The following is a 129,305-nucleotide window of genomic DNA, read 5'->3' on the forward strand; positions in this document are numbered from 1 at the left end:
ACAGATGGGAACGCTTTCAGTAGTGTGACTGAAGAAAAGGATTTTAGAAAATAGTAGTAAATAAGCTACTCTAAAAGCAAATAAAATATATGAATGTATTTACAAACATACGCTTATTAAAAATAAAAATAACTAGTTTTCTCTTTACACATATCAAAAAGAATAATGGCTTACAGAAAAAAGTTAAGAGAAAGATCACTAGGATGATGCTGGAGATGGAAATGTTGACTTGTGGGTTTAGTTTAAATTTCGCAAAAAGCTAAATCAGGACTATCTGCGCGAGTCGCCTGTAATTTTACAGTGGTAAACTAGAGGAAAGGCAGCGAGTCAACACCATTCTCGCCAGCTTTTGGGCAACTCTTTTTCCAACGAACAGTGGTGATTAAGCGTCACATTATAATGTTCCCACGACCGAAAATGCAAGCATGTTTGGTGTGACATAAATTTGGACCTGTAACTTCCAGATTACTAGTCCAGAGAACCCAGTTATCTGGCTATACGTCTTACGGAAATAGATTGTCATCTCTTAAAAAATTAAGTAAGGTGACCTAATCAAGAATCAAATTATAAAAAGTAAGATAGTTATAGAATCAGAAGCCGTGACAAAATAGTGAATAACAACAATATGCATCAATACCATGAACTGTCACTCGCACTGAGAGAAATTATTCGGAATTTAAATGTATTCAAGGAGAACTGCAACTACATCTTCTCCTAGCTTAAAGTACAAAGGTGCTTCATACCATCAGACGATATTAGAAGAGAAATGCATGATCAATCTCACGAGCTTCAAGAATAAGATTGCTACCTGTCCGGCTTATGGCCTAAGTTAGGTTCTAGTGAATTACTTCTGTTCTCTGTATGTACGGTTTCCATCATATACAGTGTTTGTAACAAATAGTCTAAAGTCAATTAATTTACTAACACATTCTAATTAAAGAGTATTTTGTGAACTACTAATTTTATATTAAAATTATCAACCCATCAATAGCGCGTCCTTCAAGTTTTTTACTACTATAGTCAAATATTCAAAAGTTCTTAATTTTATGAATTTGTTTGCAAAAAGTTTAGAATATTGCACTCTTTTACAACTTATCCCTAGCTATACTAGACATGTTACGATTAAACTGATGTGTAAATTAGACTCTAGCTAATGAAAGCAGGAAATTCTACAAGCTTTGTTGTGTTAAAGCTTGGGATAGTGTAAATTTTCAACTGATCATATTTTAGACTTCAGAAAACTTTTCAAAACAAACAAGAAATTTGTTTTAGTTTAATTTTTGTACATAGCTACTTAAGGATTATCATAATTTTGAAGTAATTGATTAGAGGAAAGGGAGCTAGTCAACACCTGCCAACTATTGGGCTTCCTTTCTTCAACAAACAAGAACTGACAGCTACATTATAAAGCCTCCTCGTCTACAATTTCAAGCTTGTTCGACAGCAGCTTTCGATTCAATGACCTATAGTTTACTAATTGATCGTCCTAATCATCAGGCTTGAAGACAGAGAATTGCTAGATTTTGATTCAGTTTATACTCAAGCAAAAATAAAATAATATATGATGTTAATACAAATTCATAACACTTAAGAAGAAAAGGTAGCCAAGTTAAAAAATAATCAAAAGCAAAAAAAAAAAATCAAAAGTTGTAACTAGAGTTTACATAACATTCTGAGAAAACATGGGATTTATTAGTTCGTATTGGCTCTCCCACACTCTAAACTAAGTTAACTTTTTAAAAACTAACAGAAACGTAAAACAACACCGTTATCATTCTTATAATTTTCACCTTTTCCTTAAACTCATAGATCAGGTAGCTAGAACGTTCTTCTTGCAATCTGAGGATGGCAGGTTCGAATCCCCGTCAAACTAAAAATTATTCCCTCTTTCAGTTGTTGGGGTGTTAAGTTACGGTCAATCTCATTGTTCGTTGGTAAAAAAGATAATGCATCAACACTATCAATTTCCTTTACAATTGTAAACAAGTCATTCAGATCCCTCCTCTCTTCCTTTTTCAAGAAAAATTAATTTGAGAGATTTCATCCTCTCCTTATATAACAATCACTTCATCTCGAGCAGTATTCTAGTAACACTTATCTTTACTCTTTCTAAATATTTGATGTATTTTCGAAGATAAAGAGCCCAAGACTGAACACAATATTCTAAATGTGATCTAACTAGTGACTTGTACAATGAAATTATAACATCTTTAACTTTTAAACTTTTAACATCTTTACACTTTTATTCAATATTTATGTGGATACGGCCTAAAATCTTATTTTGCCATACCGCTAGCAACAATACATTACTTGAATGGCTTCAGAGCCTGATCTACCATTACACCAAGATCCCTTTTTATCATGACACTATTATGGCTACTTCCATTCATATTATACTTATAATTCAAATTATGATAACTTAGATGCATTGTCCTCTATAATAAAAAGTAAAAAAAACATAAAGACATCAGTATATGAGTATATGATTTGAGAAGACAGGTTATTCTTACATTACAGAATGAGTTATCTTTAACGCTAATGGAGACCGGCACTTAAAAGTGAAGAATCAACGAATTTCTGAAAAGGAAAGTGATGGTTTACATTTTTCCTTCATGTCAGGAATGGACATGCAAAGATAACCTTGAGCTACAAATCGGTCCCTTATCGTCTATACGTTAGGAAGCCGAAAATCATCATGTTACCATATGAAGTTAGCACCAAAAGATGTAATTTTCGTTTATTTTTTTAAAATCCGAAGCAATGGCTGGATTATGGATTTATATAAAAACAAACATGTGATCATCAAACACTAGACTTTGAAGATACTGTTTACTTCACTCTAAAACACAAATACATATCATAGTTGAAATAAACACAGTTATAGTTGTATCTTTAATGGTACGCAAAAGAAGGAGCGCATCTAAAACGTTGAGCAAAGATGATTTCATCTTCCTATAATTTTTATGAAATCTTTAGAGAAAGCTACTTTGAAATAAATCCAATGTTTTAATAGGAAAAAAGTAAAACTTTGGCAAGATGTTCTGTTGGATTATAAATCTTACAACAGATGTTTTGAGTTTCTTCAATAAATCAACAACTTTTGATTCTTAATGTGCTCGTGTGCTTGTTGCTGTTAGATTTTGCATAAAGCTATATGAAGGTTATCCGCGCAAGCTATCTTTAATTTTGAAATTGTAGACTATAAGAAAAGCAGATAGTCAACTCCATCTACTTCCAAGTCTTGGGCTAGCCTTCTTTGACATAATAGTAGAATTTGACCGAGATTGATAATCTTATAATACGTTAATGACTTCAAAGTTCGAAGCAATTTTGTTCCTGGTGGCAACGGAACGAAAACCGTGAAACATCAACTCGATAAATCTGGCACTCTAACCATTGGGCCGTACACGATCCATCTTCTTGAGTTTTAGGGTCATTTCTCTATCTTAAAAGAATCTGATTGAAAATGGCATAGATATCTGGGTGATAAAAATAAACAAAGTAGGCTTTTTCAAAATAAAACTCGTTGTCTACTTTATTGCTAAAAATATAATTTTATTTCAAAATTGTTTAAATTTTATCTTTTTTCATAAAACTTCTGTGTACAAGATATAGTAAGAAACTAGAAAGATAGGCTTTTACATTACTTTACAAGATGCTCCTACATGAGGGTTTATAAAGGTAAAAATTGGGTTTTAATATTAACAATGGACAGTGCAGAGATAGCCTATTGTATAATTGTATGCTAACAGTCAACGTTATAGGGAAATAATGTTAATAAAAAATAAAAAGGTCAAGACTTTTTTTTACATATAAAATTTTGAGAAAACTTTAATCCTCAGCTGGTGATTAGTTTTGTTATTGAAGTATTTACCGTGTTCGTATTCTGAGTTTATCAAACATTACAATATGATTTCAGTTCTCACTTCCTTGTATTATTGAAAGTAATACATAACTTACTGCACAGCTCATTGTATCAAAAGATAAATATGGTTTATAAATCATCACGTGCAATTTTTACAGTTCAGAGAATTCCAATTTTTAGCTCTTCCGAGATCTGTTGTACATTTAAGAATGAAATAAATGTGCATTAGTCACTTAAGTTAAAACCTTATCGAGTACATAATCAGATAAAACCTTATCGAGTATATAACATGATAAAACTTTATTGAGTACATAATCAGATAAAACTTTATTGAGTACATAATCAGATAAAACCTTATCGAGTACATAATCAGATAAAACCTTATCGAGTACATAATCAGATAAAACCTTATCGAGTATATAACATAATAAAACTTTATTGAGTACATAATCAGATAAAACTTTATTGAGTACATAATCAGATAAAACCTTATCGAGTATATAACATGATAAAACTTTATTGAGTACATAATCAGATAAAACTTTATTGAGTACATAATCAGATAAAACCTTATCGAGTACATAATCAGATAAAACCTTATCGAGTACATAATCAGATAAAACCTTATCGAGTATATAACATGATAAAACCTTATCGAGTATATAACATGATAAAACTTTATTGAGTACAAAACCAGGTAAAACGTTGTCGAGTGCATAACCAGATATACTTTGACGATGATAAACATCAAGAGTTAAAATCTTTAACATGTAATTACAAAAAAAGTAAACAAAACATATATTGGTTAAAGTTATAACACTAAAATACTCTTTGAAATAGAACAAATTGGACTTTTTAATAATGGTAATACAATTTACGTAAAAGAGGGAAACATTTAGCATTTATTATCATAATCGTAATTTCAAAAATGCCTTTTAACAAAGAAATAAAAAGTGAAAGCACAAAAATATCCTTCAACACAAAATACACTTTGATGGTAATTACAGTACGTAAAATAATAACAAGAACTTTTAACAATGATATCACAGTTACAATTCAGTTCGATAAAACTGACTAAATCTTTTCTTTCGTTTCTTATAGCAAAGCCACATAGTGCTATCTGGTTAGCCCACCGAGGGGAATCGAACACCTGATTTTAGCGTTGTAAATCCGGAGACATACCGCTGTACTAGCGAGTGACTAACTCAAAATATCCTCTTTATTGACTTGGGTCCCTTCACAATTGCTCTCAAGACGCAAGAGGTCAGCCTCACCTGTGAGTTAGTACAGTTCGTGAATAAAGATCTGTTACTTGTTGACTGGTTAGATGCTCAAGATTCTGCCAAGTCTACTAGTATGTTGGTTCTGAAGTTTTTTAGAGCTAAGCAGCTCCCAATGACTACCAGTCAGTCACTCAATTCCAGGCTGCCATGGAAAATTCCTATGCAGTGAAGAAGTAAGAAATTAAAAGGGATCTGACTGAGCAACAAACAATATTTCAATTTTTTTGAGGTTGCATTATCACCAAACAGCACTGATATCAAAATATCATACTCCTCCAACAATAAAAATAAGAAGATCTTCGCAGAGTTGATGTCTTTGTAAGGCAGGGGTGTAGATCCTGGGGGGATGGGGATACATCCCCCTTTCATTTTAGGTGGGGGTATGTTGCATACAATCATCTTCCCTACAGTTTGGTCTGTTGAATTGTTTTATTGCATCACAGGCCTACAAATTGTGTGTTTGTTCTTGTGATTCTCGTGTTTTTACCAATCGAATTACATGATTAGGCCTATATGTAGGATTTTTCAGTAGCCGAAATGTACATTTTTAATATACGCGTGCTTCTAAGCTTTTCGATCTAAGCGATAGTTCGTAAGTATCAGTCAGTAGGCCTAAGTATACATGCAAGGCTTGCAAGCACTATTACAGAATCTACCTACGTCTTGTACATAGTGTAAGATTAAGTAAAATTTTCATCACAACAGATTGAACAGAGCATGAAATTCGAAAATATTACTCCCAAGCGTAAACTCCTGTGATCTAGATCTGGCAGGTCATTTGTAGCTTGTAGCTGCATCAATCTTGTGTGCATATTGTGTGATTTTCCTACGCCATTTGTTCTTATGCATGTCTAGCCGGTTTTATTGTCGAACATCTTACTCTCCTTAACTGCCGAATCCGATAACCATAGTGTACGTTTAGTGTACAGTTAACGACAGGTTCGGGCCGCTCGGATCCAGACGCGCCCTACGTCACCCCCTCCGCTCCCTTTAGTCTGAGCCTCGATTTTACAATAGGGCTCATTAGACCTGTGTTTGTGGCCCTCAATCATCCATGAAATTTCAGATTATCACCGCCCTCTAATAAAGTGCTGGTGCTTTATGGTAAAAGAACAATATATTCTCTTATCATAGATAGTAAAAATATTGTATTTTCTTGTATAATTAGAACACAAAAGGAGCGATTTCAACGGCCTGAAGCCTCTACTCGAATTGTATTGCTAGTTTTTCTTTAGGTGTTTTTATTTAATAGACGTGCTTATAGACGTTATATCACAACGTGTTTGCCTTTTGATGAGCTTTAACAGGAATATAATATATTTGTGATTGTTCAAGTATTTTTCGAGAAATTTGCAATTACTTGTGTTGTAACTAGCACACATTATTGTCCCAGCGATGCCCAGGCGGTCAGTCGGCTCGGTAGTCACTTTGAGGTTCGTGCGTTCGACATAAATACATTGTACAATTCAGTCCTACTTCCATTCTGTTCTATCTTCGTTCATTGTACGTTAGAGTTTTTTCAATAAAGACTATATTTTAGCCTGTTGAGTCATCTGGGAAACAGATTCCGATTATGACAAGCAAGCCAGTTACTAGTACTACAAGTGACAATGCATATGCAGATAATCCAACAACCTCAAGCAAAAAAATAGAATCTTGCCATACAGAGGAACAACCATGTTCATCAGAAGACGAGTCTGAAATGCTTGTGCAACTATTGTACATCATGAACAACGAGATAGTTGTGAAACAAGGTTGTGCAGTAATGAAAAATTTGACACTCCACAGATACAGTGTGGAAAGCCATATCATCCAGACGCACAACTAATACCACGACAGAAAGCAAAATCTTAAAATATCAACTTCCAGGGCAAGTGGTTTGATGAGTTCCCATGGCTGCACTTCGACAATCAGACTCAAAACGTCATATGCTTTCATTGTGCCAAGGCGGAAAATAGAGGCCTTTTTACAAGGAAATTGGAGAGGCCAATGGAGTATACCTTCATATCCACTGGTTTTTGCAAATGAAAAAAGGCAAAACAGAAATTCAACGAACACCAGTCTTCCTCTCAGCACAGATTCGCTATATCTCCAGAAAGTTCACTTGATGTAACTCCAGTGACTGTCCAGCTATATGACGGAAAAACGAAGCAGCAGAAAGAATGCAAAAGAAGTCTAGCTAAAATATTCAGAAGTTCACATTTCTTATTGCGTCAAGGTTTAGCATTACGTGGACATACTGATACGGAGGGAAACTTCCTGCAGTTAATGAAGCTCCTGGAAGAGGAAGATCCTGATTGACGGCCTACTTATCAAAAAAAAACCACATTCACATCACCCCAGGCTCAGAATGAAATAAAGGAAATGTTCAGCCATGAAATACTGAGGAACATAGCACACGAAGTGCAGCAAAGTAAAATCTTTGCATTAATGGTTGATGGCACTCAAGATGTTACAGGTGCCGAACAGGAAGCAATATGTGTACGATACGTAGATGAGAACTTTGACGTCCATGAGACATTTCTTGGTTTGTACAGTGTTTCCAATACAACTGGTGAAACAATATCCTCCACTATACTTGATGTACTGACAAGACTCAGTTTACCACTGTTAGGATTAAGAGCACAAACTTATGATGGAGCCGCTGACATGAGTTGTACGTACAGTGGATGACAGGCAAAAATAAAAGAGAAGCAACCGTCAGCTTTGTTTTTTCACTGCGGAGCACACAAGGCTAATGTAATAATGCAACATGCAGTTGAAGCTTGTGAATGTGTTCGAGATTCTATCCAGTGGGTACATGAACTTGGTGTCTTGCTTCAGAAGTCAGGAAAATACAAAACAATCTTTGAAAATATTGTATCGTCATAGAGCCACAATGGTCCAGTTAAATACATCCGCTCACTGTGTCCAACACACTGGTTGTGCCGCCTATCTGCAATTACATGTGCTAATGATCACTACAGTGACACTGTTGATTTTTTGTCTGAATTAACAAATGAAAAATCAGATGTAGCAGTGAAAGCACGAGGTCTGCTGGACAAATTTGACAAAGGAAAGACAGTTTTAGAATTGTTGATGGTTCAGAAGAACTAAACCGTGCATTCCAAGCAAAATCAGCGACAGTATCTAGCATGATTGAAGCATCAGCAATGACAGTTGAGCAATTGCGGGTATTGCGAACAGAGGAAAATTACAACAAGATATTTGATGAAGCTGAGAAAAAGGTAACTTCCCTAGATCTGGTGCCTATTGAACTACCACGCATTCGCAGACACCCCCCAGAATGATCACAAGTGATGGCTCAGCACACCATTCTGCAACAGCCCGAGATTACTACAGAAGCCAATATTTTGACTTTGTGGACACAGTCATAGAACATCTGACCACTAGATTCAATGCAGACAATAATGACTTGAGGCAATATCTGGCACTTGAGAACATAATCACATCTGACAAGATTGACAACTCGGTTATAAACTTCTATCCAGAAATCTCTGCACAACAGCTCGAGTTTCACTTGCTCATGTTCAAAGGAACAACAAAAGCAGTATCTTTGGAAGGTGCAAAGAATGCTTACTGTAGAATGAATGAAACAAGCCAGCAGATGTTTAGTAAAGTATTTCTTCTCATGAAAATTCTGCTTGTATGTCCAGTATCCAGCTGCAAATGTGAACGCAGCTTTTCTGCATTAAGACGGTTGAAGACGTGGTTAAGGAACTATGTCTCAGTGCCGCCTCAACCATGTGGCAGTTTGTCACACTCACAAAGATGAGGTCGACAAGATAAATACAGAAGAGCTTATGAAAGAATTCATAAACAGATCATCACAAAGGAGGTCTACGTTTGGGAACATGTAGACCAGAGGACTAAATGAATTTTACTTCAATGAAAAGTATGAATAATTATGTGCTACATTGTATTGATGTGTAATTTTCAAGAGTTCGCAAAGACATTTTAATTATTTTTATCAAACAACATGAACAGTTTTTCAGTAGATATAAACTTATCAAGGGTAATTACTAATTTTATTAATATTTGAAAACGTAATTCATGCAATGAAAGTTATTAGTAACCTTGTCAAGTATAATGTCCATCTTTTATACTGTGCAGTGTGCAGGAATAAATTCATGTGGCAGTTAAATTATGACACATTTGTCTTTATTCTGTTAACATTTTAAAAACTGTTCACAACACCTCACTTATACAAACCTACATGGAAACCTTTAATTATCGTGGCAGCAAGATTATTCTGTGACTACATGTTTACAGCTTTCAGGTTCACGTAATCAGAGATTACCTATTTGCAAATTGAACAGTCCACATAAGTGGTTACAAAAAATCATCCCCCCCATCGGGTGTAAAAAATCTATGCCCCTGTTGTAAGGATTACTAAGATATCCTCACTGAGCTGCAAACGATAGACTAAAAAATTGTGTCTCAACTAATGTGAATGACGGGAATTATATGAGTAACTCACGTTACTGTGTATTTTCTGCAACCACTGCATAAGCTGTCCCGCTTATGACATCTCATTAGCAGCCAAGGCTAGACCTCCCATCTATGCTACCAAATGTTATCATCACCAAACTGAGTATTTAACAGATCCTTTTGCTGAAATGCCATTTATAGAAACAAGCTACCAAATGGGCTGATACCTAGGTCTTGTACAACCATGAAGAGGACTAGTTGCATAAACAACCACAAATACCATTCCAGCTGAAGTAGGAGGTCTGATGGCTTTGAGCCAAACTGTCCCAAACCAACAAAGCCCTAGTCACAACAAGGGAGACCGTTCAGCTGGCCACCATATCACCCTGGAAGACTACCCAAATGGTCTCAAACAAGATGAGAGCTCTAACCTCAAATTATCCTTTGAGTGTATATTTCAAATAATGTAAATATTATAAAATGGGTTTGTTTTCTGTGTTTATTTTCATTTATCTTTGTGCCTGTACATAATTTGGTGTTATTTGTAACGTATTTTATTCATATTCTTTTGTGTCCTAAGGATAAGCACATGTGAGTGTAAATGTAGTTCTTTGTTTTTCTTTTCTGAATGTGTGTGTTATTTTTATGATATATATTGAATCCTTTTGTTTCACATATTTTTACTCGTTGCTATTATAATACTTGGCATTATGTGTGTCTAAAGGGTTTGTTTTTCTAATATTAAAGGTACTTTGTGATGTGAACATACTATGAACATCTCAGTTGTATTCTGTGTTAGTTATGTGACATTATTCTGTGTGTATATTTGTAAAGAGTTGTTTTAATCTACTTTATAATTTTTTTTTATTTCAAAGGGTTATTTGGTGCAAATATTGTAAAGGGTTTCTCTTTGTTTTACGTTTGAGTCTATGTAGTTATTTTTATTTTGCTTTTGTGATTTTATTCCATTTCGTTTTTGTCACATGTAATGCTCTATATAATGGATATTTTATTTTGTATTAAATGGATGTTAAGTAGTATGTTTAAAGGCTTGTGTCGTTCATTTTATCTTCATGTTGTGATATGTTTTACTGGAACAATAGAAAATTAAACTAATTTTTAGACTGATGTACAGGTAAATTTAGTTGGTTTTAACTTTTAAAATTAGGGACAACATGAAAGCAAAGTGGAAAAAAGTTACTGTATGCAGTTATACCATACGTTCGGAACTATCCTACTGTAAGGAAGAATTTATAATATTTTTAGTTATGCAGGAATGTGTAGTTTAACATAGAATGTCTATCATGAAAAATCTATATTCCTTTCACTCTAACTACATATTGTTCTAGTTCACTCACCCAAAATATTACTTCTGTTTTCTCGTAAACTTTTTCATTGTTAAGTCAAGTGTTCCTCGAAGAAATAACTTCTCTCTTATATTTCGATAGGCATGATCAACAGTAACAGTCATGTGACTATCACACTTGCTCTGAGAATATTACCATTGTTATTTTATATGCGTTTTCTCCAATCTTATACGTAAATTGAATATATTTAGAAGAACAAACATTATGAAGATAAGTGTTTACTCCTTTTAGATGTAAACAGTAGTGGTACAATTTCTACAACCATGTTTTAGAAACCATATGATCATGCCACCCATTTTGTCAAAACTAGCATTTACAATATGTTTTGGGTTTTTTATTTTTGTGCAAAGCTATACGCGGGCTATCTGCGTTAGCCGTCCCTAATTTAGTAGTGTAAGACTAGAGGGAAGGCAGTTCGTCATCACCACCCACCGCCACCTCTTGGGCTACTCTTTTACCAACGCATAGTTGGATTGAACGTCAAATTATAACACCCTTACGGCTAAAAGACCCATCAATGTTGGTGTGATGGGGATTTGAGCCCGCGACCCTCATATTACGAATCGAGCGCCCTAACCAATAGCCGTGCCGGACCAAAACTATTATAAAAACATATTTATGTTAATGGGTTATGTGTGTATATTTTGCGGTGAATATTTTTAAAATGTACAATCATATGATCATCGTTTCTGTACAAATCAATTTGGTGAGTGTTCTATTTGTTTTGTTTATGGAGATGCATTTTATTTCTGCAGCCATTTGATTGTTCATTTTGATTTTATTCAGTTAATACTAGGCTGCTCTCTTGAAGTTATACAGAATATACGTAATGTATTTCAAATGAGGATTCGTTCCAAAAAGATTGAAGATGAGGGATATTCTTCTTTTGAAGAAAATGATTTTGTTTAAAAGAGCGTGCCACCCGCTAGTAAAACGGTAGGTCTAGGGATTTACAACGCAAATTCAGGAGTTCGATTCCCCTAAGTAGGCTCAGCAGATAGCCCGATGTGGCTTTGCTATAAGAAAACACACTTTAAAAGAGTGAAATGTAAAAAGTTCTTTTCAGGATCATGACATACTGAAAAAGAGAAAGCTATGATTGCAAATAGTATCTTTAATAAATAAAAAGTTTATTTTTAATGTTTACAACAAAACACGTGTAAGTCAATTAAATATATAAATGAAAACTATAAAAATAAATTACAAACGTATAGCAACACTTTCCACCTACTGAAACACAGCGACAATTTTATAGAATCTCAGTAACACTGTTCACCTATAGAACCTTGATAATACTGTCCGCCTATATATATACACGCAAATAACCTAATAAAACAGTCTGTCTATAGAACCTTGTTAACATTCCTCGCCTACAAAAAAAAAGCAGTCAGTAAAAACTATAATGTAACTGTTAACACTTGTAAAATGAAATATTATGTTAAAAACTCATTTTCTGTTTACATACTACCAAATCATAGTTATATAGTTAGAGGAATGGCACAATAATGTGTTTAATCCATAAAACTAAACTAATGGCATGTTTGTATAAAGAAGAGGAACGGTAAGATTGTATGTTAAATTATTGTATGATATTTAAAAATGTTATTACAAAAATATCTTTTTCTAGACAGGTATTTGTAAAAAGTACGTTATGCAAATAAAATAAAATACTGTTGACCGTCCTACAATTTACGGTAACATTGTCCATACTAGCAAGCACCGTCCGCCTATAGTAATACTATCCTATGAAATATCTTGTCAAGAATTCATTTAATGTTATAAACAATACATAAAAATATACTTAATCAAAATATAATAGTTTCGCTTTTAAAATGCAAACGTTGATGACGTCTTAGTACAGCAATATGCAATTCATCAACGTCACGGCCCTAGCAACATGTCATCTGGTTGTACTTTATAGAACTATGATGCCACCTCTTGATGACGAGAAACCCACTTGAAATAAAAATGTATCTCAGAACGGCTGGTATGGGTATTAACACTTTTATTGATAAGCAGGGAACAACGTTTCGACCTTAGTAGGTCATCTTCGGGTTGATAACCTCTCTTTGTCGTTCTGAGATACATTATGTTGTCCCCTCTTTCCTAGCATCTAGTGTCACTTTGTAGAACTACGAGTTTTAGTAATATGTTGTCTATTGAGTAACACTTGAAATATAATGTCACGTGACATCTTCTAGCTATTTGGTCTCTGGTAGCAGACAACTTCTATCGTCAAGTATCATGGCGACGTAACAATTTTAGCTGTCAAGTGTCACAACTTCCGTCATACAAGAGATGGAATAACTATATTCCTAGTACTAAAGATGAAGAAGACACAGATTAACTTAAATGTGAATGCGATCCAAAGTAAACGTAATTTGAAATACTATCTTTATGATCATAAAGGTTATCTTCGTAATAAAGATGTTAATTTCTCTACTTCCTAAACACACTATCAAAACAGGTCATTCGATAAAATGTCAAGAAGCAATAATCTTAAAATAACTCAATACTCAAAGTGAATTGAACAGTGTAGCATAAATAGAAATTTTGCGCTGTATATTAAATAGTTCTTTGCTGAGTAGAGAAGAAGGATTCACTTGTGATAATACACAAATTTGGAAAGAAAGATTGATTTCTACAAATAATGTTCATACTATCCGGTTTAGAATACGTTAAGCATATTTCCTTTAAGACTATCTGATATTAGAAACGTAAAGCTACAATGTAGTCTTTTAATTTTGACTGCGGGCGAAATAAACTTTTTGTTGCATATGTTAAAGGCCCGGCATGGCCAGGTGGGTTAAGGCGTGCGACTCGTAATCTGAGGGTCGCGGGTTCGCATCCCTGTCGCACAAAACATGCTCGCCTTTTCAGCCATGGGGGCGTTATAATGTGATGGTCAATCCTACTGTTCTTTGGTAAAAGAGTAGCTCAAGAGTTGGCGGTGGGTGGTGATGACTAGCTGCCCTCCTTCTAGTCTTACACTGCTAAATTAGGGACGGCTAGCGCAGATAGCCCTCGAGTAGCTTTGCGCGAAATTCTAACACAAACAAACAAACATATGTTAAATCTTGATCTTACCTTTAATTTTAAACTTGTAGCACTAGTTGCCTTGATTAAATTTTCACAGAGTTTGGTTGGTTTTGAGCATTGAATATCTACTGTTTCATTTTGTCATTTTTCAAATTCTGTGAAAAGTCAGATAATTCAGTTTTGCTCCATAATACATTTTCTGTCAGCTTTCATATTATTCCATGAAACCTACTTCAATATTCTTTTGGGAACTTAATGTAATATCATATAATTGTAAAGATACATTGTTGGTGAAAAACAGATATATAAACTTTTCGGTAGAGATTATCACAAATAAATTTACCAGTTATTTTTAATTTACGTTAAGGACAAAAAAATTTCTTCAGGTTCAAAAATAGAATATCGTCACTGATAATATTTAATGTTGTTATGAACTTAAACGTGTTAGACACAATTCTAAGTATACTGGATCTACCACCAAGTGGCTTAAAACAGATATGAGTGAACATACGAATAAAATGGCTGGAAATAAATATAGCATGAGATATTATGTTACACGTAAATGTTATGTGATATATTGAACAGCATTTAAAATGATTTCAATTATTAATGATAAGAGAAATTTTGTATAAAAGAGACTCTCTTAATCAATATATTAAGGTCATAACTTAATGAAACTATCGCCAGAACCACTTTTTTTACTAATATGACTAATAAGAAATTAATACACTTTTCGCTAAAATTAGTTTCATGATTTTTATAGACTAAAACATTTTGAGTATTATTTAAAGTGTTATTACACTTTTGAAATTTCTTTTATAATGATGTCGTATTGTGTGGATTTCATATTAAAATAAACCTCGTTAGAGACTATAAGGATTATGGACAAGGGTATTTAATTGGGGATTCAGTACAGTTTAACTATTACAGAGTAGCTTTCTGGAGTATTGGTTTAAAATGTTACATTTATTAGTTCGTCTTTACTAACTTAAATAATAAACCATTTAATTTAATTTAAATTTATCTTAAAGGCTAATCAATATAATTTTCAATGAATTTTCACATTTGTTTGTTATATTTTTAGAACCAGTCAATCCCTTTTGTGATTCTAAAATGTAGTTTAAAATTATGGAATGCTTCTTAGGCTTGTACTTTTCTCTTTATGAATCAAAAAATACGTGAAGAAAACGACTTAATTTACACAATTTCAACATCAAATGCAAAATTCATAAAAATATTTCATTAAATTATTTTCTGAATGAAAAGCGGAAATATTATTAGGCAGTGATATAATCAAACTATAAGAGGCGTAAGTTAAGTTTACGTGAATTCAATAGCATTTCTATCTAGAACACAAAACAAATTTTTCGACTGACATGAAACCCAAATGTTCTGTGGTTAATAAAGTTAAAGTAAGAAAACAGTTCTTAAATAAAATATACAAATTTTGAACTAACTAGTTGTCTGTAAATACGTAATACAAAATGACAAAAAGAAGTATGTGAATGAGTTTACGTGTTAAATGGATAACAAATTGTGACGTCCTTCTTGCGTCTTATCCATTATAACAGCAAAAGCAAACTCCTATAATCTTTCAGAGTAATAGGAGAAAACTGCACTAACTGTTCCTGTCAAAGTAACAGGAGATTATTGTGAGAACGGTGATTATCAAAGTAACAAGATATTGCTGTAAGAGCAGTTACTACCAGAGTAACAGGAAATTATTATAAGAACATTTACTACCAGAGTAATACGTTTGTTTTTGAATTTCACACAAGGCTACTCGAATATTATCTACATCATTCGTCCTTAATTTTGAGATGATATACTAAAGGGAAAGTAGCTATTCAAAAACACCAACTGTCAACTTTTGGCTATTATTTTACTAATGAATAGTGAGATAGGTCGTAACATTATAACGCATGTTCGGTGATTGGTTCAAACCCGCGAACTGCATATTTCTAGTCGAGTGTGAAAGTTATAGAAGATTACTATAGTAACAATTGTGATTTCTTCTAGTAATCAGAAAGCACTCTTTTCTACTGTTATGATACAAAAACTTACAAATTTAATTTATTTCCTATATACATTGATCAAAACAAAACTACCATGTTGCAGTTGGACATCTTTTTGACATACTGTGATGAAATATTTACAATACACGAAATAACAGTCTTTTCACTTCTTTCTCTTAAAACAGCATGAAAAGTCCTAAATAATGAAATGATGGTTTCTAAGTCACAGTACAAATGTATGAAAACAAACAAGGTCATTATAGTTGTAAATTCTTTCAACTATTACAATTTCCCAATTTCCGCCGTACAAGCTTTTGGAACAAATCCTTCATTTCCAGTTGTAGATCTAACCCAAAGCCAGTCTTTAATGTCGTTATTCAACAAAGTTAATACATCCCCGGCTTTGATAGTCAGGATATTACGTCCTCGACTCGTGTAGTTTTGGATGGCACGTAGTCTAGGGCCTTCTTTCCTAGACAGCAGACAAGGATTGTCGTTTCTCCAGCAGAGATCTTGAAGAATACTTCCCTCACCCGAATTACTACAGTTCTTCTCCTTAGAATGAAGCTTATGTCCAGAATTTTCAGACGTTTGCTTTTGGTGATTCAGTGTCTCAGCACTGGGCACTAACGACGTATTAAGTGCAAGTGTCTTTACTCCGACAAAAGTTTCTGATATATGATCCTTAGTGTCTAGGGAGTGAATGTCTCCCGGTGAACTTTTACTTTTCGCATGAGCTCGATAGTTGTTTGGTTTATTTTCTTTGGGTATGGTTACTAAGCAAACTTCATGATGTGGTTTGTCTTTCACATTAACGACTTCCCATGGATGTGATTTCGTAGTTTCTTTGGCTGATAAAGCACCTAATGGCATACAGTCGGTTGAGTGAATAAAGCCTTCTACACCATGTGGGGTTTGCACGAAAAACCAGTCCGATTCCTTATAGAGTGCAGTGACTAGAGTACCCAACTGTAGAGAAGACTGATGGAAGGGTGGTTCCTTATCGAGATGAAGATGAAGCCTTGTATACTGCATAATAACCATAGGTACGGTTACGGGTTTGTCTTTTGTTGCCGTTTCTAGTAAGGTGTACACATTTAAAGGATAGATGGGCGTGTTCTGGAAGTCTTTTAGATGTAAACCGATGCTGGTAGTTTCTGACAGTTTATTTACAATGACTTCACGATCATTTAATTGTACCTGATGTGGAGATTTACTGGCATTATTTTGATTTCCTTCTTGAAGTGAGGACTGGCAACCAGAACCTATATCACAGAATTTATTGTCCAATGAAGCATTGCTTTCCTCCAAAGACTTGCTTTGGTCTGAGTGAGCAACGGATGCAACTATGTTAATCGAAGACTGACGCACGTCACTTTCATCCAAATAACTCCTTCGTTTCTCCACACGTTTGTACACCATTTTTTCTTTATCATTTCCCATACCCTTTACCTTATCTTGGCTTCGAATGTAACGGCTTTTTCTTGCAATGACGTGTTTCTTGTACAGCCTGGGTTTCACAGGATCGAAATTTGTTTTGGAACTATTTTTACAAAGGGAAGAATTGAATTGAGTCGTAGGCAGTTCAGTGCATTTTACCATAACTGGTTTGGATCCCCGAGGTGTATTAGATTTACCTAAATTTACGAATGAAGAAAACTTATTTTCCAGTTGGTCATGGCAACGAACCAAAGATTTAACTCCATTTTCAACCCACTCTTTCGTTCTCGATTCTCTAAATGTTTTTTCTTGGGTAGATGGATCAGAGCCAATTATAGATATCTGGTTTCCCTTATATACATCTTTGCCATTCCCGCATTCTGTGGCTTTTAAAAGTTTAGTACTATAGCGTTCAGAAACTCGGTTTGTCGATCCTTCTTCACGAATAACGCATTGTGAGGATGGTAATGTTTTAGTGGCATTGTCATTAACGCTCAAAAGATTTAGAGTCTGAAAATTGACGGATTTCGTGTCTGAGGATACATCACAACAGAAAGAGAAAGAAGAAGGTCCAGATTTTGAGGAACCACTCTCCAAATTGGAAAACATATTCTCGGCTGAATATAATCTTAAAAGTCCGTAGGCTGGGTTTTCAGTCGAAATATGACAAGAATCTCTGAGATTTTGGTTCGAATTGCAACTAAGTTGCCTTGAAGCCGTCTAAATCAAAATAAAAAATCGAAACAATTATGATTAATATATTTCTATAATTATGTACTTTTAATTAATTTTCTTAGAATTTGAAAAGGTGAAAAAATTATGTTACATAAAATCAAATAACTCAATCAACTGTATCAATGGTTATTTAATATATTTTCTGAATCTGCTTTTCAAAGACTATTCAAAGCATTTCATCACGTTCTATTTATGTAGCACAGACACCCCATTGTGCAGCTTTGTATTCAAAAACAAAACAAACAGACAACTTTTTCTAGTTTATTAAAACCAATTTAATTTAAAGAACCTAAAAGTATTGCGAGAGTATCATATTACATAATGATTTTTGTCGCATTATTAAGCACAAACCCACAAAACGAGCTATCTGTATTGCGTCCACCACGACTATTGAAACGTAATTATTAACTTTACAAGCTTTCAGACATATTGCTGTGCCACAAGGGAAGTTTGTCACACAATAAAAATTACATTTAGGGTGCTTTGTATATTCTTATTGCTATTCATTTGTGTGCTATGCGTTTTTCAGAATTTATTAAAAAAATTTATTCGAAATAGTCTGTTTTAGCCTAAAGATGTTTTTCGATATCTCGTAATGAATAAATTGTTTCGTTTATTTGTTTTAGAATTTCGCACAAAGCTACTCGAGGGCTATCTGTGCTGGCCGTCCCTAATTTAGCAGTGTAAAGCAGCTTAGTCATCACCACCCACCGCTCACTTTTGGGCTACTCTGTTACCAACGAATAGTGGGATTGACCGTCACATTATACGCCCCCACGACTGGGAGGGCGAGCATGTTTAGCGCGACGCGGGCGCGAACCCGCGGATTACGAGTCGCACGCCTTACGCGCTTGGCCATGCCAGGCCAAATTATTTCGACAAAATAATTTTATTTGATAGTTATATAATCACTTCGAATGATAGAAAATATTGTTTTACTTTTTTACCAATAAATCTAATAAAGAAATAAGATGGAATGTTCCAAAAAGATTTCATAACTTTCTTAAAATAAAATTTCAAAATTTTTGACAGTTATATCGAACAAAATAGTCATATAGTTACAATAGTATTTCAAGTTCTAGTAAATTTAAGTATTTTTAACTGTTATTATTGTTCTTTATTTTCAACAAATAGCATTAAACTTCTACATTAAAAACAATATCTACAGAAGATTGTAATAGTGCAAAAATTTCACTATAGAGATAATTTGTTAATTTTCAAATATTTTAGAGAAAAACAAAGTATTGTCAAACACAAATCGTTCCTTTTATTTTTCAAGAATGAAGGAAAAGAGCGTCTGTTTAAATATAAGATCATACAGTTGAAACACCTAATATAAACATATTTAGGCACCACAGTATTCAGAATGAGGCAAAGTTATAACTTCAATAACTTTAACATGTAGGTGGTATTCTTAATTGTAATGGTGTGAGACGCCTCTTCTAAGCTGTTTATTTTGTTGTTGTTCTTTTGGAATTACGCAAGAGGCAATACAATCATCTTTCTATGATTTGCCTACTCGCAGGTATCGAAACCCGGTTTCTAGCAGTGTGCATCCGCAGACATACCACTGTGCCACTGGATGGCCTTTAAAAATGCCCAAATATGATTACAATCAATTATACCTGTCACTAGGATATTATATCCTATTATTTATAGGTATTATATCTTTTAACGATACATTAGAAGAGAGTATGATAATAGTAATTCAAATAAACTATGTTGTTTGCCAAATCCAGCGTGTTTCACCGGCTTGTAAAAGGCGTTCACACCATCAAATATGTTGTAGCAAATGGCTTATATAAATAGTTTTTCGATCTCCTACTATGTAATATAAATTTTGTTTCTGGATAATATGTATTATATCTTAATTGATTATGTTGTAAAAATACAGAAAATGGCCATTATTCCTTTCAAACTTTGCTTTTGTGATCAGGGTAATGAAATTTAGAAATTATCCGAGTTTCTGTGTAAAAACGGGCAAGTTTGTACATTTTCAATAACATAAGGTCTTAATAAAACAACATATGAATCAATATTTACATGTATTTATACTAAAGTTATACAAAAATGAACAAAAATGTATAGAAGTGAGTAGTTTTTCGAGATGTGCGTCTGTAATGTAAATCACTTTTATGTATCAGCCCCCAAATATAGTCTCCCATCATGTTTTCGTTAAACGCTCCCAGGTCACAAAAGCAAAGTTTGAAGAGAAAAATAAGTCTTTTCCATTTAATTTAGGCATAAGCAATTGGGAAATAACACTTTCTGCCCAGGAACAAGAAAAATTAAATTTTTATTACATAGTGTTATTGTGATCCAGGAGGGTCGATGAGCTATGGATTGAGCGAAAAGCATCGCAAGCAATGCTTATGGTGAAGATGGTGTGGCTGAAATATTAACTTCAAACACTCTTCTAATTCTTGAAAATTCCAAACGGACTAGATAAAGAATGTAGTGCTAAAAATATAATAGGCCAAACACTAACGTCTTGTAATACGTATTGCATTCATAAAAAAAATGATTAGTTTTTATTGTAAACGTATTAATTAATGTGTGATCACTGAAAACTGAAATAGGATAGGAGTATTTCCAACGCTTAGCCTAAGGTATGTTGCGTACAGATAAAAGTAATGTTTACATTTTTAAAAAAATGTTTGTTTGTTTGTTTGTTTTTTAATTTCGCACAAAGCTACTCGAGAACTATCTGTGCTAGCCGTCCCTAATTTAGCAGTGTAAGACTCTAGTCTTAGCTAGGGAAAGCAGCTAGTCATCACCACCCACCGCCAACTCTTGGGCTACTCTTTTACTAACGAATAGCTGGATTGACCGTCACATTATAACGCCACCACGGCTGAAAGGAGCGATGGGTTTAAAAAATGCAATATACAAACAGAAAAGTCAAAACGTAATGTTTTATTAAAAAATGCAATTATTTATTCAAAACATTGCCTAATATTAAATTTATTTTTATTATTTAATTAATTGCGTCCATTAGTTGTAAATATTAGCAACACATACCCTGTATGACCACATGGAGTAGCGATTGTTTGAAGTGTACGAGTCGCTCTTGTCGCTATGGTTACTCGGTTCCCCATTTTCGGAGAAATCGCTATGTTCAGTTTCTTCCAAACTCATTTCCTGGAGATCTTGTACATGTTCTGTCTGATCTCCGAAAACCTCACTGATTTCTCCTCCCCTATCAGCAGGTCCTTATTGATTGAAGAAAGTTTATTAAATACATCAATAAAGTTCGCAAAAATCAAAAGATATGCATTTTGAAGGGTTGAAGTTAGATCATGTACAACAAATGGAAGCGTGTGTATCTGTGCAACGTGCACATTTTGGTGAAGTAATAATACTTAGTCTGTACTTTGACTTCGCTTTATGTGTTAAATTTTCCGTTTTTTTTTTTAATTTGTATTTACGTATATATAAATGGTATATAAATGAATGCCATTTACCGAATATGATCGAACATCAACTTTCCTCCCTTGTCCAAGTCAGAAAATTTGTACTCTTGGTTTATTTATAACTATAGTTCTTTCTATAGATGAAATAAAAGGAAAGTATCACTATCTCTCACTTTACAAAAACAAATATCCAAAAACAATCTCCATACACATAAGAAAAAAACAATATAAAACTTCTCATTATTTCAAACAAAATGTTTATATTTGTATTAAATATTCATCACTGACAGATCTATAGATGATGCAACTGATATATACTCTCAGAGTTAACGTCTAAGTCACTGGTGCATTATATTAGCATAAAACAAAAAAATTATACTTTTTGAATTCTGTTTTATTAATTTCGAATAAATCACTAACTTCAACAATAAATTTGTAATTTGAAGAAAGTAAACTTATTTGTTTTTAATCACTAAACTTAGGTCTTGTTTGTTTTAGCGTAAAGCTACACAATAAGCTATCTGTGCTCTGTCTACCACGGAGTATCAAATACCAATATTAGCATTGTTAGTCCTTCAATTAACGCTGACTCACGGGAACTTACATTTAGCTAAACGAAACCTTTAAAGAAGTCATGTTATCAGTTCATTCCACTTCTTAAACAAACTATAGTTAATTAGATATTATGTTTGTAGCAAAAACGTAAAATTTCTCATATTTCATAATGACAACTACAAATGGTATTCACTATAAATTTGCTTTGTGTTTTGTTGCTTGAATGTTTCCTACATTGTACAATGCAGGCTTGTAATTTATATTTTATATTTTGTCTTTTACTTTCGATATCGCCCCCCGCTAGTACAGCGGTATGTCTACGGATTTACAACGCTAAAATCACGGGTTCGATTCCCCTCGGTGGGCTCAGCAGATAGTCCAATGTGGCTTTGCTATAAAAAAACACACACTTTCGCTGTTGTTAGTCGGATATGGCGGTGTATTTTGTTTCAGAATGTCCCAGAAAGATACAAAAAGGCTATCTTTGCGTTGACATCTAAATTTTCAACTGGTAAACTAGAAAAAAAACAAACAATTACACAAAATTACTCGCCGCTACTTTTTGGGCTCCTCTAGTCTAATAATGGAATTTGGCCGTCATTGTTACAACACACCAACGCTCCCAAAATGCGGAGAAAAAATTTTCATCAACGAGGTTGTGAACCATGGACCCACAATCCAGCACGCTAACTGTCAACTCAAGCTCATATTTAGTTAGAAGCATTTACTTTCTTATAACATCCTTTGCATATTAATACGTAAAATGGCGTGTCGCTTTCACAACAAATTGATTTTTCTACTATATTTTACCTTTTTTAGCTATACTCCACAACTAATAATTCCACTAAGGTTTTAACTTTGTTATGTCTATTTCGAGCGCAAACCTACACAATAAACTACCTAGATTCCTTCCACTAATGGAAATCGTACCCTGGATTTTAACGTTGTAAGTCATTAAACTTGGCGTCAGCACACTAGGGAACAGATATTAACTAACAGCAGACATTGTATCTTAGAGGGGTCATGACGCCCACCTTTTGACAGCCCTTCCTACAAAAAATAAAAATAAATAGAAACTATATAAATGAGTAACGATTTTTTTTCAAGTCTGCTTTGAAGTTGTTTTTCTTTATCTGTTCTGAGGAACATAACATCTTGTTTTACCTATATATATAATTTCCAAGCGGTAATTCCCTGAAGACCATCAAAGATATAGTACTGTGATTTGTAGCACTGTAATTCAAGATTTTTAATTTCTTAAGTTTTGTCATTAAGAATTAATGTTCATTAATTCAAGTTATCTACTAATGTCAACCGAACTGGTTGTAATGAGGTTTTACATATGTTCTTATTTCCTCGGGTTTTTGGATTTTCATGTTTATTTCCTACAAATATTTATTGATTAAAACCCCGACAAGAACTTTTACGTTCGCTGATAAAACATGTAAACATTTGTTTAACACAAGTTTCTAGTCTCAAACGAGTTCTAAGATCACATAGCTAGAATGTTCTTATTCTTGACTGAAAGTGCAAAATTATAAAACATTATGAATTCATAGTAAACATTATCGTAAGAAACGATTTTGGAGTGGTTAACCCATTGTCATATTGTCATTTCTAGAGAGGTCCGGTGGCATGCCTCCCAGAAAAAGTTTGAAAATTTAATACTATCCGATTGAATCTTGAATCATTTTAACTGCATACACAACATAATTAAAATAAGCAAGTTTCAAATATATAAGTTGTATCTATACATGCCATGAAAAACTGGTCAGGTCAAGGCCTGATTGGCCGTACCTACGGCCCTGGTAAAGCAACGGAATGACAAGGCCTGTTTCAGATTTGCTATACTCTTCACAATCGAGATAAAATAAGCATGTGCTTCATTAAAATCAGTATAATATGACCATGTAAGAAACACAATAAAATGTCAGAAGATGCAACTGAAGTAAAGTTAGAATAAAAAACATGACACAAAATGTATATAATCGATGACGTCAACTATGAAAACTGTAAGGCGATTACAGTAGATCCTAACGTCTGGTTTATTGATTCAAACATATTAAGAATACCAACATTTCTAATAAAGATTAATGTATTAGAACTACAAAATTTTATAAAATTTAATATAAAAAAGTGGCAAATACCAATCAGCATTTTCTTAAAACTAGACTGAACAAATCACAGCTACAAGACTGTTACTGTATTGTGTAGGTTCTTCTTTTTTAACTGAATCCAAAAATATGCATACAAAAAATGCGTGAGAAAAGCGCAGCCAATCGGACAAACAGAGCTCAGCCATAAATAAACCAATAGACACCTAAAACCACAAAAAAGAAAACGACAGAAAGGGTAAAGTATAACTAATATAATCTACTACTGAAGAAATGCAAAACAATGCGCAAAAATACAAGACAAAACCTGTAAGAAAAGATTGAAAACTTCAAAAACAGAGAAGTAGAAAAATTAAATAAGTAAAAGAAAGGTTCTTTGTTTTGGAATTTCGCACAAAGCTACTCGAGGGCTATCTGTGCTAGCCGTCCCTAATTTAGCAGTGTAAGACTAGAGGGAAGGCAGCTAGTCATCACAACCCACCGCCAACACTTGGGCTACTCTTTTACCAACGAATAGTGGGATTGACCGTCACATTAAAACGCCCCCACGGCTGGTAGGGCGAGCATGTTTAGCGCGACGCGGGCGCGAACCCCGGATTACGAGTCGCACGCCTTACGCGCTAGGCCATGCCGGGCCTAAAGAAAGGTTCAAGAAGTAATTTATGAAGCGATAGAGGAATTGAGAGAAAGAGATAACAAGAATGAAAAGAAATGGGAAAGGAATATAATTGCAAAACTAGAATTAAAAAGAAAAGAAATCCGCTTGAAATATTTTTGTTTAATCTTACGAAAGAATCAGCTTATAATCAATCAATTTTACATCCACAACATGAGATCTTCTGACAACCTCACATTCATCCTACTTACCCTTTCTATCCAGAAGACGATTTGATTTTGAAAACAGTTTTTAGCTTATACTTTACCAAGCCCTAAACTATGAAAACAGACGTTGTGACATGCTTTCCTCAAATCATGTCAACTTCGTCATGTACCGGTCGCCCTTGCTTCTTCGATTGCTAGCTACCGGTTTTGGAGAAGTTAGACGCTGGAAATACATGCCTGTACAACTGACTTCTCGAACACAGTTGAATCGAAGATCATGAATAATTCTTACAATTTCTAAGTTTCTCATGTTTATAAACATGTTACACGCATCGTATTCATAATACATACAGAGGATTGAGTGCGTTATATTAAAATTATATGGAAAATTCAAATTAAATCACGTGACAACCACAGTCATTATAAAGTCGTAGTGGGGCAGGATGTATCAGAACTACATTACTTGGAATTTCATAAATACTGTGACGTCATCGAAAGTTGGTTACTTTTAGTACATATATAAAACAACCCTTTTCGAAGCAAAATATTAAAACATTTGGATAAAAATAGATTTACAAATTTCCAGATTGGAATATCCCTGAGCTTAATGGAATTGTGAAATAAAGAATTATCGATAACTTTAAAAAACCAGAATCATTAAGAAAGTGAATTACAAGTTGTTACCCAACTATGGTAATCAAAACGTGGCATTTTCTAACACAAAAAGTCAGTGGCAAAATTTATCTACGTTACCAAAACAACAGTAAGCAATATAATCAAGATCTCTAAAAAGATTAAACCAAAGTAGGCAGAGTCTTAATAAATAGTTTCTAAAAATTAAACCGAAGTAATTAAAGCGTCAGGAAGCAGCTTCTAAAAAGTAAACCAAATTAATCGGAGTGCCAGCAAACAGTTTCTAAAAATAAAAGTGTTAATACCCATACCAGCCGTTGTGAGATTCATTTTTACTTCAAGTGGGTTTCTCGTCATCTATAATAAGTGTAAAATAGTACGAGTGCTTGTAAACAGGTACCAACAGTGAAACAGCTGACTTTATCTATTAAAATGTGTTTGATACGTACTGGTCTATCAAACTGGAAAAACAAACAAAGAACTTCTAGTGAGTGAACACACGCATTAATTAACTACCAAAACATGCACAACAAATTTGAGCAGGGTTAGTGATTACGAAAGAAAAACCAACTCAGAAATTCATGGAACTTCTCATCGCAATATAACTTTTAGTTATTTGTATTTTAAATAAAAAAGTGAAAATTGTATATTTACCATTTGTGTTCCATTGTTTTCGGAAGTTTGCTCAAAACTATACAGGGACCATCCACACTAGTTGTCCCTCATTTTGAACTGATAGACAAAAAGGAAGATAGCTAGTCAATAACACCAATCGCCAACTCTTGGGCTTCTCGAATAGTGAGATTTAAACACTACACTTTTTTAATGCATCCATGGTCCCAAAATGAAGAAAACGTTTATGCGACAGTGGAACGCAAATAACAAAATTCTTAAGTTTGGTACTTTAGCAATAGAGCCACACTCGATCCTTATTTTTATCCCTCCTCCCTGTCTCTCTCTCTCTATATATATATATATATACACACACACACACACACACATATACAGTTTGTTTGTTTGTTTTTTTGGAATTTCGCACAAAGCTACTCGAGGGCTATCTGTGCTAGTCGTCCGTAATTTAGCAGTGTAAGACTAGAGGGAAGGCAGCTAGTCATCACCACCCACCGCCAACTCTTGGGCTACTCTTTTACCAACGAATAGTGGGATTGAACGTAACATTATAACACCCCCACGGCTGGGAGGGCGAGCATGTTTGGCGCGACGGGGATGCGAACCCGCGACCCTCAGATTACGAGTCGCACGCCTTAACGCGCTTAGCCATGCCGGGCCCACATATATAGAATATTTGAAATTATAGTAAAGAAAGTATAAAAGGCAAATATAATGGGAATATTAATCTTTGTGAAAGTTGTCTGTATCAAAGAAGTCATGTACTGATAGCTTACACATGACAGTAAAAAGTGCAGCTGCTGAAAATTTTCTGTTGAGAAAAACCAAACCAAGATGTAGAAATGGGCATCGGACCAAGGGCATCATTTAGGGGACGAGAAAAATGGCCTCCTTCATCTCTTAATCTCAGAATGGGCCCAAATGGCAGTTTCTTGGACACATTTCTAATCAAACCGGAATATAACACATATACACACATTACACTATCGCTAAAGTTCCCCGTTGAATTAAAATATCAACATGAGGCCAGTTGTAGAATGACGCTCCTACATCGGACAACTAACAGAGTAAAGTTAGTTTGCGTCTAAGCAAGGCTAGAGACGCGTGATTTTTGTTGATGAACTCAGGTTAGAAGTTTTTAGTAACAATAAACAACAGTTTGTTCAATGGCTGAAAGGAGAACGGTATCATAATCAATAAGTACGACATCTACACTTTTTAAGTTTCATTTTTATTTCATATTATCCTCATTACGATAGGATAGCTTTTCAAAAACTACACAGAAGCGTATTGGAAAATTGACACAAGTTTCATTGAGCTACACAAAACTTCATGGACCATGACTGCATCCATCATACCATTCTCTCACGAATTCAACTCATCGGACGAGGATTAAACTTCCAACAAGACAGTGATCTCAAACATACAGCAAATAAGTATGTTTAAATGCTATCTTGATGCAAAATAGGCTAGTGGAATACATAACTCTGACTTGGACTGTACATATCCCAGATATGAATATTAAAAAAAATGTATGAGCTTATGTAAAAGCTCAAAAAGCATCCAAGCACTTTGTCTCAGTTGTGGAAAGTCATACAGAGTATTTTAAACAATATATCACAATCATACGCTCATAAACTGCATGGAAGCATTAAAACAGGAACTACACTCTATATAAAGCAAAGTGTTCATAGAAAAATCGAAGTGAATTGTACAACTTTATCATTTTTTTTATGATAATACTTTGTTTGTACTAGAGGTGTCGCTAACTTTCTCCCAGTGAGGGAGCTGAGGTGGACTAGGAAAATATTGAAGGAGTCACATGTTACATATTGTGGGCACACACGCTGTGGTATTTACGAAATGAACCAGTAAGAATTATTCGTTGTGTGCAGGGACTATCGGGGAGACTAAGACACATTTTGAGGCATTTTAGCCACAAAAAGCTCTCCCTTTGTTTTGTACTATTAGTCAGTTTAGTATGTTGTTGCCATTATTCATTGTTAGTGACTCCTGTATGTATATCGTTTGTGTGTTTCTATAATCATTTCTTATTCTGTGTATGCGTACACATTTCTTAAAGTTACGAAGTCACAGAGCAATGTTTTTTTTAATAAATCCTCAAAGTTAATTAATAAACGTATGAAGAGATGTATAAAATGACATATGGAATATCTGGTGACTTTTCAGACTTGAAACGCTAGTGAAAAAGAGTGCAATGATTCCCAACCTCCGTTTCCTTACTCCAAAAATAATAGAATGTGTGATTACTCTCTGAGCATCGTCCTCTTGCTCCAAGCACTAGTGGAATGTGTGATCAATTTCCAAATTCCGATTTATTATCCGAAACACAAGCGCAATGTCCAATGACTCCGAAGCTCCGTCTCCAGACTTCTAAATATCGTGAAGAATAACTGCATATATTGTTAATTAATTTAAACATGTTCATTATCAGAGATATTTTGGAAATTTTAGAAATATATACAGAATTAGTTGTATTCTTTGTTTACACTAGACCTATTGTGAATTCAATTTGATTTGTCTTGAGGATGAACTATGCTTAAACCTATCAGACCAATTTTAGTCTACTGTCACGTCAAGCTGCATTCAGTTTCCTATAATAACCCAAATTACGGAAAAGGAAAACGTTTAAAATGTTATATGTTTAGTATGTGGGCCATCACCACATGCAGCACTTACAGGCCCGGCATGGTCAGGTGGTTAGGGCGTTCGACTCGCATCAGATATGATCGTCTTTTCAGCCGTGGGGGGAGTTATAATGTGATGGTCAATCCCACTGTTCGTGGTGGGTGGTGATGACTAGCTGCCTTCCTTCTAGTCTTACACTACTAAATTAGGGACGGCTAGCGCAGATAACCCTCGTGGAACATTGCGTTGAACAAACAAGTACCACTTAGTGTTACTTTCAGTTTGCCACAAAAAGCACATATATTTGTTATTGTGAAGGATACCAAAATGTCACTGACTTAGAATAAAAACTGAGTTTTATTATTATGAAAAAAAAGTTGAAATATTATAAAAAGTGCAGGACAGACACAAAGACAGATAGATACTTTGGTCTGCATTATATTGTATTTTTAATGCAATAAACTAATATTTTTCTAAGAAATCTGTCTTTATCTTTAGCAACTAATAAAGCAGTTTGAGTATTACTGCATATGGAAGCCAATGTTTGTGTTCAGACTAATTCATTGATGCTAAATTAATTTTCATCTGTTGTTTACAATCAGACTGATCCAATGACGCCGATATCAGTTTTTACTTTTAGTTTGCAATTAGACTGATTTAGTATACAAAAACCTAACACTTGGCAGGACACACAAGAAAGTATGTGTCTGCACGTTAGTGTCAGTCTCAAAATATTTTAAAAACAACAAATAAATTATCACGCGCTGGCCAGCAAGGTAAGCAACTAACATTTTACAAACAAGTTTTTTGTGTGTTTGTATGTGAGTTCTAACGCGTACCAGTGTCGGAAACCAGTCACTTGAAGAAGTACAGGTGTAGGGTTACAAGTACATGCCTATATAACAGCACCATATACATATGCAAAGAGAGGGAAAAAGATATGGAGTAGTCACGTTCGGCTGTAACTTTTGATCATTATTGTTTTCTGTCATTTTTCTTGCACGATTTTCTTCCATAAAAATATTTTGCTGTTTACTGTATTATTTTAAAATACTTGATATATTTGCATTTCTATCGTGTACGGATTGTACGGTGTTCTTTTATCTGCTATTAAATGTACACGTGACTCGACAGAAAAATAGTGAAGCGTAACTGTTGTTGATAGTTTCAATTTGAATGACACCTCATGCGATATATGGCCTAAATGCTAAGGTCAGAGACCTTTAAATTTTAGTTATAGACAACTCTAATTTAGAAAAGCTAAGGAGAGAAAGAAAAATCAATTAATAGCACCCGTCACCAACATAATTATTCTTTACTAATAATACAAAATCGTTTAGGCTAAATACACTAGATTAGATTTGTATGGGTTTTACTTCCTTTTGCAACATCGCCGCCTCAGAATAGATAGGAAAACAAAATTAATTAAACAAATAATGGCATATTAATAGAAGAATTTCACTTGCTTTACTGTAAAAAAGAATCTAATCTGAACTCAACCAACAACTTAAACAACTCACTGGACACTAGCCTGAACTCAACCAACATCTTAAACAACTACACTGGTCTGAAGTCAACAGCTTCTTATATCTCTCAGAAAATACCAATTTGAACTTAACCAACTTCTTAAAAAATCCACAAGAGAGTGGCAAGAATACAACTAACATTTACACCACTCATGAGTAACTAGTCTGAACTCAATTAGCAACATGTACCACTTACAAAATACTTGTCTAAACTTAAGCAACATTTTATTATACTTATAGGAAATTGATCTGAGCACAAATCGATATCTTATATGATAGATAGAATCACTGTCATGAGCTTAATCATATTTTAAATTACTCACAGAAAATTGGTCCGAATACAGATATTTCTATATTCATAGAACTTTGGTATGAATATAATTGGCATCTTATACGCACTTGACATTGGTATGAAGATAACTAATGTATTATTCTACTGATATGACGCTGTTATGAAAACAACGATGTGTGGGGAAACTGTATCTAAATCATTTGAACCTTTAAGTTTCACTAAGCTAATGGAATATAAAGCTACAGACGAAAACGCGCAACCAGGAGAATAGCACTTGTTTTAATTAGAGATAATATCTTCTTTAGTAACCACATACGACACTTCGACAACGTTTTAGGAAAAGAAATTCCCGGAGTAAAAATAATAATAAGCCAGTGGTAAATTTTCGTGTGAATCTTGTTAAAATAGAGCTTGTGATTTATACATCCAAAACTCGGATAACAAAAATTATGTTTCAGATTTAACCAATAAAAATTGTAAATAAAAAGAAGTATATTTCATATTTAACCAATAAAAATTATAAAAAGGATAAGTTTCAAATATAAAACAATAAAAAACAAACTCAAAATTATTTGTTTTTCTTTAGTGAAAATTTCGTGTTGTAACAGAAAAGCAAAGTATTTTAAATACTTCAATAAAATCTGTGATGTAACGCTGTAATGATAGCTCATTTTAAAATAAAATTTCAATAAATCATTTTTCTCATGAAGGGTGAATAATATTGAATGTCAAGCATGAGTACATTGTTGTTGAACTGTCATACAATTACAGTAAAGGCCATAGGCCTAATATCCTTCTGCCTAAACTAACAGTTTTAACTCCTTGGAAGGCGAGTATTTCTGCTAGTACAAATAAAACTAAATTCCCTGAAAGAGACATACGAATAAAAAGAAAGAAAAAATGGAAATATTTTTTATTGTTTATTTATTCTGAAAGAACTTATCCGCAACCTATTCCATTATCGGTGAACCGTTTATTTGTTCTGAATTTCGCGTAAAGCTAGACAAGATTAGAGGAAAGGCAACTAGTCATCACCACCCACCGCCAACTCTTGGGCTGCTCTTTTACCAACGAATAGTGGGATTGAACGTCACATTATAACGCCTCCATGGCTGAAATAGCGAACATGTTTGGTACGACGAGGATTCGAACCCGCGACCCTTAGATTACGAGTCGAACACCTTTAACCACCTGGTCATGCCGGGCCCTCGGTAAAATGTGTGTGTGTGTGTTTCTTTTAGCAAAGCCACATCAGGCTGTCTGCTATGTCCACTGAGGGGAATCGAGACTCTGATTTTAGCGTTGTAAATCCGTTGACTTACCGCTGTACCAGCGGGGGACCGGTAAACTGTAGTATACATATTTGGCTTTCCTTGTTATTAATACTTATGTTCATTTAACTTTTTACAATGTTAATAAATATACATAAAACTAAAAACAAAGTGTATCATCTACAAACAGATTAGTGGTGAATATACGGAAAACGCTGTTGTTGTTGTTGTTTTGAATTAAGCACAAAGCTACACAATGGGCTATCTGTGTTCTGCCCACCACGGGTATCGAAACCCGGTTTTTAGCGTTGTATGTCCGCAGACATATCGCTGAGCCACTAGGGGGCGCGGAAAACGCACTAATAGGGAGTATTGCACCAGTTGTGAATATACAAAAATTGTCGTTGCATACGAAAATTACACCTCTTGTGAAAATATTGGAGTGACACTGGTGGTGAATATACAAAGTCACTTTGGTGAAAAATATATAGACGACAGTATGGTAGGGAGTATACAGAAGTTATGTTGTTGGTGAGTATACAGAAGACATGCTAGTTGTAAGTATACAGAAGACACCGTAATGATGAGTGTACAAAGAATACACTGATGGGGAGTATACAGAAAACAGACTGGTGGTGCATATTCAGAATACAGACTGGTGGTGCATATTCAGAATACACTCTGGTGGGGCATATACAGAAGTCAGACTGGTAGGTAATATGCAGAAGTCACACCGGTGGTGAATATACATAATACTCTTATTGGTTGTGAATATAGAAAAGATACAGTAGTGGTGAGTAAACGAAAACCATATTTGTGGTAAACATAGAGAGGACAGATTGCTGGTGAATATACAGAAGACACACTGGTGATGAGTATAAAGAAGTTAAACAGGTGGTGAATATACAGAAGACACACTGGTGGAGAATATACAGAAGTTAGACTGGTAGGGAATATACAGAAGTCGAACTCGTGGTAAGTATATAGAAAATAGATTGATGGTGCATATTCAGAAGTCATTCTGGTGGTGAGTATACAGAAGTCACAGATCTTACAATAACAAGTACATTAATTCTACACACAATAAACTAACCGTCGTGAAATTTTTACACTGCTCTACTGGACTTCTCAAGATAAAAATAAAAATAAAGACCTACCCCAAGGTTGTTCTGTCGGCTTCTTATAAGGGCACGTCCACAAACGCGCTCGACACAGCTGAGACAACATCTTCCACTAGAAGGCGCTTTCAGAGCTAGATTTTTTGAAGACGTTTTGGGAACTAGAGCAGTTAGTGCCTTTTTAAAGTTAGCACTATACCAGCTATCACCAGATGTGAATTTTCAAACGAACAAATTTATCCTTGGACCTAAAAACAATAACAATACAGTATTTTTTCTTCTTTTTAAAAATGAAAATAAATTGTAATACTCATGTGTTTACAAATCAAAACATAATATTTAAATACGACATTTTTTCTCAGGTTTAAATAACAAGCATTTATTATTTAGTTTTATGGTTAGGATATACGTTTACAGTTTTTACTGTGTTTAGTCTGCACCCTATTACTATGCAAGTGAGCTGGTTTCCTTAGAAATGGGCCCGGCGCGGTCAGGTGGGTTACGCCGTGCAACTCGTAATCTGAGGGTCGCGAGTTCGCATCCCCGTCGCACAAAACATGCTCGTCTTTTTAGCCGTGGGGGCATTATAATGTTACGGTCAATCCCACTATTCGTTGGTAAGCGAGTAGCCCAAGAGTTGGCGTTGGGTGGTGATGACTAACTGCATTCCCTCTAGTCTTACACTGCAAAATTAGGGACGACTAGTGCAAATAGCCCTCGTGTAGCTTTGCGGGAAATTTAAACAAAAAAAATCCCTAGAAATGTAATTTAATTTCGTCCTCTTTATAAATTTTCTCTGTAGGGTGTATGTAGTGGTGGTGGTGGTGGAGCAGAATGAAAGTTGATTTTTTTTTTTTACTTGGGAGATAAAAATAGTATAAAGAATCAGACAAATAGATAGATAATTATAATTTACGTTAATATACGTTTCATGGCTAAGTAGTGCAGGACTTAATTAAAGTCTTTATCCATACATGTTAGATAGTTTAAATAGATATAACTGTTGTGAGGCTAAGTACACGTTTAAATACGCGTATATAATGTGTGGCTTACTACTGCATATTTAAATACACACATATGTAGTTATTAAGTTAAAGACTTAAAGAAACAAAAAATAAGCCAGCCGTTACACAAATAAGACAGTTTACAAAACACATATAAATCATAAACTCACTATAACAGTAGTTACATAAACAACTAGCTGAAATTTAGGTAAATTAGACAATTTACGAAACAAAACTTAAGTTAATGAGTTAGTAAAATAGAAATAAGTTAGAAAACGAGCAAGTTTGACAGTGTATGAAACACACAAAGTAACTACTTCCTAGAACAGTTGTTTTCTTAGTGCAGAGCTACGTAATGGTTTACACATACTTTGTTTACCGCAGTGAACAGAACATCGAATTGCAGCGTTGTGCGACCGTAAAGCTTACCGCTCACTCACTAGGGGACTCCTGAAACAGAAATAAGTTGCAACCGAAAAATGGGTAAGTTAGACAATTAACGAAACACACCTAAATTAAATACTTATTGAAACTGTTATAACTTAACTAGCTAAAACAGGAGTAAATGAGGCAGTTTATGAAACACTTATGTTCGACTTATCGAAACAAAAGTTACTTAATCAACCAGTTTAAGTAACGATAAGTTGCACAGTTTACTGAGCAAATAATCTAAATTAGAAACTAACTGAAGCAATAGATACATAGACAAAAAGCAAAACCATAGGTAAGTTTCGTAAATCAGCTAAGTTAAATGCTTGTCCAAGTTATTTCTGTTTCAGAAAGGTTTTAAACTTAGGTTTATTTCTTAAATCGTCTAACTAGCCGAAACAGGAATAAGTTTGATGTTATACTAGTCACACTTAAAAGATTTGCTGAAGTTAGATAACCAGCCTAACACAAGTAAATTCAACAATTTACGAAACGCACCTAAATTAACTACTTATTGAAACGGATGTAAATTAGACAACCTGCCAAACATGGTCATGTTCAACATGTTTAGTAAACAAACATAAATTAAAGATGTACTTAAACTATCAGCCGATACAAATAAAACACATAGTGAACACGTAATACGCAACTTCCGAAAGTTGTCCAAATTGGTCAACTTACCATAAACAACGAAGCATGGCACCTAGTAACGTCATCCCCACACCTATACTTGATTTGTAAGAATTATTTCTTTGTCTACCTTAGGGTTCCTTTTTCTTAATTAAAGATATTTAGTATAATATGTCTCTAGTCGCGTGGCTTTTCTGTGTTGTTGTTTTTTGATATATTTCATTGCATACTACCAGCATAAGCCTACTGTCAGCTGTCTTCCTTACAGGTACTAAAAACGATAGTCAACAAGTTGTGTTCTCCAACTGTCACCTACGCTTTGTAGATTAGCCACCATGACCGTTGAAGTTCAAATTTAATGTGTACAAACCAAGAACAAAGCCAGTACAATATTTAATCCATTATCGACCCGAAGTTGCTGGTGTTTGGCCTAACCACCGAACTTGTAGTCCACTGAACCGATGGATTTAACAGAGGCGGTTGACCTTTGGCTCTCAATTAATCGTATTCTCTTGTTCTTGTTAATGCTAATATTAACCATATGAGAGTTTCTGAGAAATGTTGTGATGGTTTATTTCTCTGATTAACGAACTAAAAACATAATATAAAAAAACTGCATTTATGCTTTAAGTTTAAATATAGTATAAACAACTTAAGTATCCATACATTAAAACCTTGTGTTCAAATAATAACGTGTAAATGTATGACTTATCTACTTACAGAAATAACAGAAACAGGATACTTGTTCTTGTAATCTTTGCGTCTGTTAAATAACCTGGAACAGTAACTAGTTATTAAAAAATAACATAACTGCTTTTAATTAGTCTTTCTACAAACAAACACATAGTTCAATAAATTTGATATTTCATACGTTATTTGATCTTCATTACAGAGCTCAGCAACGACGCATGTCACAAAACGTCATTCCTTGACGTCATTAACGAACGAGATTCGTACAAACCAGAGAAGTTGGGATAAATATTCATGATATCAAACACAACAACCGTGACAAATAGCTATCGCTCGTATTCAACATTCTGTTGAAAACTTATCAAACACTTAGAATATCCATGTTTAAGAAACTATTATTTCTTAGCTTATACATGAATAACAAACTTTTTACAATTTGCAAAACTTTTGAATTAAAAGGTAAAATAAGAGTTGATAAGGTAGAAGTTATTTTCATTCAAATGCGAACAGAAAAGAAGAAAGTGATTGAAGAGAGAGGTTTTATCCGTTTAACTAACTAAAATGAATGAAAGGTTTTAATACTCTCCTTTTGTGTGTATGTTTCAGAACGCGTTAAACAAAAGACTGTGTTCTGCCGATGTCGACACCTATCGCCAAGTGGGTTTACTTACGTAAGTTTTAAATTAAGGTAGTACTTACTGATTTTTACACGATTGAAGCATACATGTTATTATTGGCTGAACACAGTTATATTGTGCGTTTTGGTTACTCTGGTACTCAAATAGTTGTATGCGTGTGTGTTTGTCCTGAAGATATTGTAGTTCTCTGTTTTCAGTTGTCTCAGACAGCCGGACTGTTCGTGGTCTTTCTTTACGCAAGGTCGTCTGTCTGTGTCTGAAACAAACAACCTGACGGAGAGAAAACGCAGGATACGTACCAGTACATGGGGGCAGTGTCCTCGCGATTACCTCAAGTTAGAACCAGACGACTGGGATCGAGTGCGCACTGCACCAAAGTGTGTAAAACAGTATTCGAGCTTGGATAATTTGATCCATGAAATGCTATTCCAGATTAGTGCTTCTCAAACTATGGGACGCGACCCCCAAAGATAGCTTGAGTTGTCTGCGCTCAACCAATATTTTGTTTAAATAAATAAAAATGCCATGTTTTTATCCTGATAATGGGGGTCAAGAGAACAAAATCCTGGATGCAGGGTTGTCTGGCAAATCCAGCTAATAAAAACAGCTCCAGATAGGTAATGATGATTGATTGTCAAGCTCAGATTATTTACTACGATTTGTTTCTTTATTTTTGAATTTCGTACCAAGCTACACGAGGGATATCTGCGCTGGCTGTCTATAATTTAGCAGTGTAACACTAGAGAGAAAACAGCTAGTTATGGAGGTACTGTGACTCCCGTTATAGTAATATTGGTATCGTAAACTGTTATTGAATTTATTAAGTAAATAGTGGATGGTACTCCTTCAGAAGCTTACTCTTCCCGTTGCACAGGCAAAAGTGACAGTTTCTATAATTTGTTTATTTAAGAATTTCTATTACAGAACCTAGATCAGTGATGACTATCGTCATCCTGTAGCTCCCATAAATGTCTTAACCACCTGGCCATGCCGGGTCATAGACATTGAAACTACCATAGGAAAACTTTCCTGTAATCGGTTCCAAGTTACTACCTTAAATTACATTGAATTTCAATTGATTTTTACAAAAAACAGAAAATATTATACCTTTTAATGAACTATTAAATTATATATTTATTGGAAAGAACATATTAAATTAATAAAAGTAAAATATATCAGCAGTATGATTTTACTTTTTTAAAATTTACTTAATTCGAATGTTATGAAAAATATTCGTTACGCTTGGTTTGGTTTAATTCTACAACATGACATCCTTGGTGGGAAAGTACCTATCTAACGGCTCGGCATGACCTGGTGATTAGGAGTCTCGACTCGTAATCTGAGGGTCGCAGGTTCGAATCCCCGTCACACAAAACATGTTCGCCCTTTCAGACGTGCGGACGTTATAACGGGGCGGTTAATTCCACTATTCGCTGGTAAAAGAGTAGCCCAAAGTTGGCGGTGGGTGGTGATGATTAGCTGCATTCCCTCTAGTCTTACACTGCTAAATTAGGGACGGCTAGCACAGATAGCCCTCGAGTAGCTTTGTGCGAAATTCAAAACAAAATACAGTTTTCTTAATATATAAAAACATCGTTTAATTATTTAATTTTTTGTAGTTACAAAAATTACGCACTAGGTAACACTGAGAGCGTGTAAGCCAACATTGGTCCTATGAGCCAATTGTGTATGAAGTGTGTTTAGCATAAGTAGGTAGTATATAACGTTGTTTAAAAGTTTGTTGTTTTTTTTCAAATTATGGGTAGTATATGATTTAGGCAATTATGGGGCATGTAACCAAATTATAAATAAAATATTAAATCTTAATGCATTCAGTAAATGTTAAAATAATGGTGCCGATGATGTTTTGTTTGTTATTTTGTAAGTACGTTAACTTAAACCACAGAGGCATGATATTGGTAATACCTAATTTATAATAGCAATACTAACAGTATTAGTTTTACTCTTACTTTAGTGTTTTACTCTTACTTTAGTGTTAGCAGTTTCTTTTGTAAATGTATAGTCTGTTTCTGTGTAAATATTGCTCCTTTTATCAAAAGAAAATTTGACACTTTCCCCGTATTTAAGAAACTACCACACTTAATGGGTATTGTTAATAATATTTTGCCATTTTTAATCTCTGGTTTATGTTAACTCTTTTGCCATATTTTCAAGGAATTTAACAGATTTGCATACTTGTTTTACTTTCATATTTTCTGCTTTTTTAAGCCCATCTTTAATTTTTTAAAGAAACATGGTCGAAGTACTGTCATCAAGATTTGATGCTATTTTTCCAAAGATTGAATCTTCCATCAATCAAGCAGCATTCATTGGTGAGAAGGATTTTTAAATTAAATTTGCTCTCCAGTTTATGTACAGGTGTTTGAAATGCTAAAGCACTAAATGTAACGTGCATATAATGTGAGTTATTATTATTATGTATAATAATATTTACCGATGCTTAAAACTCAAAAGTTACTATAAGAATAGCATTATTTCTGTGAAGTTTCTTCACCATAAAGCCATGCACTGAAGACTCTATTAAATGTCAAGTGATACATTTTAGCAGTACATTATACCCTATATAAGTTGCATTTAAATGTGAATATGTACCTGGGCATTAAGTATGAAGATTGAAAATCATGCCTTATAGGCTTGTCCCATCAAATTAAGATTTTAGATTATACTTTGGTGGTACCTGTATAATGGAATAAGTATTAGTACTTTGTATTGTTTTTTTAGAATCAAATTCACTAATGAAACCTCAAAATTGTTTACTAAAGTAAAATTTTTATTTACTGAGGCTTACAGCTAAGAGTATGCTATAATGCTTGTTTTTTTTTCATAAACAAAATTTGTGGATTTCCTTTCCATTCAAAAGGAATGGCCAGATTGTACTTACTTTTTGAAAACTGTAGGTCTTTTTGCCTATTGTTCAAAATGTATGCTCAATATGAGCATGATATTAGAAAAAACACATAGGTTAAAGAAATCATTTTAAATCAAAAACTTCTACTTTTCCTCTGAAAAAGAAAGGTCCACCTTTTGAAACCAAAGCATTATAGCAAATCATTTAGAATAGTTATTCTATTTCATTTGTAAGCCACTGGTATTTTTTTCTTTTCATCTTGGCAGGCTGCAATGAACTTGTACAATGTACTGCTGTTTTCTTTCTGTAATTGTGCAACCTGTGTACAAGCCACCTGATTGGAGCCCATAGAGTACAGATTGAGAAACACTGTTCTAGAAGAAAATATCATTTAAACATAAAGTGATGTAAAATAACAGAAAGCTATACAGTCTTAAAATATCATGCTTAGTTTAAAGCAATAAAATTAGCATAAATCCATCTAAAATGCAATCTTTGACACTCATATTCTTGAACTTGGTAGCATATCAGTAGCTGAAATATAGTGTTAGAACCAGTTAGAAAAAGAGAATGGATTTTAAGAATATCAATAAAAGAATGAAAAATTTATAATCATAACAAGTTTAAACTAAAAGAGTATATAAATTATATGCCAATTATAATTGTTAAATATTTTGTTGGCCAAACAGACTAAAAGTATTACCATAACATCAAATATTTTGACTAACTATTATATAAATTAATGATAAAGAAAATAATGAAAACAATTTTTCATTAGACTGAGTGGGAGAAAGCTGAATATAAAAGGAAAAAGTAATGGTGCATCATCTTATTAGTCTTGAACTTTTATTAAATTGAATGTTAAAAGAAAGTGTCTTTGCATGAACAAAGGTTATAATATTCACAAGTTCTATTATGCATTTCACAGGCTGATACTTTTCTCTTATTTATTCACAATATTTCAGCTATTGACACAGAATTTACAGGATTGAACACTGGGCTCAGTACCAAACCTTGGTGAGTATAAGTAGAAGATATTACTATCAATGGTTAAGTTTTCCTGAAACAAGTAATGGTGTTAACTTTTGCTTGAATGTAGCTTCATAGTATATGGAATATCAAACTTTCTGCAAATTAATGAAACCTTTAAATATTGTGTTTCTGCAAGTTGATAATGTCTCAAAGTGCTATATTTCTGCAAGTTAATGATACTTCTAGATCCTATATTCCAAATGAACTCCAAATAAATGCAAAAAATAAATGGTACTCAAGTTGGAATTCTTAAAATTACTCTGAGTACCAACAGGATTTTGCTGTGTAAAAATGTTGATTTTATATTTGTTCCTATAAAGATTAGAAGTACATATTTATTACTTTTTGTTATAAAAAATTATACTGATGTTTAATAATGTTTATACCATAAGTAAAAATGTATATATACAAAGTAATAACATCTTGTAAAGAATGCATATAGATATGTTTAATTTTTCCCGTTCTGTTATAGCTCTACTAATATTTACAATTTAAACAAGGTTAAATTTCTAAACAAACACTTGATAAAATTTTAGTACTCTGTACTTTTAATATAAATTTATTTGTTGCTTAGTTTGTTTGACACCCCAGCAGAACGCTATAAGAAGCTACAACTTTCAGTTCAACAGTATGTAATATGTCAGATAGGTATGTTTTTACTTTAATATCTAAATCATTATTTGTTTTACATTGTATATTTAAATATACTTTTAGGTACCTATAAGATTTTCAACTTGAGGATTCAATATGTTATTACATAGTTTTGATGTCTCATAATATTTTTTTTAAATGTGTGAACTAAAGCATTTGTGATGATATTTCAATGTCAAATGTTTACTTGTATAACCATTCAGGCCAAAAGTTTAATTATTTTCTGAAGAATTTAGAGTCTTGCCAACTTTTCAACACATTTTATTAGTGACTGAAAACTTACACAAGTAAATAACAAATTTGTTAACTTCTTGATAGCATCATAAGATTAGTTAAGATATGTGATTGACTATTTGTTAGCAGTGAAAACTGAAAACTCTCATATAATATCAGTATGTTAGATTTGTATGCCAGCAGTAGCTAGTTAAACCTTTTAATTAATGTATTTTTAAAGCACAATGTATGGGAGTTGTGGAATATATTTAAATAGTATTAGGAATCCAAGTTCTGTAAATACTTTACTGTAATTTCCCTCATACACAATTGAATTTTTTTTTTTTTGCTTCTAAATACTGATTCATTTTAGTTTAGTTTGTATCTGGTAGTAAGAAAGGCTATTCCCAATAAATTTGCATGTGATTGACAATTACATTTTAGTTGGTGTCATAAAGCTAAAGATTTGTATCATTAGGTCAAATTAGGCTTAGCTTGAAAAGCATGAAATAGGTTTAACTCATTAATTTATACACTTTGAGTAATGCAGTATTATAATTTTGTTATTCACATGTAAGTCACTACAATAATGAATTAGATGATGAAAATGAAAAATATTTTACTTGTACATTATTTTTTGTATTTTTTAATTTTATACTATTTAACTGTATTTTAATGTTTACATGTTTTTATAAAATCTATTTTTTTCCCAACAGGGCTATCAGCTTTTGTTAAGAACCAAGAAGCAAATAGGTATCTTTATTTCTGTTGATTGTTTTTTGTAAGTGTTAGGTTAGTGGTTGTGTATCTCTGAAAGACAAGAAATAATATCTTGCTCTAACAGTTTCTATTGTTAGTTGGGTTCTTTAAGATTATTTGGTAAAAAGAAAAATGCTAAACCCACTGTGTTTCTTCAACTACAACATTACTTTATGCAACTAATGATAAGCTTAACATCACAAATAAACCATATCTAGATAGAAATTTCACTTTTTAATTTAATACTTTTTGTACTTCATTGCAAACAACCTCAATTTACAGCACTGAATGTGCTATGTGGCTGAGCAACAAAACAAACTGAGTAAATCATACACTTGTTATCATTAGTTCTCTAACATGCACTCAAATAACTCACTAATAAACTGAATCTAATTCAATATATTCCATACAACTTATCTTTCATTTTATACTGTTTGTATCATTTCCTAACTTTTTAAGGAAGTTCTAGTTGTGAAACCATTCCCATCATGCTGCATCAACCTCCCTTTGGCCAAACAGCAATGCAAACATATGATTTGAAAAACATAGACCACAACATATGTTTAACTAATCCTAAGTTATGAAAAGGTAACATTGCTAATAATCTGTTAACAAAAATTATTTATTTGACTAAATAAATGAATACAGAATATTGAAAAACAATGCTTGCTGGGAAATTATATAATATATAATTACATAAATATATAATGTTAAGTCACTATTAACCCTTTTGCAGTGGGCTTGGTATAATATACACAAGTTCATGTACACATTTGTACACATTAAGTATTAGCTCTAATTTTTGATACAGCATGTGTGTCTTCATAAAATTTGGTAGACTTTTAGTAAATATCACAATTTCTTGCACACAAAGAATCAGATTTTTTAATGATATATTTTTATAGAGATTTATTTGTAAGAGTATTGAGTCTGCTTTGTTACTAGTCTGATTGCAAAGTAATTTCATGTTGTGAATAAAAAGATATTCTTCATCCCATAAATCTTAAATATTATTTGTGTAATTTCTAAAAACCTCCTAAATACATTTCAAATGTGTTTTCAGTGAGACTTTATTATATTTTTTGTTATTTTCTATATTTTAACAATGTAGGGTTCTTTCACATGACTAACCTTGTAACCATCATATAAAAATGAGAAAATAAATATAAATTATGCTTTTTTCATACAAGAATGACTACCTATTATAATGCAAAAATACAAACGTTTAGGCTAAGTAGCACAAGTCTCATAACTCTATATATCTATTATATTGACCTTATAGTTATGCTTAGCTGACATTGCCTAACTTGCATTGACTTGGTGTATGTGCATTCGTGTTATATACCCTAAAATATAAAACTGATCTTTAGTCTTCCCTGTCTTGGCTGGGTCTTAGTGGACTAGTATTTTATAATATACAGTCACATTTTAATTATTATTCATTATACATCTATATAGATTGTTACTATTTAGAAATGTTATTAAACTTATTTTTTTTAAATATAGAACATTAAATAAAGAAGGAAAGTGAACAATTAGCTCTTCTAGCCATGACTATTGAACTTGATTGTTACTGGACAAAGTTTGCTATGTCTTTTAAAATGTCACACATAAAGAATATCAATTTTTTTTAGGTGTTATATTTGAACAATTAACAAATCATAAGTTATGTTACAGAATTATGCTTTAATATATTAAGCTTAATAACTAAAATGTACTTGCATTTAAACAAATATGAAACTTCAGCTTACTAGACACAACCTACCTTCTTGAAATCTTGGTTTGAAAGAATGTGGTAGCCTTTTCACCTATTAAAATGGCTGAGGAAACCACTAGGGGGTCATTTTAAGCAGTCAATTCATTATTCACATGTCATATATTGAAGTAAGTATATATATAAGGCAATTTTATTTTCAAAATGTTAAGAGGTGAACAGGGTCACTGTGTTTGATTCAGTACGTAAGCCATATATCAGAAAAATAAAAAGATATGAGGTTCTTCTTTTATATTCTAGCTAATTAATATTGGTAATTTGAGTCTCTAATTTATAAACTATAGACTTAGTATTTTGACATCACAAACATCTAATTTTAAACTGTGCTGCATTCAACGTACCATGTGACTCATTGAAATTTGTATTTGGGTTTGTTTCTTGAATACCTACTTTTAAATTAAGAAATTAACTCGTATATAATGTAAAGTTTGAATTATTATTTACAATGTGATTTCAAACTTATTGACATAAATTCATGAAATTGTAGTTCAATAAAATTTTGAATACATGTCAACAAACACAATGATATGGCTTTTGACCAGTGACCTGTTGTGAAAGGGTTAAATGAAGCAAGTGATATTTCTTCAATATGCATATTTGTGAGCAGTGATTATTTTTTTTAGGCAACATGTATCAGCAAAACAATGAGGCACGTTATTTACACGTTGGTTACTCTTTTCACTTGATAATAAACTTCCTACAATTTTGCCACTTTTAAAACTTGGATTAAAACATAAAAAATATTTATTGTTGTATTTTATTTTAAAAGACTAAATTGTAATAACATGTTTTATTATAGGCTCTTTTTTTTATAAATTGCATCCTTTATAACAACTTAACACTGGACTGTTTTGTGGAGACACTGTATATGTGTTTAGTCCTTAATGTGCTTAATGGTTTATTTTGTATGGTATTCCACAAACTGATACAGTAAGGACTTTATTATTATCTTATATCAGTTTTGTTTATTGAAATTTTTTGTCTGTATTTGTTATTTTAACAATTTTGTATATTCTTTGGACTTTAGTACTAATAATGCAGTTCAGTCCTTGTTAGGTCTCTCTCTAGTACAGTGGTGAGTTACGGATTTACAAAGCTAAAATTAAGGGATAGCCCAATGTGGCTTTGCTATAAGAAAACACACATACAGTCCTTATTAGTAGTTTACCTTAAGGTTAAACTTCTGATCACTGGTATTTTCCTCCAAGAATTATGACATTAAAGACTGATAGAAACATAGCACTTGCATAAAGATCTTTATTAAAAGCCCAGTTTAAAAAATATTTTAAAGTACAAAATAATTAAAAAATTGTTGAAGACAGCAGGCCCTACTAAAATATCTATATCAGGAAATAGAACAGTAATTGAAAAAACACTGATATTTGTACATTACTGTTTTCATAAAGCTTTCATACTGTTTTCACATTGACCATTCACTTAACATACATTGTGTTGATAACTTTTATCCCTTGTGCTTTCAACAATTTTTAAATTGTTGTTTACTTTTAACTATTGTTTTGATTGATTTTTTAATAGATAATAACATTTATTTAAAAAATCATCAATAAAATAAAGTATTGTTTTATTTTTATAGGAGAGACATTCAATAATATTTAAAGTTTTTGTTTTTTTTAATTATTGTGAAATTCAGTAATAATGTACTTTGCATCAAACATTCTAAAATGTAGCTAGTACTTAACTGATGCATGAATGAAAATGAAACATATATCTACAAAATATTTATTCATAAAAAATATTAAAAGAAGCTAGATTTCCTTTTTTTTTTACAGGAATACATACATAAACATATTGTAGGTTTATATGATTCATTAGTATTAGAATGTTTTCATATCTCTTAAAAAATTCCTAACATTATTATATTATATATATTATCTTCTGATCAAAGTGACCTACCTTCACAAATTAAAACTAAAAATAACCCAGTAATAAACATAAATAAACACCAGTGGTTTGTTTCATGCATGATTACTAATTTCATGTGTCTCAAAAGCTTGACATCATTATATGCAAAACTTAACAAAACCTACTTACTAACATTTTGCAACTAATGAAAATCCATTAAATGGCTCTGATAATGTAACTTGAATAGCTTTAAATGTGACACAAATTATTACATGTGCTATTTTTAAGAATAAATTTGGGTAGAATATATATAGTAACTACATCAGTCTTCATTCAATTTTGTGTATAGTTTTGATAATTAAATTTTATAGCCAAAATGTAGCTGATTATTAAAATTCTTATCTCAATCCAAAGTGTGTTACATCTTAAGAGCTATTAACCCATTTGAAGGTTTCATAATATGTTTGTACTAAAAATTATATATATTTTTTAAAATAATAACATAATTTTTTAACTAATTGTGAATCACATTATTATATTTTTTTATAAATATTATTTTTATTAATTAATAAAACTAGTTTGCCTTTTAAGAGCTTTTTGTTTTTACCAGTCAGCATTAAGTACTCTCTATACATGAGTGTTTGAAATGTGTATATGATCCTATGACTGGTAATAAAGACGTACAATAAATAAATAAAGCAATTCAGAATATGAAAAACCTGGCAGAATGCAAGAACTTTTGGTCAGATTTCTAGGAAGTAACATTCAATGGGACAATACTAAAATTTTTTAAACAAAATGTATTCACTGACGCATGAATAGTATGAAATATGCTTTAGACAAAATTTACTAAATTATTTTAATTTATATCAATGTGCATGACTCGTGGTTTTGAAGAAATGAATATGTAGAGAGCTATTAGCTTGGGACTTAAAGCTCTGGTGTGTTTGTAGACAGGGTATTTGTCTTAAGACAGTAAAATAAACTATAAGATGTAAAACCCTGATATCTTTATAGATAGCATCAACATCATGATATTACATTGAACTACGGGTCCTAAGGGTTAAACCTTTATAGCTGTGAAGAAGAGTGTTTGTCTTAATACACTAATATTAAGTTAGAGGGTCCTAGGAGTTAAAACCATGATAGATTCATTGGTAATGAGAATCAGTCTCAAGACAGTAATATTAAGTTAGTTGGTTTTAGCATTTAAAACTCAGAGTTTCACTCATAGATACATCAATCTCAAGATTAGTATTAAGCTAGGAGGGGTCTTAGGATTTAAAGTGTTGACAGATCTATTGGTAATAAGCATCAGTCTCAAGACACTACTGTAACTTTGGAGTCCTAGATTCCAGTGTTAATCAAGCCAGATTGCTCTTCACCTATTACAAATTGTACAAAATTATTATTTTCATTGTATTTGTTTTCATTATTTTTATTTCATTTCTTTAGCTATGTTGCACACACCTTTGTTTTCTACTTAAGACCCCATTCATTTGGTATTCTGAACAAACGGTTATGGTGGCAGGTAAGTTTACTGTGTTTCTATCTATTAAGATGTGGATATTTTGCACTGACTTGTTTATTTATTCCTATTTAATGCTATGTACCAAAAATACTTTTCTGTAAGTAATTTAAACAATTATTAAAAGGTTTGATTTCATGATGCTTTAATATCATATTACAAATTTATATTTAATATATATTTGTGTTTGTACAGTTGATATATGGCTACATTTTAAATTATACTTTTTACTTTTAACTATGTTTAAAAATATGAAGAATTTTAAACTGTACATGATTCATATTCTGAAAGGAAGCAGTCTTAGTTTTAAAAAATGACAATTTGAAATCTTAAGAGATTAGTACTATTTAATGGATATTGCAATGAAAAATAAATCTAGTAAACATTTTTCACCAAACAATATTTTCTTTAGAAATAGACATTTTTATTTTTAATAATAGGAATTTTCTTTTAAGTGTCATTTCAAGGTTTGGCATTTTGTTTCTGATAATAAATACTTGAGTCAAAACTTAAAGTTAGCCTCAAAAAGTGTAAAGACTTGAATATTCATTAAAATATTTTTATTTCTGTACTTGGGAAGAGTTAAGCATGGACTAGTGGGCTACAATTTGGAAGGATAGAAGATTTATTATATGACATGCTGGTGAATGTGCTTTACAGCCTTAACTGATACTTTTTAAATTGATAGATAATCCTGTCACTTTGTTACTTTTAGGTATGGGTGCTGCTATGTGGTAGCATTTCTTATGGGGAAGCAACTCATAAAACTAGGAACAGCTACAGCTGAACCTTTCAGTGTGTGATCCGAGTGGCTAACTATATAAAGTATAATTCAGATTAAAAATGCCAAAGTACTTCAGGAATTGAATTCTACTTGTTGATTTTAAACTTTGCCACATATTTGAGCATTGGGTTTCATCGTAGATTCTGTTTATCTCCATCATAGAAAAGTATATGGTTTGATTTAATTTTTTTTAAATTACATTACTCCTGTGTAAGTGGGGGAGGGTCAAAGTGTGCATGTTGTGACTTTTTAGAGTCACATTCAAAATTTAATTTAATTAATTTAGTATATCAATAAACTTGACATCAAAATGTAATTGATAAACCAAATCTTAATATGTAAATTTCAATTTTAAATGAAAATATTTAAAAAAAATTTCATCCATTATTTATTTTTATCATGTGACACATTTTCCACATGAATTATACATTCTTCATCTTAGTCACTCCTATTTGATGTTCTGAATGCAACACAAATTGTGCATTTATAGTATATATATTACTGAGGCATAGTATAATTTTACAGCCTCTGATCTTTTTTGTTTATGAAGATATAAACCAGGAAGTCAAACTCTTGCAATGTCTCCTGTCACATTGTCTTTCACAAAACATTTGTAATTCTCTCTGACATTAACTATTGGATTGTTTATAAGCAGTATAAATAGAAGATTTGAATTGACTAATTTCTGTGTAAGACTAACTTGTTTTGATGATAGTTTGTAAATTTGAGATATAAACCAGGAAGTCAAACCCTCTTACCATGCCTCTTGAATTATTTTAGTGCATTTATAGCTACATTAGAAAGCCAGGTAAATTATAATTGATGGAGTACATTGTATTATTTGTACATATTATTTTGTGTTCTAAATTACATATTTGAAATAAGTTATTGTATATACTACTACCATCATTACAACAAATTAAGGAAAAGTTTATCAGTGCCAAGAACAAAAAAAAAAACAAGGCTAGACATAAGTACAAAAATTCCTATTTTATATTTATATTTTGTTACTTAATGTCACAAGAGTAACTACAGTGCAAAAATCAAAAACCTTATTAGGTTAGAAAAAACAAAATGGGGAAAAAAACTAATTTATCAGAAAAGTACGCACAGGAGCTGCTCTTGAATTATATAATTCATTTGCATAATTTGAGTTGAACGTTCACCAAATGATTTAGCTTTTATTTTTTTTAAACATTTAAGTTGTAGACATGGTTCAAAGAGCAATAAAATTAAATAAAAACAGTTGGAAAAAGGACAGAGGAACAAAGATTTTAGGATAAATAACTAACTGTTACAACCTGCAGTCAATAGAGAAAGAAAAAAGTGTAATTTTGATTTACTTCATATTTTCATTTATTGATTACATTGTAAATGAGGTGAACTGAGCCCATATGGTGTTAGGGTAGAAAAAATAACATAAAATATAGTTTTAACAAAAACGTAATACTCATATAGATATAGGAGGTTCTAGAGATTATGCAAATGAAATTTAAAAAGTAAGAGAAAAATATTTTCACTCTTAACTTTAAAATTGCCTGACAACTGGATTAGTCATTCTGAGTCAGGATGACTAGAGAATTTGGAACTCATTTAGTATATGCAGGCTTAGTCCAGTGGTCCAACTTTATGCGCTTAGGGTTAATTAAAACTGTTTACTTTAATCTATTTTTGGTCTCATCCACTTTGAGATAAAATACTTTTGTAAAAAAGTAGGTGAATCCAAACAACTTTTCTCAATCTTGACTGGCAAAATTGTTTAAAGGGGTTTATAATTTGTTTTCTCTTTATAGGCTTCAAGTTTGGAGTTTTTGTGTCACAATCACTTTGACTTTAATAAGGTAAGGGAGTAATATATAATTTTATTAACTTTTGGATTTATTTTTCCCAAACTTAAAGGAATTAAAAATTAAAAGCTTTACAACACATTTATAGAAAATAAATGTACCAACTCAAATGACATATATAGTGGTTATAACTGATTACTACATTATTAAATAATTAAAAACCACAATTCATAGCTTTTAACAAGTTATGTGAAATTTATATGGTGATTTGGCTGTTAGTTTCAGTTGTTAGTTACTATTTTAATAATATTTTACTTATTAATATGAATGTTGCTTATATTTTTGTAACTCAAGTTCATTTGATTTTCTATAAGTAAATTATAAAAACAGTTGATTTTTGACAAGCATATAAATTTAAAAATAACAAAATTGTAGTATTTGTTGCTGTTATTAATCAGAACTATAGGTTTGTTAAATATTGAGAATAATCATAATAATCAGAAAGTCTGGGTTATTTTAATTTTAAAGTTTTCAGCATTATTTTAATTAAAATAAAGCATCAAAAGAAACAAAGTTTAAGCATACTCTCATCTAGTGAAGAGGAAACAGTTTGAAAGTGTTTTTATGCAAATTTTGTAAAAGTAAAAGAAAATATATATATAATTTTCATATATAAGAATTTCTTTAGCTATCAGTGTGTATCTCCCTACAAAACTTTGTTTAAGTGTAAATTCTATTTCTTTATCTTCACTCTCTTTGTAAGGTTCTTTTGTATCATAAAATATTCATGTGTTGTATTTTGTATAAATTAACAGTTTGCCTATGATGGAATATCATATTTAAATGAAGAAGAAGAAATGATTGTTAAAAGTGAACTGACTAATAGGTCATTGTTGATGGCTCTAGACAGGTATTTGTTAACTAGATGGGTATTATGTAAAGTTAATTGTAACATGGTAGATTATCTTTAAAATATTTTTGTCTTTGACATATGCTTGATTCATTTTGCATTTTTGAACTGTAAAATATATTAACTGTCAGAAGTCTTGATATTGAAGAAACTAGTTTAAAAACATTCATGTTTCCTCTTCAATCTCATGTTATCTTCTGTAGGAAATGACCAGTTTTCCTATACTAATTTTATTAATTAAAAATATCTTATATTCAGATAAGTTTAAGGTTTTAACCTTTTTTCAAAGGAAATTAATAAAATGTACTTTTTATTCAAAAACATGAAAGATAATGATATTTTTTACTGTTTTAAATACTATAATCATCAATATTTTTTTGCAAGTCTCCTTTTAAAATCAGTTTTATGTTCTTATCTTTTATCTGTAAATTGCCTGTGACAATATAGTGTGAAAATAATAAAATCACTGGTACTCTAATTGGAAGCTAAATTATCTCTCTGCTAAGGTTAATTTATATCTAAATAGTGAGGATGACTGCCTTCCTGCAAGTGGCTGGAGACAGCAAAAGACAGTAGGGGTTTAAATGTTGTGGGTTCAAGTACTCTTAACCCTTTACCCTCATCAGCAAACATAGGGTTCACATGGACTCCAATGACTTTTTTTCTTGGTTATATATCCTTTTAAATTATTATTACAAACTTGTGTCCATTCAGGTAATTGTCAAGCTGAAATCCTGGATCAGTAAAACACTATTCTTTTCAAAACAAGCAGATGGAGTATGTAGCTATAATCTTGTATGTGTTTGGGGTCCATGTAGACCCCAAACTGTCATTGACTTTCACTGTACATGCAGTTTGCCCAGTAGCATACAAAACAAATTTCTAAAGATTTGTTTTACTTTATAAGCTGTTGTAAAGGATAATTCATCAAAGTAGTACAATATCATCTTGTATGTTTATTTATAACATCATTGTGGTAAAGCATATATGCACATCTCATGCTTCAACAAGTTTTCTCTGTGATTTACTGTTTATAATGCCCTATTTAATAGAAACTTGTGTCATACCTGTAGTAAATAACTTGCTTTTTGGGATTTCAATCCATCACCTACTATAAGGATTTGTTTGTTTTTGGGACCTGGTGATACTCTAGGTGATCCACAATGTACACTTTCAGTTTTCTTTGAGTTGAATTTTGCAGTATTGTGGTACTCTAATATATTGATGGATAGGGACTTGAATATTGGAGTATAATAAATCTTTTGCATTTTTTGATACACTGTTTGTATAAGGAAAGGTCTGATACTACTTACTTGAATATTAGGAACAGTATAAGTTTGTAACATTGATTTGTCAACATATATCCTCTAGAATACACATGTTTTTATGTTGTTCATATTGCATGCTAACTCTAATAAGAGTTTAATGTAATTGGTTTTTGGAATTTCAATTCAGAGCTTAGTATATTGGTATTTTTAAGTGTTTAATAACAACTCTAAGATTGTACTGATGATGTTAATTGATTCTTCATAGTTGTTTGGTATATGGAATATAACCCAATACATTTGGGAACTATGGCCATGGACATTTTCCACTGAGTTGATGATGATGATAAGGATTGTTAACAAACTTTAAAAAGCTGTCTTATAATTCTATTACTGAATACTGCTGTTTCTGGGACACTAGTGTCTAACTGAATACTGTTGACTGGAAGATACTTTTGTTTACTGAGTATTGCTGTATACTGTTGTTTACCAAAAGCTGTTGACCACAGGGTACTGCTGTTTAATTAGTATTGTTCATGGGATCAGTTTCACCAACCACACAACTACATTGTACTTTTTATAGTTTTGATGTAAGTAACTTTTAGTATAATATAATGTTTTTTTTCTCAAAATTTTGCAGACTTTTGATAAACATTACATGTCTTTTACAAAAAAAAAAAAGATTTATTTAGTGAAGTATTTTTAACAAGATAAACAATTGGTCTGTGAATTTATCCTTTTTTTTTTTCGACTAGTTGATTAATCCAAGTGCAAAGTGATTTTGATGTTAAAATTATTTAAAGTACTTTCCTTCATTTCAGAAATCTCAATTTTCATTTTTGTAGCCTCTGGAATGACATGAAATTGTAACATGAAACTGCATTTGTTTATCCTAAGTAGCTTTAAACTGGTAACAGTATACATCTATTTATTCTTGCATTTTATTGTTTTGATTCCTTTTGAACTGTATCTAACCATTATTTGTACTTTTATAAATTGTAAATCATTTGGGGAACATGCAGTCACATTATCCCTGTCTAATTATGTTACCCATGAGCTGCTTACATGAGTGCTTCTTGAAACATTTATTACATTATTATTATGTATTTTATCTTAACCGACTTAAAAGAGTTTCCTATTTTAACATTTTAATTCTAATACTGATGGGAAGGGTCACTCTGTAGAGTGCATGCTCTGTGATGACAACCTTTCTCTTTTCAATGCTGGTTCCTGTACTTATTTTTATGCACTTGGTTAGTCCTTTACAGCTGTTGATCTCTCACTTTGCTCCCCTTCTCTATTCTCCCACTTTTCATGGAGGGTTGGCAATAACCCATGAGGCAGAGAATGTTTTCCTATAATTTTGAGAGAGACTGGCCGTGGTCAATGCCACCAGACCCACATGCCCCAGTGGAGCTGGATCAAGCAAACTGGTCCTCTTTCACTGTTCTCACAGAACTTGATTCTGCCATCATCTGTAAGCTATCAATAGATGACTGTGTGATGGCAGTAACTGTATTCCTAAAACCTCCACGTCTTCCATGATATTCTCGTCTGTGGTGGAATCCTGTGTGCCATATGGCATGGAAGGCTCAAGAACAGACCTGGGATACTTTTCATAGGTACCCACACTCTCGCACCACATCACTTTCCAGCAGGCCTGTACACATGCTAAGTGGATAAGACATCAAAGCTAGAAGGACTCTTGTATTAAGTTCACAACCAGCATATCTTCTACTACCAGTTCCAAAGTCATATGGAACAATATTTCAAAGGTCAGGGGGCAATATGATTCTGCCCCCCTCTCGATCTTGCTCCCTGGCCAGGAAGTAGCAGATACCTGGAACATCACCAATACTCTAGGTGAAAGCTTTTGCCAGGTATCTAGCACTTCTGTTTCCTCCTCCACTTTCCTAGCCATCAAGACTTGGGCAGAGCAAACACTTCTCTCCTTTTGAGCTGATTGTCTTTATGACTATAATCGTTCCTTTACATTGATGGAACTCAAACTGGCCCTTAATCGGTCTGGCAGTACATCAGTTGGACCTGATGATGTACACTATGAAATGCTACACCATCTATCTCCTGCTTCTCTTGCTGTCCTTCTGATTGTTTTTAACCAGATCTGGCAGGAGAATGTTTTTCCTGATCCCTGGTGCCAGGCTATTGTCTATAAGCCAGGGAAGGATCCCAAGATTCCTTCAAACTACCATCCGTTTGCTTTGACGAGTTGTCTCTGTAAGACCTTAGAGAGGATGGTTAATGCTCATCTTGTTTGGTTCCTTGAATCGAACAACCTCCTCTCCCCACCCAGTGTGGGTTCTGATGACAGTGCTCCACCATGGACCACCTGATTCGACTTATAAGGTCAATCAGAGAAGCCTTTCTCAAATGACAACATCTGCTATCAATATTCTTTGACATTGAGAGGGCTTATGATACAACATGGAGATATGGTATTTTGTGAGACCTCCATTTATATGGGTTACGTGTCCATTTGCCTATTTTTATTAAAAAATTTTAATGGATATGTGATTCCGAGCTTGTGTGGGTTCAACACTTTCCCATTTTTTTCTACAGAAACTTGTAGTCCCTCAGGCTGTGTTTTGAGTGTTACATTTTTCAGTATAAAGATTAATGCCATAACTGAACAATTCCCTCTTGCTGTTGCAAACGTGCTCTTTGTCGACAATTTTCACATCTCATGTCAGTCATTGAAGATTAGGTATAATGAATGGCAGCTACAGACTGCCCTCTATCTTTTACTGAAGTGGATCACAGCAAATGGCTTTAACTTCTCTCTCTCTCTAAAACCATTTGCATGCACTTTTGCTGCAAACAGGGTATTAACCCTGATCCTGAAATCGGTGTCAGTGGAGTTGTGCTGCCTGTAATCCCTGAAACAAAGCTCTCAGGACTTATCTTTGACCATAAGCTAACCTTTATATCACACATCAAGCAGCTATGGGTCAAGTGTACAAGAGTACTTAACATCTTCCACGTCCTGTGTTCCACCGTTTGGGAAGTGGATCAAAGTTCTATGCTAAAGATATATCGTGATCTTAGTTGATCAAAACTAGACTATGGATCACTGGACTATGGCTCTGCCAGGACCTCGGCCTTAAAGATGCTGGACCCTGTTCATCATCGGGGACTTCGGCTCTGCACCGGCGCTTTCTGCATTTTCCCAGTTCAGAGCTAATACATAGAGTCTCATGAAACTGAACTACTCGTTAGTTATCCTGGCGAGTTAAAATAATTAAAATTTTGCTACAAGTCTTTTAAAACTTGTATTACTTTACTTTCTGAAAATGGCCATAATGACATATAACTTGAAACCAGGACTGGAAAGGCCAACTTCAGGTGACTAAAGCTGATTTTTGAACTTACTCATCAGTCATCCTTGCAAGTTATGATAATTACAGTTATGCTACAGAAAGTCCTTTACAACTTGTATTATTGTAGTTGTTCTCTTACCACTGTGGACTAGATGCAAAAATTGGATTTAATGCTATTTATGTTTTAATTCAAAAATTAAATGTTGACTTGTTTTACCTTAATTTCCTTTTATGAATTTTAATAATTTTACTTTAATTTTAACTTTTTACCATTGTTTGGTGCAGGTAGCCTAGTTGCTTTGTGCCACAAAACACCAAACCAACCAACATTTAAATTAGTTTTATAATAATAAATAAAGAATACACATAAAAAGCAAGAAGTAAAGTAACTAACCTGATCTTTTTTGCTGTCAACTGTCAATGACAATTAATTCTACTTTTTTTTATGCCAATGATGGTTGTACATTAAATAATTTTTATTTAATTACGTAATGCACAAAAAAACTTGGAGTAATAATGTGCAGAAAGCAGACAATATCCCATAACTATCATAATTCTTCTGGTTTTCTAACTGTGTGACAAGAGTTATTACAAATTCATCCAAGCTTGTTAGTATGTTTCTTGCAGGAATAAACTTTGTAATGGAACAAAGACTGGCAATTGTATGTAAAGAAAACAACATAATATAGTGCATCTTATGATAGATGAAAACTTTGGATTTCTATTGGTAATAGGTAATATAGTATCAAACATAAAAGAGAACTATCAACAATTCCTGAAAGAGAGGTCTGATTTTCTATTTGATGACTGTGTGCGACCAAACAAGGTTGAATATTATAAAAATTTGGCTTTCAGTGATAACACTATTATAGTGAGTAATTTGTGTTAAATCTCGGTTATTGGAGGGATGATGAATAAATTAGAAAAGAGGGGATACATAAGAAAGTATACCACATTTCTCTCACTAGGGGAGGTTCAGGATTTTTTAAAATTATGCCATTTAAAATTAAGAACATTAAACTTACAAACTATTAAAATAAGGAGTAGTAGCTATGATTTTATGCTATACTAATTAATATAATATAAACAAAAGTAGTTTAATTAAATTTTGAATGGATTTCACTAAAAACCTTATGATGTGCAGTAAAGGATGTCTGTGGCAAAAAGGTTGAGTATTGTTGATTGATGAATACTGTAATTTACGAAGTAATGTTGAATGGTGAATATTGTTGTGCACTGGGTATTGGTGATTAATGAATACTATTGTGTACCATGTACTTTTGATAACAGGATACTGCTAATTCCTGAATACTTGCAGAGTAATGTTGACTCTAGGAGATACTGTTGTTTAATGAATACTGCTGTACAGTTTAGTAATATCTATTACGAGAGATACTGTTCTTAATACTGATGACCACAAGACTGTGTGCTTAATATTCTTGATTATTAAATATTTTGCCTATTGGATAGTTTTTGATTGCAGGATACCACTGTTTACTTAAACACTATTGATTACAGAAGACTTTTTTGTGTGTGTGTACTGGGGCAATGCATTTTTCTTTATAAGAAATATATACAATATTACTCTCTGAAGTTTAAATTTCAATTAAAAAGCAACTCCACCCATATATAATAAAATAAGTATTTTATATGATAGAACAAGATATATTTATATGAACTACACCATTGGCTTGTAAAATTGTCAAATAAATTTGCTGTATGATAGAGATATAGATGAATCAAGCCTGCAGCATCATTGTTCCCAGGTATCAGCATGGTTAAGTACAGCAAAACAAGGTGAAAGACTTATCCTGCAGAAAGAAGTGAAAGGTACCTTTAGTTTTCCATTATTTTTTGCCATGAAACACCAAACCAAGTATTCATATATGTAACAACTGTAACATTTGCTGTTGACATATTATTTATTAAAATTTATCTCGGAGGAGTTTCTGATTTATTATGTTACATACACTCCGTGTTATGATTCCAACTAGCCAGAAATTTCAATTTTAATTTACAGGTTAATTGAATTTTGGTGTGTATCAAAGTAATGATATTTGCCAGTAAGATTGATACACACAATTTTATTTTTTGACACAAATATATTTTAGTATACAAACAACAATACAATTTATAATAATGGTTATTACAAGTAATTGTTTGTATACACAAATTTTACAAACTCACAAACAATATTCAGTCTTATATCTGGTCTGGAACTTAATGTTTTATCAGTGGTCCACGTTCATAGGTGCAAATTATTTTTATATTGATACACTTGATGGGAAAGCTAGCTAGCTCTGTTCTTTGACATAACACCTCTTGCAAGCTGATTTTTATTGATGAAGATATTTAATGTCCTTGTAGAAATACTAACATCCAAAGTTAATTCTCTGAAGTTGAACTGTTTATAATGTTTTAAATCTCTAAATGCTCCTTGTCAAATATCTGTAGTTTTCCAATTAATAAGCGTTAATCACAATTACAGTTTCCGAGGCTTATAGTATACTGACTGTAGTGAACAAACAATAATATTCTATTACTGTTTCTCAGCCAGCTTTTATACTAATTAGGTGATATTCTTGAATGTTCAATAATATTCAAAGAAATTCTAGTATTTTTGCAAAACATGTATTGTTGATTCTTGCTCTCAAGGATCTTCAACAATAGAGAGCAAGCAAAACTTGCACAATACACATCCAGTGATATATGTCACATGTATCACACTGAAACAAATGTAAGTATTAAAATAAATGCATAACAGTAAATCTGTTACAATAATAATTTATTTCTTTTTTATGTAATTAAATGTGTAGATATTCAAAAATTGTATCTTGTAGATATGTAACTTGTGACATCAAAAAATTCATTAAAAAAAGTTTGTACCAAACGTATGTAAGATGTCTATTTTTTTTTTGTTTCCAGGAGCTGGTGGGTATATTTTGCTTAGCGAAATACGACAAAAGTTTGCATCAGTGTGGGCTTATGTTTCAGATGACCTGACGGTTAGTGTTCATAAGTCAGGAATGTTATTATCTTGTGTGACATTAAATTGTGCCTAAGAATTTAGAAATCGAAGATGAACTATGAATGTTAATAATTTTTTTTCTTAAGGTTTAGTTACTTTCTGTTCATCTTGGTTTGAGCCCCTTTTGTGCATGAATTTGGCTGAGATCAAAGTTAACAAGAAATTATTTCTATGCCAGAATACATTACAGATTTGGAATTACATGGTTTTACTGTGTTTGTAAAAAAATCATTAAGCCATTAAAAAAATTATAGTGTTAAAGATAATTTTATTTAAAAATTTTATTTTTAATATAAAAGTGTCTGGATAAGTTTTTTCTTGAAATATTGAAAGAAGTTTGACAAATAGATCTTGTTTGACATTAATTTGACTAACATAATTTTAAAAAATGCTTATCATCAATTTCAGAATTAATACAATGAGGTATATTTTTTTTGCAGTATGATATCACATTTCTTTACAATTTAAGTAAACTGGATATTCTAAGGCATAATGGCTGATCTAAGAAATATAAACAGGAATTTCTGGGTTTATTTGAAGTTTTTAGTATTTCACTTCTAGTTGCAAGTTACATTGGGTTAAACTATCTACTGATCTTAGTGGCTGATCTAAGAAATATAAACAGGAATTTCTGGGTTTATTTGAAGTTTTTAGTATTTCACTTCTAGTTGCAAGTTACATTGGGTTAAACTATCTACTGATCTTTAAATGTTATCAGTATTGTTCATCACTGAAACCTCAGTAAGAATGACAATCTTACAACTGATAGATTTGTTTTATACAAATGAAACCATAAGTTCTATTAATACAGTGATAATACATTTATTTTATATGTATTGAACATGTTCAAGAAGATTTTGTTAAAAATGTTCTTATTTTATAAAACCAAAAACATTTAATAAAATGCCTTTTGTTTTTGTTGCAGTTAAACATTGATGTTATTCATAAGTATTAAAGCATTTTTGTATCAATCTTGTGTATTCCAACAATAATTTCAGGTTTTTTTATTATATTTTAAATGCAGCTGCAGTTAGTTTTCAATTTTAAAGGATGTATTGATTTACCCATGTTCTTCCATTTTTATCGTGTGGATATCTTGAGGATATCTCAAGAGTGGATGGATGAATTTTGACCAAAGTTGTATAACATGTATTACATGCAAAGATTTAGACCTGAGGACCTTTCTAAGGTCAAGATCAAAGTATGGCACAGGTGTTTCTTGAACAGATTTTGCATTTGTTTAAATTCCTCATTTCTTGTATTTCTTTTTCTACAAATTTTCATTAGTTGTCGTGTCTTTTTACTTTATGAATTAACCTCTTTATCACTTGCTTTTAACTTTTTGTAAATCTCAAAGTTTGTACTTTCATGTTTTTTGGTGTTTTGAATTGTGCTTTCTTCAACATGGTTTTTGTTGATTTTTTTCTAGAACAGCTGATTGTGGAAAAAGTTAGTGAGGAGAAAAGAAATGAACTTGTAACTTCAGCTGGGAGTGAGGAAGAAAAGTAAGTATGGCAGTTAGATTCCGGTTTAATTCTTTCTTTTTAATGATGTATTTATTTGTTGCTATAGCATTTTAAAATTATAAGTTTTTTTTTCCAGATGAACTCCACCTTTCTGTGGCTATTTAAATTTTATTTTAAATATATAATTGTGAAATGAAAAGTTTTGAACTGCCTTTGTATGTTTTTAAGTAAGTATATTTTTTTCTCAGAATGCTAAATAAATGAAAAGTTTTGAACTGCCTTTGTATGTTTTTAATTAAGTATATTTTTTTTCTCAGAATGCTAAATAAATTGCTGGGTTTTACCAGAGTGTTTCGGCTGTTAAAAGATGCAAAGAAGGTAAGGTTTGTTTTTAATTTTGATTTTTGTTCACTTATCTATTCTATGAATGGTAGTACTTTAAACTTGGAAATTTTGACTGAACTTCTGAATGTTATCATTATTTATTTAGGATGAAGGGTCAATCATTATCAACTAACTGTATTTATCCCAGACAAATTAAAGGTGAATATGACACTAAGTAAAAAAAACTTAAAATGAAGATTTTTTGGCTACTGAATATCTACTGTGATTTTTGTAGTTTATATACCACAAAGAAAACTTCATTGCATTTTGGGAAAGAAACTGAATAAAATCAGGCATCACACTTCAAGAATAGAAAGCCCAAGGTGAAAATATTTGTTAAACTATTGTAAAAAGTATGATTACTTAATTCATACTCTACATTTATCAAAACAAACAAACTTATGTTCAAGATTATAACTAACTGAATGTATTTGTTTTTTGTCAAACATCTGAAATGGTTGTAAGTTATTATTCATATTACAGGGATAGTCAGGAGTTCTAAGAAATAGAACAAGGAAGGTTTAACACATTTGTTAATTTTTATGTTTTGAATTATATTCAAAATATAAATTATTTCCTGGAGGTCACCTGTTTTAACCACTTGCATCACGACACAGTAGCATATTTTCTGGCAGTCAGTCAGTAGATACTGAAATGATATCACATAAAATGTGCTTAATGTTACAATTTGTGCTATTGGTTCACCAGTAAATCGTGCAGATGCAATGAATCACAAGAAGAACTATGCACTGTGTAGGCTATACACAGCATGACACATGAACTTCAAAAGCAAGAAATAAAAATGTTTTACTTCAATTGTGGTTTTAATTTTGAAATGGAACATTTTCAGTGACCCTGTGGAAGTATGTCTAGTTATAATTTATATTTGTAAATATGTATGTCAAATATCTAGTATTTTTGTTACATGATTAGTTGAAGCAGTATACTTTATATTTTGTAAGGAAACAGTAACTGTGGAAGTAATGCATAATGTGTATTTTTGATCATTTTTTTAGTATAGGTTAGTTTTTTATTTTTAATGTAAAAAAGTATTGTCACTAACTCCTTCACTCTCATGCTTGTAGATAAACAACACATGGAGTTCCAGATTTATTTTTAGATAGACTACAAAAAGATGTGTGTTTTAATATCTACCTATTTACTGAACTACATTCGAAACTGGAAATTTTTAAGGGAATATCTTTTTTTCATTTTACACAATTCCAAGCTTTCATGGCAGTCAAAAATTTAAAGCTTTGGGTTAATGTGTTTTATATTCCAAGTTTGAATTATATCTTCATGTACTTTAACCAATTTGTGGAAGATTGTAACATGATCTTTCATTTTTATCATTATGTCATCTTATTTGGACTTTCTTGTAGCCCATTGTTGGACACAATCTACTCATGGATCTAATGCTGATGTATAACCAGTTCTACAAACCTCTACCAGGTATTGGCTGCATTTTTAAATTATGACTTAGAGGTATTGTGAGATGTCCTTAGAATTACCATTGGAGTCTGCATGGTCTAATTGTTTTTTTGGTTGCAAGATCCCTAATAATGTATGTGTCACACAAAATAATTTTGCCAAAGATACCATCACTGTTGCAATCAATTCCATTAATTATTGCTGGATTTGCCATGTATTTTTATGTAGAAAATTAATGATTGAACCCAGATTTTTTGTCAGTTCTTTAATCAGTATGGTGCAGTATATGGACACCAATGATAGTGAACAGTAGAAAAACAAGTCAGTAATCTGAGCGGTAATAACAATCACATGTTAAATGTGCTTTATATGGTAGTTAGTTATTTGGTTATCACTGTGCATAGACTTAGTCCATTGGACCAAACCATTACTTGAAAAGTAACAATGATCATAATTCTGAAATTACTATATTTGCCTTCACAAAATGTTCCAAACATTTAGTAGAAAATATAAGAAAGTCTGTTATATGCCAAAATTGGATATATTTCAAAAGCATTTGTACTCAAGATATGCTTGTGAATTTACGACTTCAATATGAATTGCACTTTGAGAAGTCAGCATACAAAGTGATGTCCATGTGAAGAATGAGATTACTTTTATCTGTTATACTGCTTGTACACTTATTTGCATAACTTCAAGAACCTCCAAAATCTAGTTTTCTTCAATATCCCTGTATATTGTACATTTTATTTAGTTTCCTCTACAATGAAATGTTGCTAAATCAGCAATGTTGGGTAAAATGAATAGTTGATTACTAACATGTATTACATAAAACAATGTTGAATGCTCTTTAAAATGTTGTGGCATGCATACTTTCACTGTTGCTCATGCACATGTGGTTAAACTTGTGTATTTTATAGCCTGAATTATTTGTAACTTCTCATCGAAACTTAGAAATTAATGAACCAACTGTTTGATAAATTAAAAAGTGCACAATTCCATATAAAACTTATAATAAAACTAAATTAACACATATAATAAAACTAAAGGTGCATGTCTGTGTCTATATGAGTACACCTTATGACAGTATATTATCCTTTAATTTAAAGATAAATAATTAAAACTTGTTACTTTCCAAAGGTATTGTTATCTTAATGTTTCCCTTTTACAGCTTTTTCAAGATGATAATAAAATGAAAAAGCTTTTACTTAATTGAACTTTTTAAATTATTGATATTAACTTCTGATGCAGTTAAGCTGCCTTGGAAGTCTGTCAACTTTTGGTTTTTTTAATTTTGAGATAATATCCAATACATTAGTTACTCTACTCTGAGACAGCTCTTGTAGATATGAGCACTAAATGAAAGGTATGTAAATCTCAGATATGTATGCATGTACGCATGACAAAATACTAGAAACTTTTAAAGATAGATTTAATAATAGTAATTTTCCCTCTAGTCTTACACTGCTAAATTATCTAGGGATAAAACTACCCAACATGTTCAGGTGGTTTGAGCTTTAGCACAGCTCACCCCTAGTCATTTGTGACAGTTAATCTCGTGGTATCTTGCCTTCCCTCTAGTCTTACACTGCTAAATTCTAGCACAGATAAAAAATTCATAAAACAAACAGATAAAAGCTAGAAATTAGTTATGAGAAAATAAAGGTGCTGTAGAAAAATTATATTTTGTTAAAAAGTCCAAAACCCCTAAATGTAGATTTAATAATTCAGTGATTCTCAAATCTAACCATCATACTTTGTTTATTAAGCAGTTTTAACAGTTTAAATTTATTTTTTAACTTTCATAGCATAGCTAGAGATATAGAAAGCAAATTACAATTTTTTTGTTTTTATATGGTTTTTAACTAAAGACAGATTAATAGTTTTAATATTTTTGTAACTCCCCTCAAAGATTTGCCTTCTCCCTGTAATTATTTGCTTTTTTTGTGTCTATTTTGTATTTTCAGGCAGTTACAAGTATTTTAAACAAGAAATTCATTGCATTTTTCCTGTTATTTTTGATACTAAGCATATGAAACAGAGCATGAGAAAGGTAGGATTTTTTAAAAATCTATTTACATCTTCTTTTATTTCATGGAGTAAAACTTACTGGTTATGCATTTAATTTTTCAGTTTAATTTGTTTTGTAGATTTAAAAATATTCTGGTTGAAAAATGTGTTCCATGTAAGCTATAATATTTTGAAACTGTTGTTAAGTGATTGATCAAGTAAAATGGAGCAAATAATGTGAAAGTATGCAATTTGTATTAAAAAATACTTGGTAACAAAGAATTTAATAAGGTTGCTACTTAATGTTTTTTATTTTGGTTTTGGAACTTCTATTGTTTTTCTTTTCAGATACAAAATTAGTTTTATGATTATAATCAAAACATTGCAGGTTTGTTACCTTTACTATTAACAAAACATTTTACCATCTTGTAAAGTGTAAACATTACTGTTATAAAGAAAATATAAAGTAGTATGTTGAATATTTGTTTAGGTTTTTGAAGAAAAAGGATTTTATTGCACTGGAAATCTTCTAGAATTGTATCAAGCATTTACAAGGTAGGTAGTTTAAGTTTTCCATTTCTATTTTTTAATTTTTTTTAAGTTAAACTTTAAAAAGAATAATAATTATTTAATGATTCAGACAGAAAAACATTGTTTTATCAACAAAAGTAGAAAAAAATACTTTTTATTCTTAATACTGACTTTATATTAAGATGATTCAATATATTATATGTTTGTATTTAAGAGATTCTGTCTTAATAGGACTGGATTTAGGTCAGTATTTCAGTGCACTTAATGGAAAAACAAGCAGAGGTGCCTGTTCCTAGTGAGGGAAGATGTTTAAGTCAATATGTCAATTTAAATTATTTCATTAAATATTAAAATCTTAATTGTGTTGCACTCTTGGTTTCTTTCAGAGCCAAAGCTCTGAACTACTTGTACTGCTCACCTCAAAATGTAATTCTTGATCATTTCAGTCACTCTGAGAACTGCTCAACAATGATGCAATAGTAAATCTATTTTTATTCTTTTATGATGTGTCACATTTTTTAATGTGAATGATAATGTAATTATCTAACTATTTAGTGTAGAATATTCTACTTTAAAAATGAAATTTGGCATCAACATTATTTCTGTTTGCTTTCCCATCATTTCAAAAGCGAATGTCAAGCTTTACCTTTATGTGCACCTTTTTGAGCGGGAGACAAATGAACACTTGAACAGATTCCACAGTTCACAGTATATATGTTTTTCTTAATTCAATCCTACTTTGGTAGAATCTCCATTTTAAAAACAAAAAGTAAAAAACATAAACCAAATACTGCCCAATAAGTCTTTAAGTGAATTAGTCATTATAATAAGCATTTAGTACATCAGTTATTAATTTTATTAACAATTAATATTTTTAGTAGTGGCTTACTCTATTTGCTAGAAGTGGTTTTTGTTTTTGTAGTCCAAAAGGACAGTTTTTAGTTCTGTACTACCCTCAGGTGACTCATGCTATTGGTTTTGACAAATATGGTAAGCTCATCTTTATCATAGTCTTCTTTTTTAACAATTAATTTTCAGAAATTGAATGGTAATCTTCTCATTTGGTCATAAATTGTATTTAGAAAGAAACATTATGTGAGTATATTTTATTTGATGTGTGTAGCTTGATACATAATAATGGTAATGATAAATATGGTAAGCTCATCTTTATCATAGTCTTCTTTTTTAACAATTAATTTTCAGAAATTGAATGGTAATCTCATTTGGTCATAAATTGTATTTAGAAAGAATCATGTGAGTATATTTTATTTGCTGTGTGTAGCTTGATACATAATAAAAAAAATTTAACTGATAACAAAACTTTTTTAGCTTAAAAGTAGAGAGCATAACAATTTTTTGGTAAATCAAATGTTAATAAAAAATTTGTGATTTCATGAAAAAGTGAATAACTTACTTACTAATTCTTTTATTTAATATCAATTATTATATTTAATATGTTACTGTAAAACATAATGATTCGTTCATTTATATTTATATATCAAAAAAAGCTTTTTACTTTAAACTAAGTATTTTCTGGTATTGTGAACAGTCGCAACAAAATATTTGATAAAATTTCAAATTCTGTACAACTAGATTTTTTTGTTTTTCTTCATTACTCTATTTCAAACTAATCTGCTTATAATTACATGCTTACATTATAACTGAGAAACAAAATGGCATTGACTTGGCAATATTGCAAAAGTATTTGATTTTATATTTTGGTTAAAAGGTACTTTCTATATCTTTTGGATCATGATATTTCTTATGTTTCATGTGCATTACAAGTAAAATTGCTCCATCAATTAGTTTTAAAGATGTTTCAAATTATTTCTGTTAGTGTCATAGGGTTCATAATCTTGCTTTTAAGCTGTCCTAACTCATGTTACATGTACAAAAACAGGAAGTAATTAGCAATTTTCATTTAGTTTTAGATAGTCTTTTACATATTTTTATATATTTAGTTGTAGAAAATAAGTTGTATGTTATTAATCTTGAATTATGTGAGTTTGTCTGTAGTGAAGTTAAGTTTACAGTTAAGTTGTTCTTACTTTACAAGCCACTGATACAGCCCCACATGAAGCTGGCTTTGATGCATATGCTGCTGGCTATGGTAAGGTGTTTTTATAACTATATCAAACTTGTGATATTTTTAATAATATTTTGTGCTTATTTAAATTTAAAGATGTATAAAGTAACATTAGGTTTACAGAAATAGGTTTTCAATCTTTGAATTTTTTTTACACTATTTACATAAAATATACATTATAACTAGAAAACATCACAGTATTTTAATACCATTACTATTTATTGAAAATGTAACATTTAATAAATTTAACATCTGTATACAGTGACAGTTGTTAGTATGATATAATATTAATTATTCTTATTAAATTATTGTCATGATACAAAATGTCTTTCTTGTGAAAGTATATTGTTGTAACTTAAAATTTAAAACATTTTAATTAAGAAAATGTCTTAAGTGTCAAAAAATGAATTTACAATACTTTTTTTTCTCCAAGAGTACAGGTTTATATTTAATATTAGGCTAAAAACTATACTCAGAGAATATTTCTTTGAAAATGGTGAATTCTGTTATCTTGTCATTTGTGGGAGAGACAAAGTATTCACTGAAACCATAATTTCCTTATGAAGTTTTGAAATAATTATCTGTAGAATAATAGATTTATTTCTGTACAATGTTTATTCTTTAATAGCATGAAATTGTTACAACAACATTTAAGGTACAAGTCATGTCTCACTGTTAGAGACAAAATGATGTATAGAAATAAATTTTTGTCCCACAAATAGCTGTTTCAAAACTTCAAAGCTACTAGTTTCAGTGGATACTTTGTCTTTTCATAAGTTAAGTGTGTACCTCTTAAAAACTAAATATAAATTTCTTTGTAATGTGATTTTGTGTGTGGAAACAAATGTTGCTGATTCTTTTTTAAGTAGCTTTACATTTTTTTTTCAGTATTCATAAGGATTGCACATATTCTTGCAATGAAGAATGTAAGGTAAATTTTTATTTTGTAAGATAATTTATTTAAATTTTTTTAAGTACTAATTATTATAAGAAAACTAAATCTTGCCAAAATGATTGCAAGTTTTATTAGTACTTTCCTCAAACTTTTTAGATAAACAAGCTTTGAGCAAAAGGTTTTTATGAATCCATAATTTTTGCACTTTTATTGAGGGTTTTTGTTTAAAAAGTTTAGCTGAATCCAGTTTACCATGTTTGTAAATGTAGGAAATATTTTAAACACATAGTTATTGCCATAATATATGTAAGTTAAGCTATGCTTTGTTATTAATTAACAGTAGGAGGGAATCTCTACTAGAGGACCAAAATACAATAGAATATATCATAATTAATATGTTTAAAATATGCTTAATGCATCCTGGTCCACAGCAAGTACCTTGAGGAGATAAATATTGACTAAATAGTCCATGTCATTAAATTTCCAATTTATAGATTTCTTATGCCTTTTGTTGGCTAATAAATGAGTATATGCTATTTTCAGCCTTATTAAGTTTTAAAAAGCCAAAAACTTTACATGCAATGATTGCTTGAATAAAATAAAAAGTTGATAATAATAACAATAATAATGTAGTTAGTCAGCAATAAATAACTGCATATTATATATATTATAACCATAAATTTTTAATCCAAAACAAAACATGTTAAAATTAAACAAAATACACTGCATTTTTTACAAAAGATCTAAGGGTACAAGCTACAGTGTGGGATTATAAAATGTATCCTAGGTTTGGGATGCGACTGTAGAAGTAGGACCCACATTGCAGTTGGTTTACACTGTTTGTCAGTCTTAACCTCTAATTTGCTAATCTCATATAAGAAGATAAGAAATTAGGAGAGTGAGATGTGGGTGCTCAAGTCCACAACATTCCACATCTATATTGCCCTTCACTGCCTACATAAGGTTATGGAAAGGTGACTGCTCTCCCAAGTTAAAATAACAATAAGAAAAAGATAAACATAAAAAGATAAAAAAGCATAAAATGAAATTAAAATAAAAAATAAGGTACTCCCATTTGTGAGTAAGATGAAACTTACTTACACTATGACTCTCTTAAGGTAGCCAAATGCCTCGTCATATAATTAGTGACGCGCATGGATGGATTAACGAGATTCCCACTGTCCCTATCTAGCGAAACCACAGCTAAGGGAACGGGCTTGGAGAAATGAAACTTACCCACAAATGGGAGTACCTTATTTTTTATTTTCATTTTTTTATTTTATGTTTATGTTGTGTTGGTTTTTTATTATTATTTTAACTTGGGCAGTCACTTTCCCACAACTGTCTGCAGGTGATATCAAGGGTGATATAGATGTGGGACATTGTGGGCTTGAGTACCCACATCTCACTCTCCTAATTTCTAATCTTCTTATGTGAGATAGCGAATTGGAGGTTGAGACTGATAGACAGTGTATCCTCACCAAAATATGGGTCCTACTTCAGCAGTCACATCCAAAACCTAGGATACATTTTATAATCTCATATTGTAGCTTGTACCCTTTGATCTTTTGTAAAAATTGCAGCATATTTTTTTAAATTTTAATGTTTTGTTTGGACTTGAAAATTTATGGTTATAATATAATTAATTAGAGGTTGGGATTTGCTATTTTTAACACAGTCCTTCCTCATGATTTTGCTTACTTATTTAATTTAACTATATATTTAGTAGTGGTAGTGTCAGTATTGATAAATACTAAATCATCATGTGTAAGTCAACAAAAATTAACTGCAACTACAAACCAATGAAGTGAAAATATTTTTATTTTAAATGTAATTCAAAACCTACAAAAGCATGTTGCTTTTTTTTTTTTTTCATTTATTTTACATTTTTGTATTGTGTATACTACTTCTCTGCTGTCAATATCTTGAATTATTTAGAATTACCTGTGACTGGGTTATTTATTATTTTTGATTTTATTATTGGGCAACTATCTTCCCATCATTGACTGTAAATAGTAAGTCTATAGTTTATTTCAGGACATTATGGTTTCAGACATTTGAACCAGAACCCCCTCATAATTTTAATTATGTTCATCTGTTGTTTCATAGCAGATTTGTACCTGTATTAGTGTATAATTGAGAAGGTGGACTATCATTTATGTTACTTGAATGCTAGCATACAATTATACACTACTCATGGCTATATAGCAGAGTGTTTCTTATTTCAGGTTAAAAAGTCTAAAACTCTCACCTCTAATTTTGTTCTAAAGTAGAAAGAAACATTTACCATCAAACTTAATCTTCCTCAATAGGTTTAAAGTTATAGACTGCAGAGGCCTGGTACCATAGTTGTATAAAAACATGTTTGTAAGGAATTGTAAATGATTTATTAAAAGTATATTGTTATTTTATTAAATGTACAATAGTATGATTGCATAATTTTTTTGTGTGGTTAGTTGATCTTGCATGGTTATTATTTCCTTTTTGTCATTCAGAAAGAGTTTTCTATGATTCAGCACTATTTGAAGGAGGAATTGTTTCTTTTCCATTATTATGATGGCATTATACTCAATAAGAGCCACACCTCTTTCAACATTGTCATTTATCACATTTAAGTGTTGAAATGTCTGTAATGCCTCCCTGTAGTCCTCTCTGATCTTTCATGACTTGAGATCATAATCCACAAATAGAGGTGGAATTTCAAGGCACCTGAAGAAGCCCATTTTGTTCTTTGTGATGAACTCTTTAAATGACATGTCCTCACACTTCCTGACATTCAGCTGGATGCACTTTGGAAGTTTATCCATACCTTCCTTCTCATTTAATGTCATTACCAGTGCTCATTTTGTCTGTGAATAGAGCTGAACCAAACCAGTGAGTTTCTCACTAAAACCACAGATATTCAGCAAATTTTCTACAGGCAGATTTTCAAAAAACAGAATTCGCCTTTTTATACTTAACAAGACATTGTAAGAAATTTAGATCATTACAAAGAGCAGGAATAGTGTCAAGAGTAGTGAACCATGCCCTGAGATAGACTTGAACAATAAATGCAATTGTCACAGAGTTCTCTTTCCTCATGGCTAGTGAAGTTAAACTGTCCCATAAATCTAGATCTTGTGTGCATATAATGTCATGATCATCTTTCATGCACAAATTATTTTCAGTACAATATGTAAACTCTTCTCACATGTAGCTTTCCAAATTCAGTTCTGCTTTCTATAAGAACCATTTTTTGCCTGCCACTTGAGGCTTCCATTTCCAGCATTTCACATGATATTTCTGTGCTGTTTCATACAAATAAGCATGCAACAATCCTTTACCAATAAGAGTGTAACACACTCTCCTAGTGCAGCTCACTGATTCTATACTTAATTGTTCAATCAACACTTCTTAATATGACATGTTTGTTTATTTTGTTCATAAGTTTTGGAGATGTAGGCATTTTTTTGTGGAAGTATCTACAAGATACTTAACTATTTTGAACGTATAAAGAACTTAAGTTTTCCAACATTGATGCATCTGCAGGTTTTGTGGCCTTTTATTTTCCACATTACTAATTTGCAAGTGGGGAGGTATCCTCTGCTTCATTTCATATGGAACAACAAGATGTTGCTTATACCAGAATAACAACTAAAATGGCAATAGTTTGTCCGTTGGGGAAGTGTTGTCTATTGTGCAGCAGGAAATGGTCTCATGGCCTAGTCTTTCTTCTGAACCTGATATATTTCCTTCTGTGACAAAGGGGGTTTTGACAGTTTTTTGCTACCACAAACCTTTACTAATTCTTTTACTCATGGTGTCATTGATCTCTGTAGTTCTTTTTCATAATTTCAGGACATGACTTCTTAGGTACATTACTTTGTTACTCTTTCTTTCTTTCTTTTTTGTACTTAGTATGATTCCTCTCCTATCTTCTTAATTCCTTCCTTAGAGAGGGAGAAAAGCATTAAAGTCAGTATTGGATAATTTTCTGTATTGACTTTGCTCGAGTGCATGCATGCCTCATCCTCCTTGCATTGTTGCTACATATGCCTGGGATTAATATCAAGCTTTACTCCCTTTCTCAGAGTCCCATACCTTCGATTATCATCTTCAGACTTTAGAATAAGATCCTGTATCTTCTGTGTGACTTTCTCAGGCTCAATTTTCTCACTTCTGTTTCTCACTTACTATCTTTTTTTGCTGTCCTACTTCCATCATCATTTTTTTGAGACAATCTACTATTTCCCTGGGAAATGTTCTGTAAATACTCTTTTAGTTATCTCCTCTATTTTAGTGCATTTATCTTCCTAGACCTTATTGCTTCATATTTAGTTGATCTGTTGCTGGGTTTGTTGGAGTGGAATACTATTCTTATTAATGTTCATTTGCTTCCTGCCTTCAAATTCCTTCCTCTGGCTCCTTTTCTTTGCCAGAGTGTTTTTAATGGATTACTTGATTCTCTGGAGTCGTATATTGAGGTTACCACCACCATCTTCTTAATCGTCACTTGTGTCTTGTTTCCCTCAACCTTCCTTAGCTATTTTTGTTTTCTGTTCTCCCTATTTCCCCTTCCATTCCTCTGTGCCATCCTTTATTCCACCAATCATACATTTGAATTCCATAGTTTTGGTAATGATTATCCTCTAGGCTCAAAGATAGTAAAGGATCTTTTAGCTCGGTATGCAAATCTTTAAAGTCCATTTAAGTCTAATCTATGGGTATTTCAGATATAGTCAGTAGGTTTTGTTTTTTGTTCCTCTTCACTTGTTTCCTGTTTGTTCCTCTTCTTCAGGGGTCCAATTTCTTGCGAGCTTCAGACCTATTGGCCAATGATGCTATTAAACAGCTTTTTTTCCTCCTCCTTCAGGATTTTATTCCTATTTGTTTATCATTCCTAGGAAAACTGCGATTGGCATCTGGTACTAGATTTTATTTAGTTTCTCAAATTTTCTTGATTTACCATGGAGGCTTTTCTTATCTCATGGTGATCTTTTTGCTCTTGGATTTTAGACGACCAAGGTAGACATTTGAGATGCTTATTTTCACATTCTATTTTTCCCCTGCATCTAAAATTTACTTTCAGATTGTTCATTGGGTTTTAATCTTACATTGATCCATACAATTTTTGCCAATTAGTGTTTTTTTATCATATTTGCAGCTTGAGATTGTGGTCCCATCATTATATGGACAAATGGCTTCTTTTTGCTCAGTCTTAACAGGCCTCTTAGTCATACTCCATCAGGAGATGGCCTGTCTTAGTTGGTTAATGAATATAAAGAAGACTCATCTCATACCCACTATATCTGAGTAATTTGGGTGTGTTCTTAAGTTCTCATCTCAGTAGGACCCAGCCCTCTATTTTGCTTGAGAGACATGGAGAAATTTGTTTTCACTGCTCTGTCCTCCTCTTCTACCCCTGTGTGGGAGGTTCCCTCTCTTTAGGTGACTTGAGCTTTTCAGGAATACCTTATTCCCTTCAGTTGTGTTCATGTTTCCATTTGCAGTAGAGTCTGCATGATCAGCTGAATCTCTTTTGAGATTTATTTTCCTCCTTCATTGCTTAATAATTTCACCTAGTAGCTTGACAGAACTAATACCGTGGAATGTGTTCTTCCTTCTTCTCATCTGAATTTTCACTTTTGTCAAAGCTTTCTTGATGGGGTAAGGTGCTTTTCACAACTCTGTAGATTTCAGGTCTATAAGCCCCTCATACCAGTCTCTTATAACTTTGGGTAGAATATTGAGATATGGATCACTTTCTTATGATGGTATATGGCCATCTAGTTTTGATCCATACAGCTGTCTCCCTTATATATTGGTCTTGCTTTTTCTGTTTCCATACCATCTAACTTCTCTTCTGGGCCCATTTCCTGCAGCTATTACTGGTGGCTTGTCATATTCAAGTGCCCTAAATCTTGTTGCAAATTTTCTCTCAAGACCCAACAAGATTTTGTCTATAGAGGGTTTCCTCAGGTTTTTATGTAACTTTGCTCTTGTCTAAGTACTTTTATAGATACATTTGCTACTTATCACAGCACCAAACTCTTCCTTTTTTGATCTCCTGTTGTATATACATCAGTGAGCTTTAGGGGTGGATGCATTGAGTTAGAACTTGACTGACCTTTTGCTCTGTGCTAATCCTCCTGATCATCATCATCTTAGGTCTGTAATGACTAAATTAACCATAGATTCCTGTATTTAACCTTCTCTTTCTTTCTCCCATTTTCTTCTCCTTCAACCTCATCTAGCTTGTCTAGCTCTAATTTCGTGCATGGGTTTTATTCAGTCCCTTTTTTCATGTGTAGCTTTCCTTATAACTCATTCTATTAATCCTTCCAACATCTTTGTTTATCAACAGAAGTAGTATATATTGTGCAATTGGTCACTGTGCCATTCTTTCTTCTCTCTTCATCTTTTTGTTACATATTTTTCTGAATTTTTCACGTGGCTCTTAGAACAAGGTTTATCAGTATCAATCATTACTAGTTACTGGATGGCTTTATATAATACATTGCATTTTTTTACCTTACCCTCACTGTGATCTTTTATTCTTTTCAACACCTTTATTTTTCCTGTCCTTCTTCTCTTCCAAATTAAGACTTGAATATTGTCCTTTACATCCATACTTTTCCTTCTTTGTCCTTATTAATCTTATATCATCTTTCACCTAAAACCTGTATCCTCCTTTCACCTGTGATCATTGGTGTTCTGACATGTATACCATTGAGTCTATTATTCTTTTCTATCACTTTTTATTATTCTCTATCCTGATCATACTTTTCTCTCTAAAACATCTGCAACATGTGAAGGGGACAGTGTGTTCACTCCTATATCTCTCCCATCTATTTCTTGCCTTTATTTTTGCTCTGATCCTGATTGCCTCCTCTGCCTTATCTGTGTGGTCAGTTGCTATTTGGCTGGCACTGCTCCTTTTGTGGCTCCCATTCCAATGTTTCTTTTGTTACCCTTACTGGATGGCTTTATCAACTTATCAGTGTAGTGTATTCTTCCTTGGATGAGGATACTTATTGTTGCATCCAAGTAACATCTCATCAAATCCAGCACCTTACTTTCTTCTTGGTTGCTCACTTCTACTGTTTGTTGGAGAAAATTGTTTGAGCTGGCATTTGGATAACCCCTCATACTTTTGTCACACATCATCATCTTATTCTTTCCTCTTTCTTGGGCAACAGGCAGCCTCCAGTCAACATTCTACGTTCATTTTACTGGCTCTAATAAGGTATGTTCTTTTTGTTTGTTTTACCTTTCCAGGGTCCTTTCACACCTTATTGGATCTCACCCAGTAGTAAGTGATCCCCTATTCTGAATCCAGACAGTATAGGGTCTTCGAGGCCTGATAAAGCACTCAGTTTTGAGGTGGCATTTTCTACAAGACCACTAGAGGTATCCTCGCAGTGCATAATTTTCTAAACAAGGCCTACGAACTACTATGAGTAAAGCAGGCAGTGGATAACTGACCATCTGCAACATCTAGGTAAATAAATTGTCACGTCTATTGTACTGATTCAAATTATGAACTGTGCTTGTTTTCCACCTGATATAGTGGTATGTTTTTTTTTATATGTAAAGAGTGTACTCTGGTACAGAGTAAGTGTGGTCTTTTTTTGGATGCCGCTGTTTGATTATATATATGATGATGCTCGTGCTCTATGGATTCTCTTTGGGCACTTCCTAAAAGGGACTCATCTAGATAACTTTTGCATCATTCCTTCCACCACTTATGTCTATAATGAGGGGAGATTACGTATTATATCAGAAGCTTACATTTTCCAACTCTGTAAATGCATTTCCATTCAATTCTTAACTTATTTCACACTTCCTCCCTCTTTTTCCCCATTTATGATGCATCTTTTCTTACTTAATCTAGAAGTGATAAATGAACAATCAGTACAGAATGCATCAGCTGTGCTAGGAAGGTGTATCACCTAGAAATGCATGATTTTAGGTAGGAATCGCAAGTGTAGTGGCAAGTGAAAAATTGTGTATATCTATTAGAAATACATTTTCAGTATTTGCAAATATTAACACATCAGATGCAATTATTTCAGAAATATAACACTAGGATGGAGACATTATGTACATAGTGGTGTTGGGTAGACATTTTATATTATAAAATTTATGATCTATTACTTTATAAAGTAAACCAGATCCATGTAGTGATAAACACTTGTTCTCAATTGTGATTTAGTGATGATGTATGTGTAAGTTGTATTTTAAAATCCTTGCCTTATCTTCAATTTGACATTTACATGCAGATTTTAAATAATTAGTATTTTAACAGACAATTAGTGATTTGTCATTTATTCTTTTGTGACCAGAACATTCAAAGTTTGTTAGCTATAAGATGTGTAAACGTTGTTTTTAAAAACCAGTTTTGTGAACAGGTTTAATGTAGTCAGACTTATTTCTACCCCACAGCAATGTCTTTCTAAATGGTATACTTATGTTATTTTTCTCCTCAGAATACAGGCAGCCCATCCCTTATCTTGGTCAGAACATCGGGGAGCAGTTGAACCATATAAAAATAAAATCAACCTTATTCGGGGAAGTCTACATCACTTAGTAATTGGTTTTCTTTTTAATGTTGTAAACAATCAAAAACTTTCTTGCAGTCACTTTTCTGTTATCAACACTTATTTTGTGGTAAAAATATTCTTAAATTCTTGTTCAGTTTCATTATTACAATTTGAATTATATGACATTGTGGTATTTCACCAAAACTATGTAATTTCATAGTTTTTCAAGCACATTCCTTTTTTGAATATTCTACCTACAGAATGATAATGTGAAGTACTTACAGCAATAGATCACATACTTTTGAACTATTATAAAGTTCTTTGAAGCTTTTGAATTACATATTATTAGGACCACTTATATAATTTATTGTGCATTGGATAATTAACCATTTATATTGTATTTCATTTAATATCTTATAAATTATTTTTGATAAAATCAAATTAAACAGTTAACTCTTTTCAATAAACAAGATTAACTTGTTCACTTGAAAAACTTTCAAAGTAATTTCCCATTATTCTTGTTTGTCTGAAACATAGTTACAGTTTAAATCCATATCAGAGATATCTCTATTCAAATTTTTGAATGCAACAGTGTTTCAATTTGGAATAACTTCTAGTGTTTTCTTTAAACTTTTGGAGGACTCTTTCAATGTACTCTTAAAGGTTTTGTTAGAAATCAGATTTTTTTAAAGGTTTGTATAAAATCAGAGTTACCACCCTTTTAATGACATGCACCTATTGTGATTGTTCTTTTTGATTAATATTTGTGTTAAAATTACATTTTTTAGGAATTTTATCAAAGTATATTCCCCATCATGCACGTAACTAAATTAACAAATAAGTTTCAGATTAATAAAAATCTTGAATTTTGACTAAAATTCAATAGTCTTTAATAACTTCTAATGATTTTTCAAAAACATTATATTTTACAAGATTATTATATCTTCTTTTATTAAAGATGTGTGAATATTAATTTGTTAATGTTTGTAAGGTTATTTGTCTTTGTTGCAATCTATGTATTTTTTATTTTAACCCAATTAAGGTTATTGATGGTGAAGACCCTGCATTTGAGCGCCCTCAGTGGCTATATGTTGAAGTAAATTCAAACAAAGCTCTGGATCCAATGGAGGTAAAGACAAATTGTATATCACATTTGTATTGCATATGCTCACTTCTCATAAAAGAAGGATGTGCAAAAAGTTCCAAAATATTAACATTTAATTAATTGTAATTGTTATATACTAATAAAAATTCACCTTTTGAATTCTGAAAACAACAAAAAATGTAACAAGTTTTTACATGTATATAAAATAATTTTTTTTACTCCAGAAAGTAACCTTTAACCAATTTTTATATCTGTAGAGAAATTAACTTTTCCCCTTTGAATTAGAAACCTTGTTTTCAACATGAACCATAATAGCTTTCTATAAATTTAGCATAATTGGTAACAAATGGAAAACATTAAACTTTTGAGAAACAGAGTTAATTATTAAATAAAATTGTATTTATCACCAGCTGAAACTGAATAAAGTAGTGTGTATATAAATTACAGAAATGTTTGTATTGTTGATCTTCACTAACTTTCTTGACCAGTGAACATCATCGTTGAAATAAACCCACCATTAATATGTAGCAACTAAGCTAAGTTACTAGTTTACTTCCAACTGTCAATTCACACTTTAAGAAAAAGAAATAACAAGAGAATTAGCTTTTCTAAGAATTACCAACTGGAAGTAGCTGCAGATCAAAAGAAAATGTGTAGGAAATTTGTTTTTCCGTTTTTTTCCCTATTTAATTTAGTTAAAGGTAGCATAAAAGAAGCTAAAATATTTCATGTTTTACAGGAAGATAAGGGATGTTATTTCTAGGCCACATTCCAAATTGACGAACTTCAGTATATGGTTAACAGTTGTTAGTAGATAAGATTGAGCATTATAATCAATGTGTTGAATTCTTTTAATTATTTAAAGACTTAATTTAATAATTAGACAGTGTTTCATAGCACTGGGAAGTACATTTAACAAATTCTTTTTTAGTTAATGATGTTTTTCACTTTAACTTCATAACACCTAATCTAGTTTGGAAGCAGATGGAAAGCCTGAAGTAGATAAAGTGGACAGTATTTCTCTATGTTTATTTTGTATTATAAAAGTTAATTGATGTTTTATACACCACTGGTTGTGTTAAAATATTAAACTGTAGATGGAGAACATATTTAAATTTAAAGAGGCATCTCACTTTATATGTTAACCATGACTGTCATATTCAAAACTGAAACAGCAACTTTTCATGATTGTTATAAACAAGTCTATTCCCTCTTTTGAGGAGAATTTTGTTACCAGATAAAAATTAGGGGACAATTCCATCACATATTTATTCAGTATATGTGTTTGCTTATTGTGTCAATAATATGGCTGTACTATTTCATCCAGATATAAGTAAAAATTATACTTAAGGATAGAGTTGAAACTAGTAACAGAAGAGAGTCGAGAAATTTGTCACTAGTGTCTGAAACATCACTATTTGTAGATTTTTTTTGTTGTGTTTTGATTTTTTTTTAATTTCTTAAGAAACCTTTCTTTGTTTTTTTTCTTTCCTTTTGTCTGTTAGACTTGCTGTATAGTTAGGCCTAGACTTCTACTTGTTTAATAACTCGAAAGAATTCATATTTAACAGAACAGGTATGGGAATGTGCTGAAAAATTACATACAAATGATTTGGTCTTAAATTCAAAGCAAAACCTTTTGACACAAATATTTCAAAAAAACGTTTTACCTTTGAATTCTTATTTTGTTATTTTTTAATACTAAAGAAGCAGAGTACATAATTTTCAAACAAGAAAGTTTCTTGTTTTAATATTTTCAAGTGTAATTTTTAAGTTAAAGTTCTTTCAAACTTTCACAATATGGTATCCATCGTAATTCTATTCAATAAAGTCCTACTAAAGAAAGATGTAGATATGTGAATGGAAATGCTGGTATATATATATTTAAAAAAAATATTTATTACACCTGTGCATTAAACAGCTAATTTTGTAAATGAGTACAACTAATATGAAATATGGAAGACGGTTAATAAATAAGCCAGGTCACATTTAAAGAGAATGAAATTAAATAGAGAATGTTCTTGGGAGTGTTTTTTAAGTTCTATGTATTTCTATAAAGAAAACTTAAAAAGGAAAAGAAAAAGTTGAGAAATATCTTAACTATCGTATTGTAATATATTTAGTTAAGATTAAATTGTTGTGACATTTCACTTTTTTCTTCTCTTAAAATTGACAGATTACCAAGAGTTCTTACTTTATGTACAATTTTTTATGTGCTATTTTTGGATCCAAACAAGGTGACCTAGATTGCAGATCAGTGGCTGTACTTAAATAGTTTGGCATATATGTTTGGTAGCAAATCCTGGTTATTTTAGTTTTACAAATGTTGTCATATCAAAATAATTTCTCTCTTATCTTAAGAACCTCTTGTGTAAACCATTTTAATTTCTGAAAGACCTGTAGATATCAAATGAATTTCAATAAACATAACTCACTTGGCTATATCAGTATATTTTGTATGAAAAACTTTGAAAATATGCGAGAGAATATTAAGTAGAAGAAACTTACTAGTATAGAATATAGAATATTTATATAATTTAGGACTTGGAGAGAATAAATGTTTTTCAAAACAAATCTGTTTAATTTTGCCAAAAGCTTGTTTGTAAGAAAAGCTGGTGAGAAAACTAAATTTATTTCTTATTTTAGTTCTGTTGCCCCAAAACATTGTTCTGGATATTTTTTAATGTCATTACACTTTAATAATCTGTTGTTATGATGTATTTCAACTCCAGGATTGGTTGGTTGGTTTTTGTTCTTTCTTCAGATGTAAATTGTACACATAATTGGTACTAAAAACAATAATTAGAAGATAAACTATGTCTTGAACCATATGCTTATTTTTGTTCCACTCTATACTTTTTTTCTGTATTTTTGCTATACTTTTGTTACTAAACAATATTTAGATGAGCATTGTTATTGCTATTGAAGAATAGACTGTGATGTACATAGAATAAACCTGTGAGCCTTTAAGTCTAATATTGTGGTAGTGGTGTAATGTAGCAGGAAACAAAAAAATTATTTTTGAAAAAGATCTTCAGATGATCAACTGAAATAAATAGCAACTTTTTCTCAATTATCTCAGTAAATATTTCATAATGGGGTTACATGTCTGAGTTCTTAATCTATAGTATTTTAAAATTGATGGTTTGGAAAAGATTTGTGTTTACGAATGTCTGTAAATAGTTTGACTGAAGTATAGTTGTTCATAAGTATATGTTTATTTAGTTTGAACAGATTCTGTTTTTAGCTTGCACTATCTGTGAGCAGGAAGTTTCTGTTGCTTTCTTTCAATCACCAAAAGTAAAAAAGCTCACATTTTATAAACTGGAAAGTTTATTTTGATTGTTTGTCTCTGTGTGTATGGATAGGATGGTGATGTTGTAATTTTTTGGAGTATAGCTCAGTATGTCAACAAACATGAAAATTAGCTTATTGGTTCATCATTTCTTCTGAATAAATGAATAAGTTACTTTAACTAATAATAATGAATTATTGGTGGTAAAATAAAGAAGCACTATTGTATTATTAATCCTTACTCTAATTCTGATTTGCATATGGCAGGTATAAAATTGATATAAATTATAGGTCACCAATTTAATATAGTTTACACCATAAGTACATAACAATAGTTATTCATGAAATTTGATAATATAAATAGCATTTCAACTATTGCTGTGTCTTGATGACAAGAAATCCACTTGAAGTAAAAATATACTTAGTAACCTGAAAATGACCTAGGAGGATTGAAATGCTGTATTAGTAAATATGTTAATACCTATAAGAGCCATTCTGAGATACATTATTAGGATGTCTATTGTATCTCAAATGGCTTGATGTGCCCATATAGTGCATTAAAGATTTCATATAGCAGATGGCCTCCCACTCCCCCTCCCCAGTAGCACAGCAGTATGCCTGCAGACTCTCACTGCTAAAAACTGGGTTTTGATACTCATGGTGAGCAGAGCACAGATAGCCCATTGTGTAGCTTTGTACTTAATTACAAATAAACATATAGCAGATATAGTGTGGTTGATGTATTGTTGTATGTTCTTTATTTTCACTTGGATTCTTAAAATTAGCAATTTAACTTTTTCTCAGAAATAATTTGTAGTGATGAGAAACCTATTTGTAGTAAAAATGTATTCTCTCTTTGTTAACTTGACAATGGCCTCAGAAGTTTGAAATATTGTTCTGTACTTTATTCTAATTAGTTTTAATATCTATACCAATCATTTTGAAAATACATTTTTTCTTAGAAGTGTTCCAAGTTTATCAGTAGGCTTGATGAAAAGAAAGAGATTGGATAAAATTTTTCTGGCTGTATAAGTTTAGTGCTCACCCAAACTCTTCTTACAACTTAAATATTGAATTCTGTGTACAATACACTAGCCTACCCAATTTTATATAAACAAGAACTTTCTGTAATAATACAAAACAGTCATTTATAAAATTGTAACCATACTACTTTTAAACTACAGAGGAGTGAAACCTACCTATAGATTCTCAGAATCCCAGAAACTATTTTTGTCTGGATCACCCCAGGCTACTTGCCCATTTTATTTTGGAGGCCCCAGGCTTCCCCTGCTCTATTGAATACGAATAGTACCATTTTTTTTTTATTTTTGTCTATTCTTGGCTTCCGTGTTGCTGACTTGCAGTAACAAGTTTTGTTCTCTTCATCAGAGACGTTTTGTGAGCCATTAGGGCCATCTAATTAAATAATTCTTTGCTGCATGCTTTTTTTCTTTTTTCTTCCTTTGTTGTATTTTAAGCTCATTCGATATTTTCTGTTTGTAATACTTAACCTAAATAAGAGTTAAAAACGTAAGCTATAGAAAAGTATGGATTTATATTCTGTTTCGGTTTTTATGTATTATAATATTATTTAATGTTTAGGTATTTAAGACGTTACTGAGAAAATTCTCTGATACGATGAAACGAGATTTTAAATATTCTCAAAGGAAGTCGAGATCTTTAGAAAAGTTTAAATTATACTAGGGAGCTCTTATATTTGTGTATTTATTTTTCGTTTATATCCTGGTGGTTTGATTTACGAGGATAAAAAAAAGCTCTCCACTAGCCTTTAGCGCACTACGTACAAACAACATAATATTAGATGAAAAAATCAGATGAATAAAAATAAAGACTTCTGTCACATGGAAAAGTAAATTTACCAAGTTGTACCTTTTATTAAATAACTTTAAGTATAAAATATTACCATTTCTAGGGATGTGAAGGCACGCTATAAAAGATGAGACCGCGAACATAACTGCGACAAACACGCACTTGCAAAAAAGTTCGGGCCCGGCATGGTCAAGCGTGTTAAAGTGTGCGACTTGTAATCTGAGGGCCGCAGGTTCGCATCCCCATCGCGCCAAACATGCGTACCCTTTAAGCCGTGGGGGCATTATAATGTTACGGTCAATCCCACTATTCGTTGGTAAAAGAGTAGCCCAAGAGTTTGTGGTGGGTGGTGATGACTAGCTGCCTTCCCTCTAGTCTTACACTACTAAATTATAGAGGAAGAGCAGCAAATAGATAGCCCTCGAGTAGCTTTGTGCAAAATTAAAAAAAAACAACAAACAAAAAAACTGTCAAGTTTGAAAGCACCGATCTGTCGTTTGATGTCTATTATAGTCATGGATCTAGCCAGCATAATTTAAAAGAAAATCTTTTTCAAAACTGTTTCGTTGTTTTCGGTATTATTGTTTTATTTTTTAAGCTTCCATTGCAAAGATGCCTAGGTCATGGAAAGTGCCATGAACGTGTAACTGTGTTCACAGTGTAATACTGTATGTCTTGCAGTTATGTTATGAAGTTCGTTGTATAATGAGAAATTTTATAATTTATATAAATAGCGCGCCTGTGATGTCAAGTTAATGTGGCGGACACTGGTTTCGCGTACATATGATCCTACTTCTACGGCTTCCATTGTAAGATAGAAACGCCTTGTCCATTTGGAGAGGGGGCTTTCTAACATGCTAACGTGAAACAACATCTAAAAGACCTACATTGACACACGTTTTAGAATCCAGAGCGGCTACTAACAGATAAATTAAGCTTACAAAAAAAAAAAAGTCAACATTATTGGTGTTTTCATGCCTGAGTTTTTCTTTCTTAAATAGCTTTAAAATGCTAATTAACTTGTCTGGACAACAAGAAACAAAAATGTCTAGTAACACCGATAGAATTTTGTAAAAGATTTTATTATTCGTGCACAATACTAAGAAATTTTTTATTTATCTTATTCTGATCCTCCCACAAAGAATTTCTACCAGAAATTCATAGCTGTATTTACTGTTCTTCAATTTACGGGGTTTTATGCACTAGACCTCCTTACAGTTTGTTGTTCAACAAACCACAGCAATTGAAAAAGTGACACTCGATAGTAACCAATATCAGCTTTAGGCTCCCAACCCTATTATTCAGAATAAAACTATAATTTACAAAACCAACCAAATTCTTTAAAATATATTATGCTAGTTTTTTATCTAAAAGTGTTAATAGCTTCATGTATAGCAGCGACGTGGAAAGTAGATTAGCAGTTTCTTGTCATCACCTGCATGCACTCGGTACATATCAAGCATCATTATTTACGCCAGTTGCTTAATCTAATACATGAGAACAAGATGAAAACACATGGTAGTTTATTTTTTATTTGTTTTGAAATTTGCGCAAAGCTGCATGAGGGCTATCTGCTCTCGCCGTTCTTAATTTAGCAGTGTAAGACTAGAGGGGCGTCAGCTAGTTATCACCACCCACCGCCAACTGTTGGACTACTCTTTTACCAACGAATAGTGAGATTGGCTATCACATTATAACGCCCCCCACAACGAGCACGTTTGGGGTGACGGGAATTCGAACCCGCGACCCTCAGATTACGAGTCGAGTGCCTTAACCACCTGACCATGCCGGGCTATAAAATTTAGTAAATCTGTTCTTAAAGGCTGGCAATGAATAATAACCGTCCGCCCGTATTTATTCTTTTAAAAATATGAGCTGGAAACTGCTAATGTGATTTGTTTAGCTTAACTAGTACTTACGTGTCTGTACGGACTTTTATCCTATATGACAAAAACAACTAAAAGATCCACCTTTTTTTCTTTGGCAGGGGTGAAATTCTGCTGGTAATTGCCGGAACGTATTTTTTATAGGCGATAGTTGTACCCGGAGTTATTTAAATAGCTTTGTCGTATTTTATCTTTACACCTAGATATTTTCGCCCATTTCAAAAATAGGTTCATTTCACTCAGCTGAGCCCTCAGTTTTTTTTTTTTAGAATTACCCACTTGCTTATAGCTGAAACTGTAGTAAAAATTTCAGTTAAAACTCACGTGACTTTTTTGCGGAGGCGTGCATAAATGTGTTGATCAAAACTGAGCTGCTTTTAAGAAAAAAAATTCCAAAGTTAAATATGTTTGTCTCAAAAAAAATGATCCGCGCTTTTTGTGCAAAGAAAGAAAAAGAATAAATTCTATTAAAATTGAAGATTTTATATCTTGAGTAATTTTTAATGAATTCCATTAAACTTTAATACGTGAAATAAGGATCCAGTGGAGCACATCCACTGAAAATATATGATAGTTTTGATTACCACTGTCCAGACTACTGAAAATGGAAAATAAACTATGTATCGCTAATACACAATGTGTTCTTCCGGTTGTTTCGGTCACACGACAGAATGGAGTGCGTCTCAATACTTAATACTAGACTTTCCCTTTTAAAGTCTGTAATAGAAATTATTAATAAAATAAAAGTTGCAATTTAAATGCAGAAAAGTAGCGAAATGTGAGTATAAAAAAGCCAAACGTTTGTGACAAAAATAACTGCGGTTTTGTTTTTAAGATTCTTCTTAGTTTGATTTTTACATCTCCCAATTTGAATACAAAATGTATAAACTGAAAGGAATCTGAAACTAGTAATAACAAGCAGTTCAATTGATTTGAAGCCAATCGGACTCCAATGTTTCTTCAGCTCTCAGGATTTAAATCGTAACTTCTAAAATCGAAAAGGATTATACTGTACGGTTGAATAAATATGGTAAATGTGCCGTACTGTGGATTTCGTGTTCCATGGCTCATGCTCTGCTTTTTTATGTCCGTGGGTACGTTATAAGACTGACAGTCAAATTCTGCCATTCGATTAGAGTAATCTAACAGCTGTTGGGGAGTTACGTTGACTAGATATTATTTGTTTTTGTCTTTCACTTTAAACCTAGCGATTGCTAACGCAGATATCACTCAAATAAATATATGTAGGTGAAGGTCAATGTTGTACGGCATGTATAAATAGAATTTCAGAGAATCACTAGTCTCTCATCGTCCAGGCTAACAGATGAGTTCTGATACTGATAAAGACTTATTTGGAATCGTAATTAAACAAATTAAGAGGGATAGGAAATAATTTAGAAAAACACGATTTACGTGCCTTTTATCGCACATTCTGGCCCAATAAAAATTCATTCATTCATGTAGGTAGGCAACATTATAAATCATGTATATAATACAAATTTCCCAAAAACTTTTCCTTGTATTATACAGTAGTTTTTAGTGCTTAAAATTTTATGTAAATACGTTTTAAACATGTTATTAACGTTTTCTGTTTCGACAGAAATTTTGGGTAAAATTAGTGGGATGTTTGATCATGGTTTGGAGCTTGGAAAACAGTTTGAGATAGTTTTACAAAATGTGTTTTGATAATAAGGATACTAGTCTTATAGATTTATTTTGATGGGTTTACAGATTTTGGGATGTGTATTTTGGCATGTTGCTGGTTTTCATATTCCCATATTCAAGATTAGGCCTAACGAATGCCATAAGTACAGTCATTATGATATCAGGTTGGCGACCTTTGATTTTTCCTCCAATTTTTCTTAGGTCGTTGAGCCATTGTTTAACATTACTGGTGATTTGCTTAAAGTGGCTTGTCCATGTTAATTTTGATTTTTCCTCCAATTTTTCTTAGGTCGTTGAGCCCTTGTTTAACATTACTGGTGATTTGCTTAAAGTGGCTTGTCCATGTTAATTGTTTGTTAAAGGTGACTCCTAGGTAGTTGGTTCTTTTGAAAATATGGTATGTGAACCATGTATTTGAAGTTTAACTTTGGGGAGATATTATCTTTTTGATATGATTTTTCTGTGGAATGTAATTGCTTGTGTTTAGTGTTACCCATCATTTGCCATACTAAGAAATGATGTGGTTTAAGGATTTTCATACTTGTGATGAGGAGACAGTTGGTGTACATTCATTAATAAGACAATTTACATCTTTAGCAGCAACATTTAAAACTTATTTAACATACTCATCCCTATTCAATTATATTCTCCAGAATTAAATAAATAGTTGTTGTATATTAACACCTGTATTTTATCCCAATGTAGGTTCACAGGAAGGGCACTGTTTGGTACCCAGGAACTCTGGTTCTCCCAACACACATCCTTGAAACCTTAAAAAGAGCTGTTAACTGATAGATAAATCAACCATCGCTGCTATTTTTAACTTTGAGTTTATTTGTCGCATAGATTTTGTCAGATTTCTGCATTATATCCTAAACCATAGGGCCACATGAGCTTATTTCCCCCCACTGATCCTTACAAGGTTACAGTGTAGTTACCCTTTGATCAATCCTCATCCAAAAAATCATGGTCACCTACAATCCCTGAAGATCTTATTGGGCTAGACTTTGGATACAAACAAAGCAACACTTATTGTTATTAGTTTTTGTGTATATGCATATGTATATATGTATCTGCGTATGTATATATTATATATTGTTTTTCTTTTCTTCTTATTAAGCCATTGCTTTTAACTATTAACCCAATCTAGTGGACACATTATAACCATTCAAGAATGAGATGAAAATAAATTAAATTTTTTGAGCATCCCTGGTTATTTCCAAATCTTTATATTAAATTGCATTAGGAAATTTAAACCAAAATACCTACCACATTAAACAAAATAAAATGTTTGTGCTTTTAATGCTAGACATTTTGTGACTTTTAAGAACTTTCCAAAACAAATTTTGTTTTTGAAAGAACCTAATAATAAAGTATGAGTTTAATGCTTTTGTTATGTACACCTAAAACTTCCCTGCAATCCAGTGCCAGACTCCATATATTGCATTTCCACTTGTGTCAGTATCCCCCCCACACCAGTTGTACCTTAGATAGCATTGTTGAGTGAAAGGTAAAAGGTGTCTTTTTATTGGGGGAAAAAAATGAGACCTCTGACATCAGCACTTCCTCTTTGTGTATTTATATCGTTGTCTTGTCATTGAACTGTAAATAATGGACATGAATTAGTGTAAAACAGTAATTAGAAAAATATTTAAAATTGGATTCTTAGAAAACTTACTTATTATTAATAATAATTAAACTTTTGAATATTTGGAGTTGTTACATTTGCATATATTTATGTGTGTGTGTATATACACTACATGGCTAAAAGTATGTGAACACCCATATGTACTTGTTGAACATTTCATTCCAAAACCATGGGCATAATAGCCTTTACTCTTCTGGGAAGACTTTTCACTAGATTTTGGAATATTGCTGTTGGGATTCAGCCACAAAAACATTAGTAAGATTAGGCACTAATGTTGGATGAAAAGGCCTGGCTCACAGTTGGTGTTCTAATTCATCCCAAAGGTGTTCAGTGGGGTTGAGGTCAGGGCTCTGTGTAGGCCAGTCAAGTTCTTCCACACAAACCTCAGCAAACCATATCTTTATGTACCTCACTTTGTGCATGGGGGCATTGTCATACTGAAACAAAAAAGGGCATTCCCCAAACTGTTGCCATAAAGTTGGAAGCACACAATTCTCTAGAATGTCATTGTATGTTGTAGCATTAAGATTCCCCTTCACTGGAACTAAAGAGCTTAGCCCAAACCATGTAAAACAGCCCTAGACTATTATTCCTCTTCCACAAAGTTTTACAGTTAGTACTGTGCGTTCAGGCAGATAGGGTTCTCCTGGCATCTACCAAACCCATATTCGTCTATCAGACTGTCAGATAGCGAATCATGATTCATCACTCCAAAGAATGCGTTTCCACTACAGAATCCAGTGGCGGTGTGCTTTATACCCCTCCAGCCAATGCTTGGCATTGTGCATGATGATCTTAGGCTTGTATGCAGCTGCTTGGCCATGGAAACCCATTTCATGAAGCTCCTGATGAATAGTTCTTGTGCTGACATTGCTTCCATAGGCAGTTTGGAACTTTGTAGTGAATGTTACAACTATGGACAGAAGGTTTTTATACGCTACACGCTTCAGCACCAGGCAGTCCTGTTCTGTGAGCTTGTGTAGCCTACCACTTCATGGCTGAGCTGTTGTTGTTCCTAGATGTTTCCACTTCACAATAACAGCACTTACAGTTGACTGGGACAGCTCTAACATGGCAGAAATTTGACAAACCAACTTATTGGAAAGGTGGCATTCTATGACAGTGCTATGCTGAAAGTCTCTGAGCTCTTCAGTACAACCCATTCTACTACCAGTGTTTGTCTATGGAGATTGTATGACTGTATGCTTGATTTTATGCACCTGTTAGCAATGGGTGTGGCTGAAATAGCCAAATCTACTAATTGGAAGGAGTGTTCACATACTTTTAGCCATGTAGTGTATATTAGAAAATGTTTTATTACTTAGGTTTAGCCCATGTACAGTGTTCTATAAGTATATTTTATTTGTTTTTTGTTTTAAGACTGGTGTTTTGCATTATTGTTAGGAGTTAAACAATTAGCTTGTTTCTTTATGGATATATTTATTGTAATTAAAACTACATGTATTAAATAGATTAACATTTGTGGGTGAATGCAACAGGTTTCTGCAACTAAATTCCAACATATTCACATTTGACACCAGAAAAATCATAAAAAAACAGAAAAATGAGCAGGTTCAACATTTTGGTTTATCTATGTGGTTTGCTCTCAGAAAAGTACTGTTATACAAAATTTTGTGTTAAATGGTTGAAACAAGACTAAGTAATTAACCAAAATCCCTAAAGTATGGATGTATTTAATCTTTTAACCCACCTGTGGTGGCCAAAAATGAAACTATCATACATTTTCATAAGTATAGTGTATGAAAACTATGAAAATATATCTTTGTACCACATGCCATGTAACTTGTCCAAAATAAGACGTAAGAGAAATTGTTTTTAAAAACCCTAATAATATGCCTTTTGTGAATCTTTACACCCCATAACTGCTAAGAATGGGTAAGTCTGCCATTTTTATTTGTTAAAGTGTGGGATGTGTAATATACTTTATACCAAATCCTATTTAAATTGGTCAAAATATGATGAAGTAATTAATTAAAAGCTCCCATATTTGTTTTTTTTTAAGCTCTGACTCCCTAACAAGACTCAAAATGGGCAAATCCAACATTTTTATATGTCTGTGTTGATGCAGTAGCTTAAATGTACATTTGTGTGTTCTTTGACCACATAAAATCCTTAAAAAGGCCTAAGTGAAAAAAAGAAAATGAAAGATGTATCTGGACATATTGGATCAACTTGTAACTCTACCAAATTTCAAGTCAGTGTGCTGAAAAATAATGGAATGGCAATCAATTAGGAAGTGTTTGGAAGAAGAAGAAAAAATAGAAAAACAGCCTCTCTCTCTGCAGAGGCATAATATAAAATAAACTATGTTTTGTGACATGATTGCTTGAGAACTTTCAGGAAATAGATATTTTCTTCCAGAGTGAGATGAGAATTTACATTTGATAGTAGTTAACCTGAAGTGCAAATTGGGTACGAAATGGTAATCTTCCTGTGTTTGGTTTGAAGACTTGTAATATGTGTGAATACATTGAACTTATGTTAACCCTTTCATTACCAACATATAGCCAACATGGTTTAAGATTAATATTGCATTATTTATTAAAGGTGCTGGGCCAAAACATACTTATACTAATTGAAAAGTGTGAGCTAATGCAAACTCTGTGAGTATATTAAGTACTATATGTATATATATTAAAGCTAGTAGGTATTCATCTTATCACATGATCAGTGCATTTGAAACACTATTTTTTTTCTTTTTTAGTAATTTTCATGAAGTCCTCTTGTATGAATGTTGAAGGAAAATTGCAGATGAAACACTACCACATCTTGCATTAAGAAACAAACAGTTGCAGTGATAAAGAAATTGAGTAAATTTATTGGGCCTTATGAATGGATGGAGCTTGCTTTATAACCAGCCAAGTTTATACTTTATTATTATTATTGTATGGGCTGAGCATAATCTCGTAGTTAGTGAGGTAATCTTTGGATTCGAGAGTCCTTGGTTCACATCCTTTAATGGAAAAAAAAATTTTTAAAGTATCCATACATTAAGCCAGTGAATGTACAATAAGAGAAGCAATGAAATTCAAATTAGTAGTGGAATTTCACCCAAATTGACCCAAAATGTAGATCTACCTTTTTAACTTGTACATTTCTATGTATGATTTATATTTTTAATGTTTTAGGGTTTTAAGTTAATACTGAAAAAGTACTGTTTTGTTATATTATTATTAATTGACTAATTAGATATACTTCTAGAGGAATTCTCACATTTAAACTCCAGGCTTTCCCTTACCTCTTGTCATAGTTATTAAGTTATAAGATACAGGTGGTAGAGGCACCGTAAATGACTGAAACACCACGTGTCACCCTCCCTCTGAGGTGACATACCATCAGTTATTTCACTATTTGTTCTGTTAAGATTAGCCTAAAAACTGTTAGTTGCTACTTTAGCTAGATGCCATTCCCCTAGTATATAAGCTCAAAATAAGAGAAACTGGCACAGAGAGCACTTGGATTATATTTATACACACACACACACACATTCTAGCAAAAAAGTCTCTTTTGCTTTTTGTTAGTGTTTTATTGAATGGACAATGCTAACTGAGACTTGCACGTGATTTTTAGTGATTTTAAAAATTAACAGGAATTGTGTTTACAACAGCTGAAGATGCCCTAATTTTCTGACATTATCAAAAAATGTTCCTGTATCACAAATAACTTGTGTGATGTTTTTCAGTTGGCACAGATCATGTCACAACATGGGAGTGTAGATATTCAACGTGTTTCCAGGAATGGAGCTCTTGTAGCAGCAGGTAATTTCACTTGGTAAGTGTTGCCTTGGAAATCAACCTAGAATAACCACTTTTGTAGCTGCATTGTTATAATGAAATCATTGTGTAAAATTGAAGACTTGTTTAAGATATGACATATGATATTCCTTCAACCTGTTTTCTTCATCTGATTATATTTATCTTTAGTAGGGTTTATTTTGCTTACTTTAAAGTCATTTCATACAAGATCTTTATTTTATTTGTGGTGAACAAAAGGAATTGCTATAGAATAAACAAAAAATATTTCTACAGTTCTGGTATATGAAAAGTGATGTTTCTAAGAATAAGGGACTCATTCAGAAATGTTTATAGTTTCACATATTTTGGAAAATGCTTCACATAATAAAAATGTAGTGTCAAGAAGTAAATAATTGAATGCATTGAACTTGTGTTGTTAACCCTTCCATTACCAACATATCACCAACATGGTGTGAGTTGCCTTTCTTTATTGTTTTAAGTATTTTGTAGAAAGAATAAGCTTAGATTAAGTTTTCATTAATTATTAAAGGTGCTTGGCCAAAACATACCTATATTAGTTAAGAAGTGTGAGATAAAGCAAAATCTGTGGGTATATTAAGTACTATGTGCTCCTACTGTAGTTGTTTATTGGTCTTCATTATTGTTGTTATAATGTTAAAGCTTCTTTATTTTGGTAATTATGAATAATGTCATTTCATTGTCAGAATACATAGAAAAATATGTACTATGTGTACTTAATTCTGGAGATTTTTCTTTTATTAGATGACAGAGATATAGTTTTAGAGGACTAGAATTCAGTCTAGAAGCAAGATGTTTCCATCAAATATATATTATCAGTTCTGATTGGCTGTAATTTAGGAGAGGTAGAGTTTGATCTAGAAAATGATCTTCTCATTGAACACGTGATTATTTCTTATTGGCTGTTGAAGATACAATTTGAGAGGAGTAGAATTTGATCTAGAGGCAAGAAGTTTTATTAAATACATTATCAGCTCCAATTAGCCTCTTCACTCTTCTCAGACTATCTTCAGAGTCCAGTCTAAAGATATCTAACAATCACTAAATGCTGTTGTGTTTACACACATTCAAGTATAACTAAAAATTGAACTAATCAAAATATTAACTGTTTTAGAAAGGACTTACTAAAATACTGTTAATGTTTGTTTTGTTTTAAAATTGGAGAAATTCTAATAACACTACTAGGCCTATCTTATATGAAAAAATTGCTTTCCTACAAATGATTTGAATAAAATCTAACAATTTGTAATACTGATGAATATAGTAGACAATCCAGAAGCTGTTTTGATGTTTAGTTTAATTGAGTGGATAGGCTGCCTAGATGAAACAAAAGGTCATTTGATATATGTACGTATTTTCAACTTGATGCACCTCAAACAATGAACATCTTAGCTTCTTTCTTTGTTAAGCATAAGCTACATGAAGGGCTGCCTCTGCTCTGCCCACTGAGTATAAAAACTCAATTTCAAATATTATAAACATTAACTTGTCATTGAGAGGGAAATGTATTAGCACATGATGAAATTCCCATAATGGCACTTATTAGTTGTGATATCTCCATTTTGAGACTATTTTTCTTTGTAAATGAATAATAACTGACATGGAATAAACTTCAAAGGTTTACTGTCTTAAATGTTAGTGTCATAGGATTTATTTAATTTTTCATTCTGTTTACTGCGATGAGAAACTATTTGTGAGTTGATAATTTCTAATACCACCTTTTTAAATGTGATGCCGAACTGTTAAAAATAGAAATATGACTAGGATTTCATTTAAAATTAGCTGGAGTGTTCATCCATTGGATGGGCGAGATTAAAAAAAGAAAAGGAAATTGTGCTTATATTTATGTATATATTTTTTTCAACATAATAAACATTACAAGTGCAATAAAGATACATAAACAGTACTGAAAAGAGAGACTTGTTGTTTTTAAGATTTTTATCAGTATGACATTTGGTGTGGGGACCATCCTCTTGTGTGATCCTGTATTGTTGGTGGGGAAACCCCCACCCCTTCTCTCATGACCTTTCCCATGATATCCTGTATAACTGCAGACCATGGGTGTGCTATAAAAGTGACGATCAAATTCCAAAATCAGATCAAACAATATTAGCCAAAATGTTGGCAGTAGGTGTTGTTGATCAGTTGGTTTCCTCTGTATCTGTAAGTTCAAACAAATTGGTGACGGTTATACACAGATAACCTATTAAGATACACATATCGAACTACTATTAAAAACAGATCAATGCTGCTAAACTATGAAAGGAATAAAAGGATTATTCGTACTAGCAATATTCTATCAGTTATTTCTTTTCTTTATGTTGAATGCATTTTGGTCTACAGGAATTTACCTCTGAGACTGTACGTGTGGCAAAAGTATATAATTTCCAGTTTATTAACACAGAATGTAACAGTTATCTTCAAGAGAGGGGACAAAGCATAGTTATTCTACCATATTGAAGCTCATTTTTTATGATAAATGCTCAGTTATAAAAAAGTGATTGACGCTCGAACCTTTCATGGACTGTGGTTGTGAAGTACAAAATAAGTTGAACAACATTAGAGAATATACACCACTCGAGCTTCCAACCCGGCAGGACAGTAACCAATCAGAAAACGTTATCTACACATTTATTCTCTTGTGCCTTACTGTGCTCTTATGTTCTGTGCGCGGATATTTTTAACGAAATACCTAAGCACCAGAGTTGACGAGCCCGACTTGTTTCATTACGTCACGGGTTTGGCAACCAAAATTGTCCACAGTCGCATTTTCCGTGTAACCTTACCCCCTTTTCTCCTCCCTCTATTCCCCTCTTCTTACGGCCATGGATCGTTTCTTTCACTAAATGTAACGTGAGATACACCGAGCAGAACCTTAAAATAACTTCCACAAAGAAGTCATAAAAAGTACGAACAACCAGATGTGGGTTTGACATTAAAGATCAGAATACGTAGAACGAAGCCCGTACATTCTATTGTGCATGACTTTGTTTACCTTACTATCTAAAATGACAACGTGTGTCATCATGTGATTTCATGTTTTAAAATTAGATAAAAAATGCATAAATGACAATAAAAGAAAAAAAACACTCAATAATGATGGTGTTTTCGGAAAGTATTAACATTTTAATGTATTTTCCTACCAAACGATAATTAAAAAATATATTTAAAAATGGAAGAGAGGAGGACAAATGTAAACTTGATAAGCTCAGAGAGAAATTGTGGATTCTTTTTCTTATATGGTTTTTGTTTTTTAATTTCGCGCAGAGCTATACGAGGGCTGTCTGCGTTAGATGTTCCTAATTTAGCAATATAAGACTAGAGGGAAGGCAGTTAGTCATCATCCACCGCCAACGAATAGTGAGATTGACTGTCACATTATAACGCTCCCACGACTGAAAAGGCGAGCAAGTTTGGTGTTACAGGGATTCGAACCAATATTCCTTAGATTACGATTTGAACCCCATAACAACCTGGCCATGCCGAACCTTCTTATGTGGAAAATTCATGGTAACGTACTTTCAGTTGCATATAAAGTAAGGAGAAACACGTTAAAACCAGTACGTAGTCATACAAAAAAAATATATGGGGATGTCGTGTGTGGTTATTCTGCATTTCGGATTTTTTATGTGTAATACTCATTACTATTGTAACATGTTGTAAGACAGTTTGCCTTTTATTTGTTAGAGGGTATGGTTTCGCGTGTTATATTTTATTAAAACATCAACCACATTAAAATTTTGTAATTACTTTCAGATTATCGTAACTTTTCACACACCCTCATCCTGTGAGTCAGCAGTTAGTTTACAGACTTACAACGCTAAAATCAGGGACTCGATACCCCGCGGTTGATAGGGCGAAGATAATCCACTGTGTAGCATTTGCTAAACATAGAAGGTTAATTTTGCTTCCCCCTAATACGATAAGTCTGAGAACTTACAACGCTAAAAATCAGATTTCGATACCAGTGGTAAGTAAAGGTATAGCATAGAAAGATCCTATTGTTGAACATTGTGATGCCATCGTCAGGTTTTGTTTTTGCATTCTGCATTAAATCTTGTTTCTGTTGCACAATTTATCAGACATGATCCTATCTGGTGACTTGTGATATCAACTGAAAGGTCTCGTCACTAGCGGCGCACAGCATATCGAAGGAAATGCTATTTGGAGGATATATACTTGTTTAAATTGTTGTTAGATGTATTTTAGTATAGTACGATACCCACTAACACCTAACGGACTATTTCTTGCCGTTTTAAGCGTTATTAACCACAAGAATTGGTTTGTTTGTTTGTTTTGGAATTTCGCACAAAGCTACTCGAGGGCTATCTGTGCTAGCCGTCCTTAATTTAGCAGTGTAAGACTAGAGGGAAGGCAGCTAGTTATCACCACCCACCGCCAACTGTTGGGCTACTCTTTTACCAACGAAAAGTGGGATTGACCGTCACATTATACACCCCCACGGCTGGGAGGGCGAGCATGTTTAGCGCGACGCGGGCGCGAACCCGCGACCCTCGGATTACGAGTCGCACGCCTTACGCGCTCGGCCATGCCAGGCCAAAAATTGGTTTGCCAAGAACAACGTATTAATGTCGCGCTTCAGCTAAGGTTTCGTTTGAAACAAACTAGTGTTACCAGCAGCGTACAACACTAAAAGTATGGTTAAATGCTTATTATCAAGCTTCTTGTGGGAATAAAATTATCAGTTTTATTACGGTACAGTGCAATACCAAGTACCGGTTAATTGTTCAAAGTAGTTAGTTTTGATATGAATAGTTAACTTCTGTGACTTAATACTTCCCGCCTAGATCTCTGACCTTCAGAATTTTGTATGGTTATGCTTCTAAGAACTTGGTTCGCCGATCAAAACTCGATTTAATCTCCATTAAGATGCCGAACAAGCTTTTAAATAACAACTTGTCTTGGATGTACAGTTGTGAAAAAATATATATATCTGATATACAGAAATGTGACCTGAAACGCAAGTGATTGGTCGTTCAGTTTATATATATTTTGAAGGCTCGTTCACAATCTTGTCTTATTCGACAGTTTGAAGTGAATCACAAAGCTGAACATAATCTACATTGTTGACGAATCATGGCTAGGCCTAGGAATAAAACCTTTGGATGTCTTACTTACGTAGAGAGAGATTGGGCAAATGGTAGTTAACGTTTCAAAGTGGTCATGGTACAGCTGAATGGAGATGTGGAAAATACATATAATTGTCCATGATACTAGCAGTCGTACGGTAAAGGCCTGAGACTGAAGGTTCGTAGGCGCAAATTAGCATTTGTCAGTGTCAGTAATAAATAATCACCTCCATAAGGCTGGCCTCTACGTCAAACGCCGAGTAGGCCAACAGCATGTTAACAATGATTTATTTACAGCAGATTCGCGCTTCACTATATAGCCATATAACAGGTGTGTGCAAACTTTGAAAGAAAACGCACTAAATCCACTCTGTTTTCACACAGGAAAAAGCAACATATGTCGGTGTTGAAAATATGGTGTAAAGAGAAATATGATTATTGGACGCGCCAGCTTTTGCATTCTGCAGAAATACACCATTAATACCACATATAGAGGGAAGTCACAATATGGTCCTTACATTGATGTGTATGTAGCAGTGTTTGACTTTGGTTTACGCCTAATAGGTGTTTATCCCTCCCCACTGCTGTGATAAACTGGTTGCTCATTTCTTGAAGTAATTGACTGATTGAAGTAGCCCTCATGGTAACCTAACTTCAGCCCAATCAAGCATGTATACAGATCTTTTGAGAGACTGTCACATCTGATCAGGTGACTTAAGACACCGAAGCTGCTCAGAAAATAGATCTTCCAGACTAAGGATTTTACCAACACTGATTTGAAGCCCATTCTGTTTGTGTGTGTGTTTTATAGCAAAGCATATCGGGCTATCTGCTGTGTCCACTGAGGGGAATCAAACCACTGATTATAGCACTGTAAATCCGTAGACTTAACGTTGTCGCATCGGGGGACCTGTTTTTAGTGACAATATCTCATATTAAATGTCATTAGCTCTGAAGACTTAAAATCTTATTTAGCAAGTTGTCGGTTACAAGTATTGGCTGAAAGACCAGTCATTTAAATTTCCGATCATAAGACTGGTTGTTAAATAACTGACTTTTATATGTTTAAAAAAAAGGAGGGATGGTGATTGTTTTTATTTTCTAACGACTGAGTGTGGCCTAGTTTTAGTTCGAGCCATGTTTGCTACAAAACGTTCCACACTTTTATCAGTGTAGGCATTGTATAAAGAGGTAAATAACTCTAATCGATTAAAAATAATCTTATTCGGGGTGGGTGCAGTTGTCTGGCAGCCCTTTTTCAAGTTAGCAGTTTTAAATGAGGACTTTTGAACTGGCCGTTTATACCATGTGTTGAAAATAGTGCCGTTCAGGTCAAAAGTGTCGTTTTATAACAGGTAACTTGTCATATTCGTAATTCTACCGATTTTCCATTAATGGGTCAGAACAGTGTGGTTACTTTGCAGTAAGTAAGTGGAAGTTAATATTAACATTCCTATGAGAGTAAAATCCACAATACTTATCATGTAGGGGGCTGAGCATGGCTTAGTAGTTAGCTTGCTAGACTGTGTACGATTCGCGTCCTATCGACGAAAATATTTTAAAAAAACAAGCAGAAAACTAGTTGGTGCTGTTGATTAGCTGTCTTCCTTTAAGTCTAACAGTGCAATATTAGGGACGGCTGACGGAGGTAGCTAGTTCTTGAGAAAAACAAATTAATCGTGGAAATGTTTCTTGTGTTGTTTGAAATTCTCGTTTTAATAAATAACATAGAAATTCTGTTAGAAAGTAGCAGAAGTGTACAGTATATTTATTTTGGAAGTTTATGTAAATTTACTGTATGTAAGACAGGAGTTCCACGAACTTTTTACAAATCGATATCATGGTTGTACTTTAGGAAGGTAAAGTAATTTCATAAAAATGTCTATTATAGATTTACGAATTTTTAAAATACAAAATTATTGTGAAAGCTGTTATGGGACATAAATTTTGAAAATACTCTCTAAATTATAATGGAATCTATTATAATAAATTAATTTGGAAAAATTGTCGAAATTGTAATGTAATATTTTGTTATGTTATTTACTTTTGTGAATACACGATTTTAGCAAAATATGAATAAGGTAAATTTGTTTCAAATTGTTATTAGTGTTTTAGTAGCTATTCTGAAATTGTTGCTATGATTTATTTTTCTAAATATAAATGAAGTTATAATTAAAATGTGTTATAGATATTATTTGACAAGTAATTGCTCATGTTCATGATAGCTACAAATCTAATATCAAAAATATTTCTATAATAGTGTAGGCATGTAAATCTTCATTTGTATCTTTTTACACGGACATAATTTTCATAATTTTAAATATTTATGCCCGAAAAATGGCCCCCTTCCCCCCACTGGTTGGTCAGCAGTAAGATTATGGACTTCAAATGCTTCTTCTGTTATGTTTATTCCCTGTTATGGACATAGCATGGAAGTCCATTTGTAGAACTTTGCAGTAAACAAATACACATTTCTTTCTGCAAATGTAGACTGATTCTTGAAAACAGTAACCAATCTCTGATGCCACATAAATCTTCTGAGATTCCAAAGCAACATAAAAAATATTGCGTCCTATTCTGGTGTATTGGCAGTAATTGTAAAGGCTTATAATGCTATTAATTGAGTTTGATACCCGTGGTTGGTATGGCACAGACGGCTCATTTATTAGTTTTGTATTAAACAAGAAATAGACCAACAGCATGTGCTGTATACTTATTCTCTTGTTACTGAGAAACAAAAATAATTTGTGTATTATATACGCATCTTTGGTTATCAAGGGAGAGGGAAGAATACCACGTGCTATAAAGCTTCTTTAATTGTCAATAAACAAATCCCTCATTCTATGTAAGTATTTTCATGGCATCAAACACAGGAACAAATTCCATGTTCAAAACAAAGCTTCCATGGTTTTCAAAAGACAGATTACACATTCCATATATATCTCTTGTTGTGGATAAAGAAAATGAAATCTATTTTTGGATAGTTGTTCTCAAATAACAAGAATCTATTGTGCATGTTGTATAAGCTTTTCCTGATTTTGAAGAAACAGAAACCAGTAATGCATGCAAAATAAGTCTTCTCTGTCTCTTTTAAATGCTTTAATGCATTTTCAAATAGTATGCAAGTCTTCTCTCACTCTTAAGTAATAGAAACAATTCTTTATGCTTTATAAATTTTCTGTGGTTGCCAAGAAATAAAAAAAATCAATTCTACATGCTATGTAAGTCTTATTTAAAAAAAACATACTATGTAAATCATCACCTTGAAGTTTTCATCAGTTTTACTACTAGTGATAAACCTTTCATAGATATTTGATTCAATTTTGGTGGTTTTTAAGCTTTGTAACTAGCCAATAAACACTTCTAGTTCTGGTGTTGGCATATTTACAGCTGATGGGATGGTTTAAAGTTAAGCTTGGCAAAAAACTCTCAAGTTGTCTTCACTCTCTCTGAGGGAATAATAAATGAGTATAAGACATTCTATTTCTGTCTGTGATAACTTCTAGACTGCACGTGATGGTATCATAATAACTGGGTTGGTGGAACACCCATTAGTTCAAGTTCAGTTAACCCTCAAGATAGTCTTCATGTGACTTACTTGAAATACTTTCATTTTCTGTAAAAATTTATGTTCATTTGTCAGTAGGGGAGGAATGGGAACTGTGAGCAATGAAGCATTTCTAAGTAGTAAATTCCATTACAATATTGGTTCTAAATGTGCTTTACACTTGTACCTCTCACGTCATATTAATCCTTCACCTTTTAAACATGCAATGATAAATTACTTCCACACACACACACACACACACACACACACAAAGTGTGGGATGACAATAAAGATACTAAATATTCCTTTGAACCTTGAATGTGTTTCAAATTTCAGAAACTTTAGCCAAATAGTTCTGTTAATTGTTTGAATATTTAAGAATAATTTAAATTTGTTCACTAGACAAGCTTATTTCTTGTCTAGACTACAAGGATGAATATAAGTTTGTCTGTACAATATTTCTTTTTCTGGATCCAAAAAGATGGATGTAAGTTTGCTTGTCCATATAGTCAAATTTCTTCTCTAGTTTTATAAATATCAAAGTGTTTTGTTTTGTTTTTTTATTGATTCATAAAAGGCTTGCTCATCTCTCTCTCTCTATGCTTTTTTGTCCTTTCTGGTGGATGTTTAACAGATCTTATGAAATAACTGACTGCTGTGTGTTTCTACTTTGAGCATGGACAACCTTGATTTGCTTGCAATAAATACTTCTAAATATAATGGATTTATTTTATATTTGCAAATGAATTGTATTGATGCAAAAGCCTTGAAAAACATGTTTATTCTGCAACCCTTTAAATATCTTCAGTGATCATAAATGCTGTTTCTATGCAACTAGATTATGATGGTGTATAAAACACTTTAAAAGTATAATCAAGAAAACGTTTTATTCATACAGAACCACCATGTAGTAAATATTAATGAATTGCTTATTATTATGTTTACTTATAAAAAGAAAGTGTGTGTGTGTGTGTGTGTGTGTTTTCTTATAGCAAAGCCACACTAGCCTCTCTGCTGTGTCCACCAAGGGGAATTGAACCCCTGATTTTAGCTTGGTAAATTCATAGACTTTCTGCTGTACTAGCTTGAGGACAAAAGAACAAGAGCTTAATGGTGGTGTTTAGAAAGCATCTACTTCATCTCAGTTGTGGTACAAAATTGGCTAAATTTGACTTTCCAAAAGTCTGTTTAAGGTGGGTCAAGTATCTTAGTTTTCAGGTCAGTGAATTACATATCAATTACAGTTACTTGTTTGTTTCTGCATTTCGCATAAAACTACACGAAGGCTATCTGTGCTAGTCGTCCTTAATTTAGTAGTGTAAAACTAGAAGGAAAGCAACTAATCATTACCACCCACTGCCAACTATTGGGCTACTCTTCTACCAACAAACTGTGGAATTGAATGTCACATTATAATGGCTCAATGGTTGAAAAGGTGAGCATGTTTGGTGTGACAAGGATTCAAACGCATGACCCTCATTATCAAGAGTCAAGCAATCTAACCACCTGGCCTAATGGATTCTGATTCTACTAATTTGAGAAAAGTGAATTGAATTATAAAAAAACACATTGCTAATGATAGAGGTTATAATGCTGACTCACTTAATTTATAATGCATAAAAATCTAAATCAATTTTTATTAAGCAGAGTACTAAATTAAACAGTGTGTAAAATAACAACATTAATAGTAATATTGTACAAAGTATAACTAGCTAGTTTGCCAATAAGTTGAGTAAATATAATTTTATTCTTAATTTTCAAATAAATAAGAAAATTAAAACAATCCTTTATAAGTAGTTATGATGGAAGTTGTCATGCCACCATGACACTTGATGACAGAAGTTGTGAATGTTGCCAGTGAGCACATTGCTAGAAGATCCCCTCTGTGTGGATTCCTGTACATGGTGAGGGGACCTCCCAGGGAAGGTTCTGTTCTATCTGGTTAACTTCTCTGGGATCTAAACATCCACCCACGTGTTTGCCGTGCGTGGCGACCCGTGAAGGGGAGGAGAGGATCCTGGTGGTTGAGGGGTCCAACCCTAACACACCACTTTGGCCTCGAATTCCAGTAGACGGGCAGCCTTTGGGTGGTCCCCCTTGGGTCAATCGGCTGGTCCACTTGGGCTAGAGTCAACCAAGTACCAGTGTTGGAAGTTCTCGACGGGTGTTGTGGACATTGTGCCTTATGCTGGTGTTTGGGTATAGTGCTCACGAAACCCTGGCGTTGCTGCATTGTCCTTGCATGACTTTGTAGTGCGTCCCCTTGTAGGACTTCATGGTGGGTGGGGGTCAGTGGGTACCGAAATTTTTTCTTTTTCCTATGGATCCTCCAAAAAATTTAAATAAAATTGTAAAAAACAGTCAATGGGTAAGCGACCACGTCTTGAATACTCAGAACATCAATCTTCAACATCAGTAACACACATACCTCATTTTCTTATATTACATTCTCTTTCGGAAAAACCTTTAGGGCAAATATCCCCTTTTTTTATTCAGAAGGGACGAGAGGGACTTGCTGGCTCTCCAAAGTCAGTAAAGAAACTTCGATCTGGTGACATATTGGTTGAAACATCCACATACCAACACAGTGAACCCCTCTTGAATTCAAAGGCAAATGAGGGTACACCCCATGCTACCTTGAATTCTTCACAAGGAGTTATTGTTGAAAGGGATTTGAAGAACGTTCCCGAGTCGGAGATTCTCACTGGTCTCTCCACTCAAGGAGTTTCTGCAGTGAGGTGCATCTCCACTCGCAAAGATGGAGTTACACTGCCGACAAATACCCTCTTTTTAACATTTACTTCACCACGTGCACCTGCCACCATCAAGGCAGGTTATCTCATTTGCAGGGTTCGCCATACATACCAAACCCTCTTCGATGTTTCCAATGTCAGAGATTCGCCACTCAAAGACATCTTGTCGTGGTTCCCTGACACGTGCTCGTTTGTGGAGGCAAGGACCACGATGCCTATGACTGTGACATGAACCCACATTGCGTAAACTGCAATGGTTCTCACCCCTCTTACTTTCATTCTTGCCCAAAATGGTTGGAGGAAAAAGAGGTGCAGCATTTGAAAACGTCACATAACATTAGTTATCCTGAGGCTCGAAAATTGCTGTCCACAACTCCATCTTGGACATATGCTGCTGCACTTCATTCCAAAATTACAGTGGGAGTGCAGACAGATCTCTCTGTGCCTCCAAGAGAATCGTTTTCAAAACAAATGAAAAGCCTTTTGACCTCCGTGGTTAAAAAGGTTGATGAATCGACTTCCACACCCATCTCTGTTCCTCCCATACCTTCCAACAAACCTCAAGATCCACGTCCTTCAGTTTCAAATACAGGCATTTCTTCTGATACATCTTTTTCTCCCACCACAAGAGACAAAATAATTATTCGTTCGCGTCCTCAGTCACTGGATTCCCCTTCCAATAACAAAACCTGCCCACCGACCCAGAGCAGGATCCATGGAGGTTGATAGACCTCCTCCGACTAAAGACAGTAAAGAAAAAAGACGTGGTCGTAAACCGAAGGGTTCTCCAGCCACTTCACCTACCCGTTCTTAAAAATGGCCACCTTGATACAATGGAATTGTCGAGGTTTACATTCTAATTTGGATGATACCAAAACGCTGATTGCTTCCTACCATCCTGTTTGTCTTTCTTTACAAGAAACATTTCTCAAAACTGCTGATACTGTCTCCATTGGGCAGTTTTCTCTGTACAGAAATGACAGGTTGTGTGATGGCCGAGTACATGGAGGGGTGGCACTGTTGGTTGATCAACACATGCCCACCCTGTCTTTGTCACTCAACACACCCTTGGAGGCTGTAGCCATTCGTGTTTCCTTGGGTCATACCATCACTGTTTGTTCTCTGTACCTGTACCCTGGAGAGACATACGATCAATCAGATCTTGATGCTCTCGTTGAACAGTTGCCATCTCCATTTCTAATCCTAGGGGATTTTAATGGACATCATCCCCTCTGGGGAAGTGCTATTATTGATGGGAGGGGCCGATCTGTAGAGCAGATGCTCTCTGATCACAATCTTTCTCTTTTCAATACTGGTTCTTCCACTTACTTTCATGCACCTAGTCAGTCCTTTACTGCTATTGATCTCTCAGTTTGCTCCCTTTCATTATTCTCCCATTTTTCATGGAGGGTTGACAGTAATCCACTAGGCAGTGATCATTTTCCGATCCTTTTGAGAGAGACTGGTCATGGTCGATGCCACCCTACCCGCGTGCCCCCGGTGGAAGCTGGATCAGGCAGACTGGTCCACTTTCACTGCTCTCGCAGAACTTGATCCTGCCATCGTAAATCAGCCATCAATAGACGACTGTGTAGCAGCGGTAACTGACTGTATTACACATGCAGCTGCTCAGTGTATTCCTAAAACCTCGACACGTTTTCCACGATATCCTCGTCCGTGGTGGAATCCTGCTTGCCACTTAGCACGGAAGGCTCAAAAGCGGGCCTGGGATACTTTTCGTAGATATCCCACACTTTCAAACCGGGATGCTTTCCAACGGGCCCGTGCACATGCTAGGTGGGTAAGACGTCAAAGCCAGAAGGAATCTTGGATTAAGTTCACAACCAGCATATCTTCTACCACCAGTTCCAAGATCATATGGGACAAGATTCGAAAGGTTCATGGGCACTACAATTCTGTCCCTCTCTCGATCTTACTCTCTGACGGTCAGGAGGTGACTGATGTTTGGAACATTGCTAACAGTCTAGGTGAAAGCTTTTGCCGGGTATCTAGCACTTCTGCTTGTTCTTCCACCTTCCTGGCCATCAAGACTCGGGCAGAGCGATCACCTCTTTCCTTTCGAACTGACTGTTTCTTTGACTACAATTGTCCCTTTACCCTGGCGGAACTAAAAAGTGGCCCTTCATCGGTCTGCCAGTACGTCTGTTGGACCTGATGATATTCATTATGACATGCTGCACCATCTATCTCCTGCTTCTCTTGATGTCCTTCTGATTGTTTTCAACCGGATCTGGCAGGAGAATGTTTTTCCTGATGCCTGGCGCCAGGCTATTATTTTACCTTTCTCTGAGCCAGGGAAAGATCCCAAGATTCCTTCAAACTACCATCCAATTGCTTTGATGAGCTGTCTCTGTAAGACATTAGAAAGGATGGTTAATGCTCGTCTTGTTTGGTTCCTTGAATCAAACAACCTCCTCTCGCCCACCCAGTGTGGGTTCCATCGACAGCACTCCACCACAGACCACCTAATTCGTCTTGAAACATCTATCAGAGAAGCCTTTCTCAACCGCCAACATCTTGTATCAATATTCTTTGACATAGAGAAGGCTTATGACACAACATGGAGGTATGGCGTTTTGAGACCTCCATACATATGGGTTACGTGGCCATCTACCCATGTTTATTAAAAAAATTTTTAATGGACAGGAGATTCCAAGTTTGTGTGGGTTCGACACTTTCCGTTCTTTTGTACAGGAACTTGGAGTCCCTCAAGGCTGTGTATTGAGTGTTACACTCTTCAGTATAAAGATAAATGCCATCACTGAACAACTCCCTCTCACTGTTGCGAATGGGCTGTATGTTGACGACTTTCACATCTCATGTCAGTCGTCAAACATGAGATATATTGAGCGGCAACTACAAATCGCCCTCTATTGTGTAATGGAAGTGGACTCTGGCGAACGGCTTTAATTTCTCTCTCTCCAAAACTGTATGCATGCACTTTTGCAGTCGACGGGGTATTCACCCTGATCCTGAACTTCATATCAGGGAAGTTTTGCTGCCAGTGGTCCCTGAGACCAAGTTCTTGGGGCTTATCTTTGATCGTAAACTGACCTTTATACCACACTTAAAGCAGCTTCGGTCAAATGCACAAGAGCACTGAACATCCTCCGTGTTCTCTCTTCTACCAGTTGGGGGGCAGATCGCTGTTCAATGTTAAAGGTATATCGTGCTCTTATTAAATCGAAACTCGATTATGGATCAATGGTCTATGGCTCTGCCAGACCATCGGCCTTAAGGATGCTGGACCCCATTCATCACCAAGGACTTCGACTCTGCACTGGGGCTTTCCGTACCTCTCCAGTTCAAAGTATATACATTGAATCTCATGAACCTTCTCTACACCTTCACCGTTTGCAACTATCTTTACAATATACTTCGAAACTTCATTCCTTACCAAAGCATCCCACCTGGAAATGTGTTCTCCTTCCTCGGTGGGCAGTACTTTTTCAGAACAGACGATCTGTCATTGCTCCGTTTGGCCTTCGCATCCGGGGGCAATTGGATGAATTGGGTCTGTCCTTGGATAACATTGCAGATTCCACAGGTCGGCCCATCCCACCATGGCTTACTACAGCCCCCAAATGTGACCTTTCTTTCAGTCACCTAAAAAAGGCAGATACTCCAGATTGGAAGTACTGTCTTTTATTCAATGAATATCTTTCAAACAATCATTCAGTTCCCATTTATACAGATGGTTCCAAATCAGGTAATTCAGTGGGCTTTGCTATGGTTTGCTATGGATCAGTAGTTGCACACAGAATCCCTTCTACAGCTTCTGTGTTCACTGCTGAACTGTATGTCATATCTCTTGCCCTGGATCATATTGAAGCTGAGCAGTACTCCAACTGCACTATTTATACTGATTCGCTTAGTTCTATACTTGCCTTGGAATCGCTACACGTTAGCTCACATCCTATTCTCGCTGATATTCAAAACCGACTGGCCCATTTCTCATTAGCAGCTACTTCAGTCCAGTTTTTCTGGATACCAGGCCATGCTGGTATTCGCGGGAACGAGCTTGCAGACATGGCAGCTAAATATGTCTGCTTCAGCACCATCACTCCTATGCCTATTCCGTACATGAACTATGGTGTTGTCTTCAAGGCTCGGCTCCGTGCCAGCTGGCAGTCCACTTGTAGTGAGCAACGCGACAACAAACTTTTTCAAATCAAACCCAAAATTGGACTTTGGCCATCTAGCTTCCGTAAAGTTCGGAAGGAGGAAGTTGTTTTCACTAGGCTACGCATTGGTCACAGTTTTTTAACTCATCATTTTGTTTTATCTGGAACTGATGCACCAATGTGTAGTTTGTGTAACACTGAAATCACTATCAGCCACGTTTTACTTTCTTGCCCTCGTTACAATTCTCAACGACGGCAATATTTTAAACATATTTTTTCCCAGGGTCAGTCTGTAACATTGGACAGAGTTATTGGTGATGATGACTCTGTCCACCTTAATAATGTTTTTAATTTTTTTAATGGCCATTAATCTTTTTAATCTCATTTAAGTGTTGCATATTTATTCATTACACCTTTCTAATTGTGGTTCCTTTTTTACAGTCTTAATCTCTCTCATTGAATTTGACATTGGACAATGGCCATAACATTAAATAACTCGACACCAGGACTAGAAAGGCCAATTTCAGGTGACTAATGCTACTGTTTGAACTACTCATTAGTCGTCCTGGCGAGTTGTTATTATACTTTTGCTGCATATTATTTCACACTTTTCTACTTTACTTTTTAGTACTGGCCATATTGACTCATAACCCGGAACCAGGACTGGAAAGACCAACTTCAGGTGACTGACGGTGATTTTTATACTTACCTGTTAGTCTTCCTGGCGGGTTATGATCATTACCATTCTGCTACAGGTAGTCCTTTACAACTTTGTTGACTGGATGTCAACATTGGTTTTTACGCCATTTTCTGTTTTAATTGCTGTTTTGCTTTTATCTTCAATTACTTTTACAAATTTTACTCCATTTACTTGACTTTATCTTTTTACTGGAAATTTGGCTACTCATTGTTACGATTTTGCTATGTATCTTTTAAAACTTCTATTCTTTTACATTTTGATACTGGTTGCTATGACACATAACCCGGAACCAGGACTGGAAAGACCAACTTCAGGTGATTGACGGTGGTTCTTGAACTTACCTGTTAGTCTTCCTGGCGGGTTATGATCATTACCTTTTTGCTAGAGTAAATACTTTACAACTTCTTATACTCTGCCTTCTATCTTAACATTGTAGACTAGGTGTCAACATTGGTTTTATACTTTTTTGTTTTACCTTCATTTCCATTTATGTCTATTACTACATTTATTTTATTTTTTTTTACATTTTTACCGAATGTCTGGTGCAGATGGCCTCGCTGATTTGTGCCATAAAACACTAAATCAATCACTGCTAGGAGATTTCATGTAACATAATGGTTTCAGTGATATTCAACAGAGAGTACTGGTAAGAATCATAATTACACAATGTTACTATCACAATCCATCACTGAAAAGTGACTTTTAGAGAGAATGACGTTACTGTTATAATAGGAACTGTTCATATTCGATACTTCAGAAAGTTCATTTTTCTGAAGATTTAGTTCCATAGGCTACATTATTTACCAAATTAATTTTTAGATTATTTATGATTAATGAAGATAGTTTGATGATAATACCTCTGTTTTTTACTTACTCATCTTTATGGTGTTTTTGTTAAAAGGTGTCTATGTATTATAATTGTTTAATTGCACATAACTGGTTATGTATAAAGGTTGTATTTGACAATTTGTAGTGCATACTATAGGAGTTTACACATTATTTGAAGTGTAAAGGTCAATTTTTATTAACTTTTATCTTGTACTGTCATCGAGTCAAGTTATCGTCAAATAGGTCATGAGTGTATTGTAGTTAGCATGCCTGAGCTGTGAATCTACTGATTTGTGCTCATGCCACATTTCTGCAAAATATGCATTATAAGAGTGACTGTGGAGTTCCACTATTTGGTCTGGTAAGAGTAGTCCAAGAATTTATAATGACTTGCAGTTGATTATCTGCCTTCCTTCCAAGGCTGTGCCAATAGCTCTGATTTATGTAGCTTTTTGCAGGTATTCTGAAACAAAAGAAACAATACATTAGTTGTCTGAAAATTTGTTTCATTTTTCCTGTTGGAAAGAAAACAAACAATGTAACTTAAACTTTAATAAGTCCAGTATAATACATATATCATATTACCCTGCTGTCTCACTACTGAGTCTTATACAAAAGAATTTTAGATATTATAGTTGACTTTTCTATCTCTAAGGTATCATTTGCTCCCTCCACAGTGGTACATTGGTATGTTTGCAGAATTATACCACTAAAAACTGAGTTTGAAGCTTGTGGTGGGCAGAGCACAAAGATAGCCCATTGTTTGGCTTTCTGCTTAACTCAAAACAGTAAAAACAAGTGGTCTCATTTTTAAAAATTTAAAACTTCTGGAGGTATTTCGTTCACCTTGTTTGTTTGTTTATTATCTAGTTTCCAAAAATGGTAGGTATTTTCCTTTACTTTTCTCTGTCTTTTCTAAGTTGAGTTTAACACCAATGTTTGTATAAGAAGTTACTTTGCTGTCTTTTTACTTATTTTTTGTATAAAACAAAGAATTAATTGACTTGTTCCTTTTTTGTATAGCATTATATATAAGATATAAGACTGGAGGTATATTATGAAAAGCACAAATCATTTCATAGATGTAACAATTTATCAATAACTGTGCAGCTATTTTGTGATTTATGCTTTGAAAATCGACCTGCAGCTTTATTTAGATCTTGTTTGTTTGTTGTTTTTTTTCTCCTACATGAAACTTAAGACCATTGAAATGTATTACATTGTCATGTGGTACTTTCTTTAGAAACTTATTAACATTTGTATTTTATGAAAGTAGCAAATATTGTGGTATTTTGTATCTTAAGCAAAATACAACCATTTCAAAGATTTTATTACTATGACAGTGATTTGGTCAATCATCAAGACTTAATAGAAATAAAAAAAGTGTATGTTGTGGTTAGAACTTCTGTTTATCAGTGTTCATTTCTAGATATTTGTTAAGTTCACTTACATTTTTTGAAATTGGTGTTTCTCTGAGTTTTCACTTTTAACACTTATGAGTATACTAATATACTGTATATTTCACTAATTTCTCTTACAGGAGTAATAAGTACAAAACATAGTTAAAACTTTGTTATAAAATTATAAAACCAACTAACTGACAAAACATGTTTCATTTCCTTCAGAGTAATATTGAAAGGCATTGTAGTCAGTATGGAAAGGGTTAAAGCTCATGAGTTCAGTGACTCGGGAAAGTTCGTTTCTTTGAATTACGTGCAAAGCTACACAAGGGTTTGAGCTAACTTTTCCTAATTTAGCAATGTAAGATTAGAGGGAATTTAGCTAGTCATCACCACCCATCACTAACTTTTGGGCTACTCTTTTACCAATGAATAGTAAGGTTGACAGTCACGTTATAATGCTCCCATAGCTGAAAGGGTGAACATATTTGGTATGATGGGGATTCAAACCCACAACCCTCAGATGACAGATCAATTGCCATAGTCACTAGGCCATGCCAGGCTAACGTGGGAATGTAGTGAAGTTAATGTAATCTAAACAATTTGTGGTGTTTTTCTATTATATTTTGGGGAAGTTTTGATTTCTTCTTTTTGTATCAAGGATGTTTATTTGTTAAAATTGAAAATCAGAACTTCTGGTTATGTGTAATTTACAAAACAGAGATAGTGTTGAAAACTGAAAATATCCATTGATATTCATTTAGTAGCCACACCTTTATTCAAGGGCTGAGCATGGTCCAGTAACTTGCATGCCAGACTGTTAGTAGTCAAACCTTTATTCAAGGGCCCAAGCATGGTCCAATGGCAAGCATGCTGGATGGAAGCTGAAATTCAATGCCTAACATCTCATCACTGCAAAACTATTTAAAAAAAAAATTTCTTTATTCTGTTCAAAGAGTGCAAAAAAAAACAACCCTTGTGGCAGTGGGTGTTGCCAGGTCTTTCCCTATGATTGGTGATTCTAAATTAATCTGTTTATTCTAGGTACACATACATTTGATAAGCTTTCAGTAAACACTGTCTTTTGTACAGATAAAATTATAATTACTAATCAAGTTTTTCTACTAAAGTTAATGAATCAATAGAGGAAGGTGAGTATTGAATAGTACATGTTGTCTTTGTTTCTTTTGTTAAAAACATTACATGCAAAGTAACATAAAGTAACAATAACAAAATAGATAGATATTAACTTTATTTTACTTCTCTTGCCAGCTTCCATTTAGTTGAGTAAACCAGAAAATTTGAAAAAGTACTGTAAAGTACTTAAATAAATCCGTGTTAGTAGTGTAGATAATAAATTACAGACTGCCAAACTTTGTAACAAACCATTGGTAAAGTTTCTATATTCAGATAGGTTTTGTATCTTGGCATCAATATCTAATTACATATCATAATGACTGTTATGTTGTGATATGTATCTCTAGTAACTGGTCCATTGTATGTATATTTGTCAGCAAAATTTCTCAAAATGGTTTTATGAATTTGGATGAAAGTTGGTATACATTTGAACTGTGATCAAATTGGAAGTGATTAGTTTTTGAAAGGTCAAAATCACAGAAGCTTCATGAAAAAAAAAAAAAACCTCTGTTAACATGAGGACTGTTTTATTATGCTATTTTTGCTTTATATCTCAGTCAAAAATTATTGGACTGTGATAAAACTTGGTGTAGAATATTATTCCTCATTACCCTGCCAAAGTAGTTCTTGTCTGTTCATAATGGCAGACATAAAACATATTTTCATAATTTTTGAAAACCAAATATAATCAATGCTGTGTAGTGGAGACATGCACTCTACTTGAGTATACCTTTAGTTTTATATGAGATCACACTATTGATCTCCATAAGTGTAGAGAAACTATGCTTTATTCTGTTATGGATACAGAATTGAAGAGCAAAAGTACATTTGATTAACAGAGATGCATGTGTATGCATTACCTGACTGAAATTAATACAAATATACAGCTTCAGTTTTCAGTGGAGCTTATAGAAACATAGAGAAGAAGAATTCTAGAATAGTTGAATTCACCAAACATAGTTTAAATGTATTGTTAGGTCACAAAACATAATAATATTGAAGATTTCTTTAATAAATCTATGTACAATTCTTCCTTAATATATATTGACTGATTTATAAAAATATAGTTGGAAATTCGTGAAAAGAAGTTTTACAAAAAGTATTTTTCTTTCCCTCTACTAAACTGAAATTTTTGTGTTCTGAGAAATTTGTTTGTAACTTAAAATTGTATAAAATTTAAATGCAGAAGAACAGGATGATGGGAAGAGAAAAGATTGGGATCAACTACAAGCCTTACAACTTGATGGCATCACTTATTATTTTATGCCATATGTTAGTCTTGTTTAATTTACTAAGTGACCCCAAACTTGGATAAAGTTTTGTAAAGACTTTGGCCATGAGAGAATCTACCAATTATAGTGAAGATCAAAACCATATATATTAAATTCAGTGAAGTAACACTGCTAAGGAAAGGTTATAAACTTTTATGGCATCTTTAGAAACAGGTGACATGGATGTAATCAGAAGTTCAAGTAATTTATAAAGTTTAATCTCATCTCATTATTTTTCAGTGCACGTTCCATCATGACAGCTTTCAAGAATCATGCCAAGTACAGAGTAGTTAAATACAATGTCTTTCACCATTCTCGTGAAGTCAAAGCACTTTTATGGTAAGTTTTGTTATAATAAATCATTCTAAAGTTGTTTGGGTAAGTTTTATCTTAGTAAATCATGTTCAGTTAAACGGATTATTATTTATTGAGGTAGGTTATGTTTTGGTAAATTATGTTCAGGATGAAACATCATCAAGCTGTTATGTTAGATTGCTATGATAGGAGGAGTTTTCCCTCTATTGCATACACTATGAACATACTGTGAAAAAAATGTTTTAGTTGAGTTTCTTACTTAAATTTATATTACACAAAAGTTTTTGAGAAATATAGTTTGGTAAGTTATAAATGGGTACATTACCTAGTAACATTGTTTAATTGAGGAATCAACAAAAATAATTGTATGGTTTATTTATTGTTACCTGGAATTTAGAGCATTTTCAACTACAGCATTAAAGCATGTGTGTGTAAGCAACAAAGTTAGTTTTGTTAACTGTATATTAAAACATGAATTAAAGGGTTGATGTGATGAAGGATATACCTGATATTAGTATAGTAGCTTTTATGGAGTTGATATCAGGTGAAATAGGCAAGGAATTATATGATATAGTAATTACTTAGGGTTTATGATGAAGTTTCTTGTGAAGTGGCTTGTTACTGTAACTTTATTAAAAAATGTATTGGGGTTCATAAAATGAAGTAGACATGGTGTGGGATTTTATATATATCTAGCAGTGTATTAGTATTGTATATTGTAGTTTCCCCTGAAACTTCATGTTATTGTTAGTATTATAATTTATCTTGGATGAGTCTCTGATTTATTATGTTATGAACATTATGTCTTAAGATTTCAAGTAGCCGCAAATTTTAATTTTAATTGAGAAGTTAATTGAATGTCAGTATGTATTAAATCTATGATATTTTCCAACAAGATTTATACAGTTTTCTTTCTTAACACAAATATATTTTAATATAAAACTAACAATATATTTTATAGCAATGGTTATTACAAGTAGGGATTTATACACAAAAATTTTACAAACAACATTAAGTCTTCTATCCTGTTTGAAACTTAATACTTTGTCAACGGTTCCCAAGGGGCAAATTATTTTAATGTTGATATACAGATACACTTTACTTGACGGGTATGCTGAGTAGCCAGTTCTTCACATGTGTTTTTTTTCTGTTGAAGTTATGCAATGTCTTCATAGAAATACTAACGTCCGAAGATAGGTCACTGAAGTTGAATGGTTTGTAATGTTCAAAATCTATTAGTGTTCCTGCTCATATATCAGTAGTTTTTCGATTAATCAGCGTTTGTTACAGTTATAGCTTCTGAGATTTATAGTATACTAACTGTAGCAGACTTGCAAAAATATTCTAAAAACTGTCTCTCCTCATGTTGTGATGGCTATTTTTTATACTCATTAGGCAAGATTCTTGAACATTCAGCTGGCAATGATATTGGCAATCACTAGTATTTATGTACGTCATACATTATTGATTCTAATGCTCGAGGATCTTCTAAAAATTTAGAGAACAGGTGGGACTTTTGCAATACACATTTAACAATATATGTTACATGCATTACTAAGTATATATTAAACTGAAACAAACATACATGATGATGAGAAACCCGCTCAAAGTGAAAATGTATATTCTCAAGACAGCTGGTATGGGTATTAAAACTTTGATTAAAATAAAGTACAGAACAACTTTGTTTACCTGAAGGTGACTTGAGAAGGTCGAAACGTTCTTTTGTACTTTATTTTAAAGTTTTAACACTCATGTCAACCATCTTTAGAATACATTGAAACAAACATAGATATTAAAATAAATGTATAACAGCAAATCCGTTACATTATATATTTATTTACGTAAACTAAAATCAGTAATAATAACCATACACTGTGCTGTTGAAAAACCGTTCTGTTTTGATTGGTATTACATTTTCCGTTTTCGAATATCATTGTTTAGTCTTGTGATTCGTCAAACCATTGTTTTATGTTGACTGAGGTATGGGAGATACGATGTAGTTGATATATTATTAGACAGTCTTCTTTCCATTCATTCTTAGAACGTGTATTTATTTACCTAAGATGCTTCGTTTAGTGTATTATTGTTATTTGAATACTAATTAAAGAGAATAATGCTTCAACTGTTTTTATCTAGGAGTGCTTTCGTTATCTCAGGAGGTGTCACTTTTTACCTGCTTTTCAAAGTATGTCGTCACTCCTGAGTCTGCTAATGCTCTAACCCCGTGACCCAGAACAGCAACGTCCTCCGAATATGTGAAACGTATCATATTCCTAAGCCTATACGACACACAGGCTTTATTGATTCAGATTAAACTGTGTACACATTTTTTACTGCGATGTTGAGAATTAGAAACAATTTTATTTGTAAGGTGATCCTTTACTATTTGCTGTTTCATAGTGCTTAAAATACCAGAAGCACTAATTGGTTTGCTTTTGTGAATTTGACTCAACAGTTTTTTGTTATTTTTGTATAAGTATCTAAAGGTCTTGTCATTAATCACAAATGAATTTAAGACTTTAATGAGGTGGAATTTCATTAGTTTACTAATTTTTTAACTTATGAACAGATATGCTGTCTAGTTCAAAGTATTTCTTGTTTGAATTAAGAATAAGTTAAGTTATACAGAATGGGTTCGAGTTGTTTTTGTACAGAAATATCACTTGTATGTGTTATGCAAGATAGCACATGCTGAAGGTAGATCAAAATTACTCATTTTTGCACAAAAGAAAAACTTGCATTTTTTATTGGTTTTAGTGTAAAATGAGTTGTGAAAAAAAAGATTTTGATAGTGAAAAAAAATTATTCCTTTATGTAAATGTATGTCAAAGATGATAAAATACTCTTCTTAGAGAAATGATAGTTCATTTTTTGTAACCTTAAAGTTAGGTTTGTGTATTGGTGTAAATGTGATTGTTTTATATAAATGGATTGATTTCAGTCGTCACTGCTTTCCGGTCTGTTTTTGCACATTGATGTTTGCCTTGAGCTAACAACTATTCACTTAACTAATAAGATTATTTTAAATACGTTTTAGCTGGAGTTCGTTGAAAAGTGCATGGAATATTCAACACAAAATCAGAGTCTAGAAGTATAAAGCTATAAACTGCAAAGCACTCAGATAATATGCCTTTAAAGTAACCGAGATTATGTGTTCCAAAACAAACGTAATGGAAGCAACCTAAAGTCTGTATATAATTTAATGAAATTTTGCTTAGAATTTGAAACACGATTATATAGTTTTAAAGACTTTGTGTGATTACTGTGAGCGTGATTAAAACATTGAGAATACTCTCATCAGTTCTTAACAAAAATTTAGAAAAATTTTAATGGAAGTTGTCCTTTTACATTATTACATCATAATAAACTACAAATGCAGTAAATAGCCCGATGTGACTTTGCTATAAGAAAGCACAAAAACTACAAATGTACCAAATAGTTTTCTAAAAAATAACAAAATGAAACTTTTTTTTTTCTTTCAAGCTGTATTATGCATTGTATACATCTTAGAATAAGTTTATTATTTCATTTAGTGTCAACTTTTACAACCATGGTAGGCACAGCATGGCGAGGTGGTTAGGGCGCTCGACTCTTAAGCTGAGGGTCGCAGGATAGAATCTCCGTTGCAACAAACATGGTCACCCGTTCAGCTGTAGGGACATTATAATGTAACAGTCAATTCCACTATTCGTTGATAAAAAGAATATCCCAACAGTTGGCGGTGGGTGGTGATGACTATCTACCTTCCCTCTAGTCTTACACTGTTAAATTAAGGCCAGCTAGTGCAGATAGTCCTCGTGTAGCTTTGCGCGAAACTAAAAAAAAAATCAAACTACCATGGTAAGAGAAATTTAAAGAAAATGAGGAATAAAAGTTTGAAGAAATTAACGATCTCGCGCTCTTGAGACGTTTGGCATCGGTCACTCATATGTCTGGTTTATTTCTACTCTTGAGTTAATGATCTTATGGAAAGATTGAAGTTATGGTTTAACAGGTAGAATATCTAGTGAAGTTCATATTTGTTAACATGATGACTAAATCTGAAAAATATTACCGTATTTTTATGACTATAAATAAAAAAATGACCTTTGACTGCAGTGTTGTACTAAATTATGATACTGGCTATAGACATTTAAACCTGTGTGTTCTACGTTATCGTGCATTTTAATACTAAGAATTACTAGTTGATGACTTTTACATTTATTAGGACTTATGAACCTGAAGATGATATGCTTTATCCTGTCGTAACTTTTTGAAATAGAAAGTAGCCATTGACCACATTACGTTGACTGATGATCGTTCTGTGCTACTTCGTAGTATGGTTTTCTGAATCCGAAGTTCACCATAACCCCTTTGTATTGTCTTCTTACGACATTTTCATGAAAGTTACTAGTTCGCAGATCTCTGTTCTAGAAAGTTACGAATGACCACTTTACATCATTCTTGTCACAACTATGCTTTGCGTGAGTAAATGTAACACATAAAATAAGTACTGATCACCTTTTATTGTCCTTCATGGCGTCTTTGTAACCTGACCTTGAAAATATTTGTTGGTCATTTGCGCCGTGTTTAACTTGACTTTGTAGTGTTGAAAATGACTTCTAACAGTACTTTGTTCCCAAAATACATTGAAACATAAGGTGAAACCTAGCAAAAGGGTAAATATACAAACATTATATAAGGTGTCTCGGTTTTTGACCAGCCTGTGACTCTATGATAATTACTTTTTTACGTAATTCTAAGTAGTTACAGATTCTGTCTTTACCCCCACATGTATACAAGTTCATAGAACGGAGAAACATAGTAAACACTACAGACAAATCAGTTTTGTAGTTGTGTACTAGATGGGGCAAAAGTGACAACACAATTGCTTTATTTACAACATAGTTTAATGTCTAAGGCCTGTTCTCACTAGACTATGCATTGGTCACAGTTTTTTAACTCATCATTTCCTTTTATCTGGAACTGATGCACCAATGTGTAGTTTGTGTAACACTCAAATCACTATCAGCCACGTTTTACTTTCTTGCCATCGTTACAATTCTCAACGACGGCAATATTTTAAACATATTTTTTCCCAGGGTCAGTCTGTAACATTGGACAGAGTTATTGGTGATGGTGACTCTGTCCACCTTGATAATGTTTTTAATTTTTTAATGGCCATTAATCTTTTTAATCTCATTTAAGTGTTGCATGTTTATTCATTACACCTTTTTAATTGTGGTTCCTTTTTTACGGTTTTAATCTCTCTCCTTCAATTTGACATTGGACAATGGCCAGAACATTAAATAACTCGACACCAGGACTGGAAAGGCCAACTTCAGGTGACTAACGCTACTGTTTGAACTACTCGTTAGTCATCCTGGCGAGTTGTTATTATACTTTTGCTGCATATCATTTCACACTTTTACAACTTAACTTTTTAGTACTGGCCATATTGACTCATAACCGGGAACCAGGACTGGAAAGACCAACTTCAGGTGACTGACGGTGGTTTTTATACTTACCTGTTAGTCTTCCTGGCGGGTTATGATCATTACTATTCTGCTACAGGTAGTCCTTTACAACTTTGTTGACTGGATGTCAACATTGGTTTTTACGCCATTTTCTGTTTTAATTGCCGTTTTGCTTTTATCTTCAATTACTTTTACAAATTTTACTCCATTTACTTGACTTTTATCTTTTTACTGGACATTTGGCTACTCATTATTACAATTTTGTGGAGTGTCTTTTAAAACTTTTATTCTTTTACATTTTGATAATAGCTGCTATGACACATAACCTGGAACCAGGACTGGAAAGGCCAAATTCAGGTGATTGATGGTGGTTCTTGAACTTACCTGTTAGTCTTCCTGGCGGGTTATGATCATTACCTTTTTGCTAGAGTAAATACCTTACAACTTCTTATACTCTGCCTTCTATCTTAACATTGTAGACTAGGTGTCAACATTGGTTTTATACTTTTTTGTTTTACCTTCATTTCCATTTATGTCTATTACTACATTTATTTATTTATTTTTATTTTTTTACCGAATGTCTGGCGCAGATAGCCTCGCTGCTTTGTGCTATAAAACACTAAATCAATCAAAGTCTAAGGCCTTATTCTAAAACAAACAATAAAAATTAAATTGGTTTCAGTTGCCTTCGTAAATTCTGCCCCACCCTGGTACTTGTTGATTGAAATAAACAAGAAAAAGCCACACGTATATTGTAAAAAGTTTTAAATTACTAGTATTATCACTTGTTTTCAGTCAGGGTGCATGTTTTGTCGGTGTGTGTGTTACTGTAAAACTTTCACTTTAATTGAACAAAGCAAACCAATCTTCAACTTTTGTGTTTGTTTGTGTTTTCTTAGAGCAAAGCCATATCGGACTGTCGACTGAGAGGAATCGAACCCCTGATTTTAGCGTTATAAATCGATAGACTCACCGCTGTATCAGCGGGGGACCATTTTTTTGTGCAGTTTTAGCGCATTGGGCTATCTGCGCTCTGAAGAATCGAGCCCCAAATTTTAACGTTGTAAGTCCGTAAGTTTATCGCTTATTCACTGGAGGATTTCAACTTTTGTTGTAAACGATTAAAATTAGTTCATTTTTTAGTTTCTTTATTAAACCTCAACCTTCTCTCCTCCTTTTTGTTTACCTTCATGCTCATCTTCCCAGACATTCTCCATATTCCCACTTGAATTTCACACATTCACAAGTCCCTTAATTAATTCTTGAAGCTTATCTCTTCTCTTTCCTTGTTTACTCAAAACGCATTCTTTATTTTCTCCCCTTTTACCATTATCTGAATTGCATTCATTTTCTGACTTGTGTCGAATTAATATTTGAATTTTTTTTTTTCCCATGATGACTTGAAACCGTTTATTTCATCCCCTCCAATACGAATCTCCGCTGTTATAGGCATATTTTATTGTGAATAACTTGAGCATACTGAGCCCAGCAGATAAAAGTTAATGAAAATGTTTAGAGGAGATTCTCGGGCTCTTCAGATATCAGTTCTGTAACCACCCCTCCATCCTGAGAGTCAGCGATAAGCTATACATTTGCAACGTTAAAATCAGGAGTATCATTATTCGCTAAGAACAGAGTGCAGATAACCCTTTGTGTAGATTTTTACCAAAAGTAAAACAATGGAGCTAGCCAGAACCATCTAGTACAATATAATAATTCAGACACAAATAACGAAAATTACACGCAAGTGATTATTATAGTATTATTTTGTTTTCAGATTATACGTTGTGATTTTATAGTACTGTTTTGCATAAACAATTTTTTTCAGTAAAGACAAAACCGGTGGAATGGTAGAAGAACACGAAAAAGAAGAGATAATCTGTTGGTATTTTCTTCGCTTTGTGTACCGAATTGCGGGTCAGTACGTTTGAGACCTACGTCGCTGAACACGCTCAGCATTTACAGTTGTAGTTGTATTAAAGCCGTGACGTCACACTCATTTCCGTTATTCGCTAAAAGTTACGGTGTAATCGGTTGGTGCAATGGTTTTAACTTAGCGATAGCTATGCACATAATTTGGAGTCCAAGACTCGGCCTTTTAGCCATTGTACAAATATGGTATTATGTTGTATATACAAAAATATTGAATAAAGTCTAAGGTTAAAATGTCATATTATAGTAAAATAATATTAATTATTCTTGAATTTATATTGTTAAAAAAATTAAACCAACATAACTGCTGTTTTCAGCAAGCCATCTACAAAAGCTCTTTGATTGAATTCCCACACCCATCATTCCCCTGCTGTAAATAGATGTGTCGTTATTGGCTACCTATTGATAAAGTTTGTGTGAAATGAAGCTATGAAAAACATGATGATTCTTTTGAGAAAAAATGCCTACTAACAGGAATGTATACAAAACAAGAAATTTTGATAGGCAAAAATAAAATACATATTTTTTGAACCATATAAATAAAGAAAATATATTTAAAGCTCAGACTACTTTGATTATTCCATTATTGTACTTGTATTAATTCACGTTAAGGAAGGGAAAGGGTTGCAATCCAAGAAAAGAGGTTTCGCATCCCTGTCGCGCCAAACATGCTCGCCCTTTCAGCCATGGGGGCGTTATAATTTGACGGCCAATCCCACTATCCGTTGGTAAAAGAGTAGCCCAAGAGTCGGCGGTGGGTGGTAATGACTAGCTGCCTTCCCTCTAGTCTTACACTGCTAAATTAGGGACGGCTTGCACAGATAGCCCTCGAGTAGCTTTGTGCGAAATTCAAAAACAAACAAACCAATAAAAGAGGAGTGCGACCTCGGTGGAGGTCTGACCTGCCATATGTAAGTGATAATATCACCACAAAACTGAAGAGAATAATTATAACATTAGACTTGCCTATTAAAAAAGTACAAAAACCAGACATATCCTTAAATTATTGTAATTACCAAGTTCAGCATACAAGATAGAAACACGATGTGTGAATAATAACTGTAAGGTTAGTAAATATAAACATGATAGATTCTATAGTAAAAACGTTTATGAAGTACCTTTTGGCAGATGCTTTAGTACGTGTCTAGAGGGTACTTGCTGACTTGTATATGATCGAATATTTGAACATATGCGTAACATTCAAAACCTTAATGCTATTGCAAAACATTATGGAAAAGAATATGACCTATCATAACCAGACAACATCTTATCGGATGTCAAGATCGTATCTAAATGTCATAATTTTCTGGATAGAAATAATAAATTTTCATCAAGAAAAATAAATCTAAATTGAACAGATATAAAGATTGGCTTTCATTGTGGAGATGTTAATGACATTTTAAAGACTAGTGTGTTGAACTTTGATGAAGTCTGTACACACTTATAAAGGTTAAAATATATTTTATATTGTTTTATGGATTTATTGATATAATAAGATAGAAACGCGATACAAATATGAATAAATGTCTTACATGCTTGACGTATTCTATTCTAAATACAACAATGTTAATAGTCTACTTGTTGGCTTACACATTTATTTGGCCTGGCATGGCCTAGCGCGTTAAGGTGTGCGCTTCGCAATCCGCGGGTTCGCGCCCGAGTCGCGCCAAACATGCTCGCCCTCCCAGCCGTGGGGGCGTTATAATGTGACGGTCAATCCCACTTTTCGTTGGTAAAAAAAGTAGCCCAAGAGTTGGCGGTGGGTGGTGATGACTAGCTGCCTTCCCTCTAGTCTTACACTGCTAAATTAGGGACGGCTAGCACAGATAGCCCTCGAGTAGCTTTGTGCGAAATTGCAAAACAAACAAACAAAACACATTTATTTAGCATTGTTGGTTTGATTTGTCTTAATATAAATTCAAGAATTATTATATAAAAATGCATATAAATGTTCAAGATACCCTTCACAAACAAAGCACTTATTATGTTTCTTCGTTAAATATTCTTTCTTTAATTGCGAGATTTAGGCCCTCTTACCAGAGTCTTCATCAGACAATTGTGTACTGAATATTAGAAGTTTGATCCATGCGAGTCTCTAAGCAACAGTCCTAACACAGAAACCATTGCGTAACATTTAGTACCCTTTTGTCCTATAAAGGCTTCGCCGGTAAGAGGGCCAAAAGTATTAATGTAGAAGAAATGTCCATGTTTTACTGAACAACAAATTCTGTTTAATAAAATTCCGTATGAATTAGGTAATTGTAATTATATTACAATTGCTGCTTTTTTCTAACATTTCTTTTCTGTTTTATTTTATTCAGTCAGAAAACTAATGTTTCAGACAATACATCTATGTTATTCTTAATTATTTCAAACCATTGTACATATTACTTTTTGGCGACTACTGATGACCAGGTATTTAAGGTACCCTTTTTTTCTAACGACGCCCTTACTGGCACAGGTATGTCTGCAGACATACAACTCTAAGAACCGAGTTTCGATACCCGTAGTAGACAGAGCCGAAATATTCATGTGTGTAGCTTTATGCTTAGTTATAAACCAATAATCTTCTGACAACAATGTAGTCGGGCAAAGAAAGCTTCAAAACCGTTCATTCATTTTGTTTTGTTTCTTCAGCTTTGAAACATTCTTATAGTGACTATTTGAATCGCCAAACTTGCCGTACAGTATTTCAAACATTTCAAATTATGACTTCATTGTGAAGGTTGAAGACTTCGTGGTGTCTTTTGTCTGTTTGAAGTATAAACTCTATGATTTATATATGTTGTATCTTTGAACCGTTTACTTGCTAATAAGTTACAGGCTGTTTTATGTTATTTTTGTTCTATTTTCTTGTTGTTATTGATAAAGTGTAATTTTTTGTGAACGTCACTGGTATTAATGAATGAGTAAGAAACATCTAGACAGTGGGTGTTAAAACATCGCTGTCGTAGTATAACAATTTAAATAAGTGGTCAAGCTAGTAGTTACTCAACAGTCCACATTTCTTTCATATAGCTTTTACTGTAGCGTTCCGTAGTTTTTAACAACCATCGCTCTCATAAATCCACAGGCCACGTGTCGAAAGAACTTTGTCTTCGTTTTCCTAATGTGATTTATCACTGTTTTTTTTTGTGTGTGTTCTTTTTTCATTCTACATGTAAAACCTTTTACTGTTGAAGTCATCTTCGGCTCCTGCGCAGTCAGCGAAGTATTCTCTGGGTTGTTCCCATCACGGAAGTCAACACAGATGCTGGAAAGCGTTAAGCACTGCAGGGTAGCTAAATCTATAAAATATAGTAGTAGGATGGGAGTATCTATTGCTATTGACTTACTGATCGATACATCATTAAAATTCGTTGGACACTGGCCGATGCGATCGTCGCATCTTAAAAGTCGCGTACCAATAAAAGAAGTTATAAGCAAAACCGCAAGGTAATGGCAGTGACGTTAATTTCCTTGTCACTAAATGAATTAGATGTAACTTCGTTACAAAGAATGCGATCATGCTACGTATGGCAAGCATATCCTTTTTCTCGAATCCACTAAACCGACATTTGGGCAATATGACCAGTTACATGATCTAATACATTACATTCGTTAGTTGTTGATTTTGAGACTTTTTAATGGGTATCACATATTATTTAATTTCAGAGGGAATCACTACGCAAAATATTAAATACATTTTAGCCTAGCAAGCTGACTGAATTAGATTGGCTAATTTGTAAAATCGCATCGTAAGAGATCGCATTAGAAAATATGTAAAGGACAGAAGTTTAGTGCTCGGAATGTTGTGGGTTGCAGGAGTGGATATTTGACAGTCACTGTCACGCCTTCTGATGTCATTAGGTATTATTTTATCACCATTAACATGAATTTATCCTGAGAAGAAAAAATCCCTATAGTATTTATAAATATATTTTGTTTTTTAATTTCGCGCAAAGCTACACGAGGACTATCTGCGCTAACCGTCCCTAATTTAACAGTGGGAGATTAAAGGGAAGGCAGCTAGTCATCGCCACCTACCGCTAACTCTTGGACGACTATTTTACCAACGAATAGTAGGATTGACTCTCACTTTATAACGCCCCCACGGCTTAAAGGATGAGCATGTTTGGTGTGACGGGGATTCGAACCCGCGATCCTCAGATTACTACGAGTGCCTTAATCACCTGATAATGCTTAAAAATATAAATACCTGACACTGACGACTTATAAGAAGTGTAATTATAGTCGTGCTTCGCTAGCTTGTAAAAGGCGTTCGCACAATAACAATTTTTGTACACTGTTGTTCGTACTCATACCGCTAAAAACCCGGGTTTCGATACCCGTGGTGGGCAGAGCACAGATAGCCGATTGTATAACTTTGTGCTTAACTCAAAACAATACAAACAATGTTGTTCGTAAGATACTTACAAATTTAAGATTATTGTTGCTAAAATGTTATCAATTTAGAAATCTTTAAGAAATGGTGAGGAAGATTCCTTTGTTTGTTCAATTTCACGCAAGGCTACTTGTGTCAGAAGGACCAATATTAGAACACCCAAGGTATTGCTACAGATTACAATTCGCATTTTCAAGCCGATAAGGTGTAGAGTGCTGCTGTGTGGTTTCCCATCTATTGTCAGCAGTTCTAAATTCATTTCTTCCTATAGTCTATCCATGATAAAAATTGACTTCTACATATTCCACGTATTTTGTTTTGATATCATAATCGCTGTGAAGCCTTTTCATTATTTAATTTTATTTCTCAGCAGTAGTAATAAATAATTCTGACATAGGTCTAAAACTCGTCTTGAAAGTTATACTTTTAATATTAAGCTTGGAGTCTTATTTTTTTTCTTTTTAATGTTATACTCCGGAATCAGGGTACACTGTTTTACTAAGTTTTCTGATAAAACTTATTTTTAACCATATTTTTCTAACAATTTCTCTGTCAAACGCTTTCCTTTTTAAACTAGAGGGACAAAAATGTAGCACACTCGCCTACCTGATTTTAACTGGAATAATTTAGCGCCCTCTACCGCAGTACGATCGATTTACAAGGTAATGTACAGATTGGAAATTGGCGAAATATAACGACTGAGTTATTCGGGTTGACCTAATGTAAGTTTGTTTTTTTTCAAGTGGATATTCTGAAGATGTTGGTACATGTAAGAAAATGGGAAAGAAAAAATAGTGAAATAACAAAATATGTCTTATAATCTCGCACACTCATACAAATACGTAGCCTGTGCTTTTATTTGAATAGAAAGGAGTGACATTAGGTGGTAAATTCATGACTTAAAGTTTGAAATTTTCTCAAAAGATTTAAAACACTTCAACAGTGTAAAATCACTTTATCAGTTAACTAACAGTAGCGTGGAAAGAAGTTGAAAATTGGGGTGCTTGTCTTAACATGCACTTAATATTCATGATGTTATAAAAACACGTAGGTTCAAGAACTCTTGATAGAAATTATATAAACCCTATAAGCCGAGCGTTTTCGAAAGGTGGACCTTTCTCCTTCAAGGGAAAATTAGAAACTGTGCTGTAATTAAATGAGTGATATATATATGTATAAAGGGAGTTTATTGACATCGTGAAGGTCATTCGGTTTGTTTCTAGAAATGTCTATTTCTCTATGTACTGTATGTAACCGATGGCGAAAAAGTAGATGAAAAGGTATTAGGGATATTTTACTTTAGAAATAGCTAAATATATATATATATTTGAAACTATACTTAAGTTTTTAAGTAAAATAAAGTGACACCTGGAGACCAATTGAAAAATGTTACAGTAACCAGTTTATACAAACAGGTATAAAAAATAATCTTAAGCAAATAAAAAGTTTCAGGAAATTCAAGTTTCATATTACATGAAAAAATAAGCAAAGAATATAAATTATTTTTCTGACAGAGATGAAACTAAGGAACAGAGGTCACTGATTCCAGAATCTATATTAATTCTGTAAGGTTGAACAGTGTTTAGATTAGCAATCTGATAAGCTTCTTTTATTTATTTATCTGCTTTAGTTTTGAATCCTGTTTCAGTGTCAATGAGAGTAGCATTGTCAATAGAATGACCAGATTGGTTAAAGTGTTGAGCAACAGGGAAATCTGTTTTGGTGTTAATAGAAGATTTATGATTGTTGAAAGATTCTTTAAGAGTTGTTTGTGTATGTCCTACCTATTGATGATTGCATTTTTTGTACTGTATAAGAAAAATGGTATTTTTTGTTTCACAAGTGATTTCTTTATATATTTTAAAGTTTCTTTGATTGTGCTTGTCATAAAATAAGTTAGTGTTTTTTATGAACTTGCAAGTTTGACAATTGGCTTTATTTCATGAACCTCAACCATTTTTGAGTGAGGTGTAACTCAATTTTGTGTGAACAAGGATATCTTTTAGAATTCTGCTTTCTCGGAAGGAGACAACTGGAATTTCAGGAAGTATCTGCTTAAGGCGATCGTTGAGCTGTAGGATATGAAAATGTCTTTTCAGAACTCGTGAAACATTTCTGAGTTTAAACTGATAGGTAATAATGAGAAGTATTCTATTAGAAAGCTTAGTATTACTCTGATTTAGGATGTTTTTGCGCTGAGTGTTGTTAGCCTTTTAAATTTGTCTCTCGATTTCGGTATCTTTATATCCTTTTTGTAACATGGTTTGTTTTCTGTAGTGTGTTTCTTCTGAGCATATTTTCTTTATTCAAAGAGCTTGACTGTAGGTAATGTTTCGTTTAGTGTGAGAGGGGTGACAGCTTTTATAGTGAAAGTATTGTTGTCTGTCTGTAGATTTTTTGTACGAGTCAATGTGTAAAATTCCGTTTTTAGATAAACTGTGACATCAAGAAAATTAATCTGGATAGGCGAGTAATCACAGGTAAACCTGATTGTTTTGTAAAAGGAGTTTACATGTGTGATAATTTTTTAGGCAATTTAAAATCAGCTGTCCATATGAAAAATATATCGTCTACGTAACGTTTTCATGTATGATGTTTTACAGGGCTTTGTTGCAAAATCTGTAAAAATGTTAGCATAACTGGGAGCAATTTTGGTACCCATTACAGCACTATTAACCCACATGTAATCCTCGTTATTAAATTTGAAGTTGTTTAGAGTTAAAACCAGGCTGACGAGATCAGTTACTGCATGAGGTTCTGATAGGTTAGAAATGTTTAATGCGGACTTTTAGAGTTTCTAGTCCTTCATCAGGTGGAATATTAGTGTAAAGGGAAGAAACATTCATCGTGCAAAGAAGACTGCTTGGTGGTTACTGTTCATCAATATCAATATGTTCTATGATGTTAAGAAAGTGGGCAGTATCATTCGTGTAAGAGTGGATTGTGTAGGGAATACATTTTATGTGTTGGTCAACAAAAGCGGGCATCTTTTCGGTAGCCATGTTTATATTAGAAACTATAGGTCGACCAGGATTGTTTGATTTGTGTAAGTTGAGTAAGAGATAAAATCTACGAGGAAACTTTTGTCTAGGTATCAAGTACTCAAAGGTTTCTTTGTTAATTTTATTGTTTTGGATGAGTTTTTTAAGTTTTTCAGTTATGGCTTTAATAAACTGAGTTGTAAGATCATGAGAGAGCTTTTTATATAAATTAGTGTCCTCTAGTTGCCAGTTAACTTCCGTGATGTCGTCATCTTTGTTAAGGACAGCAGTATCTCCACCATTAATCAGTGATGTCGAGAAACCCACTTGTTGAGAAATTTATATGCAAAAACGGCTCGTTTGGGTTGAGAAAATATTTTACATAGAAGGTCGAAACGTTGTTCGCTCTTCTATGTAAAATATTTTCTCAACCCAAACGAGCCGTTTCTGCATATAAATATCTCCACCATTGTCTGCTAGCTTTATTATGATATTTTTTTCGACTTAATATTGTTTAAAGAACGTTTTTTCCTTTTTGATTAATATTATTATGAAATTGTTTCAAAGACCTTAAGGTCTGTATTATGTCATTTTCTACATCTTTAATATAATTCTCTAAATGTGGTTCTCTGTTTGGTGGAGGTGTCCATAAAGGCTTTTGTGTAAAGTTCTGTGTGTGTTGATTTTCAGTTGGGTGGGGTTTTGTTGTGAAAAGCAAAAAACACCGAACTATAAAAAAAGTCCTTATGGGCATCTCTGATTCAATTAATACAATATTGTCTGTTAATCAATTCAGTGCTGTAAGTTTTGAGTTTGTATGTGCTACGAAGTAATAAGATAAAAATAGGAAGTAACTGGTTAGTTAATGTTATTAGTTACGTAACACCGTGAAACATATAGAGTTTTGTAGTCGAAGAAATAAAATTTCTGATATTAAGTGGACTGGACTTAGCATTCGTCTTTTTACCGAATAATCCAAAATAAACTATTATAACACTTGTGGAAGTGGGATTATTTTGATAAAAAATAGGATAGAATCCAGACTGAACCTCAGAGAGAAAATATGTGCTAGGACTGAGACTGAAAATTTGAAGAAAAAAAAAAGAGACGATGGAAAGATACAAAAATTAAAAGAAGATAAAATAGAAAAAAAAGACAGAAGATAAAAAAGACCGTGAAGAGAGAAAACATATAGTAGAAGTATGAGATAAAATATTTAGGGAAAATCAAGAACAAAGAAGGATGGAGATATGTAAGAGAGGAATTATTAGAATGAGATAAACGATTTACAGAAGAAATTATAATTATGAACAAAACCAGATTTCATCAAATATAATATTAAAAGAGTCATAGGAGATATATAGAAGGATTATAATAACCGTATCAAAGATGTACAAAAGGACATAAATGAAGAACAAATAGAAGTATAAAAGAAAATCCAATAAAAATGGAAGTACGAAATTACACCACGAGGATAAAAATGAGAGTCCGAAATTACACCACAAGGATAAAAATGGAAGTACGAAATTACACCACAAGGATAAAAATGGAAGTACGAAATTACACCACGAGTATAAAAATGGAAGTGCGAAATTACACCACAAGGGTGAAAATGGAAGTACGAAATTACACCACAAGGATAAAAATGGAAGTACGAAATTACACCACGAGTATAAAAATGGAAATACAAAATAACACCACAAGAATAAAAATGGAAGTACGAAATTACACCACAAGGATAAAAATGGAAGTACGAAATTACTTTGAAACAATTTTCGGAGAGAATGAATAGAATAGTGAACAATAAAATATTCAATTTGCTGCACATTTAAGAGGATCAACTTTAAAACTGCGAGCCATAACAACTACCAGACATTAGTGGTTTCTGTATCAAACAGATTTGAAGTGTCACATCAAAATGTGCAGGAGCAGGGTAAGGAACTTGCTAAAAATATGGAAAGGTTTGGCCAGGATAATTTACATGAAATGGTGGATTCGTTGGAATACGATCAAGTAACAGATCACAGAGTAAATTGGCGAATATTTTAGAATAAAGTTGTTTATTTGGCAATTAAATTCTAACAATTAAAGCTGCGGATAAAAAACTAAATCTTTATCCAGCAACTACGGATGGTCAGATCAAATAGTGGAAACATGAGCTTCCTCTGATGGAAGTCTGGAATATCTCAAAGAGTTAAATAGATAATTGATTACGAAGAAGAGAAGAAGCAAGCCAAACCACAATAGGGCTACAACTGAAACTTAAAAGGACATATTTCCAGGAACTGCAAACAAAACCCTGCAAAACTATAAAATGTTCCCAAAGGATGAAGAAAATGGAACTTCTATAAATAAGGAATATGGATTGCCTTTAAATATTTATTTAAACTTATTTTTAAATACTTATAATTAGAACGACAAGTAACGAT

General features: G+C 33.0%; 2 protein-coding genes across 8 annotated transcripts; one reads left to right on the forward strand and one right to left on the reverse strand.

Annotated features, from left to right (window-relative positions):
• Window positions 1–16,033: 16,033 nt before the first annotated feature.
• On the reverse strand, window positions 16,034–36,551 carry LOC143244741 (uncharacterized). Of its 7 annotated transcripts, XM_076489955.1 has the most exons (6): window positions 35,982–36,551; window positions 34,573–34,652; window positions 33,238–33,446; window positions 26,024–26,173; window positions 21,197–21,387; window positions 16,034–18,160 (listed from the first exon to the last, which is right to left on the reverse strand). In XM_076489955.1, the coding sequence occupies exons 4-6, from the start codon at window positions 26,067–26,069 to the stop codon at window positions 16,283–16,285; spliced, it is 2,115 nt and encodes a 704-aa protein (XP_076346070.1). In that variant the 5' UTR covers window positions 26,070–26,173; window positions 33,238–33,446; window positions 34,573–34,652; window positions 35,982–36,551; the 3' UTR covers window positions 16,034–16,282. The 7 variants fall into 7 exon arrangements, with proteins under 7 accessions (XP_076346070.1, XP_076346066.1, XP_076346067.1 ...); XM_076489951.1 differs by lacking the exon at window positions 26,024–26,173; XM_076489952.1 differs by lacking the exons at window positions 26,024–26,173; window positions 35,982–36,551 and adding an exon at window positions 35,313–35,721.
• Window positions 36,552–36,557: 6 nt separating this feature from the next.
• Window positions 36,558–115,070, forward strand: LOC143244742 (pre-piRNA 3'-exonuclease trimmer-like). Its single transcript, XM_076489958.1, has 23 exons — window positions 36,558–36,622; window positions 38,840–38,922; window positions 40,424–40,475; window positions 41,065–41,138; window positions 42,071–42,107; window positions 47,206–47,281; window positions 49,856–49,903; window positions 50,665–50,759; window positions 57,089–57,192; window positions 58,288–58,367; window positions 59,825–59,895; window positions 60,174–60,234; window positions 61,623–61,692; window positions 63,639–63,724; window positions 64,172–64,236; window positions 65,135–65,202; window positions 66,269–66,322; window positions 67,187–67,229; window positions 75,662–75,761; window positions 76,758–76,844; window positions 90,847–90,935; window positions 112,049–112,147; window positions 114,260–115,070. The coding sequence occupies exons 2-23, from the start codon at window positions 38,844–38,846 to the stop codon at window positions 114,324–114,326; spliced, it is 1,605 nt and encodes a 534-aa protein (XP_076346073.1). The 5' UTR covers window positions 36,558–36,622; window positions 38,840–38,843; the 3' UTR covers window positions 114,327–115,070.
• Window positions 115,071–129,305: the final 14,235 nt, after the last annotated feature.

Source organism: Tachypleus tridentatus, chromosome 2 (genome assembly GCF_004210375.1).
Source record: "Tachypleus tridentatus isolate NWPU-2018 chromosome 2, ASM421037v1, whole genome shotgun sequence".
Lineage (NCBI taxonomy): Eukaryota > Metazoa > Arthropoda > Merostomata > Xiphosura > Limulidae > Tachypleus > Tachypleus tridentatus.

Excerpts from the sequence above, each read along its gene's own strand:
- LOC143244741 (XM_076489951.1), bottom strand. The coding sequence starts at position 33,307 with ATGTTGTCTCAGCTGTGTCGAGCGCGTTTGTGGACGTGCCCTTATAAG. Across the intron at positions 21,388-33,237 it reads GCCGACAGAACAACCTTGGG|GACCTGCTGATAGGGGAGGA; the intron begins GTAGGTCTTTAT and ends TCAATCAATAAG. Across the intron at positions 18,161-21,196 it reads ACTCCATGTGGTCATACAGG|ACGGCTTCAAGGCAACTTAG; the intron begins GTATGTGTTGCT and ends ATTTTGATTTAG.
- LOC143244742 (XM_076489958.1), top strand. The coding sequence starts at position 38,844 with ATGGTCGAAGTACTGTCATCAAGATTTGATGCTATTTTTCCAAAGATT. Across the intron at positions 58,368-59,824 it reads ATGTTTCAGATGACCTGACG|CTGATTGTGGAAAAAGTTAG; the intron begins GTTAGTGTTCAT and ends TTTCTAGAACAG. Across the intron at positions 60,235-61,622 it reads TGTTAAAAGATGCAAAGAAG|CCCATTGTTGGACACAATCT; the intron begins GTAAGGTTTGTT and ends ACTTTCTTGTAG.